This window comes from Lactuca serriola, chromosome 9 (assembly GCF_051521515.1).
Source record: "Lactuca serriola cultivar US96UC23 chromosome 9, Lser_US96UC23_V15, whole genome shotgun sequence".
Classification (NCBI taxonomy): domain Eukaryota; kingdom Viridiplantae; phylum Streptophyta; class Magnoliopsida; order Asterales; family Asteraceae; genus Lactuca; species Lactuca serriola.
The window spans coordinates 202,222,137-202,366,315 of NC_136416.1; the positions used below are offsets into that span (position 1 = coordinate 202,222,137).

Below are 144,179 nucleotides of genomic sequence, written 5' to 3' on the forward strand. Positions count from 1 at the left end.
AGGTAGGAGTCCTAGCTCCCACCAAAATTGATGACATAGGACCACAAAATATCCTCAAGGGTCTATATCGTCTGCTCACTCTGGCCATCGGTTTGCGGGATAAGCTATGCTGAAACTGCAACCTCGTGCCCAGTTCCTCATGGAACTTCTACCAAAAACGAGAGGTGAACCGAGCGTCACGGTCTGAAACAATAGAGACCGGAACCCCATGGTGGATACGCGTGCTGAATGTACTATCGAGATCTGGCTGCAGAACAAAACCCTGAACCCATCCTGGTGCCTTCTCTATAGATAACCAACTCTCCCCCACTTGGGGTTTGAACTACCACACGCTGGCCCTTACAATGAATCAGAGCACCAAAATGGCTTATCCAATCCATACCCACAATCACGCAGACATCCCCCCATGGGGATATGGATCAATTCGATCGGATAAGACACCTTGAAGATCTCCAGAATACAACCTCGATACATTGATGATGTAGAAACCCCATGTTCATTAGCGATAGAAACTCGCAACGGACACTCTAACTCCCCAATGGGCATATCAAACTCCATACTAAACGATCGAGAAACAAAGGACCGGTTTGCACCCGTGTCAAACAACACTAAAGCAGGCAAGGAGTTCACTAAAAATTTACCTAATAGAGGCACATATATAAGCATAACACAATACATAATCAAAAAGTTAACAGATAAAAACATATCAGTCACAACATCTGGAGTTGCTCAGGCCTCCTTGGTAGTGAGCTGAAAAGCATGATCTTGAGCCCTTGGAGGCTCTGCCCTCCCATGACGCCCATCTGTGATCCTCAAAGTAGCTGGCGCGGGGGCCTGCGTCGGCTTGGCAGCGAACAATGGACAGTTGACCTTCACATGTCCAACCTAATCATAATGTTAGCAAATCCTGGTACTCAAAACTGAGGCTAGATGACGACAATCCCTCGCAAAATTGCCAAATTTGTGGCACCTAGCTCCCGATCAACACACCCCATCATGAACCTTACCTCACTTCCCACAGGTGCGGGCTCTCTAACCTCTAGATCTAGAACCAACAACCTTGAACCGCTTCGGCACAGGCTACGACTGTGTCGGGGCCAGTCTCTACTCTCTCGCCTGCAGCTCTATCTCAATCTCATGCCTCCTGGCGGCCTCCTGTATCTCCAACCGAGAATCATATCATTGGGTGGAAACAAACTACCTGATATCCGTGTTGAGCATGCTCAAGTAACGGGTCCTCCGAGCCTGCTCTGAATGCAACATCCCAAAATTTACAACTAAAAAATTCATTTTTAATATATTAATTATAAAATCATTTGTCTGAAAACAACCATAATATCGACTCGTATCAAAACCAAAGTATCCATACTCAACATGCCATGATAAAAGAACATCAGAGTGTAAATCCCATAGATCTAATGTGCGGAAAATCCTGGTGTGATACGCTACAATCGTGCCGACTCCTTTCCCTTCGAAGTGGAAGTACCTAAAACCAAAACTGAAAACTGTAAGCACAAAGCTTAGTGAGTTCCCCCATCATACCGCATACCATACAATAACATACTACCAGGCATATCTGGGTGCCTGACCTACCCTGTCAGGCATATCTAGGTGCTCGGCCTACCCTGTCAAGCATATCTGGGTGCTCGACCTACGCTGCCTGGCATATCTGGGTGCCCGACCTACCCTCTGGTTTATCTTAACCGGCTACGGGGACTATTTCACCCCTATCACTACCACATAATACATAGCATAAACAAAGTGTTAAACATATCTGGGTGCTCAACCTACCCTCCGGTTTGTCTGAACCGACTATGGGGTCTAACCTACCCCTCCTATCACTATCACATAATATCATATCATACTAGCACATAAGCATAACATATTGTGGCATACCAGACAATTATCACAAAGAAAATCATCTCATCTATAGTCAACTACTAGTGGGCTGACATAGGTGCATTCGACCCAATCCTACTAGAAGGTAAATCACCTCAAATGTCGTGAAGTAGCTGAACTAGCCTCGGCTCTGAATCAGCTCCACTCAAACTCCTACACATACAATATTTCCTTTAATTACCCCTTTCGTACTCATAATCCCCTTAAGGGTCAACTTTGGCCAAAGTCAAACTCAAAGTCAACATCATGGTCAAAGTCAACATTCTGGTTAACTCGAATCGCCGAGTTGGTCCATCAACTCGTCGAGTTCCATGAATCATAAAACCATGGAATCGCGATCCAACTCGTCGAATTCTTTTACAATTCGTCGAGTTCCTCCTATCCAAAGAATCGGGACTTCCCCAATCAACTCCTAATCTAGCATGCAGTTCTCATAATCATATCATATATCATAGCAAACATGTATGGGTATCTTGGGGAAAACTTACTTGAGCTCGGCCGATTGCACACATCACACACCTTGTTCTTTCTCAAACCCCAGCTTTTAAATTTTAGAAAATTATTTTTCTTGTAAAAACCTTTCAAACACTCAGTTTGAGTTCAGACACCCCCGACGGTGTGTCTGAATCCCTCAAACAAAGGCTCTGATACCAACATGTAACATCCTAAAATTCACAACTAAAGATTCCATTTTTAATATATTAATTATAAAACCATTTGTTTGAAAACAACCATAATATCTACTCGTATCAAAACCAAAGTATCCATAGTCAACATGTCATGATAAAACAACATCATAGTGTAAATCCCATAGATCTAATGTGCGGAACATCCTGGTGTTATGCGCTGCAATTATGCTGACTCTTTTCCATTTGAAGAGGAAGTACCTGAAACCAAAACTAAAATCTGTAAGCACAAAGCTTAGTGATTTCCCCCATCATACCGCATACCATACAATAACATACTGCCAGGCATATCTAGGTGCCCGACTTACTCTGTCAGGCATATATGGGTGCCCGACCTACCCTATCAAGCATATCTGGGTGCTCGACCTACCCTGCCGGGCATATCTAGGTTCTTGACCCACCCTCCGGTTTATCTCAACCGGCTATAGGGACTATTTCACCCCTACCACTACCATATAATACAGAGCATAAACATACTATCAGACATATTTGGGTGCCTGACCTACCCTCCGATTTGTCTCAACCGGCTACAAGGTCTAACCTACACCTCCTATCACTATCACATTATATCATATCATACTAGCACATAAGCATAACAAATTGTGGCATACCAGACAATTATCACAAATACAATCATCTCATCTATAGTCAACTACTATTGGGCCGACATTGGCGCCTTCGACCCACTCCTACTGGAAGGTAACTCACCTCAAATGTCGTGAAGTAGCTGAACTGGCATCGGCTTTGAATCAGCTCCACTCAAACTCCTACACATACAAGATTTCCTTTAATTACCCCTTTCATACTCTTAACCCCCTTAAGGGTTAACTTTGGCCAAATTCGAAGTCAAAGTCAAAGTTAACATCCTGGTCAAAGTCAACATTCTGGTTGACTCAACACGCCGAGTTGGTCCATCAACTCGTCGGGTTCAATGAATCATAAAACCCTGAAATCACGATCCAACTCGTCGAGTTCTTTCACAACTCGTCAAGTTCCTCCTATCCACAAAATCGGGACATCCCCAGTCAACTCGTCGAGTTTTTCCCTTTACAGACTCAGGACACTTCGACCCAACTCGTCGAGTTCCTCTATGGACTCGATGAGTTCTTCATTCTGTTGATCCATCTCAATAGATTAAGCTCTTATCCTTTAGATCTAATCCCCATACTTCATCTAAATACTGAAAATGTCCTTTTAAGGGTAAAGTTTCCAACTTTACCCGTTAATAGCCTTCCTTAATGGGTTTAGCTCAAACTCTAACTTTTTTATACCTATATTGTGATCCAAAAGCCATGATACTTCAAACTAAAGCATGAAAACTGAGATCTAGACCCTAGACACTATATGAACATGAAAAGTTTATGACTTTTCATCCGTGCATGGCCTTTTGGAGCTTAAAAGGCCAAAATGACACCGTAAAGCTTGCAAGGAGCTTCAATGGCCATAAAGTTTTCACCTTTATGCCATGAAGGGCATCCAAGGTCCTAGATCTGGAAGTGTACTCACTTGGGACATCCATTTCCCAAGGAGCATACTACTTGGACCAAAACCTCAATAAAAGTGAAGATAAAGAGATCTGAGCATTCTATAGACAAGATAGGAGCTTTATACCTCTGATGAACAAGAAATGAAGCTAGACTTATGCATCTATTCTTTTGCAACACTTCCTTGCTCCTTCTTAAAGTCTCTTCTTCTTCAAAACCACAAGAATGCATAAAAAATGGCTCAAAACTCTCAAATGTGTATTAGGATTTTGTGGCTACGGTTTGGGATGATGGAGGCTGCAAATGAGGCCAGCCTTTGGAGGTTAAGGTGTTTAAATAGGGTGCTAATCCCTGAAAATTAGGGTTTCATTCTAGAAGTTGTACTCGTCGAATTGAGGCTCTCAACTTGTCGAGTAGACTTTAAATCCCGCGTCCAAATTCCATTCCTACTCGACGAGTTTGGGGCCTCCAACTCGTCGAGTTCCTATAAAAAAAATGAATAATTGATTTAAAATACATACCAGGAATTGGGCTTTCCAAATCTCCCCCACTTATTTTAGACTTCTTTCTCGAAGTATGCTGCATCTGGAAATAGCTCTAGGTAGTGCTCCTTCATCTCATCCTCCGGCTCCCGAGTCCATTCTAAGCCCTTGCGGTGCTGCCATTGCACCCTCACCAACTCTACCCTCTTGTTCCTTAAATCCTTCGTCTTCTTGTCGAGGATGGCTACCGGTCGCTCGATATTGTTCAGAATGTCATCCACCTGAATATCCTCTAAAGGAACCACTGCAGATTCATCTATCAAGCACTTCCGTAGCTGTGAGACATCAAAGGTGTTGTGGATCTGACTAAGTTCGACTAGCAGATCCAGTCGATATGCAACCCGGCCAACTCAGACCAATACCCTGAATGGACCAAAAAATAGCCTTAAAATGAAAAGAACCTACAGTTCTATGCTTGACAGACAGAAAGAGATTTCCAAAAATTAGTCTTAAAATGAAAGCATTGGGATTCCTTTTATAGTTAGATGCAAGTATCATGCACCATAATATCATAAACGAAATCATTGGCTAAAGGAAAAGTCTTGGATGTGTAAGAGGTTGCTTTACAAGCAACCCCACCCCTCTCCACACACCTACAATTTTGACATGAGAAATTCCAAGCATGGGTGTCTTACACTCTTTATTTTATAAAAGCATGTACATTTTTTATTTATAAAAACTAGGATTATATAAATATACTACAATGGGTCCAAAAAGATGTACAAAACATATAAATCATACATTATGAATTATTAGTTGTTTTGCTCTCGTAGAAAAAATTATTTCCATAAATAAAAATTATTCCCTAATTAATTACAAGAGTTAAATTTATTTAATACTAATTACATTACTAATAAATATTCAGTAAGTGAAAACTAGATAAAGGTGTGACTCTATAGGATCTTATGTTATTGGTAAACATAATTGTAAAAATGATTCTTGAGCATATAGATCCAACAAGCCTGTGAAGGAGGAGTATTTTGGTTTGGTATTAAACTTTAATGATTTCACCAAGTATCACATTATTGATTTACAAATGTCATTAGTAATGTTTTTAAGTAATTAATGGTGTATTTTTATTGATAGAGCAAAGATCGGATGATGCTTGGTGGACATTTATACTGATAACTTTCAGTACATAAGTAGAGGAGTAGCGTAACATAGCTAATGTATCTTTTTACTCAGCTTGGTCTGAGTATGATACAATATACTTGTGTTTCAATTAAATTACATGAGTAATAGTTATTTATAAGAAAATTATAACGTCCCATTTTCACAAACAAAATTTTCATTTTTATGATGGTAAAACTTCACAATTATAAATCCATTTTAAGAAAACCATTTATTCCGAATTACATTTGTCAAAAACCAAAGTAATATAATAAACGTGGAATCCTCAATGCTTCTAATGATTGTATATAGTCACACCTTTGCCTTTCCACGATCACCAACAAAAATTGAAACATAAACAACTGGGTAAGCATAAAACTTTATGAGTTCCCCTAAAATACCGAACACAACAGAACAAATACAATCATGCATACTGGGTCAACAGTCATCGGAATGGATTACCATGGGTATGTTAGCATGTCGCCTCAACCCAACCGCTCTTCCCGAGCCTCCATGCCTACGAATTACAGTCGGCCCGCACCTAGTCTCTTGGCCTACAACACACAGCAGGACCGCCTCAACCTCAACCTCCACAATATGCCAACATATAAAAAAAACAAGAGATCAATTAGGCACATAAATACATGTAACTACCAATGATATAACTCACTACTGCCTACTATACCATTCACATCACACTTTTCTCCTACCAACAACTCTCCATGTAATACATAACCATAAGGAACCAGAGGTAAGATAGCCATCCAGACAGATGATCTTACTTTAGAGCTACAACCAAACAAGGAACATGCAAGAAATCCTAGATCAAGAGTTCTCAGGCTATCCTACATTGCTACATACAACCCCTAGGGAATTCCACTAGACGATAACCATCCTGCTAGCACTCTTACTAGAATACCACTAGTGTTGCATTCTAACACACAAGGATATATATATATATATATATATATATATATATATAACAACTTCACTACAGTATAACGACATCCTATAGACAAGGACATATAATCAAATCTCTAAGGAATGCATAGCCATATGTATCCAGAGGTGAGATAGACACCCAGACAGATGATCCTAATCTAAAGCCACATCTAAAAAAGAAACATGCAAGAAAGCCTAGATCAAGAGTCCTCAATCTATCCTACATAGCTACATACAACCCCTAGGGCATCCCCCTACAAAATGATAACCAAAACTAGTGGGTCGGCATTGGTGCCTTTGACCCATGAGTATATTGAGAAAAACTCACCTGGAACGAAGAACTCAGAAACACTACGACATACTTCCCTTTTTGCATTGAATGCTCCCATGAACATGCTAGCACCAAAACGTAGAAGGATCATTTTCAACAGCCTAAATCCTTCAAGTTTGACACTAATTTACATTAGTCTAAAAGTCAAAGATCAATCTTGGTCAAAGTCAATGTCACTTCCTGGCCCTACTTGGCTATGTCAAGTGAACGCAAGGTCAAACAGTCAATTAAGAAGGATAATGTCACGTCGTAGCCCACCTTGGTCACGTCGTGGCAATACTAGGACAAGGAAGTCATGATTTTTTACTTCGCCATGTCGTGACCACTGGAAAAATACCATTTCTCTTATTAAGAGCTTAATCCTCTCAGATCAAATCTAATACTTCCAAATCCACTCTTCCAAATTAACTTTATGGATAAAGTTTCCAACTTTATCCATTAGAATTCAAAGTCCATTAAGGGTAGATCTAGAATTCAAAGTCCATTAAGTCCTTAATGAGGCTATAACTTGAACATGGGCACAAAATACACCAATCATGGTCCTTTTGTTAATCAACAGAAGTCCAAGGACCTAAGAAAGCCACCTCACGTTTGGGAGTTCTTACAAATTCACAACATCCAAGAAAAGGACAAAAACCACCCAAATATGACATAAAACTTAAACTAGAATAATAGGTGTCAAGGTTTGAACTTTATACCTTCAACAACTCAGAAAACTAAAGAGAATGTTGGATCCAAACTTACTTCTTGTTCCCTTGCTTCCTTGTGAACTTCCCTCTTCCAAAGCTCTACAAAAAAAAAACCCATGAATAAGGCTCCAAAATTGATGAAATGGACTTTCAAGCATGCATGGAGGCTCGGGTTTCGATATGGGGAGGTGGAGGCTAAAGAGGATACCATAAACCTAAAATTTAATTTAAGGGCTTAAATATGGTAAAAATCTCAAAACTTCGTAGGCTTCGGCTGCACCAGCTGCCACAACATAGTTATCTATTGTCCCGCCATGGCAGGCATCAAAAACACATGTTGAATCTTTCATGACACGCCATGCCCAACCATGCTCCTCGCCGTGGCACTCAGTCTTTCCCATAAATCCTCGTTTTGATTCTTCCAAGCTCTCAGCTAACCTACATAGGAAAACAGGAGTTACACAAATTTTATCTGATGATTAGTTAACTCCAACCTATTGTGTAGTTATACATCTTTATCAATATACCGCATAGACGATGATTTTTGGGATTTTTGGATTTTTTAACATTCACATTGACTATATACGATAGTTACTAGGAATGCAGCTATTTTTCAAAATCTGCCTCTTGGTTTATAGCTATGCAAGCCTGTATCAACAAACTCATAGCAGGTATTAGCTATTGGGGTACCAAACCCACTACTGTAATCCTCATTGACTGGTTCATACTTACCCTTGCGTAGGGTACAAATATACCACAACATTCTGGCTATAAAGGGTATTATGGAGTTCCTAGAAAGGTTGGTCGCTTGCATTTCATGTGAGGATAGAGGGTTGTATTGACACTTGGGCTAAGTCATATCAAAAAGGAGATTTGTGGAAATTATATGGGTTAAAAAGAAAAAGTATGGTTTCATTATCATAATGTATTATTATTTAAACATATTTAAGTTTATGTAATTATTACTTATTGTAGTAGATTTAAGGATTTTCATGCAATTCCATATTTATATGTTTTTGGAATACAATTTTTCTTTTTGAAAAACCTAAAAAAAGTTAACAACCACTTAATCACACTTAAAGATAAAAATAAACACACAAAAATGACCAATCATTAATTTATATTCACAAATATAAAAAATACTCGGCAATGTCATTTTGGAATGTTACTGTGAGATTTTACACTTAACTCCGGAATGCATTGTTCTGGACAAATTGGTCATTTTACAAAGCTTAAAAGTGGGTACTTTTTTCGGTTAGGGCACTTATATTGGTTAGATTACTAAAATTTTCTAAATATTAATATTAATTTAAAGTTTGCTCAATTAGGAATTGACTTGGTTGAATCAGGAAAATTCATGTTCAATTATCATTAAACTCATTTAACCCTGTTTGGAGTATTTTTTAATGAATGTGATGTATTAGGTCGATTTAGTAAATATAATATCTAATCATTAGTTACAGTCATTTGCACGGTTAATGAAGAGAATATGAAACTAGAGGGCTAAATGTGTCAAGTGACAATAAATAAGAATATAATCCCCAAATCTCCTCCTCATTTCTTCATTATCATGACTTGAATGAATGAATAGAGCTAGAAGAGGTTATATTAGAGTTTGATGAATGATTGAAAGTTACTATAAGGTCTCTTGAACAATTGACACTTGAATTATTTAAGAAAGTTCAAGGAGGTAACAACCCTTAGTCATATTTTCAATTCTAGTAACATAAGGTTAGGAAATCTCTTTCAAATATTAAAATTTCATGTTATAGAATGAAGTTTTAGGTTAGATTTCTTTCAATGTTCACTAATCTATCAACTACATCCTTTGATATTTCTTGATTTCAACATCATGACTTCTTTTGAAGCTTATGAACCCTAGAATTTGAGTAATGTTAATTAGGAGCTTTGGATATTGAAATGGATGATCAAACTAGCTTCAAATTGTGCTTTAGAGTCTCATATCTATTTGATTAATCTAAAACATATGGTTAGAAACATCAAAATTTTCAAATGAATGATTTCAAGCTAAATTTGAAGTTCATGACTTCATTTGATAATTTTCAATCTAATTTTCCATGTGAATATGTTTGATTAGTTTGATTATCAAGTTATTTCACTAATTTAGTTTAGAATTATCAAATTGAATCATCATTTTGTAATCAAATTTCATCTATGGATGATTAAACTTTTATTTAAGATTATGAACTAATTTGAGAAATATGGGATCTATATTACCAAATCTATGTTCTTAGCTTGTAAATCATTGGACTAATGTTGTAACACCCGATTCCTGGTATGCCTTTAATTCAAGTATTTATTATGTTTTTCTCTGGGACTCGATGAGTTGGAGGCCTAACTCGTCGAGTAGAGTCGTGATCCGTAGGAAGTTTAAGTAGTCTACTCGACGAGTTGGGAGACCGACTCAGCGAGTAGACGCTGTTTGAGTGAAACCCTAAATTGATGGTTTACACCCTATTTAAACACATTATAAACCCTCAACTCAGCCCCCATCGTCTAGAGCAAACCCTAACTCAAAAACCCTAGCCTTGTTTGAGTGTTCTAAGGTCATTTTGTGCATTTTGGTGGTTTGTGAAGCTTGAGAAGAGGATAGGAGCTTGGGAGTTCAAGTGGGAGCTTGGAGATCCATAGATTGTGTTCCATTTCCAACTCATTTAAGGTAAAAATATCCTATCTTGATCTTCCATGTAAATAATCATCTTTAGGGCTTGGATCTTGGTATATTTAGGGCTTTCTAAGCCATTTTCGGGTTGTGAATTGTAATACGAAGTTATGACTTCAGATCTGGGGTCATTGGGGGTCTTTATGGCATAAAAAATTGCCAATTTTGTTGCCATAAACACCCCATTCATCTTGTAGACCATCTTTTATGGCTTTTTGAGCCAAAGATCCCATGCATGTGCACCAAGCTTGAGACTTTACGTGTAAAAATGACATTAGGAGGCTAGATCTATAGTTTTGATGTGTTAAAATCCATTTGAATCGACTGTATAGTAATGGTCAAGGATGGACTCGACGAGTCGTTCTTTGGACTCAGTGAGTCTAGTCAACCAAAGAGTTGACTTGACCAGGGTTTGACTTTGACTTTGATTTTGACTTGGTTTCAAGTTGACCCTTAAAGGGGTTGTGGGTACAAATTGATAACTTAAAAGGGTTCTCGTGTAGGGATTGAGGAGTCGAGAAGAGCCGAATTTCACACCGAGGACAGTGCAGACGCTACACGACATCGAGGTGAGTTACCTTCTAGTAGAGGTGGGTCTAAGGCCACAATGCTGGCCTACCAACAAGATTAATTGGTAGATAATTGTCTTTGTGATAATTATCTTTGTATGTTTATGTGATATGCTTATGAGATATGCTTATGTGATATGCTCTGTGAGTTAGTGGTAGTAGCAGGGAATAGCTTTTCCCTGACTTGGTCGTTAGGACCGAAAGGGTAGGCCAGTACCCCAGATATGCCTGACTGTATGATTATATTTTGTTATTGTATGATAGAGGTAGGGGTGAAATAGTCCCCGATGCCGGTTGAGATAGACCGGAGGGTAGTCGGCACCCCAGAACGGCCTGACATGGGTAAGTCAGCACCCCAGAATGGCTTGACATGGGTAGGTCAGCACCCCAGAATGGCTTGACATGGGTAGGTCGGGCACCCCAGAAATGCCTGGCAGTATGTATGCTATGTGATTGTATGGTATGTGGTATGATGGGGGAACTCACTAAGCTTTGTGCTTGCTGTTTTAGTTTTGGTTTCAGGTACCTTTTCATTCAAAGGGAAAGAGCCGGCGGCGTAGCAGCGCATCACACACACATTTGATTTCCGCATTGAGTTTCTGGGATTATACTATGATTTATACTACTGTTCGATGTTGTGATTTTTAGACTTATTCATGATGGTTTCCAGGTTGATATGATATTGACAGTGTTTTTAGTAAACGAATATATAATTTACTTAATTACAAACGACAATTTTTGGACTCGAAAATTGGGATGTTACACACACACACACACACACACACACACATATATATATATATATATATATATATATATATGGGACAAAATTTGAGTTTCTTTGATCCAAAATAACTGTCTGTGCATCTGTGACTCTGTGTTGTCACTTCAAAATACAAGTCTGATAGCCGTACATAGATTCTTGATTCAGATATTGCTACTTCGAAATATAAGTCTGAAATATATATAAATATTCTTATTTCAAGCCAGAGCTTCGGAATAAACCTTGTCTCCGGAATGTCCTATTCCGAAGAAAGCGTTGTCAGTAACGCTCCGGAATAAAACCTGACTCTGGACTGTCCTATTCCGGAGAATGTTGTCATTTTTCAAAAATAAATAAATAAATAAGCTGCTTGCTTTTATTAAAATAATCGTTTATATGCGTTAATTTACTCGGTTTCCCATAATTATATTATTAAAGGGTCTTTGGTCTATTTATCCATATTAGTAGTTGACCGATAAATGTTTCTTAGCCAAAACTGAAAGTTCAAGTCTCATTATAAATCAAAAAACAGAAATTTAAAAATAAATTATTAATTATCTAAGCCATTCTAAAAAATAAATAAATAATTTTATTTCTTATGTACGCAAGTTTTGTTTGAATTAGATGCATGTGCTTATAACTTAAACTCATTACATTAATAAATAAAATTTGGAACATAAGGGAGTTGCACGTGTGCAACTTCAGCAATCACACTACATTCCTGAAAAATTGCTCCATGCTTGCCTGCAACGGTTATACCGAGAACGTTCAAACGATTTTTTTCTTTTTTTTTTTTAAATATTAAGTCTTGTTGATTAATTTAATATTACTTTACTTACAATAATAAAACGATTAAGAACTTATATAATTTCGCTTTTAAATGCCTTTCCTACTCGTGGTATATAGCAGCCGAAAAATATTGCCATAATTGTGTTGGAAAATTTGATTTTTCACCAATTTTAAACACAGATCTTGATATATACATAAGATCACTTTCTCTAATATTTAATAAAATTACCTTCTTTATGAAGAGAACTCTATAACAATATATTAGGCGTCCCGATCAGAATTAACTTAAAACCGATGTTTTTGAAATGAAAGATGGAACTTGAAAGTATTGAAAAGTAACCTTTTGGATTATCATATAGTTGAATGATGGGAGTCCAAGTGGGGTACCATAAACACGTGTACGTGCATCAGTTTTTGAGAAATCGGTCAAACAGATCGGACCAAGAATTAGAGACCAGAACAGTTCAATAATGACTGATTTTTATATTAAGTTCTCAATTGAACTAGACAGTTTCAAGACATTGTTGAATTGGTTTCATAAAATCTATAAAAATCGTTTGAACTGTTTTATAATATTTGGATAGTTGGTTTTACTTAGCTCTTTTAAAAAACAATCTATTTACAAAGAAAATTGAATAGCTCGAATGATCAATGACCAGGTTGTCCAGAATGTAAAAAACTCGAAGCGCTACGCACACCACTACCAGATGTTAAACCGGCGGTCGAACCAATTAAATCGGAAACCAATAGTTAGACCGATTCAAATAAAAAACTCTTTTTAAGACATTGTACACATAATTGTGGCCGCATATACACACTCTATACTTCCCACGTACGCAACGAAGTAACTATTTTTCTCTATATTTATTTATATGGGTATTTTTTAGAAAAAATGTATACTTTCCGAAAAATTAACAAAAAAATCTCAAAAAAAAAATGAATGAAAAGAATCAATTAATTTATTCATTTTAGCCTGTTAATAGGCATTTTGCCGAAGTGACACACCAAGGTAGATGAATTCATGTTGCAGCCATCGCCTTCCTCACTTACAAAATAAACTTGTTTTTAAAGAGAATTGAAGGCTATTCGATCATTTGAACCTGGACCCCTACTCTACAAAAGGCATGGTTTTAATCGATTCGCCTAGAGTATTTAGGGGTGTAACATCCCGAGTTCAGGAGTGCAAGTTCAGGGTTCAAAGTGAAAATGTGAATGGTCAACTCGGCGAGTCCATGGGTGGACTCGGCGAGTAGGGTCACGATTCTGGTCGCGTGTTAAGTGGCAAACTCGGCGAGTCGGCGGCTGGACTCGGCGAGTTGGTGCTGTGTGGAGAAAACCCTAATCCCAGGGATTGAGCCATATATAAAGAACATAATACCCTCTCCCCAGCCTCTTTGCTCTCCCTTGAAGTCCAGAAACCCTAATATTCTTTTGTGAGAGAATTAGACAGCATTTGGATCTTGAAGGAGTGTTTGTTGAAGAAATCTTTAAAGATTAAGAGGCTTGGAGCAAGGGGCTTTTCAAGGTTTTGGCTTATTCTTCTGTTGGAGTCTTGTTTTGAGGTAATGATTCGTTGCTTGAGCTGTTATCCATATAGATCTATCATTTGTGGGATTTTTTTGGGTGTATATCTAGTGCTATCTTGAGTTTGGAGGTTGGATCTGAGGTTGCTACCTCAGATTTAGAGTAGTGATGATCCAAAAGAGCATAAAGTCCCTGTTCAAGAGCTGTTGATGAAGCCTTTTAGTCCCAAACCTTAGCCAAGAGTGTATTATGCTTAGATCTCCTTGGATTCACGTAAATCACTACTAGAAAAACAGCCTTTTACGACGCGCAATGCGCGTCGTAAAACGCTCAGACGACGCGCAAATGCGTGTCAGGGAAGGCCCTGTCATAACAAGAGACGACGCGCTTTTTACGACACGCATTTATGACACGCTTTTACGACGTGCAGTTATGACACGCAGTGCGTATCAAGGAAGGCCCTGTCATAAAGGAAGACGACACACATTTGCGTGTCGTAACCTTACGACACACGTGTTTATGACACGCAATGCGTATCAAGGAATCCCCTGTCATAAAGGAAGACGACACGCATTTACGTGTCATAATTTTAAATGTTTTAAAAATATGTATATTTTTTTTATAGAATTACTAATTTTCAAATTAAACAACAGATTGAAATTATCATAATACAAAATAAAATACCATACATAAGAACAATAATTCATTTCAAAAAAATATCACATGTCAAACAAGTTACCTAACATTATATGTCAAAGAACACTACATGTCAACAAGATACATATGAGAATATATATACTGTTGAATCTCAAATGTGATTTCTTGGGTGTCTGTTGATAACATTGCCAATGCTTCAGAGTCTTCATCCTACATGGCATTACATGAGTCGTATGTTAAGATTGTTATTGTATGTTGTTAGTATTCAAAATTTCTCCACTATTACCATTAAAGAGGTAAGTTGTTGATGAGCCAAATGGGCTTCCTCCCGTGCAACGAAAGGCTCTTTGTATAGCTGCTACAAGATACCATATGAATTGATTAAAAATGAATAGCAGCACACACACACACACACACACACACACACACACATATATATATATATATATATATATATATATATATATAATAAAAAAAGAAATCATCATGAAGTCATGAAGTCAAACCTTTTCATACTTATTAATGGCATCCTTATCTTTTTCTGTTTCATACTTATTAAGGTTCAACTTACTTTACCTACATTTCAGAAATCATCGTAAAATTTGTAAATCAACCCCTACTTGACCAGTATTTTTTAAAATATGTTTAATCTGAGTTTAAATCCCAGATTCTTTAGTGTGTATGGACTGTGGACAAATACATTGTATAAAATCGCATCATGGCCTTATAACTCAAGAGGTTACTCATAACTATAATGGGTAATTCCAGTTCACACAAAAGCTACATGAGTTTGTATTAAGATCATTGATTATAATGTTATATAACTTTTATAACCTGCATGCAAGTGTAAATCGCACCTGTGATTGTAGAAGAGAAGAAGGGTCCGAGTAGCTGGATAGAATTGCTTCACTCGTGATTTGAAGGACTAACAGCTTGGCTCTAATATTAGGCACACAGGGGTATTTTTGTCCGCAAAAAAAGTCTCATAAGTTTTTAGGAACAAGATTGAACCTCACCCAAAATTGAATCATTTTCTTCAATTTCAATCAACGATTCCAACATAAAATTATAAAGATTGAATGATAACAACACAAAGTGTATTCAGATGAAAGCAAAATAGAAGCAATAAAGAAGAAAAAGTTTAGGAGTTTGGGATAATATATAGTACATTCTCTGCAATATCATGCACGGTTGCCATTTTTATACTCCTGAAAGATGAAAGCAAAAAGATTAGAATTAGCCATAACAGTATAAAACCACTTCTGATGTTTAGATGATTTCAAGAAATGCATGATATGATGTTAATATTCATTATTCATCTAACAAGAAAAAAACTAACTTGTCCCTATTGAATCAAAGAGTATGAGAAGGAATGAGAGCCATTAATCCCATCCTTTACATTTATCTGCAATAGATTCAGGGTCCTTAATGTCTCTTTTCACCCATCCAGCTCTTTTGGTTGACTGAAAAGCACAAATTGAAAAGCAAGATACTACTAACCAAATTGGAAAGGAACAAAGTCCAATCTAAACTCAAATGACATCAGTGTGAAGAACTAGATAAACATATATACAACTTACCCTGTATAGCTTCAGGGGGCATATTGCATCTCGATCCCCTGCAATGGCCAACACAGGAACATTGATTTTACTAATATGATCTTTATAAAAAATCTCCCACTTCTGTCACACAAACCACCCTCATGAAACGCTGATGTCAGCTGCAACAACGGTTTAGCAGGTATCGTACCTTCAACAAATTTAAAAAAAATCTCGATAATTATTTATTATTACTAAAAGATCATTACAAAATATGATATACTTGATAATTATTTAACTCAAATAATTTATTTTTGTAAAAAAAATAAATATTTATAATTATAGTGTTTTGATTATATAATATATACCCATCTGCCACCAAATGAATATTTACCTGAAATCATTCATGCCTCCTTTCTATCACCCTCTTAAGCATCATGCCACCAAATGAATGCCCACAAGGAAAAAGCATAACATCTTCAAGAAATGCACCACTAAATCAATAAAATATCAAAATAAATTAAAATCCAATCCAATCCATTATATTTTATAAAACTCAATAGTTTTGTAATAATGAAACAGCTTATGACAATGAATCTAATAGAACACTTCTCAATGACCGTTCTTTATTCGAAAACTTCCAAGCCACCTGTGCATCTAGATTTATACAAAAACAATATAAAATTTGCAAATGGGTAATAATTATTATAATAGAATTTGACATTTTATAAAAAAAAAGATTGGATTACAAAAACATTATCAGTTCCATTATAAGGTATGTCTTCATCAGCAGAAAGATCCCCCATAAACTGGCTTATAGAGATTGGGACATAGCTTTGAGGGATGACATGCCCAGCTGCCCTAATGGGAGAACTGTCTAATATGGAATTACCTTGTGGCACTAGCCTAAATGCCAACAATGACCTATTTTATAAAAAAAACACATTTTATTTTATAAATTATAAATTATAATGATGTAATAATATGGTTTAAGATGAATCTACATACCTTCCAGCAGAAATATGGTCTATTGCAGCCCTATATGAAGCAGCATGCCTAAGGCCAACTGTCGCATGGCTGAGTGCTTTCCCTGTTAATAATAAAGGGTCCCCATAATTTGAAACAATGTCTGCTACATACCATCTACCATTGGGATCACGAACCTATCAACAAAACTTATTAATCAGCAAATCCAAATCCATAAAACAACTAATAAGATGATTGATTCAAAGGAAATATACCTGCAGACCAGGTGAATCTGAACTAACCAATGTTAACTTAAAGTGTAACTTTAAGTGCAATAAATTAATGCTTGAATTACTCTACAAAATTGTCACCAAAAATTCAACAGCCTTAGCTCGTTCAACACATTTATCCGAGTAAAATGACTATTTCTTGTCCCTGAATATAGCTGATTTTTAAAATTTTGGCCCCGTATACAGTCATTTTCTTGGAATAGGGACAAAAACCAAAGCTGCAAGAGATAACTTTTTGGGACAAAAATCATCTATACGCAGGGACCAAAAAATCATCTATAAAGAAGTTGTTGAGCACAAGCACTGAAATTTAACACCCCACCACTCCCTTATGCCTTTGCTACACACACTTTCCCATCATAACTAATTTCACTAAAAGGAAGGGACAAATCTAGAAGCTTCTCAAAAGGCATGTCTCTATATTTATCTCCTGCAATCACAGAATAATATAAAAAAATATTAGGTTTGACCATGACCAAAAAAGTCAAAGTTGTATTTACTAGTAGTCTAATATTATTATATCACGTGGATGCCTAAAGTATCCTCCAGTGAGTTGACACCCACATCCTAGAAGGTGTCTAACTAAAGAGCCTTGGGCTAATAGAAGGTATTCATCCTAGTTGCAACCTAGTTCATAAACCTTGCAATAATAGTACACCAATAAAGATCAATGATTTTACACTTTATTGGAAGTTTCTAGATAGGGAATTTATTTTTATATATAGAAATAGAAGGAAATACATACAGAGTGGGAATAGCAACATTGGGAGGAGAGAGATAAGGAACATCAAAATCTTTCCCCAATAAAATCATCTTCTCTTGATTGTTTTCTTCATTATTTAACCTACAAAATACATACATCACATTTGTTACATACATACATAATAGTTGCAGAACTAATGATTTGAGGCAACAGATTTGTCCAATCGATATTAGACATTGTATTGGAATCTCATCAAATTGTTCCTAACTTGGTTTTAGATCCACAATCAAATCGTACATTATTAGTTGATGCAAGGATCAAATTCATAGGTTTATGATTCTGCCTTTAACTAGGCAACCATACCATACACTATATAATACTACAAGAAATTGAATATCAAATCAAGATTCAAGAAAATAAGCATCAAGTACAAACTTGTGTCAAAAACTTCAAACCTACATCATATTTTGTCTCAGGGTTATAGTCAAAAGGATTTGGATTATGCTTTGGAGTACTATGATCAAATATAACTTGTTTCTTCCATGGGGCAATGCTTTCTCTAAACACATAGCTCTTTTGCATTTCAAGACAATCATGTAATGCTCTGTAAACCTCTGCTTCATCCGAAGATGGTGTCACTGCAATAAGAGCAGTTGTTGAAGATTATTCATTTTTCATATACTGGTGTGTGTATGTGTTTCTGTGTAGATGAAATTGCGTAACGAAAGAAAGAGAGAGAGAGAGAGAGAGAGAGAGAGAGAGAGAGAGAGATGATTACCAGATGGGCTGATTCTCAGCCTTACAAAGGTTTCGTGCTCTGGTTCTTTACTAAGAATATCAGCAGAATGAAAGAAGTTCAACTTTAGTAGATAGTAGAATGAGTGTGGATGGGTCCGATTTATCCTCATCAAAAAGATCAGATCTTTCTGATAGTATACGATCTCCAGTCTCTTCTAAAAAAAACCCTAAAAAGACAACTTTAGTAGATTGTAGAATGAGTGTGGATGGGTCCGATTTATCATCATCAAAAAACTCTGATCTTTCTGATAGTATACGATCTCTCTTCTAAAAAAACCCTAAAAAGACAAATCACAATCATCCAATAATCGATGATTTTGGCATTATATCCATTGATAGTCTTTTAAAGAGTTTCATGAACAATATTGATAAATCTTCGGGTGGTGATTTTGATAAAGAGGATTTGATGGTTCTTGAATCGCCATCGCACTATGTTTCACTACATGGTAAAGGACAGGGTGATACCCAGGAGGGTTGTAATACTGATGATAAAAAGGTGCAGAAAATAGCTTTCAAATGCGCCATCATCTTCAGGGTACAAAGAGAATTTGGACTCGATTTAACCAGGATTCGAGTTGCATAAATTAACAGGAGAAGAAAAGTAAATAGACACCGCCGATCATGCTTGGACAGACGATCATTCGGTAGGAGCATGGCCGCTGGGGAAGGACCAGTGTTCAACGGCAAACGTGAGGAACGAGATGTTTGATGAGACCGATAAGAAGGAGGTCAGGAGCAGTGGAGAAGCGAATCGGAGATGAGAAAGAAGATGAAAGATAGAAAGAAGGTAGAAGGCGGGTTTTCAAAATTTTGGGGATTTCGTTCCCCCTGTCTAATAAACGCGCCTTTCATTAAAATTATAAAGCGACACCGACAGAAGACGCGCGTTTAAAATAAAGCATCCTCCGTGTTTTCAATTTTTTTTCTTGAGACACTAATTTAAGGGCACACAATAATGAGTGACGTAAATTCTTAAATTTTTTGAAGAGATAACACTATTTTAAGGTCACTCTCTTTTGCGTAACATAAATCAGTGCGTGTCGTATATTGCGTATCATTAAAGGCATATATTCTAGTAGTGAAGTTTGCCACTTTACGTGATGGATGGCTTGTATAAGAGTAGATCTATGGATTTGAGACCATGCATGGCTTGGAAAGCCTCTGTATGGGTTAAGAGCTAGTGGTACTCAGCGAGTCACATGGGTGTACTCGGCGAGTTGCATGAAGATAGACAGCAACTTAATGAGTTGTAAGAACAACTCGGCGAGTTGGTTGAAGATAGCCTTGGACTCGACGAGTCTGGTCGTGAGGTCCTAACCTTTTCTGGTTAAGTTGTGAATCGGTGAGTCAAGGGATGACTCAGTGAGTTGAGTACGGTTAGACTCAGAGTTGTGGGACTCGGCGAGTCTTGGGGTGACTCGGCAAATTGAGTTGTGTTATGGGAGTTTCAGAGCATGGGGACTCGATGAGTCAGCGGGTTGAATCAGTGAGTAGAGTCAGTAAGGAGGGTTGACTTTGACTGAGGACTTTGACTTTGACCAAGAGTTGACCAGTTGACTTCCAGGGGTATTTTGGTAATTATTGGTATGTGTTGAGTTCAGTCTTTTGGCTTTGGAGTGATGATGCTCGTGTCGGGAGTTGGAGCAACGTGGTCTTAATCCTTCAAGTCGGTAGTTGCAGGTGAGTTATCCTCACCATACTAACAGGGTCTACGACACCAAGGCCGACCCTATATCGGATGGAAATCTGTGTATTGCTGTTATGTTATCGCTTGCTTTGTTTGCATCCTGGTAGTTAGGATGGTATACGTTAGGGACCTGATTAAGGTCGGTATCCTGATAGTTAGGATGGTATATGTGTGACCGGAAGGTCTTATATACTATGAAGAGTATGAGATATATGATGTTAGGTGTTATGAGAGCTGTATGTGTTATGTTACGATATGAGCAGTATGTTATGGATCGGAAGGTCATCATGTTATATGTGGTTATATGATATTTATGTATGTGCTATGTATGTTATGTATGTAAGGACCGGAAGGTCAGCAGAGTATGGACCGGAAGGTCAACAAAGATATGGGATGGAAATCCCCTAAGACATTCGGATCGGAAGATCCCATGGAGTTATGGCCTGGAAAGGCGTATGAGTTGTTATGGCCTGGAAAGGCGTATGCGCTGTTATGGCCTGGAAGGGCGTATGCGCTGTTATGGCCTGGAAGGGCGTATACACTGTTATGGCCTGGAAGGGCGTATGTGTTGTTATGGTCTGGAAGGATGTATGTGTTGTATGTAGTATTTTGGGGTAACTCACTAAGCTTTCGGGCTTACAGTTTCAGTATATTGTTTCAGGTACTTCAGGCGATCGTGGCAAGGCGAAGACGTGATCGTACCGCTCCTCCGTTTTATGTTGATGTTTATGGGATACTCTAATAATAAATGAATTGAAAACCTTTTTGTAATAACTTAATGAATATGGTTGTTTTTGAAAAGTTTAAATTGGTTGTAAATTTTTAGAGCGTTACAAGTTGTTATCAGAGCCTTGGTTTGAGTGAATTGGAAGAACATTCGTGTGAATCCAGTCTCAAATCAAGGAGAGTTTTCAAAGTGAAATTGAAATGGTTTTCAAAAATAAGAGGAGGATGCAGAGGTACGATCAGCCAGAGCCAGTAAGTAGACCCCAAAATACCATACAAGTTATTTGATTTTGTGATATGTTAGAACAGCATACGAGTACTAAGCTAGGGATCTTCAGGAATTTCATGATAGAATTGTCTGATTATATGATGCCTTTTAGCCTAGGGATTCCTGTTATGTGAGGTAGTTAGCAGTTCCTCTAAAGGTGAGGATTGAGAGGTTGTCGTGTTTATGTTTATTGTTAGGGTGTTGTGGTGATACTTGACATAAATATGGGTAGGTGTGGAAGGTAGTATGGGCCATACTGCTGAAAGCACAGGACCCATACGCGTGTCAAGGAAGTCACAACCCCTAGGGTCGGGTTGGGAGTTGGTTCCCGGGTTATTGGGGAAGCACCTGATTTTATGGCGGTGTATTTCCAGTATGGTGGTTATGAGGCATGCCGGGGATGGGTCCGGATCAGGATCGGGATCAGGAGAGGGTGTTCAAGGTGGATCAGCGCCACCCAAGGTCATGGGTCAGATGAGTACGGATGAGTTGGATGCCAGGATTCGTGAGATCCTGCATGATGAGGTTGCTGCTATGTTCAGGGCAGAGATGCCGGAGATGTTTGGGTCGATCAAGACCGCCATGATTGAGTACTTTGATGAGCGCTATGCAGCTCTTGCAGAGGCGGCTGCCGCGACAACTACAACAGCTGTATCAGCGGCACGGGGAGTAACCGGTTGAGGTTTTCATTATCGGGACTTCGATAATATGAAGCCTCCTACCTTTGATGGAGTTCAGGATCCGATCATTGCTATGAGGTGGTTGTCGGACGTGGAGGGTTGTTTCTTCACGTGTTCATGCCCTGCGGATCAAAGGGTGAGGTGTGATCTGAACCTTCTAAGGCTCGGGGCAAAGAATTGGTTGAGGTTGACTACTATTCATTGTTGTGATACTGTACATGACGTCCTCTGCCCCAGAACGTTTCCGTTGTTCATGGTTTTGGGGTGTGACAAAGCTGCCCATACTACCTGAGAGATCTAAGAGATGGGAGAGTCAAGACGCATGGCTCTGTTTCAGGTAAAATCCATTAACTAACTCTTTTAAGTTCCTATTCTAGATTCTTAATACATGATGTGATAAGATTACATTTTGATGTTTTGTAGGATAGAAGAAAAGAGAGGAAGCTTAAGGGAAGAAGTTAGCTGAATCTAATCTTGAAGAAAGTGGATTTCGATCGCATTGTTTGAAGATTGGATTTTTGAGCTACCACTTAGAGTTAGAATAGATTGCTAAGAAATATGTAATAACATAGTTTTTCAATTGAATTGCATTGTAAGGACAAGTTATTCCGCAATAAAATAAATTTTGATTTTATCTTATTTATTTATCCTTACAATGGCGTGTATGAAAAATTGATGTTTGAAGATTTCTATTATTATCAATAATGGATTTGATTCTTAATTATGTTATTTGTGGAGATGTCAAGAATTTACCAAATAGGGAGAGTTTCTCATCGCCCAAATTTCAATTGGATAGAAACTTGGAATCATACAACTTGGTTGTGTGATGAATGAGAAACTTCATATTTGGAAATTAGACAAATTCTTTGGCAAAGTGTCAAATGAAGGACTAGGAGATCAAGTACACTAGGTTGTGCATTGATCAAGTCCACCACAAAGAGAGATAAAGATATTCGTCATGATTTACTAAAGTTTAGTAAATATGATTACATTTATAAGATTAAGTGTAATTCTGAGTTAATTGGAAAGGTTTCAATGAATAGCAGAATGAATAAAGAAGAATCAAGTAGGCAGAAAGATAAAAGTTTCTTTATTCTAAGAAGAAGGGAGAGTACCTTTTATTGTGTTTTATGATAAGTCTTAATGATTAAGAAGTATATCTCAATTGATTCTCTAAGTGAGTCTTAGTACATTTGTATGTCTAAGAAGAGGAATCGGGAATTGTGGAATTGGTTAAATCAAGAAGTCAATCATACTTCGTTCCAATATCGAATCTTAGAGTCATACTCCAAGATTACGAATTGAGTGACAAGTCTTAAGTAGGTTTATAACACTCATCAAATGTAGAATTTGGAAAAAGGTTTTCTTATTCATGCACATTTGAAATTGGTAAGTTGTGATGTCTTGGATAAGACAAAGACCAACTAGGACCAATTTGTGAAGTGTTTTGTCTTGATAAAAGCTACACTAACTCTTGAATATTTGTTTGTCAAGAAATTTTTCTTGATAAGAGAACCTTATATGTCAAGGAGTCAGTGGGAGTCTTAATGTTTTTGAAAAAGTTTCAAGAACAAATCAAGAATAAACCTTATCGATCATCACTAGCACACGACTTGAGGTTTACAACCTATCGTGATGACATTATTTTGTTTCTATGCCATTCCAATTGAGTTAATTATGCATGTGAGTTCTGTGAGGTCTCATTTAAATGCATAAAGGCAAAGCACCTTGATCAATGGAAAGTACATTGATATGTAAGGATAAGTTGGTAAACTACTTGGAAGACATGGTGGGCACTCGTATTACCATAAGGCTAGAAGTCAAGAAAGTTCAATCCATATGATTTTAGATTTGTCGCAAACTTGGTTTTGGAAAATTCACATGGATAGGAACTCATAAACCATAAAATCTAAGTGTCATAAGATTCCCTCAGTCATGAAAATGACTGTGAGGAAATGCTTTCACTAAGAGAGATTTTAAGAAGATAGCAATTGTGAAAATTGTATTCTCAAATTCGATTATGGTTACAACATCCCTTTCCATAGTTCCAATTGTGAGATTTGACAATTAGTTTGAACATTTGGAACTTAGTAACATAAGTTCTGAATTGTTTAAACACACATATGAGCTATCTAAAGAAAATGTGTACAAGTTTGAGAAGCTTAGATAAAGGATTATCGAAGCATCTAGTATTAGAAATACGAATTTTGTGGAATTCAATTAGCATTGTTTTTCTAGAAGTTCAGTTGTTTTCTGAATACATGTCAAAGCTAGTGGAAGCATAAGTGTTATGCTTATATAATCATAATCATCATGATAGTGGGAGCATAAGTGTTATGCTTGTATGATTATTAAGGTAAAGTATTGCAAATTAGCAATATTAATTATAGAAAACAAGAGTTATACTTTGCAAAGTTGCGAAGGTTGAAAAGTTGTTTTGCTATAATTAAGGGAGAGAATATTATACTTTGTTTCAAAATCTAAAGCTTAGATTGAGAAATTTAAATAAATTTAGTCAAAGGATACATAGTGTGTTCTTAAATTTCGATTATGATTACGACATCCCTCTTCATAGTTCGAATTGTAAGAACGTGACACATAAAATATTATGGCAGAAGATTGATAAAGTATCATATCTTTATGTAAGACATTATGCATCGTGTCCCATATGCTTTGGGTATAGGATCGATTGCAAATGCTATAATATTTGACCATTCTAAATTTTTTCCAAATGTCTAGCGCATTAAGAGGGAAAAAAGACTAAAATCGGTTTTGACTAAAATAATTAAACAACTATCAAAGGACGATTCAAAGTTCGCTAAGGATTGGTCGCTTGTGAGTAGTTGGAAGTATGGTATTGGATGGACCATATCGACATTATTATTAATAGATAAGATTCTATTAAGAATGAGTTGTCATATGGAAAATATGGAAATGTTTGCATATTGGGAGTTGGATATTGGGAATCTATGTCTAGATTAGAAACTTTTATTCAAGAAGGATGTTCAAAGGAATGTACTTTGAATGTGAGACTTCACGTCTATGGAATTGTCTTGTAACAATTTCCGATAGAGTACTTTGTAATTTCATTGGCCAAGTCTTGGTGACTTTTGTGCTATGACTTTGCGAAAGGATCGTTACATAAAATGTTAGAATCTAGCATATTCTAGTAGTGGCAAGAACCTTGTGTTCTAACACTAATAATAAGGATTGGGAATTGTGAAATGAGCATCACTGGAAATTTTTTTCGATTGATCTATTTCAGAAAGTAAGGACCATAGGAAACAAAGTGTGCATGCTTGGAGCATGAAACAATTGTTGTTGTAATTCAATTAATAAGTTGATTATCCAAAACATTAAACAGTGAATAATGAGTAGTCAGTATGGTGTCTAAATAAAAGTGTTTTATTTACGCTCAAAAGTTTTAGGGCCATACAGGATTAAGTATTATTGTTGTGTTTCAGTTTGCATGTTTTGACTTCCAGAATAACTAGGTTATTCAAACCTCCATAGTCGGTCATACGTTGGGAGTATGTATGAAGGAAGACTGTCATGAATCTGTCTGTAGATTGTCTGAAGTGTTTAGACATGGCACAAGTTTGCTGCAGAGTTCATGAGTGCTTTGATAAGATTAGAGTATTGGATTAAACCCACGCTCACTTGGATCACTTCATGGATTTATCACGAGTGATTAGTGAGACGATAATATTGTATATTCTTGAAATCGAGACATGCGAGTTGTTATTTGTTGGCCGGTTGCACATTGATAATAAGTAAACGCACCAGTAATGTTGGTGTTATAAAACTTATTGTTGTGTGTGATTCGATGAGTGAATGCAAGCGAGCATGTGAGTCGAAGTTTATCCATTCCTTTTACCCAAAGTGGGATACAAGCAATATTTGTGGAACCCTTGATGATTTAGTGATTACACCTAAGCGCTTGGCCAAGCCGGGACTAAGTTGATGTGTTCAATTGTAGTCTGTTGTCAGTCGTCATAAATCGAAAGTCGGGAAACAATATAGAGAGAATGATTAAAATTCATGTCTTATGTCTATACGATATCTTGAGAATGGAGGAATATATAATCCCTTATCTAAAGGACACGCCATCTGATAAGATCAGAGTTGACAACGGCTTTTGAAAGCTACGATTGCTGATCAGGTTCTGAAGTCATATGGAAAATAGTTATTAGACTTATCCAAGTGGGAGACGGTTGGATTAGTGTCTAAGTCCATAACTATTTTGGTATGTACTTGAACCGATTATGAGCATGGTCCTTTTGGGTTTCCTTCACCATAACAATATGTAGGATGAATTAAGGAGAGAAAGGTTTATATATGATTTATTAATATATTATGAGAATAATATATTAAAAGAGAAATCATATTGTTTAATCAATATTAGTCAAGAATTAATTAAGAATTAATTTTGTGGCTAAAAGAGTTTAATTAAACTTAGGGGACTGAAGTTGTAATTATAAGATAATTATAATTGGGATATGGATCTCCTAATAATATATAGGTTGGACGAATTCTATGGGAAGCCCATTAGAAATCGTCCAAGGGATATGTTTAAGGAGTCCATGGGCTGCTAAGGCCTAAGCAATCAAATTAGGGTTTCCTAGTTGAAAACCCTAATAGCCTACATAAAGGGCCCCTATGCACCAAAAACGATGACATGAGTTCCTCTAGGGTTTCTAGACGTTTTGGGCAGCCTCCTCTGTTCTCCTCTTCATCCATGATGCTTAGTGGTGTTTGTGACTCCATTAAAGGTGCAACACTTGAGGCACTAAGCTTTTTGAAGCTAATCAAAGCAAAGATTGATTGTTATTGATATATAACAATCAAAGGTAATTACTAAACCCTTATTTCAATTCTTATTTGATAGATTAGGGTTTGTTAGTCTTAGATTCATTACATGTACAATAGAGAAACCTAGATCTAAGCATTAGGGTTTGCATGAGCACATAAGATTGTTCTTATGCTTAAAACCCATCAGTTTAGTCCCTAATTCTTTTTTTTATAACTCGAAATGTCCACAGAATGTATTTTTGTAACGAATTGGGTACCTAAATCTTTTTGGGGTATAAAGACGCTAGGACAGTACATATGGTAATCGAAGAAGAAGCACTTGTCGGTAGTTGATTGGAGAAAGGAGGCGGTGAGGTGAGTCGATGTTTTTAGCCACAAACCAATGAACAATGACCGGTTCAGTCGGATACTCTGTGTGTGTGTGTATATATATATACATATATATATATATATATATGTATATATATATATATATATATATATATATATATATATACCTAAATCTTTTTGGGGTATGAAGACACTAGGATAGTACATATGGTAATTGAGGAAGAGGCACTTGTCGGTAGTTGATTGGAGAAAGGAGACGGTGAGGTGAGTCGATGTTTTTAGCCACAAACCAATGAACAGTGACCGGTTCAATCGGATACTCTCTCTCTGTGTGTGTTATATATATATATATATATATATATATATATATATATATATATATATATATATATATATATATATATATATATATATATATATATTCAGCATATAATACATATATAAAATAGTGAAGGAAAATAAGAAACTAAAATTATAGCCCAATTGGTTTAAGGCATGCGTTTGTAGAGGAATGGAGCACATTTAAATCTCCATCCCCTTTTTCTCTAAAAGAACATTTTTTTTATAAGTGAGTAAAGCGTTTACGTGGCATGTCACATTATACAACAATATTTCCACCTTAAAACACTAGTTGAAAGTGTAAAAAATACTAAAGTGAAAACTAACTTTTCTTATTCAAAAGAATTATAAATTTTCTGAAATAAATGAGATTTTCAAGAAAAAAAAAACTATTATTTATATACCGATAAGTGTTTACCATATATATCAAACATAAATTATATATATATATATATATATATATATATATATATATATATATATATATATATATATATATATATATATATATATATTATAAAGGAAATCTCACTGTTTCTAAAAATAACTTCAATAATAATATTTTTTTTTTTTTAGCTAACAGTACAAGTAACAACCAATAAAATAATATTAAATTTATAACTTAACACTATTTAGGTGGTGGAAAAGATAGGCAAAGATTCAAACTAAAAATATGTTATGCCTAAAATAAAGTTAATAAATTTTTATCTATTATACCAAATAAAAAACGTGTCCCATATATTGTGGAAAATTGGAAATCCTAGACGACAATTTAAAATTTAAAATTGAAGGTTACAATTCTGCTTTTATTATTGAGGTTAATACGTGTATAATAAATTAAAATATGTCAAATAATATTGATTATAATATTTATCTTTATTATACAAAATACACAAAAATACAAGTTAGTTATTAATATAGATTATTAATATAAAGTGAAAATGATTGACAAAGTTATTCATTGTTTTTTGTGAAATTTAAAACTTTTACTTTTTAAATAAAATGGTAATAAGAATTATTATACATATATACACGTCATTTATATCAAATCTGAAAATAAGAATTATCAAAAACAATTTCAATATGAAGAAAATAAAACTATGCATTTTACATGTTTTTTATTATTATTTTATATTTGAAAATATTTGACAAAACAAGAAAGTAAGTTTTAAATAAAAACAAACATAATGATTAATAATTCTTGACAAAAAAATTCAAACATATTTAATTTAAATTGACTGGAAACCAACTATTTTAATAATACGATATTGATTAATACCCAATAAATTATTAAATACAAAGACTTCATATTATAACTTAATATGTATACCACAAAAAAAATAGAAAAATATGGATAATATAAAAAAATCTTGTAAAAAGACTAGATGTGTAATCTGCCCTATTATTTAAAAAAAAACCTCGAAAATATGGACATATTTTGATTTTTAATAAAAAACTACCTACATGCTTTTTACCCAAAATAATAATATAATTTTATTTTTTACACAAAATAATAATGCAACTTATATGTTAAAAGAAAACAACATATAAAATACTTTGAAACTAAAAATCGTACCTTTATTTTTGACGAAAGATAATAATAAATTTTTATTTTAAACCCAACAATGCACAATCATCGTTTACTTCATTGTGTTATTTATGGATTTTTACATGTTTCCGCAATGAAAAAAATCGTCGCAAGAAATCTATTTATTGAAGTTTTTAACTTTCGTTTAAAAACTATTCACCGATATGAAACTAAATGCTGAAACAAGGTTATTACCGCCCGTCGCATTGCGCGGGTAGACGGCTAGTATATATATAAAGTCTTAACAATTTTTCATAATAAGATCTTTTATATATATATATATATATATATATATATATATATATATATATATATATATATATATATATATATATATATATATTTCATTTATCTAGATTGTCTCTTTTAACAAGTTTTTGGGTAATCTTCTGAATTTCAACATTGTTTTTGAAAAACCCTCAAAAAAATTTCACTAAAAACTGTTGGTTTTATTTTTTTTTTTTCTCCAGAAAACCCTGAACTTAATTTTCTAGGGTCTTTCTCAAATGTGAGTTTTTTTTGGAATAAAAAAAATACAAATTTGAGCGGTTTTTTTTTTTCATAAAAATCTGTCAAAAACTGAGAGTTTTCTAGAAACTTGTTTAAATGGTCAAATAAAAAAATGGTAAAATGTGAGGTCTTTTAAGAAAAAAATTAAGTTAGGGTTTATTTAAAAAAACAAATAAAACTGAAATATAAGGTTTTTTATGATATCAATCTTTTGAAGAATTAGTTAGTAATTTCTACCACCAATCATGTTTCTAAAATAGTTGACTAATAATTGTATAGTTAAAATATATCTAAACATAAAACTATTAATTAACTATAACATTGGTTAAAAGGAAAATTTATGTGGGTGTCTATCATTAAAAATAAGTTGTATGTTTCAACTACAAGATTAATCAAAATAATACAATAAAATGGTTGACGCTTCTGCTACATAAATTGTTTTCTATAACAGTTATTGATCACATCAATCCCTAACACTAATATCACATGTAGGGTGGCAAATCTCATGTGCAACGATAGTGGTTGTTTTACCCTCAAATCTCATGTATCAAGTTTCAATTTGGGTGCCCAGGTCACATAGTCTCAATCCTGTTATAAGTGGATGAACAAGCTCATGATCTGAATCAAATCCAAAGTATATAAGTTGTCCCTATTTATACAAAACACATTTCAAAATCCATTTCAAGATTATACACAATATACATATCGTATTCGCATAACATAGATATAAGATATCACATTTTAATTAATTTTATAACTGTGGTTCCCACGGGTTATAAACTAGTTTTAAAATAAAGACATGCATTCTTAGGTAATGAAATCGTCTCAACTAGTTGCAACACTCTACTTCGTTTCCAAAAAAAATGAGGCCACCTACAACTAGTTGTAACACTCCACTTCACTTCCAAAGTATCTTTTTTGGAGGCCTAATTGTCACTTAAGGATAAACATAAATTAACTACTAACAACTAATTATCGTTAACATAATAGGAATAGACTGAAAGAAACCATACTTGATTTGGACATTCTATGAAAATGTTACAAGTTTCCTTCATAGATTGTCCACTCCTTGCAAATCAAATCGACCATTCTATGCACAAATTATGAGGTTTAAACACTTTTACTCTTCTAAATCATGTCCAATTCAAATCATAACTTCATTCATTTCATTCCTAATGGGATTGGATGGTTATCAAACATTTAGTTACATGTTTCAAACACTAAATAATATCTTAATTCAACATTTGTAACATCCCAATTTTCGAGGCCAAAAATTTCATTTTTAAATAAATACATCGCAACATAGTTTACCAAAACATTACCAAAGTCATGCATTTTATAAAAACTATAACAACGTGTTCGAAAACCATCTCAACATAAGTAATATAAATCATAGTACAATCCCAGACACTCAATGCGGAAAACATATGTGTGTGTGTGACGCGCTGCTACACCGTCGGCTCCTTCCCCTTAGACGAAAAGGTACCTGAAACCAAAACTGAAACTGTAAGCACAAAGCTTAGTGAGTTCCCCCATCATACCACATACCATACAATCACATAGCATACATATTGCCAGACAATTTTGGGGTGCCCGACCTACCCATGTCAAGCCATTCTGGGGTGCTGACCTACCCATGTCAAGCCATTCTGGGGTGTTGACCTACCCATGTCAGGCCATTCTGGAGTGCCGACTACCCTCCGAACTATCTCAACCGGCATCGGGGAATATTTCACCCCTACCTCTATCATACAATAACAAAATATAATCATACGGTCAGGCATATCTGGGGTACTGACCTACCCTTCGGTCCTAACGACCAAGTTAGGGAAAAGCTATTACGTGCTACTACCACTAACTCACATAGCATATCACATAAGCATATCTCATAAGCATATCACTTTAAGAATATCTCATAAGCATACCAAGATAATTATCACAAAGACAATTATCTACCAATTACTCTTGTTGGTGGGCCGGCATTATGACCTTCGACCCACCCTTACTGGAAGGTAACTCACCTCGATGTCGTGTAGCATCTGCACTGTCCTCGATGTGAAAGTCGGCTCTCCTCGACTCCTTAATCCCTACACGACAACCCTTCTAAGTTATCAATTTGTACCCACAACCCCTTCAAGGGTCAACTTGAATCCAAGTCAAAGTCAATGTCAAAGTCACACCCTGGTCAAGTCAACTCTTTGGTTGACCAAACTCGCCGAGTTGGTCCGCCAACTCGTCGATTCCCTTCGTCCACATAATACTACAAACCCGTCGCCACTCGTCGAGTCTAGCAAGATCTCGCCAAGTTCACCTACAACAACACTTCAGTCAATCTTCAACCGACTCATCGAGTTCATCTTCAGCATACGAACGCGTCCAGTCTATGACTCGCCGAGTAGTAAGAACAACTCGTCGAGTCCATCTTCAAAGACTGGTAGATTTCCTTAGACTCGTCGAGTGTGTTCTAGCACTCGTCGAGTCCCATGATTCCCAGGTCCCTTAAGAGGCTAAACAACTGGGGAACCTTCCATACTATCATCTGGTCCTTCGACAAAAGGGATTTGGTGGTCATTACACCCCGAATCACCGAGTCTAAAGAACGACTCGCTGAGTCCATCCTTGACCATTATTATATAGTCGATTTAAATGGGTTTTAACACATCAAAACTATAGATTTGGCCTCCTAATGTCCATTTTACACATAAAGTCTCAAGCTTGGTGCACATGCATGGGATATTTGGCTCAAAAAGCCATAAAAGATAGTATACAAGATGCATGGGGTGTTTATGGCAACAAAGTTGGCATTTTTTATGCCATAAAGACCTCCAATGACCCCAAATCTGAAGTCATAACTTCGTATTACACTTCACAACCCGAAAATGGCTTAGAAAGCCCTAAATATACCAAGATCCAATCCCTAAAGATGATTATTTACATAGAAGCTTTTTACCTTAAATGAGCTGGAAATGGTACACAATCTCTGGATCTCCAAGCTCCCACTTGAACTCCCAAGCTCCTTTCCTCTTCTCAAGCTTCACAAACCACCAAAATGCACAAAATGACCTTAGAACACTCAAACAAGGCCAGGGTTTCGAGATAGGGTTTGCTCTGGACGATTGGGGCTGAGTTGAGGGGTTATAGTGTGTTTAAATAGGGTGAAAACCATCAATTTACGGTTTCACTCAAACAGCGTCTACTCGCCAAACAGCGTCTACTTGAATTAAAGGCATACCTGGAATCAGGTGTTACATATCTCCCCCACTTATCTTACACTTCGTCCTCGAAGTCTGCTGCTCGGTCCTGAAAATGCTTGGGGTAATACTCCCTCATCTCGTCCTCCAGCTCCCAGGTTCATTCTGAGCTCTTGCGGTGCTGCCACTACACCTTTACCAGCTCCACTCTCTTGTACCTCAGATCCTTCGATTTCCTGTCAAGGTTTGCCACTGGCCGCTCGATGTAATTCAGGCTGTCATCCACCTGAATATCCTCTAATGGCACTATTGCCGAATTGTTCACCAGACACTTCCGCAATTAGGAAACGTGAAAAGTGCTATGTATCTGACTGAGTTCGGCTGGCAGATCTAGCCTATATACCACCTTGCCCACCCGGGCTATAACCTTGAAGGGTCCAATATACATGGGGCCCAACTTGCCCCGCTTACTGAATCGAATGACGCCCTTCCAAGGCGACTGTCACACCCTGAACTAGACGGCGGAAACATCCGAGGGCTCGCGTGACTTAAATTGAATATCATCACAATGAATATAGATGAATTATAACATAAACATCACCATGCATCAATATATTACAACTGACGTTGTTCACATCAAGTACATTGTTTTAAAATTACAAATCCATAACCTAAAATGTTTGATAGTTTTCAAAAGCACAACACACTAACATACTTGATACTACTCCTCAGCTTACCTGCTACCTAAGAATACAAGTTATTTTGAAAACAGTCAACATATGGAATGTTGGTGAGTTCATAAGCAGGTTTGATATGAAAATGTTTTGTGTAGTTTGAATGAAAACAACCCAGAAAATCCGATATTTTCTGAAAAGACCATTGTTTATAAAAAGTATGAAGATCCGTAGATATATGCATGATGATTTCAAAACGTGTATAATTGAAAAACTTTGTATTAAAAGTACCAGTGAAAAATGTTGAACTTCCCCGAAAACCCGATGTTTTCCGAAAATAAAAATATCATATAACGCTTCGAATTGTTATCCCATTACGTGAATGATTTTTACTTACCTTGATTACTTGATTTATATTGGATTTATTTATGTGAGTCGTTATAACCATGCATGATAATGACTACTTCGTCTGTCTTGGCACTCTGGTGAATGCCAGAATTGATCTTAAGTTTTTGTCACCCTAGACTGGCCGAGTCTAACTGTAGCGAACAACAGAGGTGTGGGGGAGTCACCTCTGTATAGATGTATACACAAACTCTCGCTCTCCCTCCAGGAAAATTTGATTATAACTACAAACTACGCCCGACACACGTTGGTGCCACCCGTTATTACTCACTAAATCCCAGTTGAGTTTGATTACTATTGATTATCGACCTGTATTTGTTTACTTGGACCTTACTAGCAATACTAATGGGCCACTAAGGCCCAATTGCACTTAGCCATTGAGGGTCCCTTAAATATGAAGTTGGGTCGTAGAAGGCCCAATAACATTTATTATTATCCCTTGGGCCCAAAATCATGTTAATGGGTCACAAAGGCCCAACAAGCATGATTGGACTTTCAAGCCCAAAGTTTTGAATGCTTACTTGTTTTAGGAATTGTATAATTGTTGGAAGGTTTGAGTGAACGATTGTTATTGTTGTATCGACACGAGACCGGTCGATTTGTTTATAACGATATTTGGATTATACGTATATTCTTCTCTCTATTTTCATGAGTTGTAACGTTTGGTATTTTTGACTCAAATATCTTAAAGATAAAATAATTGGTTCAAAATGTTGGTTTGACCCCTTTTTAGCCCTTCTTTAATAAAAATAACCATTTTTAGTCCTTTATACAAAAAAAGACATTTTAAGCCCTTAAATCATTTTCTTGACGCATTTTACCTATAGACTTACTCAATTAATATTTTTAGCTCAAAACTTATTCTTTGGCAGTTTCAACCTTGCAGAAAAGTGTTTTTCGGTTAAAGCCCAAACTTTTGCAACTTTTATAATTTTGGCCCAAAATCCAAAAAGTTTACATTTTTGATCCTCTTTGGAAAAGAAAAGCATTTTAACCCTTGAAATAGTTTTTTTTAACTTTTCATCCCCTGTTTTGAGGAATTTATCATTTCAGCCCCTTGAAAATCATGTTTTTTATAATTTTGGGCTCAGTGGGCCGAAAAGCCCAAAAATTGGCCCATTAAGCTACAATTTACATTTCAAGTCCTTTGAAGAGCATATTATTCATAAAAACATTTATTGTAACTATTTTGACTCTTTTGATCCTTAAGAAAAATCGTGAATGGCAATTTTAACCCAACTTTTGTTTATTTGACAATTTAAGCCCAAAAATTGGTTTTATGTTACAATATGTTGATTTTAATCTAGAGGGTATTTTTCTTGACTTTTTTGGTGTAGTATACCTTAGATCATGTTTGTTTTCCTTCCTATGTCATAGATCTCAAGATTTATTTCCTTTTTGTTTACATATTCAACACATAAGCACATAAATTCACACATACATACATGAAATCATACATAGCATACACATACACATAGATCTACACATTTACTTGTATTCTCCCCCATAAAACTTGTAAAAAACCGAAAAGAGAGGGGTATGAACTCACCTTTTCTAGTTGATCACGCTTTTGAAGAAAAATGGAAGAAGTTTGATGCTATTCTCGGCCTAGTAAGCTTCTTGGAGGATCTTTGGCTTAGATGAGTTCTAAGAGGCAAGATCACGAATTTGAATAGATTAAGAGGATATTTTTGATTAAATGAAGTAGTTAGATCATGGATTTGTGCATCAACTTACTTTAGATGATGACTCTTAGGGAAAATCCTACTTAAAAGCTCCTAAATCTCGAAATTTTTGATGAAGAAGAAAGAACTTTTCTAGAGAGAGTTTTATTTGAAAAATATGAATGAAATGGGTGTGTATGTGGGTGTCTTCGACCGTGAGTAGAAAGGAGAGGGAGAAGGGAGATAATTGAGTTGACATGCATGGAAATATGGGAAGAGTGCATGGATATCCCATGTATAATTGTGAGGTGGCAAGCAAAAGTCAACTCTTCCCTTCCTATGCTTTGTAGTTGGGCCGAGAGAGGTAGAAGGAAGAAGAGAAATTGGGCCTTTTTGTGATTAAGTCCATAATATGGCCCATTTAAATGATTTTCAGCCCAATTGGCCTTTGGAGATGGCTCACGGCCCAAAACTATCAAGGTATGAGTTTTATGGCCCTTTAGGGCTAATTAAATTTGTTATGGCCTAATAAGGGTATTTTATTTCATTCTAGGCCCATTATGGCCCAAAATGTTAAAATAAATGAAAGTGGGTCCGATAAGAGCCCATATAAGAGTTCTAAGCCCAAAATAATCAAATTGGAAACATATTGGCCCGTTAGGCCCAATAGGGAAGTCCTAGTCTAAAATGGACTTAAACCGGGATTTCTTGGGTTTCCAATTCTTTGTTGACTATTTGCAGTGCTTGTATAGAGTGTTTGATGGAAGTTTTGTTGTTATTGAATAAGCATCATACATGCTTTTACATTTTTGGTTCACAAATGTTATCATTGTTGTTGTTACAAAGCATCAAAATTCCTAGTTGTGACATCATCCCCCCATTAGAGGTAATTTCGTCTCGAAATTCTTTTGAAAGCTAGATTTGAGAATGCGAGAATAGGTGAGGATACTTCTGCTTCATCTGGTCTTCACGTTCCCATGTGAATTCTGGTCCGTGTCTCGCGTTCCATCAAACTTTCACAATCGGAATGCGACTTTGCTTGGTACGCTTTACCTCTCTGTCCATGATTTCGACTGGTTCTTCGACGAACAGGAGATTCTCGTTGATTTCGATTTCCTCAAGTGGAATGACGAGGGTTTTGTCGGATATACACTTTTTCAGATTGGAAACATGGAACACGGGGTGTACACTGCTGAGCTCAGCGGGTAGCTGAAATCTATATGCCACTGGACCGATTCGGGCAAGAATATCGAAAGGTCCAATGTATCGTGGTTTCAGCTTTCCCCGTTTTCCAAAACGAGTAGCTCCTTTCTAGGGCGAGACTTTTAACAACACTCGATCCCCGACTTGAAACTCCAAGGGCTTTCGTCGTTTATCAGCGTAGCTCTTCTGTCGGTCGCGTGATGCTTGTAGTCGAGCTTTGATTTGAAATATCTTCTTCATTGTTTCACGTATGATCTTCGGTCCCATTAACGCATTGTCTGATGTCAGTCCTCTCGCTAGCTGGGTGTCACCTACCTCAGCGCAACACAACGGTGATTTACATTTACGTCCATACAACGCCTCGAAGGTAGCAACTTTGATGCTCGAGTGATAACTGTTGTTGTACGAGAATTCGATTAACGGTAAGTGGGTACCCCACGACTTTCTAAAGTCTATCACACACACGCGAAGCATGTCTTCAAGTGTCTGAATGGTTCGTTCGCTTTGACCATCCGTTTGCAGATGATAAGCAGTGCTCATGTCGAGATGTGTTCCTAGTGCTTTATGAAGTGATTGCCAAAAACGTGAAGTGAATCTACTATCTCTATCTGAGATGATAGATAATGGCACTCCATGAAGTCTCACAATTTCCTTGATGTATATCCTCGTCAACCTCTCCATCTTGTAGGATTCTTTTATTGGCAGGAAAGAGCGGATTTTTTCAATTTGTCGACTATTACCCATATGGTGTCCAATCCATCTGTTGAATTGGGTAATTTGGTAACAAAGTCCATAGTAATCATTTCCCATTTCCACTCAGGAATTACTGGTTGCTGCAATAATCTCGAGGGTTTTTGATATTCCACCTTCACTTTAGCGCAAGTAAGGCATTTGCTAACATAGGTGGCAATCTTTGCCTTCATGTTGGGCCACCAATAGTGTTGCTTAATATCCAAGTACGTTTTGTCTGAACCCAGATGGTTGGAGTATCGCGTATTGTGAGCTTCATTCATGACTACCTCTCTGAATCCCCCAAGTTTAGGGATCCAAATACGGTTCATGAAATAATATGTTCTGTCCTCCTTCGCTTCGAAATTCTTTTCCATTCCACGTAATGCTTCACTTGTTTTGTTTTCCGTGTTCACGGCTTCGAACTGGGCTGCTCTGATTTGGGAGGTCAGGTGGGACTGAATGGTTATGGAGAGAGTCTTTACACGTCGATTTGAGTATTCCTTCCGACTCAAGGCATCAGCTACCACGTTAGCCTTGCCTGGGTGGTACTTGATTTCACACTCATAATCGTTTAGTAGCTCTACCCATCTCCGTTGCCTCATGTTCAACTCTTTTTGATTTAAGATGTGTTGGAGACTCTTGTGGTCCGTGAAAATGGTGCACCTTATACCATAAAGGTAGTGCCTCCAAATTTTCAAGGCGAAGACCACAACTCCCAATTCCAGATCGTGGGTTGTATAATTCACCTCATGTGTCTTTAGTTGTTGGGATGCATAAGCTATCACCTTCCCACGCTGCATAAGTACGCAACCTAGACCCTGATTCGACACATCGCAGTAAACTACAAAGTCCTCTGTTCCTTCTGGTAGTGATAGTATCGGTGCACTGCAGAGTGCTTGCTTCAGAGTTTGGAATGCAACCTCTTGCTTATCTGTCCATTAAAAGGGAACACCCTTTTGTGTAAGCATGGTAAGTGGCTTGTCTGTCTTAGAGAAGTTTTGGATGAACCTCTTGTAATAGCCTGCGAGACCTAAAAGTTGGCGAATTTATGTGGGTGTCGTTGGGATTGGCCATCCTTCGATGGCTTTGACCTTAGAAGGATCCACATGTATCCCTTCTTGACTAACAACGTGACCCAAAAAGTTCACACTACGGAGCCAGAACTCACACTTAGAGAGTTTTGCGTATAGCTTTTCGATTCGTAGGGTTTCCAGGATTCGTCGGAGATATTGGCCATGCTCCTCTTCGCTTCGAGAATAAACTAGAATGTCATTAATGAAAACGATGGCAAAGTTGTCGAGGAATGGTCGGCATATTCGATTCATAGGTCCATGAATGCGGTAGGGGCATTCGTTAGACCGAAAGGCATTACGACAAATTCATAATGTCCATAATGAGTTCAGAAAGCGGTTTTGGGGATGTCCTCTTCTCGGACCTTGAGTTGATGGTATCCAGATCACAGATCTATCTTAGAGAAATAGCTTGCGCCTTGAAGTTGGTCAAATTGATCGTCGATTCGCGGGAGTGGATAGTGATTTTTGACAATGAGCTTATTTAGTTCCCTGTAGTCAATGCACATCCTAAAAGATCTGTCTTTCTTCTTAACAAAGAGAACCGGAGCTCCCCAGGGTGAGAAACTGGGTCGGATAAATCCTTTGTCCAAAAGTTCACTGAGTTGGCTGGACAATTCTTGCATCTCCGCAGGAGCCAATCTATAGGGCAATTTGGCAATGGGAGTAGCTCCTGGCACAAGATCAATTCGAAACTCGACTTGTCTTTCTGGGGGTATCCCCGGAAGATCTTCAGGAAAGACATCCGGGAACTCACAAGCTACTAGAATGTCTCGAATATTGACCTCTTCCTTGGATTTATCCACTATATGAGCCAAAAACGTCAAGTCTTTCTTTCGTAGATAATTTTGTGCCTTAATGCACGAGATAAGACGAAGGTTTGTGTTGGGTTTGTCTCCGTATACAATCAGGGTTTCACGATTTGGAAGGTGAAGGCGAACGGCCTTCTCGTGACACATAATTTCAGCATGGTGGGGGCTTAACCAATCCATGCCAATAATCGCATCAAAACTCCTAATGGAAAAGGCATTAAGTTTATTCGAAAGACGTGTTGGTTTAAGTTTAGGGTACATCCGATATAGATTTCCCCAGTGGATTCTGTTTTCCCATTGGCCATTTCCACCGTAAACGTTTCATTAAGCTTCTGGGGTTGTTGTTTTAACAAGTGTTTAAATTTATTGCTTACAAATCTTCGTTCTGCTCTGGTATCAAATAGGATGCATGGATAAGTGTGGTTTAGGAGAAACGTACCGGTGACAACAGCAGGATTCTGGACTGCTTCTCCCTGACCCATGGTCAGCACTCTTCCTATTCCTCCATTCCCAGGGTTGTTGTTGTTGGGGCAGTTTCGACGGAAACGCCCAATCTTTCCACATCCATAGCAGGTGTGGCTCGGTCCTGCATTGTTGCCGCTATTGTTGTTGTTGTTGTTGTTGTTGTTGTTGTTGTTGTTGTCGTTGTTGTTATTGCGGTTGTTGCTGTTTTTGTTTCCTTGCTGCTGATTCTGGGGAGGATAGGTCCTGCAATATTTTTTCGTGTGACCCTTTCGATTGCAACTGGTGCAATGCATCTCTCTGCATTCTCCATTATGATGGAGACTGCACTTGTTGCACTTTGGAAGAATTCCGGAATGCTGCCTAGGAGCACTTGGAGCAGTTGAGACTGGAGCATGTGGTGCGGAGGGAACTTGGGTGGTTGCAGCATTGAATGTCACTGTTTGTTGCTTCTTGGATGATTCCGAGCCTTGACGTCCCTTCCTCTTGTTATTCTTTCCCTTCTTGTTGTCACTCTCCTTCTTGCCTTGAGTTTCCACTGGCTTCTCGCCCTTCTTGTTGTTGTGGTCGTACAGTTTCTTGGCCAACCTCTTGGCACTGTCGAAGGTTTCAGGATTTGCAGCTATCATATTTCCTTGAATTGGCGGGGGGGGGGGGGGGGGGGTTAATCCCCAGATGAATCATTTGATTTTCTTTCCCTCTGAGTAATCATGCCAGGGCACAACAGTGACAGTTCGCTAAACCTTCATATGTATGCGTCAATGTCGGAATTTCGGACGGTGAGATTCCACAATTCCTGTTTCATCTTCTGAATTTCCCCTCGTGGGCGGTACTTGAACATCAAAATTTCTTTCATCTCTGCCCACGGCATGGAGTTGGCTATGGGAAGATTCATGGCTTCTACGTGCCCGTTCCACCAAGTGAGAGCATGATCAACAAACGTGCATGCGGTAAACTTCACCTTCATCTCCTCAGGGCATTCGCATATCTTGAACACCGATTCCACCTTCTGAATCCATCATTTCAGGGTTATCATTGCCCAGTGCCATTAAAGGTTCATGGCTTGGCATTGGTGAAATATTTGTAGGAGCATGTCTTGGTAGGTCCTTGATTTATCCCGTTGTTCGAACTTCCAGCCCCTTGTCCATTGACTCCACCATTGTTCCCTTGGTGGATTTGCGCCATGGCTGCAGTAACCGCAGTAGATACAGCTGCTTGGAATGCAGCTGAGTTGACTTTGGGTGGGGTTGGCCCAGGGTTTTCGCGAGTTGGTCGTCGAGGCATCTTTCTGTCATGAAACGGAAATATGTTGAGTGCCTATGGTTTTTGTGAGATTGTGGTCCTATAAACTAGGTGTGTGGCACGAACTTAAGTAGCTTTACAAATTAGCATACAATCATGGATACATAACACATAGCATATTACAAGATCACGGTAGAACACATAAAAATTTCCATTAAAATTATCCGCACTTTGATACATAAAAATTTGATCGAAAGAGCATACATAAGTGGTGTAAGTTCGGCAGCGTAACGACTCCATGAGTAGTGTAATCACTTAAACATAGAGTCCTTGGTACATAGCATAGATCATAGTAGCATAGTACTAAAGACGGATACAACTAGTCCTAGTCATGGTGGGATGTACCAGGGGTGGTGCCGAGGAAGTGGACGCTCCCTGAAGGCGAGCCACCTGTCGTTCCGCATCTCGGAGTCGAGACTCCCACCTCGCCTTCCTCATGTGGAACTATCGGATAACCTCTCGCATTTCCTGCTCTGCACGCTCGACCCTAGTCCGCATCTGGTGCATCTGATCGACGGTGCTTTGAGCTAGGTCGCCAGTGTTCCGCAATCGTCTCACCATGACCGGGAGTGCGCGATCAGCCTGACCTCCTTCCCTCAAGTCATAGAACTCACGTGACATGCTGAATGGGGGTCTCCCTGCTGTCTGCTCCAAATTCAAAGGTCGATACCCCAGGGGGTGTAGGACCAGTGTGGCCCATCCGATAAGCGGGCACCCTAATCGGATAAGGGGGTTTGATGAATTCGGACTCCATGCCCGAATCACCATCTTCGTCATCGCTGGGTTCCTCCTCGAGGTCTCCCTCAGCTTCCTCTTCTTTCTGGTCCACCACTGGCTCAGCAGGTCCGCCCCCGACTTCCGCCTCAGGTTCCCCTTCGGGGCATGTGATAGTTGTACCTCGGAGGAAATGTAGTTGTACCTTGGAGGAAATGTAGTTAATCAGGCTACATTCACTCCTTAATACGACTATGAACAGTCCCGACTTAACCGAGAAGCTAGCATTATCTTATTTGATTTGGTATAGTGTTATTTTTCCTATATCGTACGAGTAGGGGTGTTTTATCGTTGTGTTTTATTTGTTTTATTTTGTTCAGAGTTGTTTTGTCCCTCTTTGGTTTATAGTTGCATATCAATGTGTGGTTGGATATGCTAGTTCACTATAAACAGTGCTTTGATACCAACCTGTCACACCCCCGAACCAGACGGCGGAAATGTCCAAGGGCTCGCGTGACTTAAATTGAATATCATCACAATGAATATACATGAATCATAACATAAACATCACCACACATCAATATATTACAACTGACGATGTTCACATCAAGTACATTGTTTTAACATTACAAATCCATAACCGAAAATATTTGATAGTTTTCGAAAGCACAACACACTAACATACTTGGTACTACTCCTCAGCTTACCTGTTACCTGAGAATACAAGTTACTTTGAAAACGGTCAACATATGAAATGTTGGTGAGTTCATAAGCAGGTTTGATATGAAAATGTTTTGTGTATTTTGAATGAAAACAAGCCAGAAAATCCGATATTTTATGAAAAGACCATTATTTATAAAAAGTGTGAAGATCCGTAGATATACGCATGATGATTTCAAAACGTGTATAATTGAAAAACTTTGTATTAAAAGTACCAGTGAAAAATGTTGAACTTCCCCGGAAAACCCGATGTTTTCAGAAAATAAAAATATCATATAACGGTTCGAATTGTTATCCCATCACGTGAATGATTTTGACTTACCTTGATTACTTGATTTATATTGGATTTATTTATGTGAATCGATATAACCATGCATGATAATGACTACTTCGTCTGTCTTGGCACTCTGGTGAACGCCAGAATTGATCTTAAGATTTTGTCATCCTAGACTGGCCGAGTCTAACTGTAGCGAACAACAGAGGTGTGGGGGAGTCACCTCCGTATAGATCTATACACAAACTCTCGCTCTGCCTCCAGGAGACTTTGATTATAACTACAGACTACGACCGATACACGTTGGTGCCACCCGTTATTACTCACTAAATCCCAATTGACTTTGATTACTGTTGATTATCGACCTATATTTGTTTACTTGGACTTTACTAGCAATACTAATGGGCCACTATGGTCCAATAGCACTTAAAAGCCTTTGAGGGTCCCTTAAATATGAAATTGGGTCGTAGAAGGCCCAATAACATTTATTATTATCCCTTGGGCCCAAAATCATGTTAATGGGTCACAAAGGCCCAACAAGCATGATTGGACTTTCAAGCCCAAAGTTTTGAATGTTTACTTGTTTTAGGAATTGTGTAGTTGTTGGTAGGTTTGATTGAACGATTGTTATTTTTGTATCGACACGAGACCGGTCGATTTATTTATAACGATGTTTGGTTATACGTGTATTCATCTCTCTATTTTCATGAGTTGTAACATTTGGTATTTTTGACTCAAATATCTTAAAGATAAAATAATTGGTTCAAAATGTTGGTTTGACCCCTTTTTATCCCTTCTTTAATAAAAATAACCATTTTTGGTCCTTTATACAAAAAAAGACATTTTAAGCCCTTAAAGCATTTTCTTGACACATTTTACCTATAGACTTACTTAATTGATATTTTTAGCTTAAAACTTATTCTTTGGTAGTTTCAGCCCTTCCAGAAAATTGTTTTTTGGTTAAAGCCCAAACTTTTGCAACTTTTACAATTTTGGCCCAAAATCCAAAAAGTTTACATTTTTGATCCTCTTTGGAAAAGAAAAGCATTTTAACCCTTGAAATAGTTTTGTTTAACTTTTCATCACCTGTTTTGAGGAATTTATCATTTGAGCCCCTTGAAAATCATGTTTTTCGTAATTTTGGGCTTAATGGGCCGAAAAGCCCAAAAATTTGCCCACTAAGCTACAATTTACATTTCAAGTCCTTTGAAGAGCATATTGTTCATAAAAACAATTATTGTAACTATTTTGACTCTTTTGATCCTTAACAAAAACCGTGAATGGCAATTTTAACCCAATTTTTCTTTATTTGACAATTTAAGCCCAAAAATTGGTTTTATGTTACAATATGTTGATTTTAATCTAGAGGGTATTTTTCTTGACTTGTTTGGTGTAGTATACCTTAGATCATGTTTGTTTTCCTTCCTATGTCATAGATCTCGAGATTTATTTCCTTTTTGTTTACATATTCAACACATAAGCACATAAATTCACACACACACACATGAAATCATACATAGCATACACATACACATAGATCTACACAATTTACTTGTATTCTCCTCCATAAAACTTGTAAAACCCCGAAAAGAGAGGGGTATGAACTCACCTTTTCAAGTTGATCATGCTTTTGAAGAAAAATGGAAGAAGTTTGATGCTATTCTCGGCCTAGTAAGCTTCTTGGAGGATCTTTGGCTTAGATGAGTTCTAAGAGGCAAGATCACGAATTTGAATAGATTAAGAGTAGATTTTTGATGAAATGAAGTAGTTAGATCATGGATTCAAACATCAACTTACCTTAGATGATGACTCTTAGGGAAAATCCTACTTGAAAGCTCCTAAATCTCGAAATTTTTGATGAAGAAGAAAGAACTTTTCTAGAGAGAGTTTTGTTTGCAAAAGATGAATGAAATGGGTGTGTGTGTGGGTGTCTTCGGCCGTTAGTAGAAAGGAGAGGGAGAAGAGAGATAATTGATTTGACATGCATGGAAATATGGGAAGAGTGCATGGATATGCCATGTATAATTGTGAGGTGGCAAGCAAAAGTCAACTCTTCCCTTCCTATGCTTTGTAGTTGGGCCGAGCGAGGTAGAAGGAAGAAGAGAAGTTGGGCCTTTTTGTACTTAAGTCCATAATATGGCCCATTTTAATGATTTTCAACCCAATTTGCCTTTGGAGATGGCTCACGGCCCCAAAACAATCAAGGTATGAGTTTTATGGCACTTTAGGGCTAATTAAATTTGTTATGGCCCAATAAGGGTATTTTATTTCATTCTAGGCCCATTATGGCCCAAAATGTTAAAATAAATGAAAGTGGGTCCAATTAGAGCCCATATAAGAGTTCTAAGCCCAAAATAATCAAATTGGAAACATATTAGCCCATTAGGCCCAATAGGGAAGTCCTAGTCCAAAATGGATTTAAACCGGGATTTCTACGGTTTCCAATTCTTTGTTGACTATTTGCAGTGCTTGTATAAAGTATTTGATGGAAGTTTTGTTGTTATTGAATATGCATCATACACGCTTTCACATTTTTGCTTCACAAATGTTATCATTGTTGTTGTTACAAAGCATCAAGAATCCTAATTGTGACAGCGACACTTTCAGGAGCACCATATCCCCAAACTGGAACTCAAGGTTCGATCGACGCTTGTCGGCATAACTTTTCTGCCGACTCTAAGCAGTCTGAAGCCTGATCCGAACCCACTGGACCCTCTTCGTCGTCTTGAGTACCACCTCGGTACTCCCTATGACCCTCTGACCAACCTCACTCCAGCATATCGTGGTCCTGCATTTCCTCCCATACAATATCTCGAAGGAAGGACAGTCGATATTCACATGATAACAATTATTATAGGAGAACTCTGCCAACGGAATGTAAGTATCCTAACTACCTCCAAAATCTAAAACACACACCTGTAGTATATCCTTTAGAGTCTGGATGGTCCGCTCGCTCTGACCATCCGTCTGCAGGTAAAAGGCGGTGCTAAAGTGCAGACGAGTACACAAGTCATCATGAAACTTCTTCCAAAACCTGGAAGTGAACCGCACATCCCTGTCGGAAATCACTAAAATTGGCACCCCGTGCCACGCCACTGCCTCCCTGATATAGATGTCGGCCAACTTCTCGGCCGAAATGCTCTCCTGAATCAAAATGAAATGGGCGCTCTTGGTTAATCAATCAACGATGACCCAAATCGAATCTACCCCTCGCGCGGTACTGGGAAGCTTCGTGATAAAATCCATTGTAATATCCTCCTATTTCCACAGCGGGATATCCAACGGCTGGACCTTGTCGTGAGGTCTCTGGTGCTTAGCCTTGACCTTTCTGTTGGGTTTTGAGCATTCTAACACTCCTAAGTGTACATGCAACCCTAAATACCTTGGATCTATGTTTTCTCTATTATACATGCAAATAAGAACTTCCAAGGTATTATCCTAATCTAGCATACAAAACAATGACAATAGCAAGATAGAATACATACCTCTTTGGAGAAGAAAGTCTTCATGAAGCTAGAGTGCCTAGTGCCCCAAGTGTGACACCTCAAATGGAATCACAATCATCAAAACACTTGGAATGACTTGAGAGAATTCTACACTCATCAAAATCGGCTAGCCCTCTCTAGAATCATACTAGTGTGATTCTAGTCGCCAATTTTGTCAAGAATAAGATCTTTATATAGTGTTACAATTAGGGTAAACCCTAATTGTCATGACTTTCCATTTCCTTGGATCCATGGGTTCAAATACACCATGGAGCATCCATGGACCATCCTATGGGTTTTAGCCCAACTTGATTATCCATGGAGCATTAGCCCACTATACAAGTATGGATGATTTACACAATCAACCCATATATTTAATTAGTCTTCTTTTGATCACTTAATTAATCCTAGATTAATTCTTGATCAATACTAATTAAATAATCTTATTATTCTTATTATTAATATACTAGAACTTATAATATATTAATAACCATAAGTGTCTTATTTCTCTCATCCAAGTGCATGATGGTATGCAACCCAAATGGACCATGCCGGGTCGGGTCAAGTCTTACCAATTATAGTTATGGACTTAGACATTAATCCAACAGTCTCCCACTTGGATAAGTCTAAAACTATTATTGCGTATGACTTCAAGAACCAACTGGCAATCGTAGCTCTCAAAAGCTTCTGTCGAACTCTGACCTTGTAGATGAACTCTGACCTTTGTCAGTGACTTGTCCATTAGATAAGGGATCATATATTCCTCCATTCTAGATATCATATAGACTGAGACATGGATTATAATCATTCTCTCTGTCCATTTTGTTGTTTCCCGATTTCCGATTTATGACGACTGACTAATTGAACAAATCAAAGAAGTGCTGGCCCGGCCGAGCACTTCCATTTGTCATCATCAAATCATCGAGGGGCCCACAGATATCGCTTTTATCCCGAAGATAAAAGGAATGGATAAACTTCGACTCATATGGCTTGTTCTACTACTTGTTGAATCATACACAAAGGCACGTTTTATAGCACAGAGTTACCAAATGCGGTTTCGTGCAATCAATGTACTATCAACTCATAGTAACAACTCATATCTCTAGGTTTGAAGAATATAAGATATTATCGTCTCATGATCACTCGTGATAAAATCCATGAAGTGATTCCAATGAGCGCGGGTTGAATCCAATACTCAGAACTTATGAGCACTCATGAGTGTTGTAGCCTTGTCCAACACCTTAGACCTCTACAACCCATCATGACAGTCTTAATTCATATCTACTTCCAAAATATGACCGACTGTGGATAGTTTGAATAACTTAGTCATTCCGGAGGAATAACCCAGTTTATTCGGGAAGTCAAAACATGCAAAATGAAACACAATAATAATTGAATCCAATATGGTATCAACTCTTTGAACATAAATAAAACACCTTTTATTTATCACCATATGATTACACATTATTCATTGTATACTGTTTCAGCTATCAACTTTATTCTTGAATTTAAAACAATAGTTGTCCCATGCTCCAAGCATGTACACTATGTTTTCTTAAACACTAGTCATGCCACACACCAAGTATGCGTACTATGTTTGTCTATGATCTTTACTTTGTGAACTAGATCAATTGAACATAACTTCACTGATTCTCTTTTCACACTCCCAAATCAATACTGCAAATGCAAGAATTCCAAATTCATGCCATTTACTAGATTCTGTTAGATTCTAAACTTATATGCATTGATCTTCTTGTAATGATTATGTACAAAGTCATAAAGACTTGACAAAAACCATTACAGAGTATTCCAAAGGAGATCAGCTCCTTGGAAACATCCTTCTTGCATTAAGTTTCCTTAATCTTACACAGATTGAAAATTCTAACTTTGAAACATTTCCAGATTCCATTTTGACCATCACTTCTGAACAAGAGTTGCCTCCTTACAGACTATGTCAATATGGTCCTTCCAGAATTATCACTATACTTCCAACTGTCCTTGAGCAACCAATCTTTGGTAAACCTTAGATTGTCCTCGACAATTGTTTAATCCTTTTAGTCATATCCAGTTCTAAACCTTTTCCCTTCTTAATGCCCCAGGCATTTTGAAAATTTTAGAACGGATGATTATAGCACATGTAATCGATCCTATATCCGAAGCATATGGGACACGATTCATGATGTCTCACATAAAGACTAAACTAGTCTTTTGCTATAATATGTCCATTTCAATTTGCCAAGTTCTCATAATTCAGATTATGAAAAGGGATGCCGTAATCATAATCGAATTTTAGAACGCAAATAATGGACCCATATATAGAATTTCCTTATGTTGAGCCATTCCAACATGAAATTCATATATATATATATCCTTGACTAAATGATTAAAACCTCACGATCTAAGCTTATAGATTTGAGATGAAGTATAATTTCCTCTCCCTTAATTATAGCAAAACAATTTTTCCCAATTGAGACCTTTTGTTTTCTATAATTAACATTGCTAACTTGCAATACTTAACATAATTATCATGCTCCCACTAACATGATGATTATTAGCATAACACTTATGCTCCCACTAGCTTTGACATGTACCCAGAAATCAGCTGGACTTCTAGAAATCAATACTTCATTGACTTTTTTACCAAAGTTCAGATTTCTGATACTAGATTTTTTTGATAAGACTTTATCAAAATCATACACCTTCCCTTAGATAGCACACTTGTGAGTCTAAACAATTATGAAGAGGTATGCCGTAATCATAATGGTTAGACCTTTTTGCCACTTCTTACAAGTCCATGTTAGTGTGCCGGTTAACCACACGTGCTCCACTAACGACTTTGAGAATGCAAATATCACAATTGCTATCTAGCTAAAATCTACTTAGTGAAAGTGTTTCCTCACCATCATTTTCATGAATCGGAGAGAAACCTTATGACACTTAGATTTACTGGTGTATGTGTTCTTATCCATGTGAATTGTCAAAACCATAGTCACAAGACAAGGATAATGACAAATCCAAACTCATATGGACTGAACTCAATCTTAATTTCTTGCCACTTGGCAGCTGCCATTGCTTCCAAGTTGTTATGCAACAAACTGAGAACTCTAAGAACTCATATGCAAAGCCAACTTTAACTGGAATGGGCACAAATATGTCAACACGATAGGTTATAAACCTCAAGTCGTGTGCTAGTGAAGAACTTCAGGTTTTATTCTTGATTATTTCTTGAAACTTTCAAGACCTTTAAGACTCCCACTGTCCTCTTGACATGTAAGACTCCCTTGTCAAACATACAAGAGATAGTGTGGATTCTAATCAAGAAAAACACTTTACCCAATTGGCCTAAGTTGATCTTTGTTTTATCCAAAACATCACAACTTACCAATTTCAAATGTACAAGAGTAGAAAACTTTTACTCTTACATTTGACAAGTGTTTTAAACCTTCTTTAAGACATGTCACTCAAATGACAATCTTGGAGTATGACTCTAAGACTTGTATTGGAACGAAGTATGACTCATCTTCTTGATTTAACCATTTCAACAATTCAAGATCCCTCTTCTTAGTCATAAGAATGCACTAAGATTTCCTTAGAGAACTAATTGTGCTATGGTTACTTAATCATTAAGATGATCACAAAACTGATACTAAAGTACTCTCCCATCTTTTCAGATTTGAGACACTTTTATCCTTCTGCCTTATTTGATTCTTCTTATTCGCTCTGCCTTACATTGGAACCTTTTTCCAATGTCTCAGAGTTACACTTAAGCTTGTAAGTATAATCATATTTACTGAACTTCAGTAAACTATGACGAATAGTCTTACCAATCTTTTGTGGTGGACTTGACCAGTGCACAAGACTATGTACTCGATCCCTTAGTCCTTTACTTGACTCACACATCCATGTGAACAAGTAATTAGTCTTAATTTTTCCAAAACTTGAAAGTTCTCATTCATCATGCTATACAACTTGCATGATTCCAAGTTCCGGTCCAATTGAAACTTGGGTGATGAGAATCTTTCCATATTTGGTAAATTTAGACATTACCACAAATGAAAGAATCAATTTCATATTTCCACTTTTGCTCTTAATGGAATCACATAAGCAACAATTTTTTTTTCCTCAAATGCCATTGTAAGGATATTTTTTTTCAAAATAAATAAAATCAAAAATTTTTCTTTTATTTTAAAACTTTGCGGAAAAAAACTTATCCTTACAATCCATAAGCACATGAAAACTTGTTGTTATCTATTCCTAAGCAATATATCATAACTCCTAAGAAGTAGCTCAAGAATCCGATTTTTCAAACTATGCGATAGAAATCCATCTATGCGATCAGATTCAGCATATTCTTTCTTTAAGTTTCTTCACTTTTCTTTCATTCTTAAAACATCACCATGTGACCCAGTCACATCATGTATCAAGAATCTCAGAATAGAAACTTAACAGAGTTAGATAGTGGAATTTACCTGAAGTAGAGTCAAACTAATTGACTTTAACATCCTTAGGTAAATTGGGCAGCTTCGCAACCAATGCCCCTTTCTTTGGCAATACAAACATATGGACCCTTTGATAATGGTACACGAGACTATCACAGACTTAGCTTTTCTCTTTACCATTTGGTCAACCGAGTTGACTATGGCCGATCCCTTTCCATCGGGAAGAGAGAGCTTTACTAGATATCCAATGTCATCATTGTCAATGTCCATAAAGTTTTAGGAAGTTGATCTTAGCAAATAGACAAGATCATTAAGGGTCTTGTCATAGTCGGTTTCATAGGTGTTCCAAAAAGAACTCACTATGTGACTTAGAAAGTGATTGAACCACCAACTTTCTCAAGACTTTGACACCCAACTCTCCTGGCTTGTCAATATGTGACTACATCTCCAAGATGTGATCACACCTAGACCTTGCCTTGCCAATAGGGCCTGAGTGACCTTAAACTTTTCAAGAACTTGTGGGTTAGGGAGAATAGTTGGAGGAGGAGAAAGAAGTATGATTTCCAAGGAACATCATCTTCATTTAGGAAAGCTTGTTTCAAGAGATTTGGGAAGATCATAAATGTCTAAACCAGACATTATTTTGGGAGATATTCAAGATAGTTGATTATAAAGTCCTTAATATGACACCCAATATGAAATATTAAGGCTAGGACCCAACAAACTATTTTATAACTTAGAAGAGGTATGCCGTAATCCAAGCTATAAAATATTTGAAGGTAGGTGAATGACGATTCACCAGTTTCCACCAAGATAAACGAAATGTATTATTAGGTTTTAATTGGTTTTGAAACTCCTAGATCTTTGAGATTCATTGAACTGTTCAAAGGCATGTTTCAATCTCGAGTGTGCCCTTCAGGTTTTGTGACTGGGATGCCGAGGATCACAAAACAAGGTGTGAAGTAACCATGCAAATCACTTGGTACCCTTAATGAATTACCTCTCAATCGATGTGCCGGTTAACCACACACGCTCCATCGATACTATGATAAATATTAAGTCACCCTTTACCTACCTTGTTAAGTCCAAGTTAGTGTGCCGGTTAACCAAACACGCTCCACTAACGACTTAGACAAAGTGCAAAGTGTAATTTCATGGATTAGCACCTTATTCACATTTTTCCTAAGTAACTAAGATTGGGTATTATTATGAGTTTAGTTACTTAGTATTATCATTAATACTTTTAATGAAGGGAGAATTCTAGTCCTGTCAAACCCGTTCGGCTAACGACCCTCCACCAGTCAAGCAAGCGGTGGGTGAGAGTGGACACCCATTAAGTTGCCATTTTATAGGCAACAACCTTATACCCACCTTATAGACCGGCTTCGTGAATGAGGCGTACTAGCGGTAAGACTGACTTTACTCTTATACATATATATATTATTAACTTATAATATTATAAAGTATAAGGGTTGAATTTTAACTTTTAAAATTCTAAGGGCTAACTTGGAATTAAAGTATTCATACTTGAAAACTTTTCAAATTCCAAAACTTGAGGGCAAGTTTTGAAACTATTCAAAACTAATTAATTCCATAACTTATGTGTTTAAAGTAGTTTTAATCCAAAAACTCTTCAAATTCCATAACTTAAGGACAAGTTATGGAAGACTTTAAACTAATAAAAGAACTAACTTTTTCTTTATTTTATAACTTATGGATTTAATTATGGTTACATATTTTTCTTTAATGAAGTGACTCTTGAACTTCCATAACTTGAGGACAAGTTATGGAGTCATAAAAAGTTATTCAATGACACAAGACTCTTCATTTTGTAACCATTGCCAACTCTTATGAATTTTATGAGTCTTTAATGTGACTCTTCATGTAACTTGAGGACAAGTTACACAAACACATTTTATACTCAACTCTTAGATTAAAATGGATTGAAAACAACTATTTCACTCAACATTTCTATTAATCTAAGCAACTCATAAGAACAAGATAATTCAAATCAAACTTTTTCATGTAATTAGTCTAAACCTTAAACTAATACAAAACATGAATCTATTGACAATTATCTTTGAAAATGGATTAGCATGAACATTACCACACCAAAAACAAGTTTATAAGTTCAAAAACAACTTAGGGTAATGTTCCTAGTCCATTTCTAGCCAAAAACCTCGAATATATGCTGTCTGGGGCTCCTACTCGGCGAGTGGCATCAACCTACTCGGCGAGTAGGATGATTTTACTCATGTACTCGGCGAGTTCATCAGTGGACTCGGCGAGTACAGTGCCCAGAAAGCCAGAAAATCGAGTTTTTCAGCATTTTTCAGCAATTTGCATCAAGTATAAGAGAAAGCAAGCCTAGGCTCTGATACCACTGTTGGGTTTTGAGCATTCTAACACTCCTAAGTGTACATGCAACCCTAAATACCTTGGATCTATGTTTTCTCTATTATACATGCAAATAAGAACTTCTAAGGTATTATCCTAATCTAGCATACAAAACAATGACAATAGCAAGATAGAATACATACCTCTTTGGAGAAGAAAGTCTTCATGAAGCTAGAGTGCCTAGTGCCCCAAGTGTGACACCTCAAATGGAATCACAATCATCAAAACACTTGGAATGACTTGAGAGAATTCTACACTCATCAAAATCGGCTAGCCCTTTCTAGAATCATACTAGTGTGATTCTAGTCGCCAATTTTGTCAAGAATAAGATCTTTATATAGTGTTACAATTAGGGTAAACCCTAATTGTCACGACTTTCCATTTCCTTGGATCCATGGGTTCAAATACATCATGGAGCATCCATGGACCATCCTATGGGTTTTAGCCCAACTTGATTATCCATGGAGCATTAGCCCACTATACAAGTATGGATGATTTACACAATCAACCCATATATTTAATTAGTCTTCTTTTGATCACTTAATTAATCCTAGATTAATTCTTGATCAATACTAATTAAATAATCTTATTATTCTTATTATTAATATACTAGAACTTATAATATATTAATAACCATAAGTGTCTTATTTCTCTCATCCAAGTGCATGATGGTATGCAACCCAAATGGACCATGCCGGGTCGGGTCAAGTCTTACCAATTATAGTTATGGACTTAGACATTAATCCAACACTTTCTGCAGGTCAGGCACCTTTCCACAAACCAAGATACGTCCCTCTTCATACAGGGCCACCAAAAATTTAGACGAAGATCTCTGTACATCTTCGTCGCCCCGGGATGGATAAAGAACCTGGATTTGTGTGCCTCCTCGATCAGTAGCTGACGCACACCTCCATGATATAGGACCCACACCCTACGGTGAAGAGTCAACAATCCCCGGCTATCATAGTCGAAGGAGGAAATCTGACCCACAATACGCTCGCTCTTGCGATGCTCCTCTTTCATGGTCTCCTGCTGGGCCTCCCGAATCTGCTCCAATAATGGAGTCACAACTTTCATCCTCATGCAGATATCCCTGATCGGCGCTGCCTTGCGGCTAAGCGTGTCAGCCACGACATTAGCCTTCCCAAGGTGGTAGAGGATCTCACAATCATAATCCTTTACCACATCAAGCCACCGACGCCGCCTCATATTCAGATTTGGTTAATCCATGAGATACCTCATGCTCTTGTGGTCCGTGTAAATAGTACAACGAACCCCATAGAGGTAATGGCACCAAATCTTAAGGGAGACAACAATTCCCCCTAGCTCCAAATCATGCGTCGGATTGTTCGCCTCGTGAGGCTTCAGCTGCCTCGAAGCGTAAGCGATAAAATGCCCTCTCTGCATCAATACCGTGCCCAAACCTGAGATGGACGCATCACAATATACTACAAAATCCTTCATGCCCTCCAGCAGGGCTAAGATTGGCGCCTCACAGAATCTCTATCTCAACGTCTCAAACGCGGCCTGCTGATCAGGCCCGCAGCGAAAGACCACGACTTTCATCGTCAGCCGGGTCAAGGGCACAGCTATCTTGGAGAAGTCCTAAATGAATCTTCGATAGTAGCCTGCCAGTCCCAAAAAGCTCTGAATCTCAGATGGATACCTCAGAACCTCCCATCTCATTACGGCCTCCACCTTGGCCGGGTCAACCGAAATCCTGTTCTAGTTGACAAGGTGCCCAAGAAACTGCACCTCGCGCAACCAGAACTCTTACTTGGAGAACTTAGCATGTAAGCTCTCCCTCCTCAATGTATCCAGGACCTCCCGCAAGTGCTCCTCATGCTGCTCTCGCATCTTGGAATAAACCAAGATGTCATCAATGAAAACTATCATATACTGATCGAACATCGGCCTGCACACGCGGTTCATGAGATCCATGAATGCGGCAGGAGTGTTGGTGAGCCTGAAAGGCATCACCACAAACTCATAGTGACCATAACGCGTCCCAAAGGTTGTCTTCTGCACATCCTCATCTCTGACCCTCATCTGATGATAACCTGAAGGCAAATCAATCTTGGAGAACCAAGGTGCTCCCTGTAGCTGGTCAAAGAGGTCATCAATCCTCGGGAGTGGGTAACGGTTCTTCACCGTTACCTTATTCAGCTCCCGATAATCTATACACATCCGATGCGACCCATCCTTCTTCTTTACAAATAAAATTGGGGCTCCCCAGGGTGAACTGCTCTGTCTAATGAATCCCTTGTCTAACAGCTCATGTAGCTGTGTAGACAACTCCTGCATCTCAGGAGGAGCCAACCGATACGGTCCCTTGGCTATCAGAGCCGCACCCTGGACTAGGTCAATCCTGAACTCTACCTGACTCTCCGGAGGTATCCCAAGAAACTCCTCGGGGAATACATCCGCGAACTCTCGTACTACTTGCACATCGCCCACCATCGCCTTACCTGCCTCCCAGGTATCCACAACATAGGTAACATATCCCACACAACCCTGTTGAAGGTAGCGCCTAGCCCTTGCTGCTGAACATAAGGTTGGTCCTCGCTGTGGCCTCTCGCCTTGAATCACCAGCTCTCCCCCACTTGGGATTCTGAACCGCACCAACTGTTGCACGCAGTCGATCACCGCCCCATTGGGGCTTAGCCAATCCATACCTATAATAACCTTGTTCCCCTGCAACGGTATGGGAACCAAGTCTACCAGGTAACGCTCCTCGAACAATCTCAAAACACAATCCCTGAAAACCTCTGATGCCCGTACTGACCGGTCGTTCGCAATCTCGACCTCTAGAGGGTAATGCAACATGCCCGAGGACTCAGGAAACTTCTTGCTAAGCGCAAGAGAGACAAACGATCGGGTAGCACCCGAATAAAACAACACCTGAATTGGGATACCGTTCACATGGAACGATCCTAAATAGAACATACATATCACATATCAAAATCACAGCGACATAACATAAAATATTAGAGAGAATAAATCATACCCGTCACCACATCGGGTGTGGAGTGTGCCTCCTCGGTTGTCAATTGAAATGCTCGGCTCCGCACGACTGGAGCCTCTTCATTGACCTTCCGGCCATCCACAACTCGTGTTGTCGCTGGAGTCGGTGCCACCAATGGCGCTGCTGCTGATACTGCTGACAATCTAGGGCAGTTGGCCTTCTTATGGCACCCTCTGATTGCAATGGAAGCAAATCAGGTATGATGTCTAAACTATGGGGGAGGGGGCAGTACAATCCCTACCAAAGTGCCTCGTCTTGCCACACTTGTAGCAGCCTGACGATCTTGCTCTACAAGCTCCCTCATGCGGCCTGCATGCATTTCCTGCAGTGGCTCTGGCCCTTCGACCTGGCGTCGGATCCCTTAGGTTTCTTCCCCGAAACCCTTGTAACCTGCTCAGTCTCCGCCTTCCTCTCCCTGAGGTGCTACAAATCAATCTCCCTCTCCCGCACCCTGGCAATCATGGACTCCAAGGTCGGGCAGGCTGAATAGCTGACATGCTCCCATATGTCAGCCCTCAACATGTCATGGTAGCGGGTCTTCCGCATCTCCTCATCCCCAGCATACTGTGTGACATCCCCAATTTCACGGCCAGAAAAGACCGATTTGTTTATGCTTTGTTTTTAAAATCAGAGTAATCTTTTACAGAAAACAGTTGCGAAATTTTTTCCCAAAACAAAATATGATAAGAATTTATCAAAGTATTTCTGTAAAGAAATGTATTTTTATTATATAACAAAATCTTGGGATGTCATTTTCAATACAGACCAAAAGCATAAACAGAACAAAATAGACCTTAAAACAGTTATTCATAACTACTGTCCTATAATCCAAAATCTCTCGTTATGTCAGCCAACTTATGCCGTCGTGTCATAACCTGTAATACAAAGAAAACTGAGAGGGTCAGGCTTGGGAGCCTGGTGAGCATATAAGGTTTTCATCCCTCAATAATATAATTATTATATTTAATTATCAAACAATCGATCCAATTACCCACCCCCATTATCTTCCTTTATTTCATAAAGATTTACCCTAAGAACCGATTACCCTTCTCCCATTCATTCCTAAGGATTGCCCTAAGGAATTGGCACAAAGTTTAGTGCCGCCAAGGTTCTTAGATTACCTCTGGTGAACTCGCAGTTCACAATAATTAATGAACACCTAGTTCAAGAACACCCATTGAACACACTCCGTTCAATAATACCTAATGAACACTTAGTTAAATTATCCCTGACGAACACATAGTTCAAAACATCTAGTGAACACTTAGTTCAATTATCCTTGACGAACACATACTTCAAAACATCTAGTGAACACTTAGTTCAAATATCCCTGGTGAACTCAATCACCTAAGGAACACAGAGTACGAAAGCTCTTAGTTCAAACCACGTGATAATAATGTATATCTCGATCCTACAAAACCACTAATATTGTTAACACATATAAATCATCTTTCTAAAACAATCTATCCCATCCCGTCGATCCCAGCATACTGACCCTATACTATGATCTTACGAGATCTAGCCTAAGGAATCGATATGAACAACAAACTGACAAACCTGGTTCAGAAATTCCATGGCAGTTGATATGTGCATATTTAGTTCATATTAAGTATAGATTTTTATTCATTTATTAGCTAAATTATTGCATTTTAAGGACAAAAGGAACTTAAAAGTGTTTGAATTATATTTTCAGTCCAAAAATGAAGCTTAGAAGCAGAAGGAAGCAGGAGAAGCGGTTGAGAGATCGAGAATGGAACAAAGAAGAAAAACACCAAAAATAGCACCTACTCGGCGAGTAGGTCGACTACTCGGCGAGTCCAAGCAAAGATTCGAGAAGATAAAGACTCGGGATCCCAGAGACTTATCACAATACGGGGACTGTGAGATGGACTCGACGAGTCGCCAGCTGACTCGACGAGTCGATTCGTATATATAAAGATAACTCCTTAGAACGATGGGGAAAATTCTGGAATGATTCAGAAGAGTTTAGCTGCGATAAAGAGGTCAGAAAAACCCTAGAAGACGACGAGAGAAGCTAGAATTCAATCCTGAAGGAGAATTGAGGCAAAATTTCATCATCTCACTTAATCTTTTGTTTTGATATCATGGTTAAACAATTAGACATTGCTTGTTTGCTGTTATTTACTTCAATTATGAGCTAAAACCTTTAGACTTCTGTTTGGGGATACAAAATTGATACTATGGTTTGATTGATTGGTAGGATTAATTCTAAGTTGGTGATTTTTGTTATTTTAGCTTGCTAAAGAACCTTGTGTGTGAATAATAATTAATTTTCTGTTAATAGGAAGATAATTGATTAGCATGAACATCTATTGATTATCAATCTCATATGCTATGTGATCACTTTGCCATATGTCTAGGATTAATGAACATGAAACTAGATTTAATAAGAAAATTGAGTAAATTCAAGTGCAAGCTTGTGTGATGACCATCAACAAGAAGTTAATTAAAAGATTAAATTAGTTAACTATTTCAAGTCTAAATTAACCCGAATAATTAATCTAGTAAATCTAATTGAATTAGACAACTGGCCACTATTTAAGTTAGTTTATTTGCTAAGGATTAGTGTAGTGAATGCGAATCTAATCACTTGAATCGGTAACCAACAAAAGGATTAATCCATTGCACCACTACCTTGAAATCAACCATAGGATCAACTGAGTTGAACTAAACAGAAGTTCCTTCCCAATTATTGAATCTAGTTAGTTCTTTGTTTTCTAGTTTTTAAATTAGTAATGGTTAGCAAGTTTCTAGTCTTGTAAAACTAGAGAAAACCCATACTTATTAATTAATTTAGATAGGATTAGTTTTTAGTTTTAATTTGCCGTTCCCTATGTTCGATACCTTACTTATTCAACTATACCACAATTGATAGGTTCACTACCTTTGTGTGTTATTTTATAATTAAAAGTAGGATTAAAATTAAGTGAGTTTGCACACATCAAGTTTTTGGCGCCGTTGCCGAGGAACGGTTCTAAAATTAACATTAAATTCTAATTTAATCGATCCTTTGTGTGGGATTTATCTTACAAAAAGTTATTTTAAAAAGGTAATTCAGTAAGTAGAATTAGTTTTAATAAAATTCTGTTGTTAGAGTAGCTAGAAATTTTTTTCTGTTTTTGCCTTGAACTCGCCGAGTGCACTCATGCCGACTCGGCGAGTACATCGCTGTTACAACTTCAATTTTTATTTTATTTTTGTTCTTTTTACGCGTTTTCTGTTTTATTTACAGTTGTTTCATGACCCGAGGATCTGATACACCTCTGGTCCCTCCTCTTGAAGACCCGGAATCCGCACTAAGGAGGAGCAAAGGCAAAACCGTTGGAGAAACCGCTTCTTCAAAGAACTCACCACTCAAAAACCTAAAGTCCGTTTTCAACAAGAAGGGGAGCAGCAAATCCGGAGCATCCAGTGCCTCTTTGACAATCGAAGACCCAATTCAAGAAGATATCGAGTACGAGACCGAGAAAAAAGAAGAGCCCACATACGAGCATGACTCCGAGTTTGAAGACGATTTAGCTATCACTATGGCTAATATTGATGAAGTCCCCATACGGGAATGGAAGAAGAGGATGTGCGATGACACTGGCCCGGGACTTGTGCAGCTAGCAATTCCCGCAACCGCTACTTTCGAACTAAAAGGCCATATTCTCGCCCAACTCAAGGAGATCCCTTTTTATGGGAAGGATCACGAAGACGCCTACAAGCACTTGGACGAAGTGAATGATGTGGCTGACTACTTCAATGTACCGAATGTCTCCCGCGAGACCCAGCTTCTTCGCATGCTTCTAGTCACATTCAAAGGAGCTGCAAATGATTGGCTAAAGTCACTTCCTCCCGGATCAGTCACCACATGGGCCAAGATGAAAGAAGAGTTCATAGACCACTTTTTCCCGCCCTCCAAAATAGCCAAGCTAAAGAAAGCTATTGCCAACTTCGAGCAACAACCCGGAGAATCTCTTTATGGTGCTTGGGAAAGGTACAAGAGCTTGCTTAGAAATTGCCCACACCATGACCTTAATAGCCAACAAGAGGTCTCCATTTTCTATGATGGAGTCAATGTTACCACAAGGCAATTGCTCGATTCTCAAGGCCCGCTCACGAAGAAGGCGCCCCCGGTAATCAAGGAGTTAATTGAAGAATTCTCTAAGCACTCTAGAGAATACCACAATCCAAGAAATGAAGTAAGTCGGGGGGTAGTGAACTCGGCAAGTGATAGCATGGCGGCGGTGATAGCTAAGCTTGATAGTCTTGAAAGGAGGATGACAAAAATGGATCAAACAATCCATGCTATTCCGGTAGGATGTGAGAATTGTAGAGGGCCCCATCTCACAAAGGATTGTGATTTGGATGAGAATGGAAACAAAAAGGCTCCAGTATTCTATTCAAGTGGCGATCGATATGACGAAAATTGGCGGAAACCGAAGAAAGAATGGCTCCCATACGAAGAATATAAGAAGGCTAAGGAGGAGAAATACAAGTAGAAAGAGAGGGGGTATTATCAAAAGGAAGAACCGGTGAGAGAAAAGAAAGCCGATTTGGAAGAATTGTTCACTAGATTCATAGCCGCGTCCGAAAAAAGACACAATGATCACGATGCTGCAATACACGAGACCAGAAACATGCTAAGGAATCAGCAGGCATCCATTCTCAACATTGAGAAACAGTTGGGACAGCTTGCACACCAAGTGAACGAAAGAAGACCGGGTCAACTTCCAAGTAATACCGAAACCAATCCGAGAATGGAGAATGTGAGTGCAGTGAACTCCAGCAATGAAGAAATTATCACACATGCACAGAGGATCTCCAAGAGGAAGACAGAAAAGGCAGAAGAGTCGGCTCCAACTAAACCCGACCTGACTCGCCGAGTCCCTCTAATGGACTCGATGAGTCCATGCATAAATGACAAAACTGTCATTCCCTTAAACCCATATAATCCTCCTTTGGCATTCCTAATCAAAGCCATGCCTGTGGAAAAAGTAGAAGCCTATAGAGCCTTTATGAAGCATGTTAAAGCCCTCCAAGTCAATGTGCCATTTGTAGAGACGATGCTCACAACACCCAAGTACTTCAACTTACTAAAAAGTCTCTTTGCTGCTAGGAAAGACTTGGCTAAAGAAGCGGAAATAATATTAAGTGAGCTACCCGCAAAGAAGGGCGATCCGAGGAGTATTATAATTCCGTGCCAGTTTGGAAATACATTTGTCACTCAAGCGTTGACCGACTCAGGTGTAAGCATCAATCTGATGCCTTTCTTTTTCTTTAAGAAGCTGAATTTACCGGAGCCAAGACCGGTAAACATGAAGATCCATTTGGCAGACAAGACAACAATTCATCCACAGGCGTTTGTGAGGATCTTCTCATTAAAGTTGACAAGTTCATTTTTCCAGTAGACTTTGTGGTGGTTGACATGGAAGAAGACCGCAAAATTCCAATTATTTTGGGGAGATCATTTTTAAACACCACATGTGCTTTAATTGATGTATGTGAGTCTACACTAACGTTGAGGGTAGGTGACGAGTCCGTAATGTTTAGAGCTGTACCAGAAGCCAAGCAAGAAGAGAAAAGAAAAGAAGAGATCTCATTTATCCATTTGGATGATGAGATACTACAAAAAGAACTTGAACTCTTGCAAGAAGAAGATCCAAGCAAGTTTTTGCTACATTCTGGAGAGGATGGAGATGTTAACAAGGACTTGGAGGAGATAGAAAAGCTACTGGGAGGAGCTTACTTGGAAAACACAGAGGAAATAGTGGAAAATGATCCGACTCGCCGCGTCACTCTCCTCGACTCGACAAGTCCAGTCGAAATCACCAACAACTTGGACGACTTAGATCTGCTTGTTGCTAGTTCTATGCATGTTCTGGACTTGGATATTTTTCATGATTCTTCAGAAGAACATACAGCAGAAGGAGAAATGGACACGGAAGTTCAACACGCCCATATAGCATGTCTTGATGCAATTCCGCTTGAAGATGGGGTAAGCACAGAAAAAGAGGAGAAGGCAAAGATAGGAGAATGGAGGCTGATCAACCATTCATTACCAAACCTAGAGCACAAAACTTCACAAAATATGAAGTAATTAAGTTTGAGAAAAAGGAGGTGCAAGAGAAGGTGAAAAAGAATGGGGTGAAAAAGAAAAAGAGGAGAAGGGAGGCCCAAGCAGCTGAGGACGATGTTGTGAAAAAGAAGAGAGAGGAATCAAAACGGGCTTACAAAAAGAAGATTCACGCTTACAAAACAAAGTACAAACCACAAAAGACTAGGTGTGCATTCCCGATGCTGGAAGATGACGAGACGTAGATGGGAAGGAGTCCAGCTAACAACTCCTTAAAAAGAAGCGTTTGGCAGGAGGCAACCCGTTATTTAGAGTTTGCTTTCTTTTACCTTTTCAGTTTTGTTTGAATTTTTTTTCGTTTCTTAGAATTTTAATTCTCCAAATCATCGGACATGTCTGCTTGAGAGTGCGTATGGACTAAGTGTGGGGTGGAATAAATTTTCTTTTCTAAATAAATTACAAAAACTTTATAATATTTGAATTGTTTGCAAGAGACTCGCCGAGTCTGACCATGACTCGACGAGTCCATTTAGATTTCAGAAAAAAATAAGATCGCGACCAGACTCGCCGAGTCTGACCCTGACTCCACGAGTCGGTATTATTTACAGAAAAAAATAATAATGAAATTACTTTTACAACCGGTAACTAGGGTTTTAACCCTAAAGAAATTAGTTTCTTTTTCAGAACACACCCGCCGTGCACCTCCCTCCAACATTTTCTCTCAAGCATTCATCTTCTTCAATTCTTCTTCCAATGTTCTTCAAGTTTTTCAAGTTCTATCACTAAATGTAACTAATTTCTTCCTATTTTCTGTTAGAAGCATGATTTTAAGATGATCTAGGGTAGTAATTTCATAGAAAACCCGCTTTTGAAGAATAGTGAATTTTTAGGGTTTCGATTTTTCATGAATTATGTTGTTTTGCATGATTATTCTTGCTCTAATACCTTATAGACATGCCCTTGGACAAAACCCTTGAAGTAATTTTGAGATTTCATGGTTCAATTTAGACCGACTCGCCGACTAACTTGCGCAGTTCTTGCGACTCGCCGAGTCGTTCATGGACTCGATGAGTCGAGTCGGGGACACAGGAGTGACTTATTTTAATGATTTTCTATGTTTTCTTGGTTTTATGTTTTGTGTTGTGCAGGGAAAATGTTTCACAGGGGGCAAGGTTCAAGTGGACACCAAGGAGATTTTCCTTGGTTAAATTTCCCTCAAATTGAATCCGCTTCTACTATGACGAGGTGGAGGAAGAAATTGGCTGAAGTAAAGAAGAAAGAAATTTATGTGCCCAACAGAATTGATTGGGGTTGGTTGCAAAGCATGCGCTATGAAGAGGAGTTGGCTCCTTATCTTTTAAAGGAGTTTGTTTATGAGGGAGAGACGATGGTATGCGATGGGTGGAGCCGGGTGTTCCGTATTCAAGAGCTAGTGTACCGGGATCTTTGCCTGGAATTTTTCTCCACGATATCTTTTTGTGGGGGGGGGGGGGATGACTGTTATCGCCCGACAAGTGTTAGTTTCTGTCTTGGGGGCAAGTTTCATCAGTGCTCCGTTGTTGACTTGGCTTGTCGGATGGATATTTATGATCGGTCATTGGTGTCGACCGCTATTTTCCGTGCATTTATGGAACACTCTCACAAAGTGTTCCCTGATGGAGTGACAAGCACGGGTTGGTAGAATACGATTTCCAACAAAGTGTACATTCCGAAATTAGCCCAGGAAGGAAGCATTCGGTCGCCTACACACCGCCTTATCCACCACCTTATTTCCACCACCATTAACCAAAGGAAGGATGATGACAAGGTTTCTAACCTTGATGTCTTCTACTTATGGAGCATTATCACACCCGATACTCTCTGCAATATTCCTTGGTATTTAGCTTCATACTTGGCTGAGGGTGCGGTCAAAGACCGCAAGACATCAAAGATTAATGGTGGAATGTTTGTCACACGACTCGCTAATTCATTTGGGTTGATGACCCGTGGCGCGTGGAACTTGATGACTATGATTCCTACCCCTCCATTCAATCCTATTCTTTTTAGGAGGGCTAGGATCATTGAGGACTATGGTGGAGGTCATTATGCTATCCCGCACGATGATCCTGTTGTTGGTCCCGAGGCGCCGGGAAGGAGGGTCCGGTCGAGGCGAGAGCGTGATGTATAGGATGAACCGTCGGTGATTCCGGTAGACAATGATGAGGTACCAATGGATTGGTACAATGTTGAGATGAGGCGGTTACAAGATCAAATGGCGCGGGGTATCAACTTTAGCAATCAATCACATATTCGGCTTTTTGACCGCTTCAACATTCCGTATATTGATGGTGGTAACTTCCCGTATATTCTGTCGTGGGAAGAGGTGATCAATGCGAGAAGGAGCGGTGCGAGTGGACGTGGAGCGGCGCCGGATCATGACGATGATGAGGAGGATTAGTTTCTTTGTGTTTTTATTGAACAATTTTTATCTTTGTTTTTTTGTTCTTATTTGGTGTGTTTGGAATTTGTTTAAAATTTTTTACTGTTTGGCTTGATGTTTGATTGCCTTGATTATTTTTCAGAATTGAATTAGGAGTGCTTGCATAGAAGGGTTAGAGTTATAGATTCAACTGGGTTATAAAGAGTGAAAGAGAGTCAAGGAAGGGAAGCGTTCGAGTCAAAGTGTCGAGTCCGGTCCTTAGGGACATGAGCGAGTGAGTCCAGAAGTGAGGAGAAATTTTGAAGATTTATTAGAGGCTAGAACAAATGCAGAATATCATTTTTTTTCGTCCAGCGGTCTACTCGTCGAGTGCACTAAACTTACTCGACGAGTCGCCTTGTAATCTCACATATTCGAAGATGTCCGCGCTTATACTCGCCGAGTCGCATATATGACTCGACGAGTCATTCATTTTTATACCGTGAGGATTGCTGGTTTGATGCTGATGAGTGTACCAATTGACTACTTATTCTTCCATATTGATTCTTGAAGATCTTACACTGTTTTCCCTGCATATTTGGAGCCTGCCACACGATATTTTGATACCCAAGTCTTGGATGAGCTGTTCCCATGGCTAAAGTCAAGAGAAGATGGAGCTGAAGATAAGAGTATCAACCTATCGACTGCTACCCCAGGGGATTTTGTTCCAATTCCCTCTATATATTTGCATTTTTATTTTTTGCATAATATTCAATGAGGGCATTGCATAAAATAAGTGTGTGGTAGGGGGTTGGTCACATATTAGAAAATTTAGAATCTTAATTTAGGCTAATTTTAAAAAATTGTTGCATACCAAAAATATTACTTAGGATTTAATTTAGAAAATTTTGGTAAAAGCAAATTAGGATTCCATGTTAGAATTGTGTTAATGATTGCATGAAAACCCAAATGTTTAGTTGAGCCTATACACGTTCTAGTGCATTTGTGGCTTCCCTATTCCAGTGAAATCATGGGACAAAAACACGACCCCACTCAGCCTGAGGATTAGTGTAGTGAATGTGAATCTAATCACTTGAATCGGTAACCAACAAAAGATGTAATCCATTGCACCATTACCTTGAAATAAACCACAGGATCAATTGAGTTGAACTAAACAAAAGTTCCTTCCCAATTATTGAATCTAGTTAGTTCTTTGTTTTCTAGTTTTTAAATTAGTAATAGTTAGCAACTTTCTAGTCTTGTAAAACTAGAGAAAACCCTTACTTATTAATTAATTTAGATAGGATTAGTTTCTAGTTTTAATTTGCCTTTCCATGTGTTCGATACCTTACTTATTCAACTATACCACAATTGATAGGTTCACTGCCTTTGTGTGTTATTTTATAATTAAAAGTAGGTTTAAAACTAAGTGAGTTTGCACACATCAGCAGCAAACTAGGATCAATAAAGACATCAAGTCAGGGGAATGGTATAAGTTTCACCACGAACCTTCGTTCGTAAAAGAAAGAACCACAAGACATTATAAGTCAGGGGTAGTTAGCTGGATAACAATGCCTAGGCGTGGTCCGACTATCATGACGTATTATACCTCCGGACTCTACCTATCCCAACATCGAACTTTGCCTAGCAGTGGCCTGAATACATGAGGTATTTCACCCCTATATGCACCCTATCCAGCAATATAACAGCATACATACCTAACAGTAGTCTGTTACCGACACACTTTATTAGACAGTCTACGAAGTTCCCATAATTACTTCGTGAAAGAAAACACTGACATATGAAGCTCGGTCGATCACCTCATAAAAGAAACACTGACTCCAAAGCTCTCTCAAAATAAAAGTATGGGGAAATAGTACTAGAGTACTCCCGTACGCTCCTGTAACTGACACACAAAATTGTCAAAAAAGACTTTGTACATGATAGTATTTCTGGAACATTATAGTATTCTGGTATTCGAAAGACTCGTACCTGAGAACATAATAGTACCATGGCACAAGCAGCACCCAAGACACAGAGCTTTGAAAAGAACTTTGTACATAAAATGTACTTCTGTACGTAGGACGTACTCCACCGATCATCAATCTCACCACACACGTACTCTTAATAAGAGACTACCCAAAGTCCAATCTTAATTGAACTAAACATCCCATTTAAGTCTTAACCCATCACTAGGAAAACCTACAATGTTTATAATCAATTTTTGATACTATCTCCGTTTAGGCAACGCCAACTAGTGTATACTTAACACAAGGTTTTAAGTAATAATATCATATATACACATTTTAACACATATCGAACCATATCTGATTCGCATGTTGTATATCATCAAATATATGTAACACGAATTTCAGACAATAACAAATACTTCACATACATATGTATATTTCATACTTTAATCAGTACTCGTATTAAAATCACGTTCCTAAAAGGGACTATACACATGATACCTTATGGAATGAACACGTAGTTCAAAAATGCATAATCCGTACTCCCGGATCTTAAATTTGCCTCATTACCTAATCCATATTCCTGGATCTAAAACTAACATCTTGATCTGATCCATACTCTCGGATCTAAAACTAACCTCTTGATCTGATGCATACTCTCAGATCTAAAACTAACCTCCTGATCTGATCCATACATCCAGATCTAAAACATGTTTATCTCTTTATCCTTTTATCTCATGGTCCAACCCATCTTTTATCACCTACCAACAACCTCATCTACCCATGTTCTACCCAACATATTTTTAGATACAAAATACATATATAGTTTAACTCATTAAAACTTATACAATTCATCTATTCCACAATCATCTCAAATAAACAACAATATATTATACACATAGCACGTATTTCATAGCAAATAATTAATATTTATGTGTTAGAAGAAAGTGACCACACACTCACTTGATCAGAAGATGATCGGACAACACTACGGCTTGTAGAAGTAGTATTCTTCGGTGAAACCGGGAGATCTTCACAAAAACCGGGCTTCTCGCGGGCAGAGCTTCGACTCGGAAACTTTACTTCTTGGGATCTTCGGGGCTTCGAAACTTGCTTCGGGTCTCGGGAATGATACCGGGGCTTCAGGGTATAACTTGCATGCAAAACAAGGTAAAAATGAGAAAGAAAGAAAGATTTGAGCAAATAAATTCGGCATCCCTCAACTTCTATTTATAGGGTGCTGAAAGAAGGATTACGCTGGGCGTACTAAGATCTACGCTGGGCGTACGCTTCGGATCAGGCCGGAGTCGTCATTGCTTACAAACCCATGCACTCGAGTATTGGGTCAGGCCGGCATGGCCCATTTCAGTTCATGTATATGGGAACGCTGGGCGTACTCCATTACGCTTAGCGTACACCGACATACCAAACTTCAAAATTGCATAACTTTCGCATACAAGCTCCGTTTTGATGTTTTCTATATCCACGCGTAGGTGAGACTATACTCTACAACTTTCATTTAGACTCCGTTGGCTAATTTTGACTTTATTTTTATTATATTATTTTTAACAGGCTGGGACAGGGAAACTCCGTTATAAATTCAAAACTTCTTCCTCCGACGTACGTTCCTGTCTGTCTTTTTACCGTTGCACTACTATTAACGAGATCTTCGATTCTTGTTTAGATTGTTTCGGCTAGAACTCACTCGATCTCAAAATCACACTTCGGGCTGCATACCGCTAAGCTGAAACTTAGAAAAATAATAACTTCCTCGTACGAAGTCAGATTTAGACGTTCTTTTCATGCACGCTCTCGATTTAATGTATTCTACGACTTTCATTTAGATCGCTAAGGCCAAATATCATTCTAACGTAAATTCACTATTTACGTCTCGCTATGTCGTGCCGGTTCTGTTGCGAAACTTCGACAGGTCATAACTTCTTCGTTATAACTCGGATTTCGGCGTTCTTTATATGTATAGAATCCTTGTAACATATACTACAAACTAGTTAAGATTAATCCTTCTAAATAATCTTCCATCAAAAAGTCATTTTTGGCATTTATCATTTCTAAATTGACTAGCCCTGATCTAGGGGCGTTACATACTGATATACCAACAAGGACCTCTCCCTGAACTTGGCAGTGATCTCCTTCACTGACTCCGTATTCTGTCTCATATCTAGAAACTCCCTGGCCAGCTGCTGAAGCTCAATAGTTGGCACAAACTTCGCCCTGAACCTGGTCACAAAGTCTGACCAAGTCATAGCCTCCACGTCTGGGGCTCCCAACGAGTCACCGACTGACTCCCACCAATCTCTAGCTCTGTCCCTCAAACAACTCGCAGAAAAGTGGACCATCGACCCCTCCGGGCAGAAGCTCGACAACTATGCAGACTCGATGTCGGCAATCCATCTCCTGACTACAATCGGGTATTTTGCCCCATGAAAGTCTGGCGCACCACTCCCTCGAAAGTCCTTACAGGACAGTGTGCGTGTACCCGACTGGCTGGACACCAATTCACTCCTGAATGCTCGAAGGCAATCCTCCATCATCTCAACAATCCCTTCCTTGATCGACCCGAAAATAACTGGGGTCGCCTCAAGGATACCTCTCATGATCTCAGACGCGATGAACTCGCGTAGCCCATCATCGACCTGCTCGGAGCCTACACCCGAGCCTGATCCTGATCCTGATCAAGATCATGAACCTCCTGCTCCATGTTGTGTGACCACCATACTGAAAATAAAACATGTAAACGTTAGGATCATACATACTTTTGAGAGGTCTCACACACTCCCCAGGTTTCCTGGTTCCATCTTGGCCCTCCTTGACTTGAGTACGGATCCTCTGCTTTCAGTAGTACGGGCCCATACTACCTTCCACATATATCCGTACTTTCCTTAAGGATTGCCTCAACTTCACCTAGTCCCTTAACAATTATCCCTCCCCAATTAATATCATCTTTGGCTTTCCTTGGGCACCCTCCGACCTACACTCCGCCATCAGCTGCACTAGGGGTCCCTCGCGAATATTGTTACATATTCGCTTACTAGTTAGTTAAAGTTAGCCAGAACCCCTTTAGCATAAAGCAAGCATCATTCGTGCATTGAGTAACCAAATGGAGCATAACCTAATCAGACTATCTCATTGCTAACTAACAACTCTAACATACGGTTCAATGAGCTCCTATAGCAGGCATACATGGCATCCTTCCTAGATCCTTAGCCCTAATCTACCATGAAGTTCTCATAAACACATAACATGCATACAAGGCATCCTCCTAGATCCTTAGCCCTAATCGAGCAAGCAATTCTCATAAACACATAACAAGTATGGGTATCTTGGGGAAAACTTACCTGAGCTCGGCCGGTCGCACGCATCAAACACCTCGTTCTTTCTCAAAACTTTTTAATTTAGATTTTAGAAAAACTATTTCCTTGTAAAAAAAATATTTCAAGCCCTCGGTTTGAGTTCAGACACCCCCGTCGAGGGTGTGTCCGAATCCCTCAAACCAAGTCTCTGATACCACCTTGTAACATCCCAATTTTCGAGTCCAAAAATTTTCGTTTGTAATTAAGAAATTATATATTCGTTTTATTAAAACATTGTCAATATCATATCAACCCATAAACCATCATGAATAAGTCTAAAAATCACAACATCGAATAGTAGTATAAATCAAAATACAATCCCATAAAACTCAATGCAAAAATCAAAATGTGTGTGTGTGATGCGCTGCTACGCCACCGGCTCCTTCCCCTTGGATGAAGAGGTACCTGAAACCAAAACTGAAACTGTAAGCACAAAGCTTTGTGAGTTCCCCATCATACCACATACCATACAATCACATAGCATACATGCTACCGGACATTAATGAGGTGCCCGACCTACCCATGTCAAGCCATTCTGGGGTGCTGACCTACCCATGTCAGGCCGTACTGGGGTGCCGACTACCCTCCGGTCTATCTCAAACGGCACCAGGGACTATTTCACCCCTACCTCTATCATACAATAACAAAATATAATCATGCGGTCTGGCATATCTGGGGTACTGACCTACTCTTCAGTCCTAACGACCAAGTCAGGGAAAAGCTATTCCCTGCTACTACTACTAACTCACATAGCATATCACATAAGCATATATCATAAGCATATCTCATATACATGTCTCATAAGCATATCACATAATCATATCTCATAAGCATATCACATAAGCATACAAAGATAATTATCACAAAGACAATTATCTACCAATTACTCTTGTTGGTGGGCCGACATTGTGGCCTTAGACCCACCCCTACTGGAAGGTAACTCACCTCGATGTCGTGTAGCGTCTACATTGTCCTCGGTGTGAAATTCGGTTCTCCTCGACTCCTCAATCCCTATATGACAACTCTTCTAAGTTATCAATTTGTACCCACAACCCCTTCAGGGGTCAACTTGAATCCAAGTCAAAGTCAAAGTCAAAGTCAAACCCTGGTCAAGTCAACTCTTTGGTTGACCAGACTCGCCGAGTTGGTACGCCAACTCGCCAAGTCCCTTCGTCCACATAATACTACAAACCCGTCCCCACTCGTCGAGCCTAGCAAAGATCCCACCCGAACAGCCACTAGAAGTTGATGTCAGCAAGAGAACATTGGGAGCCCAAACTCCTAGATCCTTCTCTTGGTTGTTCAATCTTCAATAAATTACAATTTTCTATTCTAATACATAATTTTTAAATAAACAATTACAATATAAAATTAAAATACATTTACAAAAGAAAATAAATTACATGAAGGTCAAACTGACCAAAATCACAACCAAGCATACATCATCCAACTAAAAAAAATTATTTTGAACTTGGAAAGCAACTTTTAGATTAACTTAATATCCATGAGTTGAAAGATAGCTAACATTAAAGTGTTTATATGATCTGACATGCGGAAGATTATCCCAACAATAATCTGTCAATTTTATGAATTAATTAATAACTTAAAATTGAATAATTAAAAAGAAAAAATGATATCTAACTTTTATAAAACCAATAGATTTTTTACAAGATCCGGGTCTGATTCATAAGGGTGACCAAAACATACCAGAAGCTGAAGAACAAAAGATACAATATGTAAATAGTGAACGATGCATCACGTAGGAGATCCCTATGTTACTTGTCCTACTAACATAGTTGTGTTGCTAGACCCTAACAATCACATCATGATCTGTCAATTTGGGTTGTTGATATTATTCCGTTTACACGCAAAAAAAGAGGACCTTATGTGTTGTGTAATAAAAAAAATACTAGAAAACCCTCATTCATTTCCATTCAAAATCTAAGCCATGTAAAATGGTTTAAATAATTTACAACCTGATCTAATTAGATTACTAACATGTAACTTGGTTAACACAAATATGATAAAAATATAAGTTGAATAGACATGAACAAGTGGCTCGAATACCACTGTTGGGTTAGGAAGGATCTAAAGATTAAACAAATATGCATAACATAAGCAATACAATAGTAACCTGATTAGCCAAAACAAGATCCATGTTCAACTAGATCTAACGCAATCTTAAAAGAACATAAGAAACAAGAAAAGATATCGTTGTAGTCCGTAGAAATCTTCTTTTAGATCTTGATGAAGAGAGAGTTCGATCCTAACATAAATCTCTTCTTTTGTAGTCTCAACAAAGAAAAAGCTCATCAAAATCTGAAAAATACCTGAACCAATGAACACCTTACAAGCAGAACACAAACATAAATGTTGACGAAGCACGCTAGACCTTGAAGAAAGTGCATCACGCCTGTGCCATCCATAAAACTCATAAAATTGAAACTTTTCAAAACAACCCTTTTTCTAAAAAAGTGCTTACAAAAATCATTATTCCCAAAACATTATTTAAAGCATAATCGCTTTCGACATAGTTTTCAAAACATTTACGTTATTAGAGTTTCACAGAAATCATAATTCTAAAAATGCGAGGATGTGTACAGCCACATGTTCACCTTGACACGATCCACAGAAGTACATGAAACCGTAAACCAAAACTGTAAGCACGAAACTTAGTGAGTTCCCCCAAAATATCAATCACACAAACGATCACATATTTAAAATAACAACATGCAACGGGTCCACAACTAAAAGACTGGATTACCCCTGAGCCCACATTACAAATCTGGCTTGCCTATCAGGCCCACAACTCACATTTAGCTTTCTCTTGAGCCCAGAACATAAGTCTAGCTTACCCTCGTGACCACAACTTATGTATGGCTTGCTCCCTCTACTGATCTTTCATCGAACTGAAATGTCATTGTTCAGTCCTCAGTACAAGTCTGACATACCAACTGGGTCATTCAACTCGTATTTGGAATGCTATTCAGACCTCAGTATGAATCTGGCATGCCCTACCTAGCCCTCAGCTCATATCTGAATTGGTTCAATACCCTCAAGCCCACAATACGAGTTTGGCATACCTGTCGGGTCCTCAACTTGTATCTGGAATGCTATTGAGCCATTAATATGAGTCTGGCTTGCCCTACCCAGCCCTCAACTTATATCTGGAATACCCCAGGGTTTGTTGGCTGCAGCACAAATCAGTACAACCTTAACCCAACACAATATGCTTACAGATAACCAATATATGTAGATAATCATGCGGACAGAATCATAGGTAGTCCTAAAGATCTACCAGACTATTGTATCGACAACTAACATTTCATGCATATCTATTCCATACTCAACATAACATCAAATAGTAGGATATCAAACCAATGGGCCAGCCTTGGTACCTAAGACCCGAAAGTACAGTGAGGAAAACTCACCATGCAATGTTGAAACATAAAGATGATCCCTCGCTGCAAGCTGCCATATCTCCGAACCGTCAATATCTAGAAAACGCCCCATCAACGACTAAACGCTCCATCGACAGTTAATCCCATGAATAATATTTGACTGGAGATCGACTATGGCTCGCGCACTATCAGGTACCAAAAAGGACAACCCATCAACATCTAGCCATTAACTCAGACTATGAGTCTAACTTAGGGTAAAAGACCTTTTTACCCTTCCTCAATTTTGGTACATACCTAAGGCCTAAACAAGATGACAAAAGGCCCAAAATCCGAAATAAACATCTAAGGCCCAAATATGGCCCAATTTTCCAAATTGGGCCATATTCCTTTTATGGGACCTTGCCGAAGAAGGCCCAACAAGATTCAACAGCCCACCAATGAATTCTAGATGGCTCAACATGGCACAACACAGCCCGACCGAAACCAAATCCCAAAACGCATAAAGGCCCAAGTTTGTTGAGTACGTGGGGCGTACTCAGCCTGTACGCTTAGCGTACTGCTTGGGGGGGCTTGTACGCGTAGCGTCCATGCTTGTACGCCAAGCGTACTCACCAGGCCAAAGGCAACTTCCTAATATGCACTTAATCCGTTAAGACTTAGTTCCAAACTCAGATCTAATTTCCTTAAGGTGGTTAATCACATAAAGTTGCCAACTTTATATACATGCATGTCTAAACGGGACTCTAGAACTCAAAATAGAATAATAGTTTACTTAATACATGGATGTACCCATAACCCCCATAAAGATCACATTTTTAAACCTTTGGGACACCCAAAACGTCCAGATCTACAAGATCAAGCCTCTGAAACAACCTTAGCTCACAAGGACCAACCAAAGGGTTTAAAATTACCATAATCAAACCCAACAGAAGATCTAACCAAGGAGATAAGAAGATCAAAGCTTTTTACCTTTAATATGTCAAAAAAGATGGAAAACCTCTAGATCTACAAGCTCCTTTCTAGGTGGTGATTCTTCAACAAGCTCCAATCTCTTCAAAGTGCACATAATACACCAAGATCCTTCATAATGTCTTAAAAGATCCAAGATAAAGGTTAAGGTTCAAATTTTGGGGTTTAGGAGGCTTAGAGGTTGATAAAAGATGAGGCTCATGAAAGAAATGAGGTTTAAATAGGGTTAAGAACCAAGAATTACGGTTTTAAAACTAAAGGGAGTACTCCCCACGTACCCCTTAGTACGCCCGACGTACTCATGGCTCACCCGCGACGAATTAGCTCGGTACACCCTACATACACATCTAGTATGCCCCACGTACTACATGGCCCTCCAAACTCAAAAGCTTCACTCAGCTCTAAGTTCTTTGACCCAAGTCCGTTTCAAATGAACTTTATATCCACGGAAAGGTGACGAGAAGCCCCACGTTTCTAACATATCACAATTGCCTTAAAACTTCCCGAACAAGAACCCAATATTCATAAAGGCCCGATCTAACAAATTACGATTATAAACTTAGGCTCCAAAACACCATCGAACACTCAGATCACTTATATTATAGCGCCCACACCCAAAAAGGGCCAAATCCTTTCTTCCCCCAAGGCCCTAAGCCTTATGATTGTTGGAATAGTGTCTAAGGCTGTAACTATATCCGGTTGTGCATGGTCCTTTTGGGTTGCCTTCACCATAGCAACTTGATAGGATGATTTATTAAGAGAGAATAAATATTATTAATATATTATGAGAATAATATAATGAATAATATATTTGTTATTTGATTAATATAAGTCATAGAATTAATTAGAATTAATTTGGTGACTTAAAGAGATTAATTAAGTAAAGGGGTATAAACTGTCAATTGTTTGATAGTTAAGCTTTAGACTGTAAATCCATTAGGATATGCCTTGGACGAATTCTAAGAGCTTTTGGATAGCTCAAATCGTCCAAAGGGTTATATAGGAATGGATTTGGATAGCCTTAAGAGAAGATTATCCAATTAGGGTTTAGGTTGTAACCCTTAAGGAGTCTACTAGTATAAATAGACCCCATGGCATAGGGAATTCGACACATCTCCTAAAGCAAGGAACCTCTGGTCAAAATTCCTCCTCTCTCCTCTCTCCTAAATCATTCTTATTGCTTTGGTGTTTGTAAGCCATTAGAGGAGTGACATTTGTGACTCTAGAAGCTCCAAGACCTCAAGATCAACAAGGAACTCAAAGGTATGATTCTAGATCTGTTTCATTGTTCTTATTTAACCTAATTAGTAATTACAAGTCTTGGATTCAAAGCATGTTTATTAGAAAGCCTAGATCCAAGCATTAGGGTTTTGCATGCGCACATAGGAAAGTTCTTATGGCTAAAACCCATCAGTGGTATCAGAGCCTAGCTTGGTTTTCTGTAAATTGTTGCTTGATTAACTGAAACAAACCTGCAAAATTCGATTTTTGGTTTCTGAGTCATGGACTCGGCGAGTCTCAAAGTGGACTCGGCGAGTAGGCCTGACTCGGAGAGTCCCTTTGTGCACTCGGCGAGTCCAGGCGTCAGGAATGGCCAGATTCGGGATTTCTTTGTGTTTATCTTATCTTAACTTACCATAAACTAATTAGATCAATATTAATTCGTTTTTCTGATAAATACAACCATTATCTTGATCTAGTTAAAGGTAATTATCAACTAATTAAATATTTAATTTCCTTATATGATAATTAATTAATTATTTTGATTATTTTGGTAATTATCTTAAAAAGAAATCTTGAATAAATCAAATATAGATAATTAGGATATTAATTGTTAATTGAAATTATTTGTTATTTGATCCTCCATGTTTTAAATGTTTAAAACCTACCCTCTTGTTTTGAAATTTTTTTTTTTTTGTGATTAAAAGTTTTAATTTAGACAACTTAAATTTCAAACCCTAGATTTTAAAAGTTTAAAATACAACCCTATACTAATATGATATTACTAGAATAATATATATATGTATAACTAAATGCTAGTCTTACCGTTAGTAGGCCTCATTCACGAAGCCGATCTATAAGGTGGGTATAAGGTTGCGGCCTATAAAATGGCGCTTAATGGGTGTACACTCACACCTACCGCTTGCTTGATTGGTGGAGGGTCGTTAGCCGAACGGGTAGGATAGGGCAACCTCATCCTCTCATTAAAAGTATGATAAGAAATATAAAGTAACTACACATTTTTTTTAAAATTTCCCAATCCTAGTTACTTTAGGAAAAGTGAATTGATGCAATCCCATGAAATTACACTTTGCACCTTGCTAAGATGTTAGTGGAGCGCGTGTGGTTTACCGGCACGCTAATTGGTTCTAAGCGAAGGTGGAAAAGGGTGATTCGTTGTTTATCATAGTTCGATGGAGCGTGTGTGGTTTACCGGCACATTGAATAGGTGATTGTTACAATGAAGGCGCCATGTGAATTTGCATGGTAATTCACACCCGCTTTGTGATCTTCGGCATCCCAGTCACACACAAGAGGGGCATATCGAGATTTAAACATGCCATTGAATAGTTTCAATGAATCTCATCCGAACCTAGGAATTCTCAAAAACACTTAGGACTAATAGTTTAAGTTTCGTGATGGAGAATTAGTGAATCGTCATTCACTTACCTTCAATTTATTTGCATGTTAGATTACGGCATCCCTTTTCTAGTATGTAAATGTTATTGTTGGATCCTAGCCCTAATTTTCTTATTGGGTGATAATTAGGGATTCTTATTCTAATCTATCTTTGTCCTTTTCTAATTGTAGATGTCGAACGCAAACAACGCTGCTGCTAGTTCTTTCACATTGATGAGCCTTTGCCAAAAGGTCACCTTCGATGGAACGAACTTTAGCGAATGGATAAGATACACTCGCACCATTGCTCGCTATGAGGACAAAGAGTATGTCCTTGATGAGAAGCTCGAGAAAATCAACACCGAAATCGCTACTCCGGCCGAAATCACCGCCTTTGAAACTCATGAGCGAGATGCAACGAAGGTACATTGCATCATGATCGCCACCATGAACTCCGAATTCCAAAAGTCCTACGAGGACATGTACCCGTACGAGATGCACCAAGACTTATTGGAGAGGTACCACCAAAACGCGAGACAAGAAAGGTACGAGATTTTCACTAACATGATTTCCGCGAAGATGGGTCATGGAGAATCTCTTACCGTGCACTTGCAAAAGATGCAAAGGTATGTCGACCGCCTTCGCAAGTTAAATGTTGACTTCGGTGAGGATTTGGCGATCGACATGGTGCTTCACTCTTTGCCTCAGATGTACAATCAATTTAGGATGACCTACCACATGAACAAAGAAGAGGTCACCCTAAGCAAGCTCCAAGGTCTCTTGAGGGTTGCTGAGAGCAACTTCAAAGACAAGTCTGTTGCACCCACTCCCAATCCGCCCGCTGCTCCTGTCTTGGCTATTGGACAAGGGAAAGGAAAGAAGAGGAAAGCTTCATCGAAGAAATATCGCAAGGTGAAAGCCCGAGATGGTGCCTCTTCTAGTGGGACCAAAGTTGATCCTGCTAAGCCCTGCTCTAACCCAAAGGAGGCAGAGTGCCACCACTGCCACAAGATAGGACATTGGAAGAGAAGCTGCCCAGATTACCTGCAAGCAATCAAAGAAGGAAAGATCAAGCCATCTTTCGCAGGTATATATACAACGATTCTAATCATGCTATTTCTTGGGTTCTTGATACCGGTTGTGGTTATCACATTTGTTCTAATGTGCAGGGACTAAGAAGAAGTAGGGATGTGGAGCAAGGAAGGATCAATCTAATCATGGGAAACAGAAGATCGTCGCCTGTGACCAAGATTGGAGTGTATTCCTTAGTGCTTAGGAATAGTTTAGTTTTAGATTTGAACAATTGTTGCTATTCGCCAGAAATGGCAAGAAACATCATTTCATTTCATGGTTTATATAGACAAGGATTTAGATTTTCTTTTAATAATCAGAATGGTTCTATTTTGGCTTATCTAAATGGTGTCTTTTACTTTGAAGCTATACCATGTAATGGAATATATGAAACCGTTATGATTGTTGATAACTTAGGAAATGATGTTTTGAATATTGATTCTTCCACTAGTATGGATAAAGCATCCTTGTGGCATTGTCGTCTTGGACATGTCAACAAGAAACGCATAGCCCAACTCCAAAAGGATGGAGTGTTGGAGTCATTCGACCTTAGGGAAGATGACACATGCGAGTCTTGTTTGCTTAGAAAGATGACTAAGTCGCCCTTCACGAGCACTTGTGAAACGGGCGAGGGTCTGTTGGACCTAATACATACCGATGTATGTGGACCGTTTAGATCAACCACGAAGGATGGGAACCGCTTCTATGTGACTTTTACCGATGACTATAGTAGATATGGGTATATCTACTTAATCAAGCAAAAGTCAGACACCTTTGAAAAGTTCAAAGAGTTCAAGAATGAAGTGGAGAATCAATTGGGCAGGAAGATCAAGATGCTTCGATCCGATCGAGGAGGAGAGTACCTAAGTCTTGAATTCCACGATTATCTCAAGGAGTGTGGAATAGTTTCGCAATTGACGCCTCCTAGGACACCGCAGTTAAATGGTGTGGCAGAAAGGCGTAATCGAACCTTATTGGATATGGTTCGCTCTATGATGAGTCGTGCTTCACTACCAATCTCTTTTTGGGGGTATGCCTTAGAGACTGCCGCCCATATCCTTAACCGAGTCCCTACTAAGAAGGTTGCCAAAACACCTCACGAGATGTGGACAGGGAAAGCTCCCTCGTTGGCACATATCAAGGTTTGGGGTTGCGAGGCTTTTGTAAGACGAGATACTCACGACAAGCTTGAACCTCGAAGTGAGCGATGTATTTTCATCGGCTACCCGCAGTCATCCTTTGGATATCTCTTCTATAGACCGAAGGACAATGTTGTCTTCGTTGCGAGGAGAGGAGTTTTCCGAGAGCGAGAACTCATAAGCCAAGGAGACGGTGGGAGGAAAATCGAACTTGAAGAGATTTAAGAATCAATAGATGAAGGAACCTCTACCGCTGGCACTCAACCCGAGGAGGAAACTCCGGTTGAACCAATTGACGAATCCTTGCCTCCTAGACGTTCCGATAGAATTAGAGTTCATCCCCAGTTTTATGGCTTTCATATTACTACCGAAGGGGACACGTATATTAGTGATGGTACACTCGTAAATCTTGATGAACCTAATAGCTATAAGGAAGCCATGGCAGGCCCAGAGTCTGTAAAGTGGAAAGAGGCAATGGATAGCGAGATCCAATCCATGTATGATAACCAAGTTTGGAATTTGGTTGATTACGTGCCCGGACGTAAGACCGTTGGGTGCAAATGGATCTTCAAGAAGAAGACCGACGTGGATGGGAACGTACACACATATAAAGCGCGATTGGTCGCGAAGGGCTTTACTCAAACTCCCGGAGTTGACTATGATGAGACCTTTTCACCAGTTGCGAAGATTAAATCTATTAGAGTGATGTTAGCAATTGCCGCATTTCATGATTATGAGATTTGGCAAATGGATGTCAAGACCGCTTTCCTTAACGGAAAGTTGGCTGAGGATGTTTACATGGCTCAGCCAGAGGGGTTTGTGAATCCAAAGCATCCGAATAGAGTGTGTAAGCTTGAGAAGTCCATTTATGGACTTAAGCAAGCATCTCGCAGATGGAATCTTTGTTTCGATGAGAAAGTCAAAGAGTTTGGTTTTGTACGAAGCGAAGACGAATCTTGTGTATATGTCAAAGCCAGTGGGAGTATAGTAAGCTTCCTCGTTCTATATGTCGATGACATATTACTCATAGGAAACGACATCCCGACCCTACAGGAGGTAAAATCCTGGCTCGGGAAGTGCTTCGCTATGAAGGATCTCGGAGAGGCTTCTTACATTTTGGGAATAAGGATAGTAAGAGAAAGAAGTAAGAGACTAATTGGACTTAGTCAGAATACTTACTTAGAGAAGGTACTAAAACGTTTTAGTATGGAAAACTCAAAGAAGGGAGAACTACCGATACAAAGTAATGCCAAATTGAGTAAGACTCAAAGTCCGAGTACCGAAGCTGGGATAGCAGAAATGAGCCGAGTACCATACGCTTCCGCAGTTGGCTCAATCATGTACGCTATGACTTGTACTCGCCCTGATGTAGCCTTCGCTTTGAGCATGGTTAGCAGATATCAAGGGAATCCTGGCAAAACCCATTGGATTGCGGTGAAGAATATCCTTAAGTACCTTCGGAGGACGAAGGAATGGTTCTTAGTCCTCGGAGGGAGTGATGACTTGAAGGTGCGAGGGTATAGTGACGCCAGTTTTCAGACCGACAGGGACAACTACCGTTCACAGTCGGGCTGGGTCTTTACCCTAAATGGAGGAGCAGTGACATGGAAAAGTTCCAAGCAGGAAACCGTAGCTGATTCAACGTGCGAATCAGAGTACATTGCAGCGAGCGAAGCGTCGAAGGAGGCAATATGGCTAAAGAACTTCATCGGTGATCTTGGAGTCGTACCTGCCATAAAGGAGCCCATGGAAATTTTCTGTGATAATGAAGGAGCGGTTGCCTTGACCAAGGAACCGAGGGATCATGGTAGATCAAGACATATCGACAGAAAATATCACTTCATCAGACATCGTGTAGAAGAAGGACAACTCGTAGTGAACAGGATATCATCAGAAGATAACCCAGCAGATCCGCTTACGAAGGGACTGAGTAGGGTTAAGCACTTACAGCATGCTAGGAGTATTGGGCTGAAGGATGATATTAGCATAGATTAGATAGTATTAGAAACGTGTAATAGATAAATGTAATTAACATTTGATGATTAAATAAAGGAGTTTTATTTATGAGTAATGTTACTATCTTATGTTAATTGTTTAACTATTGTTTCACTTTGCATTTTTTGACTTCCAGAATAATTGAAATTATTAGGAATAATAGAATTGTTCAAATTGTCCACAATCGTTCATATGTTGGAAGTAGATATGAAAGAAGATTGTCGTGAATTGGTGTGTAGAATGTCTAAATGGTATTAGACATAGCAAAGGATTGCTGCAACGTTCATGAGTGCTTATGAACTAGTTTTGAGCATTGGAATAAACCCGCGCTTGCTGGAATCAACTTATGGAATACGATATAAAAGGTGATCGCAAGACGATAATATCATATAGTCTTAAAACCTAGATATATGGTTTATTATTTGTTAATTAATTGTACATTGATAATACGAAAACGCATCAGTAACTTGGTGTTATAAAACGTATTGTTGTGTATGGCTGGTTAATGAATAAGTAGATGCATATAAGTCGAAGTTTATCTGTAACTTTTATCTAAGAAGGTAAAAGCGATATCTCGGCCGCTCGATGATTTGATTTGACTTATGTGCCGGGCCCGGTCAGAACTGAATTGATGTGTTCGATTAAGTTCTACGTCAAATAAATCAGAGATCGAGAAACCTAAATGCGTGACTAACCATTCCATAGGATTGTCAGCATGATATCTAACAGAGGACTGTACGTTCCCTTATCTAAAGGTCAAGATTGATTAGATCAGAGTTGACAGCGTCTTTGAGAGCTACGATTGCAAACCGAATTGTACTTGTATGGTTACTAGACTTATCCAAGTGGGAGACTGTTGGAATAGTGTCTAAGGCTGTAACTATATCCGGTTGTGCATGGTCCTTTTGGGTTGCCTTCACCATAGCAACTTGATAGGATGATTTATTAAGAGAGAATAAATATTATTAATATATTATGAGAATAATATAATGAATAATATATTTGTTATTTGATTAATATAAGTCATAGAATTAATTAGAATTAATTTGGTGACTTAAAGAGATTAATTAAGTAAAGGGGTATAAACTGTCAATTGTTTGATAGTTAAGCTTTAGACTGTAAATCCATTAGGATATGCCTTGGACGAATTCTAAGAGCTTTTGGATAGCTCAAATCGTCCAAAGGGTTATATAGGAATGGATTTGGATAGCCTTAAGAGAAGATTATCCAATTAGGGTTTAGGTTGTAACCCTTAAGGAGTCTACTAGTATAAATAGACCCCATGGCATAGGGAATTCGACACATCTCCTAAAGCAAGGAACCTCTGGTCGAAATTCCTCCTCTCTCCTCTCTCCTAAATCATTCTTATTGCTTTGGTGTTTGTAAGCCATTAGAGGAGTGACATTTGTGACTCTAGAAGCTCCAAGACCTCAAGATCAACAAGGAACTCAAAGGTATGATTCTAGATCTGTTTCATTGTTCTTATTTAACCTAATTAGTAATTAGAAGTCTTGGATTCAAAGCATGTTTATTAGAAAGCCTAGATCCAAGCATTAGGGTTTTGCATGCACACATAGGAAAGTTCTTATGGCTAAAACCCATCAATGATAACTGATGATCGGTCCGCAGCCCCAAAATAACGAAGCAATTCAAAACCGGGTATTACAACTCTCCCCTACTTAAATTTGATTTTGTCCTCGAAATCATTCCTTACCATCCCTGGCAAGCCCGACATCCTGAGGGGCACACCCACAACCATGAACATACAACGACCTTCCAAAGCTGACAAAACCCAAAAGAAATCTTTTCAACCCGAAGAAGATGAATCCATAAACGCATGCAACAAACCCACCCTACTTTTTCTGAAACCACAAGAGTCGAAGTGGGTCTGACTCCCTGAAAGACAACCTTTACTGAACCAATGCTAAATCCATGTCACTAATCCATCAAACTATCTATTCAACTGCTCATGATAAAAAAAATCCATGAATACAACGAGATAGAGGATATGGATTTCCTTGGCTATTAGAACGATACGCGGCTGCTATAATTTTGAAAACCCCCAACATACCCGACCTTCATACCGATAGAACCATTCTGGAGCACAAACACATGAACTAAGTCATGATCCACCAGCTAATGCCTTTGATATACCGATTCCTTAACTCACATCTCCCTGACTTACTGTCCTTTCACGGATACACTCGCGATTCTCAACGTGAGTTCCCACCAAAAGTAATCCTGAAATCGGCATCCATAAAATTTCTCATAATTTCCTCCCTAAGGCTATTGAGTGTCCATCCATGAATCTACCCCCAGTACATGATTGTAGACACCACAAAACATGTAGGAAAGGTTCTCAACACAAATTAATAGCGAACCTATGTTAATCCAAACCCATATGATGTACCAAAACCTTGAATAACCTTTGACTCTCTGCGATGCCATTGCCAACCTCCAACCCGACAAGAAAAGATGATCAATCCAAGAATTTCCACATTTCACCCAACCCCTAACAACAACTTGTGAACAAACGGAAATACGATGCATACATTCCGCTTATACTTTCTAATACCTAATTGATATACCTAACAACCCTTGTCCGCTCCTTATCCAAACAAACCGATTTATGGGTCTTCCAATCCCCATCAACATGTTAATACTGAGAGTATCACAAACAGAAGAAATGAATTGTCATGTCCTTAGGCCTACAACCTATGACTGGAATACCCCTATAAGGACCTCATAATAGCCCCGGATTGTCTCCGATCCCACAACATGAGTCTGGAATGCCATCCCCGGCCCTCATCCCATGACTAGAGTACTCCTAATCACATACTGACCTTGTCGGCATTACCTCTTTTGCCCAACACACCGGGCCTAAATATACTCAACTCCTTTCATTGCCTTTAAGGGACCTAATTAACGTCCCACACAACTGCGATCAATCACAACAATGTCGAAACCGTACCCCACACTATTAAATTTATAGAAAAAGATGCTATCTAAGCAAAACCTTACCAAACCATGGTCGCACACGGCTCGAGGATAGGATAATGGTCAGACTCTTGATCCAATACGAAGGCTATAACCCAACCGAACATGCACATAAGTCGAACCAACCCCGATGCTACCTTGTACATTCCACAGATATACACAAAGAATTACCGCCATGCACACTCTTATGGAACTCCCTAACCTCTTGATTGATCGCAACGAGATCCTATACTTGATTGAGGCTAAACAGATTCTAACAACACGAAACTAGCTCTAGAAAACTTTCAACGCGATCCTGAAAGTTGCCAAAACCTGAGTCTGCTACGAATCAGAATTCCACTTCACCAATGACAATAAACATACCAAAGGACCAAGGGGACATAAACACATTGCACAAGAGGGTAGGTGACGCATTCCTTGATCTTTAACTGTCACCACTTTAATACTTCAGAGAATTCCCACTGAATGATGAACTCAACGTCTAATGGTCTAGGACACCTTGACACCTAAACCAGAGAACCACAAACCCACCTGGAGCTGAACATACCCGCGTCTGGAAAGGGTTCACTGATTTGATGGGTTTTGAGCATTCTAACACTTCCTAAATGTACATGCAACCCTATTAACCTTGGATCTATGTTTGTCTAATTATCATGCAAAATTGAATTCCAAGGTTATATTCCTATCTAGCATACATGGGGAAAAATTTTTAACTTGAATGAAAGATAGAATAACTTACCTTGTTGTTGCTTATGATCCTTGAAACCTTGTGAGCCTAACACCTGAAGTGTGATGCCTTAAATGCTTCACACAACACCACATGTTTTTGGAATGACTTTAGAGAGAATACACACTTCTAAAATCAGCCTAGCCCTCTTGTTTCTTATGTGTAGCCGATTTTGGTGGAGAATATGTTCTTTATATAGTGTTGACACATCTAGGGTTACACCATGTAAACCCTAATGTGTAATGACTCTTTATTTCCATGACCTATGGGTTTGTAACTCCCATGGAGCATCCTATGGGTGGAACCCAACTTGATAATCCATGGAGCCTCTTAGCCCACTATACAAGTTATGGATGATTTAGATAATCAACCCATATATATATATATATATATATATATATATATATATATATATATATAATTAGTTATCTTTTGATCACTTAATTAATTCTAAATTAATTATTGTTCAAACTAATTAAATAATATTATTAATATATTAGAACTTATAATATATTAATAAACCACAAGTGTTATTTCTCTCATTTAGTCTATCCAATTGCATGGTGCCATGCAACCCAAATAGACCATGTCGGGTCGGGTCAAGTACATACCAGAAATAGTTATGGACTTAGACAACTTATCTAATAGTCTCCTACTTGGATAGGTCTAATAACTATAACTGCAAGTATGACTTTAGGAACCGATCGGCAATCGTATGTGACATCCCCAATTTCATGGCCAGAAAAGACCGATTTGTTTATGCTTTGTTTTTTAAAATCAGAGTAATCTTTTAAAGAAAACGGTTGCGGAATTTTTTCCCTAAATAAGATATGATAAAAACTAATCAAAACATTTCTCAAAGAGAATATATTTTCATTAAATAATAAAACCTCGGGATGTCATGTTTCGATACAGACACATAAGCATAAACAAAACATACATTCATTTACTCTAGTGATTTACATCTCTCTTAATCTCTCAGTGCAAAGCAGCTTCGTATCGATACCTGTGATACAATTAAACTGTGTGGGTTAGGCTTGGGAGCCTGGTGAACATATAGGGTTTTCAAACCACAATATTATATCACATATATATATATATATATATATATATATATATATATATATATATATATATATATATATATATGTATATTCAATCATCAAACAATCAACCCAAATTACCCATCCCCATTACCTCCATTTATCTTACGGATCTACCCTAAGAATCATCTATCCTTTATTCCTAAGGATTGACCTAAGGTATAGGCACGAAGTCACATAGTTGCCAGGGTTTACTCAATAGGCGCTAACTCCATAGTCACCAAGGTTTATACAACAGGCGCTAACTCCATAGTCACCAAGATTCATACGATAGGCGCTAACTCCATACTCACCAAGATTCATACGATAGGCGCTAACTCCATAGTCACCAAGATTTATACGATAGGAGCTAACTCCATAGTCACCAAGGTTTATACAATAGGCGCTAACTCCATAGTCACCAACTATCCTATCTACCCATGTTCTACCCAACATTTTCATAGATATAAATACTTACACAATTTAAATCATTTAACACATGTATAAAACATCAATTCCACGCCCATCTCAAATAGACAAACAATATATAACACATAGCACGCATTTCATGGCACACACTTCATATATATGTGTTAGAAGAAAGTAACTACACACTCACACAAAACATATACTTACTACATTCAAAGAATACTTATATTAAAATCGTGTTTATGAAAGGGACTATACACTAAAAAAAAACCATATACTTAATACATTCAAACAATACTTATATTAAAACCGTGTTTGTGAAAGGGTCTATACACCCACACATATAAAAAACTTTATATTATACACATAACACGTATTTCATAGCAAATACTTAATATTTATGTGTTAGAAGAAAGTGATCACATACTCACCCAAAACATATACTTAATACATTAAAACAATACTTGTATTAAAATCGTGTTTGTCAAAGGGACTATCCACCCACTTGATCAGAAGATGATCGGACAACACTACAGCTCTAAGAGTAGTATTCTTCGGTGCAACCGGGATATCTTCACACACCAACTTTCTCACGGGCAGAGCTTCGGTTCGGAAACTCTTTTCTTCTCGGGATCTTCGGGGCTTCGGGACTCGCTTCGGGTCTCGGGGTTGATACTGGGGCTTCGTTATATTTATTGCACATAAATCTAGGTAAAACGGGAGAGAGAGAGAGAAGAGAAAATAGCAACCCTAAACGGTTGCCCTTCAAATCTATTTATAGGGCAAAATCTACCCTTGCCACGTCGTGGCACCTTTTTCCACGTCGTGGGCTTGGTCGTCACTACATGCGTCATCTCAAGTTGCGTCTGGGGTACTCCCGGAGGTGTCATAAGACTTGCCACGCCATGGCACTGCTTGCCACGCTGTGGTATCTGATAGTTTTGGGGTTTCGCGCCCCGAACTTCAGAAATTCATAACTTTCGCATACGAACTCTGTTTTCGACGTTGTTTATATCGACGCGAAGGTGAGATTATGATCTACAACTCTAGTTTAGACTCCATTGGCTAATTTTGAATTTATTTTTAATATATTATAAGTATATTACTTATATATTATTTTTAGTAGGCCGGGACAGGAAAACTCCGTTCGAAATTCATAACTCCTTCATCTGAACTCCGGTTTTGTCTGTCTTTTTATCGTTGGAATACGATCGATGAGATCTTCAATTCTCATTTAGATTGTTTCGGCTAAATATCTCTCTAACATAAATTCACTATCTGCGTCGCGCTGCGTCGCGCTCGGTCGTGCCGGTTCTGTCGCGAAACTTCGACAGGTCATAAATTCTTCGTTATAACTTGGATTTTGGCGTTCTTTATATGTACGGAATCCTTGTAAGATATACTACAAATTAGTTAAGATTAATCCTTCTAAATAATCTTCCATCAAAAAGTCATTTTTGATGCTTATCGTCTCTAAATTGACTAGCCCTGATCTACGGGCGTTACATCGTAGCTCTTTCAAGGTCTCTCGGAACTGAGAAGATGATGATACACCATTTAAGATAAGTGGTCATATAATCCTATGTTCTAGATATCAGCCGGAAAAACACATGGAACAATGTCTTACTTATTGTCCAGCAGTTTATTTCACGATTTCCGATTTGTTTGACAAAGAACTTAATTGAACACATCAACTTAGTTCTGACCGGGCCCGGTACATAGGTCAAAACAAAATCATCGAGGGGCCCAGATATCAACTTCTAATCCAAGAAGGAACAGATAAACTTCGACTCATATGTTTGTTCTACTACTCATTAAATTATACACAAAAGCACGTTTTATAACATCGAGTTGCCAATGCGTTTACGTACAATCAATGCATAATCAACTCATGAGTAACAAATCATATCTCTAGGATTAAAGACTTATATGATATTACCGTCTCACAATCACTCAAGATAAATTCCATGAAGTGATTCCAGTGAGCGTGGGTTGAGTCTAATGCTTAGAACTTATGAGCACTCATGATTGTTGTAGCCATGTCCAACACCTTAGACCTCTGCAACCAATCATGACAGTCTTAATTCATACCTACTTCTGACATATGACCGACTGTGGAGGTTCGAATAATATGATATACCAATCATAATTATTCTGGAAGTCAAAACATGCAAAAGAAATATAGTAAACGATCGACAAGAGATAGCAACACTTTACTCATAAATAAAACACCTTTTATTCATCATCTAATGTCAATTACACTTTACAAATTTCAAGGTTATCTAACTACTATATCTAATATCATCCTTCAGCCCTATGCTCCGAGCATGCTGGAGATGCTTAACCCGAGTCAGTCCCTTCGTGATAGGATCTGCTGGATTCTCATCCGATGATACCCTCTTCGCGATGAGGAGTCCTTCTTCTATTCGATGTCTGATGAAATGGTATTTTATGTCGATGTGTCTGGATCTCCTGTGATCCCTTGGTTCCTTGGCTAAGGCAACAACACTTTCACTATCAGAGAAAATTTCCATTTGCTCTTTAATAGCTGGTACTACTCCAAGGTCTCCAATGAAGTTCTTCAGCCATATCGCCACCTTTGCTGCATCGCTAGCTGCAATATAGTCGGATTCGCAAGTTGAATTAGCCACTGTCTCTTGCTTGGAACTCTTCCAAGAAATTGCTCCTTTGTTTAGGGTAAAGACCCAGCCTGACTGAGAGCGTAAATTATCCCTATCAGTCTGAAAGCTAGCATCACTATACCCTACAACTCTCAAGTCATCACTCCCACCGAGGGTAAGGACCCAATCCTTAGTCCTCCATAGTTACTTGAGGAAATTCTTTACCGCAGTCTAGTTTGCCTTGCCAGGGTTCCCTTGATACCTGCTAACCATGCTCAAGGCAAAGGCTACATCAGGTCGAGTACACATCATAGCATAAATGATCGATCCTACAGCCGAAGCATAAGGTATTCGACTCATTTCTGCTATCTTAGCCTCAGTACTAGGGCTTTGTGTCTTACTCAATCTGGCGTTACTCTGGATGGGTAACTCTCCTTTTCTTGGAGTCCTGCATGCTGAATCTCTTCAGCACCTTATCCAAGTAGGTACTTTGACTAAGTCCATTTAGTCTTTTACTCCGATCTCTCAAGATCCTTATCCCTAGAATATAGGCAGCTTCTCCGAGGTCCTTCATAGAGAAACACTTCCCAAGCCAGGACTTAACATCCTGTACATTTGGGATGTCATTTCCTATGAGTAGTATGTCACCCACATACAACACCAAAAAGCTAAATATACTCCCACTATCCTTGACATATACACAAGATTCATCTTCACTCCTAGAAAATCCAAATACCTTGACTTTCTCATCAAAGCAAAAATTCCATCTACGAGGTGCTTGCTTTAACCCATAAATGGATTTCTCAAGCTTACACACTCTATTACGGTTCTCTGTGTTGACAAAACCCTTTGGCTAACTCATGTAAACATCCTCAGCCAACTTTCCATTAAGGAAAGCGGTTTTGACATCTATTTGCCATATTTCATAGTCATGAAATGCGGCTATGGCTAACAGAACCCTAATAGACTTAATCTTGGCCACTGGGGAAAAGGTCTCATCATAATAAACTCCTGGAGTTTGTGAGAAACCCTTTGCAGCCAGTCATGCCTTATAAGTGTGTACCTTACCATCCATGTCGGTCTTCTTCTTGAAGATCCATTTACACCCTACAGTCTTACGACCTGGTACATTCTCAACCAAGTTCCAAACTTGATTGTCATACATGGAGTGTATCTCGCTGTCCATTGCCTCTTTCCACTTTGCTGACTCAGGGCCTGCCACGGCTTCCACGTAACTGTTAGGTTCATCCATACCTATCAGTGTCTCATCACTGATAAATGTATCACCTTCCGCAGTAATATGGAATCCATAGTAGTGCTCAGGTGCATTCCTAACCCTTGTGGAACGCCTCAGAGGTACATACTTGTCAATTGGCTCAATAGGAGTTTCCTCCTCAAGTTGAGTGCTAGGGTTTGAAGTTCCTTCACCACTTGACTCTTGAATTTCTTCAAGTTCAACTTGCCTCCCACAGTCTCCTTGGCTTATGAACTCTCTCTCTCTGGAAAGACAGCCCTCCTAGCTACAAAGACCACATTTTCATTAGTTCTGTAGAAGAGGTAACCAAAGGATTGATGTGGGTAGCCGATGAAAATACACCTCTGGCTTCGAGGTTCGAACTTATCATGAGTCTCGCGTCTCACAAAAGCCTCACAACCCCAAATCTTGATGTGGTCTAGTTTGGGTACTTTACCAGTCCACATCTCATGAGGAGTTTTGGCAACTTTCTTTGTAAGGACTAGATTAAGGATATGGGCGGCAGTCTCTAAGGCATACCCCGAAAATGAGATTGGTAGCGAAGCTCGACTCATCATGGAACGAACCATATCCAACAAGGTTCGATTATGCCTCTCTGCTACACCATTCAACTGCGGTGTCCTGGGAGTTGTCAATTGTGAGACAATCCCACATTCCCTAAGATAGTCGAGGAACTCTAAACTAAGATACTCACCACCTCGATCGGATCAAAGCATCTTAATGTTCTTGCCCAATTGATTCTCGACTTCCTGTTTAAATTCTTTAAACCTTTCGAAAGTATCTGACTTATGCTTGATTAAGTTGACATATCCATATCTACTGTAATCATCAGTAAAAGTCAAATAATAACAATTAGCATCCCTTGTGGCATGTTTGAAGGGTCCACACAGATCCGTGTGTATAAGATCCAGCAAACCTTCACTCCTCTCACAAGAACATGTGAAGGGTGACTTTTTCATTTTTTCCAAGTAAGCATGATTCGCAACTATCATCTAACTTTAGGTCAAATGACTCCAAGACTCCATCCTTTTGGAGTTGGCCTATGCGTTTCTTGCTTATATGTCCAAGACGACAATGCCATAATGATGCTTTATCCAAGTTATTATCATTAACATAATCAATACACAATACATTATTTCCTAAGTTATCAACCACAGATACAGTTTCATACACACCATCACAAGGTAATGCTTTAAAATAAAGAACATTATTACAGAATGCATTAATTGAACCAACTTCATTATCAAATGAAAAAGTGAAACCTTGTTTATACAATGCATGAAGGGAAATAATGTTTCTTGCCATTTCTGGCGAATAACAACACTTATTCAAATCTAGACTAAACCCACTACTTAGCGATAAAGTATAAACTCCAATCTTGGTGATAGGTAAAGCTTTCCTATTCCCCATGATTAAGTTTATTATTCCATGCTCCACATTCTCACTTCTTCTTAGTCCCTGCAAATCAGAATAGATATGAATACCACAACCGGTATCAAGGAACCAAGAGTTAGAATGGGGTGAGTTTTTAGATAAGATAATGTAAATACCTGCATGGTTAGGTTTAACTTTCCCATCCTTCACATCTTGATGGTATTTTGAGCAGTTCCGCTTCCAATGTGACTTTTCATGGCAATAGAAGCATTCAGCCTCTTTTGGGTTAGAAGAAGGAGTGACAAAACCTTTCTTGGTTCCACTTGAAGAAGAGACATTAAGGGTCCTAGCCTTGGAACCCTTCGAAGACCTCTTCCTCTTCTTCCCTCGACTTTTCCCGATTGCCAAAATCGGGGCGGAGTTTGGAGTAGGAGTGTTAACAACCGACTTCCCCTTAATAGCTGTTTCTGCGGTCTTGAGAAGTCCCTGAAGTTTGCTGAGTGTGACCTCTACCTTATTCATGTGATATGTCATGCGGAATTGATCATAGCACGATGGTAAGGAGTGCAAAATGATATCTATTGCAAGCTCCGTAGGGAAGTTCACATTAAGCTTCAGCAACCGATCCACATACCTTTGCATTTTCTGCATGTGGTTCGTGACGGATTCCTCGTCCTTCATCATGGTTGTTATGATGGAGCAGATGATTTCATACCTCTCTTGTCTTGCACTTTGATGGTATCTTTCCATCAGATCTTGGTGTATTTCAAAAGGTTAGAAGTCCTAATAGGACTTTTGGAGTTCCGCTGTCATGGTGGCCAACATGATGCATGCCACTTTGGTAGCATCCCTTTCATGTGCCTGGAAGTCAGCGATCCCCTAGGGAGTTGCAGTGGTCTCATCAATCTCCTTAAGCTCCTTGTCAAGGACATATTCTTTTTCCTCTTAGCGGGTAATCATCCTGATGTTTCTGATCCATTCATTGAAGTTGGATCCATCAAAAGTGACTTTCCCACACAAGTTCATAAGGGTAAAGGAGCCATTAGGATTAGAGCCAGAAGTAGCGTTGTTTGAAGACATCTGAAAGAAGAGGACAAGATTAGTTTAGATATTAAGAGAGTCCTTAATAAAACACCCAAATGTAATATTAAGGCTAGGATCCAATCACAATATATTATAACTTAGAAGAGGTATGCCGTAATCCAAGCTATAACATATTTGAAAGGTAGGTGAATGACGATTCACCAATTTCCACCATGAAAAATGAAATATTAAATATTAGGTTTTTGATTGGTTCTTAGAAATTCCTATATTCTTTTGAGATTCAATGAACTTTTCAAAGTCTTGTTTCAATCTCGAGTGTGCCCTCCAAGTTTTGTGACTGGGATACCGAGGATCACAAAACGAGGTGTGAAGTAACCATGCAAATCACTTGGTACCCTTAAAGTTTATCACTCTATCGATGTGCCGGTAAACCATACACGCTCCACCGATGCTATGGTAAACCTTAAGTCACCCTTTACCTACCTTGTTAAGTCCAAGTTAGTGTGCCGGTTAACCACACACGCTCCACCAACGACTTTAACAAAGTGTAAAGTGTAATTTCATGGATTAGCACCTTATTCACATTTTTCCTAAAGTAACTAAGATTGGGAATTTAATAAAAGCATTTAGTTACTTTATAATATTCATCATACTTTTAATGAAAATTTATAAGTCCTTGTCTTACCCGTTCGGCTAACGACCTCCACCGATCAAGGAAGCGGTGGGTGAGAGTGGACACCCATTAAGTTGCCATTTTATGGCAACAACCTTATACCCCCCTTATAGACCGGCTTCGTGAATGAGGCATACTAGTGGTAAGACGACTTTCTCTTTTACATACATATATATATATATATATATATATATATATATATATATATATATATATATATCATTAATTTATAATATTATAAAGTATAAGGGTTGAATTTTAACTTTTAAAATTCTAAGGGTTGGAACTAAAGTTCTAATCAAGACTTTACTTGTTCCAAAACTTGAGGGCAAGTTTGGTAAACTTTCAAAACTTTTCATTTCTTATAACTTATGAGTTAATTGAGTAATAAAAATGAAGACTCTTCATTTTTATAACTCTTTTGTTCTTTTAATGGCTTTAATAAAAGTGTGACTTTTGGTTTTCCATAACTTGATGACAAGTTATGGACTCCATTAAAACACATTATGATCATGAATTAAACTACCATGAAGGTTACAAGTAATTCATATGATCATCTAATCTTCATAAGTTTAAGAACATGAATATGAACACTTTTAGGAATCAAAAATTACACTTACAAAATTTGTAATTTTGATAATTTCCATTTCAAATGGATTAGCATAAACATTACACCATCTAAAACAAGTTTTCAAGTACCAAAACAGTTCAGGGTAATGTTTCTAGTCCATTTACAGCAACAAAAGTCGAAAATCTGCATTCTGAGGCTCCTACTCGTCGAGTGCACAAACCTACTCGGCGAGTAGAATGAATTTACAATTGAACTCGGCGAGTCCCCCCATGAACTCGGTGAGTTCAACAGGCAGATTGCACAATATCGACTTTTTTCAACAATTTTGCACAAATAACAAACAAACAAGCCTAGTCTCTGATACCACTGATGGGTTTTGAGCATTCTAACACTTCCTAAGTGTACATGCAACCCTAATAACCTTGGATCTATGTTTGTCTAACTATCATCCAAAGTTGAATTCCAAGGTTATATTCCTATCTGGCATACATGGGGAACAATTTTTTAACTTGAATGAAAGATAGAATAACTTACCTTGTTGTTGCTTATGATCCTTGAAACCTTGTGAGCCTAGCACCCCAAGTGTGATGCCTCAAATGCTTCACACAACACCAAATGCTTTTGGAATGACTTTAGAGTGAATACACAATTCTAAAATCGGACTATCCCTCTTGTTTCTTATGTGTAGCCGATTTTGGTGGAGAATATGTTCTATATATAGTGTTGACACATCTAGGGTTACACCATGTAAACCCAAATGTGTCATGACTCTTCATTTCCATGACCCATGGGTTTGTAACTCCCATGGAGCATCCTATGGGTGGAACCCAACTTGATAATCCATGGAGCCTCTTAGCCCACTATACAAGTTATGGATGATTTACATAATCAACCCATATATTTAATTAGTTATCTTTTGATCATGTAATTAATTCTAAATTAATTTATGATCAAACTAATTGAATAATATTATTAATATATTAGAACTTATAATATATTAATAAACCATAAGTGTTATTTCTCTCATTTAGTCTATCCAATTGCCTGGTGCCATGCAACCCAAATGGACCATGCCGGGTCGGGTCAAGTACATACCAGAAATAGTTATGGACTTAGATACCTTATCCAACAATATGATGGGGGAAATCACTAAACTTTGTGCTTATAGTTTCAATATTGGTTTCAGGTACCTCTTCATCCAAGGGGAAGGAGCTGACGGCGTAGCAGCGCATCACACACATGATTTCTGCAATGAGTTTTTTTGGGTTTGTACTCTGATTTATATTACTGTTCAATGTTTTGATTTTGAGACATGTTCATGATGGTTTATGGATTGGTATGATATTGACAATGTTTTCAGTAAACGATTTTATAAATTACTTAATTAAAAACGAAATTTTTGGACTCGAAATTTGTGATGTTACAAGTTGGTATCAGAGCCCTGGTTTGAGGGATTTAGACACACCTTGGGGGTGTCTAGACTCAAATCGAGGGCTTGAAGGATTTTTGCAAGAAAATATTTTTCTAAAATCTAAGTTAAAGAATTTTGAGAAAGAACGAGGCGTGTGATGTGTGCGACCGGCCGAGGTCAAGTAAGTTTTCCCTAAGATAACCATACTTGTTACGTTATGTTATATGATATGATTATGAGAACTGCGTGCTAGATTAGCGCTAAGGATCTAGGAAGATGCCTTGTATGTCTGTTATATGATTATGAGAACTGCATGCTAGAATAGAACTAGGGATATAGGAAGGATGCCTTATATGCCTTTCGTATGAGTTTATTGAGTTGTATGCTAGGGATATTAGTCAACAATATGAAAGCCCAATTAGGTTATGCTTGATTTGGTCACTCAATGCACGAATGTTTCTTACTTTGTGCTATAAGGTTTCTGACTGGCTTTAACAAACTAGTATGCGAATATGTAAGAGTATCCGCAAGCTAGTTAGGGAAAGGCGGTAAGGATTCCTAGTGCAACTGATGGAGGAGAGTAGATCGTAGTGTGCCCTTGGAAAGCCTAGGATGAGATTAGTTGGGAAGTTGTATTAGTAGTAAGGGACTTGGTGAAGTCAAGGTAGTTCTTAAGGAAAGTATGGATAGATGTGGAAGGTAGTATGGGCCCGTACTACTAGAAGTAGAGGATCCGTACTCGAATCAAGGAAGGCTGAGATAGAACGAGAAAATTTAGAGAGTGTGTGAGATCTCTCGAGGGTATGTATGACCCTGACATCATTGTGTTTGTTTTCAGTATGGCGATTACGCGACATGGACCAAGATCTGGGTCAGGATTAGGGTTAGACTCGGGTGTAGGATCCGAGCAGGTTGATGACGGTCTACGCGAGTTCATCACGTTTGAGATCACGGGGTGAAGGACCCCATCACTGCCAGGAGATGGATCGCAGACATTGAGTCTGCGTAGTTGACGAGCTTCTGCCGGAGGGGTCAAAGGTCCATTTTGCTTCTAGTTGTTTCACGGACAGAGCTAAGGATTGGTGGGAGTCAGTCGGTGACTCGTTGGGAGCCCCAGCCAATGAGGCTATGACTTGGTCAGACTTTGTGACCAAGTTCAGGGATGAGTTTGTGCCAGCTGTGGAGCTTCAGCAGCTGACCAGGGAGTTTATTGACATGCGACAGATGACCGAGACAGTGGCAGAGATCACTATGAAGTTCAGGGAGAGGGCCTTGTTGGTACCTCAATATGCGGGGGATGAGGAGATGCGGAAGACCCGCTACCATGATATGTTGAGGACTGACATCCGGGAGCATGTAAGCTATTCAACTTGTCCAACCCTGGAGTCCATGATTTCCAGGGCGCGGGAGAGGGAGATTGATTTGCAGCACCTCAAGAATAGGAAGGCAGAGACTGAGTAGGTTACGGGGGTTTCGGGGAAGAAACCCAAGGGATCCAACAGTAGGTCGAAGGGCAAGCCGGGCCAAAGCTACTGCTGGAAATGCGGCAGGCCACATAAGGGAGCTTGTAGAGCAGGATCATCAGGCTGCTACAAGTGCGACAAGACGGGACACTTTGGCAGGGATTGTACTACCCCTCCCCCACAGTTCAGACATCAGACCTGATTTGCTTCCATTGCAATCAGAGGGGCCATTAAAAGGGTAACTACCCTAGGTTGTCAGCAGCATCAGAACTAGCGCCAGTGGTGGCGCCTACTCCAGTGACTGCATGAGTTACAGATGGTCGGAAGGTCAAGATAGAGGCTACAGTGGTGTGGAGCTGAGCATTTCAGTTGACAGCCGAGGAGGCACGTGTCGCACCCGATGTGGTGACGGGTATGATTTCTTCTCTCTAAACTTCTATATTATGTCGTTGTTATTTTGATATGCTATGTTATGTGCTCTGTTTAGGATCGTTCCATGTGAATGGTATTCCAATTCAGGTGTTGTTTGATTCGGGTGCTATCCGATCATTTGTGTCACTTACACTTAACAAGAGGTTTCCTAAGTCTTCGGGCATGTTAGAGTGCCCCTAGAGGTTGAGATTGGGAACGACCGATCAATGCGAGCGTCAGAGGTTTTCAGAGATTGTGTTCTGAGGTTACACGAAGAGTGCTTCTTGGTAGATTTGGTTCCCATACCATTGCAGGGGAACAAGGTTATCATAGGGATGGATAGGTTGACCCCAATGGGGCGTTTATCGACTGCGTGCAGCAGGGGTGTGTAGGGTATGTCGCCTATGTCTTGGATACCCGGGAGGCGGGTAAGGTGAAGGTGAGTGATGTGCCAGTGGTACGAGAGTTCGCGAATGTATTTACAGAGGAGTTACCTAGAATACCTCCGGAGAGGCAAGTAGAGTACAGGATCGACCCAGTCCCTGGTGCGGCTCCGATAGCCAAGGCACCGTATCGGTTGGCTCCTCCTGAGATGCTAGAGTTGTCTACGCAGCTACAGGAGATGTTAGACATGGGATTCATAAAATCGAGCAGTACACCCTGGGGAGCCCTGATTTTATTGGTGAAAAAGAAAGACGGGTCTTATCTGATGTGTATAGATTACCGGGAGGTAAATAAGGTAACGCTGAAGAACCGTTACCCACTACCGAGGATTGATGATCTCTTTGACCAGCTTTAGGGAGCATCTTGGTTCTCCAAGATTGATTTGCATTCAGGTTATCATCTGATGAGAGTCAAAGAGGAGGATGTGCAGAAGACTGCTTTTCGGACGCGATATGGTCACTATGAGTTCGTGGTGATGCCTTTTGGGCTCACCAAAGCTCCTACCGCGTTCATTGTTCTCATTAAGCACGTGTGTAGGCCGATGTTGGATAGGTATGCGATCGTTTTCATTGATGACATCTTGGTTTATTCTGAGATGCAGGAGAAGCATGAGGAGCACTTGCGGGAGGTTTTGGATACTTTGAGGAGGGAGAGCTTGTATGCTAAGTTCTCCAAGTGCGAGTTCTGGTTGCGTGAGGTGCAGTTTCTTGGGAACCTTGTCAACCAGAACGAGATTTTGGTTGACCCGACTAAGGTAGAGGCCATGATGAGGTGGGAGGTTTCGAGGTCTCCATCATAGATTCGAAGCTTTCTGGGACTGACAAGCTATTATTGGAGATTCGTTCAGGACTTCTCCAAGATATCCGTGCCCCTGACCCGGCTGAAGAAGAAAGTCGTGATCTTTTGCTGGGGGCCTGAGCAGCAGGCCGCATTTGAGACGTTGAGACAGAGATTGTGCGAGGCACCAATCTTAGCCCTACCAGAGAGCATGGATGATTTTGTAGTGTATTGCGATGCGTCTATCTCGGTTTGGGTGCGGTATTGATGCAAAGAGGGCATGTTATCGCTTACGCTTCGAGGCAGTTGAAGCCTCACGAGGCGAACTATCCGACGCATGATTTGGAGCTGGGGGCTGTTGTTTTCATCCTCAAGAATTGGCGTCATTACCTCTATGGGGTTCCTTGTACTATTTACATGGACCACAAGAGTCTGAGGTATCTCATGGATCAGCCAAATCTAAATATGAGGCAGCATCGGTGGCTTGATGTGGTAAAGGATTATGACTGCGAGATCCTCTACCACCCGGGGAAGGCCAATGTCGTGGCCGACATGCTTAGCCGCAATGTAGCGCCGATCAGGGATATCGGTATGAGGATGACGGTTGTGACTCCGTTGTTGGAGTGGATTCAGGAGGCCCAATAGAAGGCTATGAAGGGGGAACACCATAAGAGTGAGCGTATTGTGGGTCGGGTTTCCTCCGTTGATTATGACAACTATGGATTGTTGACGCTACACCATAGAGTGTGGGTCCCATATCATGGGGGTGTGCGCCAGGTATCGATGGAGGAGGCGAACAAATCCAGGTTTTCTATTCATCCCGGGGCGACGAAGATGTACAGGGATCTTCGTCTTGATTATTGGTGGCCCTGCATGAAGAGGGGCGCAACTTTGTTTGTTGAGAGATGCCTGACCTGTAGGAAGCCCAAGGCCGAGAACCAGAGGCCGCTCTGCAAGATGAAACCTTTGTACATTCCCATGTAGAAATAGGAAGATATTACTATGGATTTCATCACAAAACTTCCCAAGACTACACGGGGAGTGGATTCGATTTGGGTCATCGTGGATCAGTTCACCAAGAGTGCCTATTTCATACCGATCCAGGAGAGCATCTTGGTAGAGAAGTTGGTCAATATCTACATTCGAGAGGTAGTAGCTCGGCACAGAGTGCCAGTCTCAGTGATTTCGGATTGACACTTGCGGTTTACTTCCAGATTTTGGAAGAAGTTTCACGACGAGTTGGGTAATTGTCTGCACTTTAGCACTGCTTTTCACCCACAGACGGATGGTCAGAGCGAGCGGAACATCTAAAATCTGGAGGACATGATGCGGGCATGTGTTTTAGACTTCGGAGGTAGTTGGGATACTTACCTTCCTTTGGCTGAGTTCTCCTATAATAACAGCTATCATGCGAGTATTGATTGTCCTCATTACGAGATGTTGTATGGGAGGAAGTATAGGACCCCGATATGCTGGGGTGAGTTTGGCCAGAGGGTCATAGGGAGTACCAAAGTGGTACTCAAGACTACAAAGAGGATCCAATAGGTTCGGAGCAGGCTTCAGATTGCTCAGATTTGGTAGAAAAGTTATGCTGACAAGCGTCGATCGGACCTGGAGTTCCTGGTCGGGGATATGGTACTCCTGAAAGTTTCACCTTGGAAGGGCGTCATTCGATTCTGGAAGAAGGGAAAGCTGGGCCCCAGGTATATTGGACCTTTTAGGGTTGTAGCCCAAGTTGGTAAGGTGGCATATCGGCTGGACCTACCGGCCGAACTCAGTCAAATTTACAGTACGTTCCACGTCTCCCAGTTGCGGAAGTGTCTGGTGGACGATTCAGTAGTGGTGCCTTTGGAGGATATTCAGGTGGATGACAGCCTGAACTACATCGAGCAGCCAGTAGCTATCCTCGACAGGAAGTCGAAGGATCGACAGAACAAGAGGGTGGAACTAGTGAAGGTGCAATGGCAGCACCGCAAGGGCTCGGAATAGACCTGGGAGCTGGAGGACGAGATGAAAGAGCACTACCCGAAGCAGTTTTCGGAATCAGCAGCAGACTTCTAGGACAAAGACTAGAATAAGTGGGGGAGATTTGTAACACCTAGTTCCTGGTACGTATTTAATTCTAAGTATGATTGTATTTTACCCTGGGGCTCGGCGAGTTGAATGCTCAACTCGTCGAGTAGCCTCGACTTTCCGCACGGATTTTAAGTGACCTACTCGACGAGTCGGGAGAACGACTTGGTGAGTATGAGCTGTCTTAGTGAAACCCTAAATTTGAGGCTTTTCACCCTATTTAAACAACTTATCTCCTCCCATATCAACCTCCATCGTCCCTCACACTTCCAGAATACCTTAAACTGAAACCCTAGCCTTCTTTGAGTACTCTTAAGCCATTTTGTGCATTCTTTGGTGATTGTGAAGCTTGAGAAGAAGAAAGGAGCTTGGGAGTTCCAGTTGAAGCTAGAAGATCCATAGATTGTGTTTCATCTCCAGCTCATTTAAGGTAAAAAGCTTTAATCTTGACTTCCGATGTGCTTAATCAACTTTAGGGCTTGGGTTTTGGTATCTTTAGGGCATTTCTAATCCATTTTCGGGTTGTGGTGTGTAATGTGAAGTTATGGCTTCATATCTTGGACTTTAGAAGGGCCTTATGGCATAAAGGTGCCAACTCTATGGCCATGAGAGCCCCATGCATCTTGTAGGTCTCATTTTTGGTCCTTTTGAGCTTAAATACCCATGCATGGATGTAAAGTTCGTGACTTTACGTGTTATATCGACCCTAAGAGGTCAGATCTACCCTTTGGATGAAATAAGCTCAACAGAAATCGAGTTTATGGACATGGACTTAGTGGATTCGGCGATTTGTTCTTGGGACTCAGCGAGTCGGGAAATGGTTCCCCGACCTTTGCTCTTTTGAGGAGTCTGGTTGAGTCTAGAAGATGACTCAACAAAGATGGACGTGATTATAGACCTGGAAATCATTGGACTCGACGAGTGTATCAACAAACTCAGCGAGTCCAAGGCAATCTCCCAACCCATAAAGATGGACTCAACGAGTTTTTCATACAACTCGGCGAGTCATAGACTAAACACATTCTTATGAAGGAGATGAAATCGACGAGTTTATGGGGAACTCGGCGATTCGGTTGAAGATGGTCCCGATATTATGGTTGAAGGATGAACCATCGAGTTGTTGCTAGACTCGACAAGTAGAGTCGGGAGTTCGATCATTTTGGAGGAATAAGGACTCGACGAGTTGGTAGACTAACTCGGTGAGTCAAGTCAACTAGAGGTTGACTTTGACTAGGATTTGGGTTGACCCTTATGGGGTTGTGAGTACGAATTGATGACTTAGTAGAGTTGTCGTGTAGGGATTGAGGAGTCGAGGAAAGTCGATTTTCACATCGGGGACAGTTCAGACACTATGCGACATTTAGGTGAGTTACTTTCCAGTAGAAGTGGGTCCAAGGCACCAAGGCTGACCCACTAGTAGTGATTACAGTTGAGATGATTGTCTTTGTGATAATTGACTGGTTTAATATTATTTGATATGTTCTATGTGCCAGTATGCTATGTTCTATGTGATAGTGGTAGTAGGAGGCGAATAGTCCCCCGATCAGTTGTTAGGACCAAAGGGTAGGTCGGACACCCCAGATATCTCTGACAGCATGTTTACGATAGTTTATTATGTGATAGCAGTAAGGGATGAAATAGTCCCCGTGACCGGGTGAGATAGACCGGGGGTAGGCAGGCACCCCAGAATGGACTGACATGGGTAGTCAGCACCGAAAATGGCTTCACACAGGTAGTCAGCACCCCAGAATGGCTTGACATGGGTAGGTCAGGCACCCCAGAATCGCCCGACAACATGTATGATTGAATTGTATGTGGTATGATGGGGGAGCTCACTAAGCTTTATGCTTAAAGTTTCCATTTTGGTTTCAGGTACCTCTTCATCCAAGGGGAAGGAGCCGACGACGTAGCAGCGCATCACACACAGACATGATTTCCGCAATAAGTTTTCTGGGATTGTACTCTGATTAATATTATTGTTCGATGTTCTGATTTTGAGACATGTTCATGATGGTTTATTGATTGATATGATATTAACAATGTTTTCAGTAAACGATTTTATAAATTACTTAATTAAAAATGAAATTTTTGGACTCGAAATTTGGGATGTTACAATCCAGGCATATCAACATAAAGTACCACTTCATAAGACATCAAGTAGAAGAAGGACACCTCGTGGTGAAGAGGATATCTTCAGAGGACAACCCAATAGATCCCCTCAGGAAGGGACTGAGTAGGGTTATGCACTTGCAGCACGCAAGGGGCATTGGACTAACGGACGATATTAGTTTTAGTGATTAGATAAATATTTTGAAACTTGTAATAGCTAAATTGTAATTGACATTTGATTATTAAATAAAAGAAGTTTTATTTATAAGTAAAGTTACTTTCATGTGTCAATTATTTACTATTGTTTCACTTATGCATGTTTTGACTTCCAGAATAATAAGATTATTCAAAGTATCCACAATCGATCATACTTTAAAAGTAGGTTATGAATCTAGACTATCATTAGACATAGCAAAAGTTTGTTACACCATCCATAAGCGCTCCTAAAATAAGATTTGAGCATTGGATTAAACCCACGCTCACCTGAATCACTTCATGGAATTTATCACGAGTGATTTTGAGACGATAATATCATATATTCTTCAAAATAAGATATATGAGTTGTTGACTGCGAGTTGGTTGTGCATTGACGATATAAAAACGCATCAGTAACTTGATGTTATAAAACGTATCATTGTGCATGGTTTAATGAGTAGTTAGTAGAAGCATAAAATATCAAAGTTTATATGTTCATTTTATCCTAAGAGGATTAAAAGAGATATCTTGGGCCCCTAGATGATATGTTTTAACTTATGTGTCATGCCCGGTTAGAACTAAATTGATGTGTTCAGTTATGTTATATGTCAGACTAATCGGAAATCGAGAAACAAACATCAGGACAATAAGTATGACTATGTTCCATGTATTTGTCTGCATGATATCTTGTAGAACAGAGGAGTATATGATCCCTTATCTAAAGGACGCGTCACTAACTGGGTCAGAGTCGTCAACAGCTTTTCAAAGCTACGGTTACTAATCGAATCCTGAAGTCGCATTGGCAGCTATAGTTATTACACTTATCCAAGTGGGAGACTGTTCGATTTGGTGTCTAACCCCATAACTATAACTTGGATGTACTTGACCCGATTATGGCATAGTCCTTTTGGTTTGCCTTCACTAGTGCAATTTGATAGGATGGACTTTTGAGAATAAGGCTATTTGTGATTTATTAATATATTATAAGTATAATATATTAATTGAGAAAACATATTATTTAATTAGTATTGATCAAGAATTAATTTGGAATTAATTTAGTGATCAAAAGAGACTAATTAAATATACGGTGACTGATTAAGTAAATCAATGATTCTTATAGTGTGGTCTAATGATCCATGGTTAATTACGATAGGCTAAACCAATCTGATAGTCCATGGAGGTTTAACCCATGGAGCCTAAGTAATATGAAGGGTCATGGTGCATTAGGGTTTGCATGGATGTAACCCTAGCATTAGAACCACTATAAAAGCACACCTTAAGAGGCAAAATCGGTTACACCATAATTCTAAGAGTTTGATGGTCATTTTGTGCTAACTAGCTTATTCTCTCAAGCATCCTTTTGTATTTGGTGTTTGTGACACATTAGAGGCATCACACTTGAGGTTCTAAAGCTTTCAAAGGACAAGAATTACATCTACATCAAAGAGGTATTCATCTAACTATGAGTTTTGTATTGTATATCTTATATTGTATGCTAGTTAGGATGTATGCTTTGGAAAATTGAAAATGTATGTATAACTAGAGAAAACATAGATCTAAAGCATCTAGGGTTTCATGTGAACCATAGGAGTGTTATAGTGCTTAAATCCCAACAGATCTTTCCTTTCTAAGTTGGGGGCTATAACCCGGTTCTTACAAACAAGTGACAAGAGCCACCTCCTGGACTTCCATGCAAGAATCACAAAGATAACAAGCATGCTACATACAACTGCCAAGGTCTAGACCCTAGGCTTGCATATACTTTGTCGGGAGCCATATTCAGGTCTTTAATGCAATTTGCAGGTACCGCCACCTGGTATTCCTATATAATATAATTATTGGCTCAACATTGATGCCTTCGAATCATAAATACAGTAAGGATACTCACTTGAAACATAAAGCAAGCTATACTCAGCTGAATATCGTTCTGGCCACAGCTAACTGCTCTCTTGCTAAATGATGGGTGCTAAACACATTCTACCGATCCACACAAGGTAAAACCTAAGTATACATTCTAAAAATAGAAATTTGAACAAAAGTCAACCCAAGATAAAGGTCAACGGTTAAGGTCAACATCAACAGTCCATAATGCTAACTATCCAACTTTAGGTTGTGACCACACCTTGGTCACATCGTGAGGGTCCGCTCGGTCTTATTCCAACTTGTGTCGACCCAACCTAGTTAACTCAGTCAAGGGAAATCATCTTAGCTGACCTCATGATGTGAGCAGCCTTCTGTTACGTCGTAAGTTCTAAAAGGCTCAGCAGAAATGGGGCCATTCAATCCTCAGGTTGTGAGACCCTATGTCTCACATCGTGAACACAGTTTGATGCCAAAAATCCAACGGTTTATGTCCTTAATCCATTAAACCTTTTACTCTAACTTTCCAGAAGGTCTTATAACTCCATCATACAGCTAAGAGTCGTTTCTTTATTTACATGTATGTCCAATACATCTCTAAATCTCATTTGGGACCAAAAATGTAGAAAAGGTCATCCAACTTTCATGCAAAGATTCAAAACCTAACCATTCGTTAAATCTGAACTTCATAACACTCTAAGGACCCTTTCAATCCATAAAGTTACCAACTTTACGGTTTTTATTCATTCAAACTTGCTCAAAAAGGAGAAAAGTGGAACAAAACTTAGATCTAACCATATGCAACAATAAAGGTGGTAGCTTTTACACTTAAAATGGTCCAAAGACAATATGAGGTGACAATAATATTAATTCCTGGCAAGCTCGACCAAAAGATGACTTTCTTCTTCTTCTTCTTCTATTCTTCTTCAATCCATGAAAAGCTCCAAAAAGCTCAAGAGTCAAGAAAGGAATGAGGTTTAATGTTTTCTCAGGTGAAAGGGTGTTAGAGGCTAAAAATGAACCCTAGCAATGGCTTAGAGAAGCTTAAATACAAAGGAAATCCTAAAAGATCATGGGATTGGGCTATAACAGTTCTCACATCATGAGACTCTATGTGTCATGTTGTGAGACCATTCCAGAACACAAATTACATATAAACCAAAGTCATGTCGTGACTACTCAAATATCACGTCGTGAGACCGTATTTCTTCAAAAAAAAAACAACCTTTTAACCCCTTGAAACCCTAAATCGATTCGTCTTGGAAAATGGGTGTTACAACTTCCCCCACTTAAATTAGATTTTGTCCTCGACATCATTCCTTACTACTTCCTAGAACACTCGATGATTCCAACAAATCTTTTAAAAGCCCGGTTCCGACTGAGAAGTCGACTAATGCATACGACTGCCTTCCAATACTACAATCAAAACCTAATCATAGTGGAACTCACACGTCCTGACGAATAAGGAATCCTTGGCCCACAAGCTTTAACCAATGAAGAATTACCATCACTATTCCGCCCGAAATCATGATATCCAATACCTTGTCTGACTTCCAACCAGGAAGAACCATTCTATCACAACCATAATAATTCCATTTTGCAATCTAAACCAAACAAACCTCTCTGACCCTGAATTATTCCATTGATACCAGAGAACAAAACATGAGCATTGTCGACGCCTAAAACCTCGCACCTGAAGCGAATACGACTCACAACATGTGTCTCGATCATTGGTTCCATACCAACGTACATTATTAATCTGCTAACTAAACAATTTCATTTTTGACCTACTCGAGGTCTATTAGGTTTTGAATTGATCTACCAATTTCTGAGGTATCGAATTCCCAACCGGTTACTAAGGATGATAGCCTTACGCACGATCGTACCCCGAGATTTAGACTAAGATTCTATCTAGAAAACCCTATCCTAGCCTGTTTGCTAATATGGCTCCAACAACCCTCATGTTGCAACTAGGGACAACACACTCCAACCGTCATACGAATGTAATATAATCTAGTTTGCTCTATGTGAATTCTACTCAACTAACTATAGTCTTACATCACAACCGGCCCCAAACTGTCGACAAACTTCTTCAATCCCACGAATGTTGTGGCCCTCCCACAGTATTGCAACTCATCCAGAGAAGGTCTACTTCTACGTGGTGAAGGCTACGAGCCAAATCATAGATTCACCACATTCTCACAACTACGCGTTGACATGGTAAAAGCTACGGGCTACCCCACAGTCTTATGACACCTCCACATTGCCTATCAGCGTAGTGAACGCTACGGTTACCTCTCAGTCTTACAACACTTCCATAAATACCTATTAGCCTGGTGAATGTTACGCTTACCCTGCAGACTTACAACACTTCCACAACTGCCATGGGCCCAACCCATGGTCTTGCCCACTACCCACATTAGTACATAACCACAAATCATTACAAGCTGAAACCATATCCTGCTAAACCCTAATTAGGTGTTCATGTCATGATTCAAACCACCAAGCCTTTATCAAACAAGAAAAGGCAGAGAGGTCCTAACATAACCCTCAACCCAAGGCTAGCCACGAACCCAAAATGTGCTACTACTGATACTTCACGTCCTTGGACGATACATCCTGAATCCCAACCGGCACCTCTCTAATTACGAATACCCAACAAACACTATTCCTTGAATAAAATTTGGCCTAGTCCACGATCAGAATTGGCTATACCCTTGCCCTTTCCATGTCATTCCATGTTGACTCGCATTGGGAATATTTCCATTAATCCCAAGAGATCACAAACTTACTACTCAAAGCTATCAACAACCTAAGCTTATAAAAAAACTAGCATTCCATGACTATCCAATCCTAGAGAACACACACCTTGGAAAATTGGATGAATATACCTCGAAATCTCTATGAACTCAATATTCCCAAGCACCTTCCACTAAATTCACTTTAAAGTCCTCGACGACTTTATCAGATGACGAAGAACAAAATCCTATCGAAACATGTATCCAACCAATTCAATGACCAATATCAATAAACAACCCAACTGCATACCTTCTCATCTCAAAGCATTATCCCTATCGCAAGTAACTGAACAACTCCGTTATAATCATAACTTATCATTAAAACTCCCTAGAATGAATAATGATGTTCCGACACCGTAACTCACAATTCAAATGTTTGCTACTCCATTGTTACCGAAAGATCGACGTGATCAAAGTCTCAATAACTGATACAACTCAAACGCCTTCAAATAATCCCTACAACTGAACAAGTCCATACGAAAATGTACCAACCACACCCATAAGTTGATGTATCACAACATCTCCTATCCTACTAGCTATAAAAATCGATTCGATGAGCTAACCAACATTACAACTACAATTACCCTAAGAAGCGCAACCACCTATGAACTCCATCTTCATTGTATCCATCCGGACGACCGGCTACAACAAAATCCTTGCCTGGAAGATTCTGAAACGAGGAGCACATGCGCGTCCCTAAAAACTGAATCTGACAGCGACTCGCTCTGCACTTGCAGTCTGACCAATCCTTTGCCCCTCAACCTTGAAAGTTTCGAACGATCACGAATTCCAAATTTTGATGAACTCACACTACAACTTTCACCGACCCATTCCGCTGAACCTATTAGAATCAATTTGTTTGTTGATCCTCCAAGCACAACACTTAGATTACAACCACCTATGCTCGCACCACCGCTTCTGTGTCACCTCCCAAACTGATGCCTATAATCAGCTTCATCGACTACTCTTCCAATAAGACTCTTGGTATGCAAAATCTCATAGGACAACTCTTTGATAACAGTAACCAGATAGTAAAAAAGGACTATAATTCCTAGATATTATATTTCAAACTATATAATATCATAACTTCCAATCCAACGAAAATGATCTATACACCATCAATTTTACGAGGCACTCCGAGGGTTGAATCATAGTTCCATTGAAATCTATTGACGATAAAATAAAAGATATAACCTATTAACCAAGATCACGACTAATTTAGATATAATAAAGGTCAAAATACATACTAGTGATTGCCTGTGGCTCAACCATGACCACCTGCTGAACAATAGGTACTGGGATTGTCACTCCGTCCGCGACCCATGCAGGACAGTCAGGTTTGAGATAACCCGACTGGTGGCAGCGAAAACACATCCTCTTTTTTTTTTTGAAATTGTGTATAACATGCCCTTTCTCTCCATATTGGTAGCATTTAAACTTGTCGCAAGAAAACTCGTGGGTTCTTCCACACTTGCTACAAATGTCGAAGTCCCCCGAAAAATTATATCAGGCAACTCCTCTAGTAAAATATATGAAATCTCAGCTGCAATCAAGTTTCAGAATCGATCTCCTTAAAGGCATGATGCATAACTCACCTTTGATATGTCAGCGCAAGAACTAGCAATAGGATGCTTCTCCCCAAAAAACTCTAGGGCTCCACAATCCTAGAACTCCTGATGAGAGAGAGTTTGAGCCCCCAATTGACATGCTGCAATCTTGGCCCAAAAATGCCTAAGACATTCATCCAAGAATTTTATGACATATTCCTTGATTGTACCAAACATCACAGGAGTTGCATCAAAAATTTTGTGAGTGATGTCTAACATAATAAACTCACATATCCTCTCATCAATTTGCTTAGCACCAAAGGCTAAACCTAAACCGAAACCTCCTCCATAAGTGCTCATTACAATACTAAATATCAAGCATTCAAATAATTAGAACATACCCAAGAAATCATCGTCCTACAGGCTTCCTAGCTTCTCCGTGACTTTCCACGAGTCGATTATGGATCTTGTGCTTCCAGTAGTACGAGTTGAATACTACCTACCACACCTATCGATACTTTGCTCAAGAGTTATCTTGAATCCTCTAAGTCACCTTCTCAACTATTACTCCTAGTACTCGCTAAACAGTGCCTCTAACCCCAATTAAACACTTCCTCGGCTCTCCTAGGTTCCTTACACTGTCATCGTTTTTTTTTTTTTTTTTTTTTTTTTTTTTTGTGCAAAAATAGGGCATTTTAAAAAAGTCTTTGCAAAAATGAGGTGGTTTTAAATCACTTTGCAAAAATAGGGTTTTTTTATCAGAAGTTTTTGTTTTAGTCCCTTTGTAATTTATATTTTAAACCCTTAATCTATATCTTAGTTACTATCTTTAAAACGTTACATTTTTTTTGATATTTTTAATTACTATTTTAAACCCTATACATGTATCATATTTTCTATTTATAACTTTTATTTTTAAATCATTATTTTTTGATATTTTTTTATATATAAAAATGTAAAAATCCCGTCAACACCTTCAAATTTATATCAATATTGAATATGTTATCTAAAAAATGTTAAAAATCAGTATATTTATAAATTTTATGTTTTATTGTCTTTTTGCAAAATATAAAGATTCTTTTATTATTCATGATAAACAAAAGACAACTACTATTCATTTGATAATTTAAATACACCACTATTCACGTAATAAAACAAACACCTCACTGTTCATCTCAAAAAAGCAAGAACAATTGTCAAACCACATCTTTTCAATTCATTTTTTTATCACTATAAATTTGGTATACTTAATTCAGTTTTTTCTCACACTTACTTCATCAAATAACTATTCTCTCAAATGCATTTTTAGTTTATTCTATCATTCATTCATGTTTTCATCTTCAGTTACCAACTTTCTTTAATCACTTAATCATAAGGTACACATTCTTGTCTAAATCGCATAGATTTAATGTGAAACATTATATTTATCATTATAATTAATGTATTTTATCTTATTATTTATTATGCAATTACAATTTGATAAATTTTTTACACTAGTTGAAAACAGTACTCAAGAACAAGTAATGTGTATTCAAATACTAGTTTTATAGATCTTCTTCGTAATTGTAAAGTATCAGAGCCCGTTCAATGTCATGATTTTTTGGCCAATCCTACAAATTTACCATTTCCTTTTCCTAATGATGATAGATTCAAGGCAGATGATGCCTTCGGATTTGATGAACCTAACTCCCCACTTAGTCAAGATGACGTTAGTGAGTCAGTAAGTAATGTTAGGGACGATTCTGATGATGTTTGTTAAGATCCAGTTGTGAACTTTATGAATCATATTGGAGATGTAGGTGATGACGAATTAGGTGATTTCCAAGACAACATTCATATTGATTGTTGGAAGGAATAAAAAACAAAATAAGGTTAGGAATGTTATTTGAAAGTAGGGAGCAGGTAAAAAAAGGTAGTAGCACATTGGTTGATTGCCCAAAATAGGGAGTTTAAAGTTTATGTAAGTAAAAGTAGTTATTGGGTAGAAATGTGTAAGACTCTAAGTGATGAAGGAGAAAGTTCAAATAATGTGTCTTATACACTACTATGTGCATGGAATGTTCGTGCAATAAGGAAGAAAAAGCATGATATACGAAAGATTACACATTGGGTGGCTACACATAATTGTTTTGGATCTTATGTAGGCAATAATAATAGAAATTTAAATGTTGCAACTATTGCCTTATACATCCTCCATTCAATTGAAAAAGATCTTCCTTATCCGATTAAACAAACACAAGCATATATTAAAATCAGTCTTAATGTTGATGTTACTTACAGGAAGGCGTGGTGTGGTAGGATAAAAACCATAGAGAACATTTATGAAACTTGGGAGAGTAATCTTGCAGAGTTGCCAAAGTATATAGATGCGTCGTAGGCTTCAAATCCTAATATAGTTGTGAAATGGTTTTATAATCCAAATGGGTCATCGAATGCGGTAAAATTCAAATATGTTTTTTGGGCATCTGGACATATTAGTGATGCATTTCATCAATGACGGCTTGTTATTTTGTTGATGGTTGTCATTTAAAGGGTCCATACAAGGGTAAAATGCTTGTTGTTGTTACAAAATATGCCAATAGTTATATTTTACTTGTTGCTTATGCCATTGTTGACGAGGAGACTTCACATAGTTGGTGTTGGTTTTTGTACCTGTAACATCCCGAAAATCAAGAACAAAAAATTCATTTTCAAGTCATTCATCAAGCCATAATTATCAATCATAAACATAAGTCGTTATATGAAATCAGAGTATCTTCTCAAAACACTTATTTATTACATCAGAGTAAAACATCCCAGGCTAAACATCATGGTGTGTGCAATCCAGTCATCCCGAGCTCTTCCCTCAGCTACCGGAAGTAACTGAAACCAAAACTGAAAACCGTAAGCACGAAGCTTAGTGAGTTCCCCAATGTACCACATACCAAAAATGTATCCATATACTAGGCCCCTGCCGATTGCATCGGGAATTTCCCGGCATCAGACTCGATCCAACATCGGGTCCCACCCGGCATCAGGCCTCCCTGGCATCGAGCCCCGCTCTGTCTCTAGGCCTCGCCCGCTATAGACATACAAACATATAACATACTAGTACATAAAGAAACATACTCTACTGTACATCTATTCTAAGGCCTCTCCTAACTTGGTCCCCGTCCCCTGGTCTACTACTGATGAGCTATAAACCCCGTCCACACATCTGCTATCAGTGAGATACGCCCCCCGCCCACACTCACTACTCTCGGGCCTCGCCCCTACTCTGCTACTATTGAGACATGGATCCCCATCCATACTCAGCTAGTGATGAGATACGAGACCTTGCCCACACTCACCTCCCTACCAAGCACATAGAAGTATCACAAAGACAACAAGTATAATCGGACATGCACTTACAAGTCTTCCTCGGGCTTTCCCAGGCATCAGACCCTATTCCGGAACATACTACCATATAAACATACTTCGGGCTTGCCCCGACGTCGGACCTTGGTCTGGAACCTATCGTACCAACACATTCAAGAATCATAAAGACCTCTAGCATACTAACATTCCTCGGGCCTCGCCTGGCATCGGATCGTGAGCCGGCACATATAACATACAGTGCCAAGGGCTACCCCCGGGTCTTCCTACTATACATAAACATAATGGGCTGACATTGTGGCGTTAGACCCAAGAACACAGTGAGGAAACTCACTTTGCACTGCTGAAGTCCTGCTAATACCTCTCTGGCTGCTATCTGACAATCCTCGAACTGCTGATCCTTCGGCTCCCCGAGCTACCAATACCCAAAATATCACTTAGTCTAAATCAATAATCCTTCTTTGGGTAAAATAACCATTTTACCCCCTAGTCTAACTTGGTCCATATCTAAGGCCCAAACCATGTTCTAAAAATGGCCCAACACTAGGTAGGCTTCCCAAGCCCACTAGTGGCCAACTAATTGCCCAATTTGCCAAATTGGGCCCAAACATCTTCTTGGCCTACATTATCTGACTTCTGATGGCCCACTAAGGCCCAAAGAACCAAAATCCCCTGCATGGACCAAACTGAGGCCCAAAACAAACCAAACCCATATCTGATGAGTATGCAGGGCGTAATCCTCTGTACGCTAAGCATACTAGCTGAAGGTGGTGCACGCTGCACGTACCTGCATGTACGCCGAATGTACTCCTCTGTTAAGCTACTTTTCCCATTAAGTGCTTAATACGCCATTCCAGAAGCTATAATTAAACGTCAAAGTCCTCTTGAACGTGTTAATCCATAAAGTTGATTACTTGGTGGCTTGCAATCCACCAAATGAGCCCAAACTTGAAATATGACAACAAACTCCCATGGAAAGGGCTAGATCTCATGCACGGTCACAAATGAACCCTAAAGGTTGAAACTTTACTGCTTATGGGACTGATATGACACTAAAGGTGGCAACCGTGGACCTAGAAAACGATTTGAGTCATAAAGGTCCATTCTTGGGACCCAAAAGGTCCAAAACTCCATTAACATAGATCTAAGCATACTTGAGGAAAGTATCAGACTTTATACCTTAAAATGATCTGAAATGGAATCATAACCTTGGATCTACTGCTTCCCCTTTGATCCATCACCATGCTATATTCTTCACTTGCTTGAAAAATAGCTTCACAACACCAAAATGCTCTCTAATGACCTCTAAAGCTCCAAGAACACTCAAGGGAGGATTAGGGATTCATGGTGGCTGTCTAAAGATGAGAAGGATGCTGGTCCTTGAGGGTATAATGTACTTTATATAGTGACATACCCTAAAATTAGGGTTTGGGGACTATAAGCGTACGCTGGGCATACGCCTCTCCGCACCCGCGACCGTATATCCTTATACGTTAGGCGTAACCCAACTTACGCTAGGCGTACCCAACTAATCACATGCATGCATTCCTTGCATGCATGGGCTGCCTCGTCACAAAACGCCATTAGGGGCTAAAATTGACAATAATTTTAAAATGACATAATTCCTTCATTCTAAGTCCGTTTCCGACGAACTTGATATCCTTGAAAAGGTGGCGGGAAGCCCTACGCTCCTAGCCACATCCAAAGCCTAAAACCTTCCGGATGAAACCCGAGACCCGATAAAAGACCAAATCGCTTATACCCTGGGCCTCCGAAACCACAACCGAAGTACTTTTCAAAACGGGGTGTTACAGTACCAGTTCAGACATTTTTTTGTTCAATGTAGACATTTATGTGTTATTTCAGACAGAATTCAAGGAATAATTCATGCAATGAAAAATCCAGATGAATGGAAAGGGTTGAATCTTGATTAGATCAGAGTTCAACAGTTGCATTGGATGACATACTCTTTGTTGATTATTGGATAAGTATTGGACCTTATATAGTTGATGACTTGTCCAAGTGGGAGACTGGATTTGGAAAGAGGGTGCAAGGTCATTAACTAATTGATAATATTTCTAATAACAACAAGGTTCTTTTAAGTTGCCCTCATGACCCAATTAGATAGTAAGGCATTAAGAGAAAATATGGTTGTGAATTTCAGATGAATAAATAAACTAATTGGAAATTTTTTTGAATGAATTAAATAGTTTTAATTAATTAAATAGATTGAATTTTAATTAATTCATTAGTAATTAATTGGAATATTCCGATTCCCTCCAGAATAATGATAGGGAACGATTTCAGACAAGGATACAGAGTATCCATAGCAATTTGAATTTAGTTGGAGACTATAAATAGGATACTAGAGATCAATCCTAGCATCTCCTAAATTTCATCCAACCATTCATTTCTCTCCTATATTAACAAAAATAATAACCCTTTAGGGCTATTGTGATTTTTGAAAAATACCTCCTCTCTCCTAAATTTCTTTATTGCTAGTTAGCGTCTTGGGTGTGAAGCAAAAGATGGATTTTTGGTTTGGGTCCATATCATCCAATCAAAGTGCTTGTTACTATATCTCAATGAAGGAATCAAGAAGATCAAGTTCAAGATGTTAGTTATTTTACAAATTTTAAAGTAGGTTACTATAATAGTAAAACCCAAATCCATAGGATGCATGTACACATACAATTTGTTTTTGTTTTCTGTTGTGCAAACTAGTGTGTATATAATGCAATAAATCCCATCATAAAGAATATAATAGATATAATATATATATATATATATATATATATATATATATATATATATATATATATATATATATATATATATATATATATATATATATATATAACACTTATATTTGTGTAATAGATGAACCTTGCAACTTCACAATTGTGAAGTAGACCTTGTAACTTGACAAGGTTGAATTGGTCCTTGCACCTTGGCAACGTTAAATTGGGCCTTGTAACTTGCAAGGTTGAATTGCACATTGCAACTTGAAATTAGATAACTTATCGATTTTGGAAGACTAAATCGATCCGATCCGGCCTAACGGGTGTGGTATGTCATCAACATCAAAGAAAGTTTATAAACAACAAAAATTTACCATTAACTTCAAAGATAGTACATAAGATACCCAAACATACTACTTATAAACAACAAAAAGAAAGAGATTTTCCTTTAGGGTTGTTTCTTTGAGATTAATAGATCGATGATAATCACCAATGAATAAACACGCATCAGAGGATCAACTCAACCGGGAGATCTACAATTCGGTCTTTATTAAAATTTGAAAAGAACAATAAATTGCTTCAGGAAATTATAAGAGGGAGAAGTTGAAAGAACGAATGGAAAATTTAATGGTACATGTATAGAATCGTCGAGTTGAATTTAATGATGTCTAGGCAAATTTTATCTCCGATTTGGGACGACAATTGCAAAATACTATTACGGAAGCTTCGTGGAAAATGTCAGTTTAGACATATATATATATATATATATATATATATATATATATATATATATATATATATATATATATATATATACACACAGAGAGGTGTGTGTGGGGGGGGACTATTTATGTTGGAAATAAATACAAAAAAAATATAACCGTTTAAGGAAAAATAGGGTAAAAAGACATAAATACCCCCATGTACAGTGCATGTGAAGGTAACTAACCATGCCTTAGAAATGCCATCCGACTCAAGGGCCTTGTATGCAACAAAAGTAAAGGGCATTGATGGTCTGGATGGAAAAATAGTTTCTGGGGTGAAATCCATGACTTTTGACATAGCACGAGGAGTGAATATGTAATTAAGCCAATAAAATATTTATAGATCAAGCCACCAGGATTCATTTCAGCTGGACCCGGCCGTTGAGACATGTTACTGTGATCTTTCAACTTTATTACTTTGATATTACTTAAAAAGTTGCCAAACATATTTTAAGAAGTAGTTTTGTGGATTGTAAGCCAACACAAGCGCTATAGTCGCATGCTCATCCCGACTGCATACTGCACATGACGACAAAACTAGTCTGGGATTTCCCCATCATATAAACCAACAGATTCCACACTTCTTTTCTACAATAATTTCCTCTTTCTTCTTTCTTCAACAAAATCACACAAATTCCTTATTCCCATTCATTTCTTGAATCACAAATCGCAAAAATGGATCAACTTTTTGATTCAGAAGAATCCAGCAGTGGTTGTGAATCTGGTTGGACCCTTTACTTACAACACTCCATCCCCCATGATGCTTTCTCATGGAAACAAGCATCTCATGGTGCTAAAGAACACGATCAAGAACATGAAGATGACAATGATGATGAAGAAGATGATGATATGTCGATGGTTTCGGATGCTTCTTCAGGCCCACCACATTTTCAACCACATCAAGAACACGAAGAAGAAGAAGAATACTTCAACAACGATGACAACAATGTTTTCTGCGATCCTCCATTGACGTTGGTTGCTAGGAAAAGACAAAAGCTTTTTAAGCAAACAAGTTTCCATAGCCATAGACATCTGCAAGATTTGCCTACAGCTTCTCTTGATGACACTGCTAGTTCTCCCTTTTTCAGCTTTTCCAATGTAAGCATCTTTTTTGATTTCTCGTGTATTGCCATTTCATTCGATTCCACGTTTTTCAATATTTCTCCACACAACTATAAACAAGATTCACGATTCGTATCTTTCATTCGTTTTCAACACTGAATCCTTAATCTTTACAAAATAATCATCAAGTTTAATCGCTCTTAGCAAACTTCATGGTGCATTTTGTTAGCGAGTATAATAGCTAGAAAAATTTCATATACGCGACCTAGTCATATTGGTCTTCTCCGATGTGCTAATTAAAAGACTCCTTGAATCATCGATTGTTCTGAATATTAAATTTGATTAGAAGTCTTACGTATTTTTTTTTTTAACTAAATAGTCATCTAAACAACGTTTTATTTATTTATTTTTTGTTTTACAGAAAGATCTACAAGTATGCAACAAACAATCTACAAAGGAGGATGATAACAGTTTTTGTTATTCACTCGGCCATTCCACAACCTATTTTGAGGTACTTACTTTTACGATTGTTGTACATTGTTGTATATATAAAAGTATTGTTTATTTTATGTTTTGCCCTTTTACTAAATACTGATATTGATCATACATACGTCACAATTTTTTATTATATTATGACTAAAGAAATTTTCTTTGTTGATAATGAAGCATATTTGCATTATTTATTTACCAATGTTTTGTATCAAATCTTTGAAGTTTTTCTATTTAAATTGTGGGGTTATACTCTGACGTGTATTTGAAGCCTAACAATATATGTACTTCCCAATGAACAGATGGTCTGAAGTGAAGTTCGTCACAAGCAAACCCTATAAGGAATGAAAAGGCTAGTCACACCAAATGGAATTTAGATTATAAGATTAGGGATACTTTTTTGTACTTTTTTTTTTTTTCTTTTCTTAGGGATGAGTAGTGCTTACAATGGGTGACCAAGATCTTTGAGATAAACCAATGAAATTTTTGAATATCGGTTTTTCATGTTTGGTTATAGATATGCAAAGGTTGGTAAAACCATATTCATGAAAGTATAATATCATACACATCAACTTTATCTTGTTACACAATGGATAGGATGCAATATTGCATGCTTTAAAACATAATTTGGTTGCTTGCCGTATAAATTTTGCATGACAAGAGTCAGACAAACACAAAAAGAACTAACGGTTAAAGGATTAATGGACCGGTCACTTCACTAACTAGTCCGGCCCACAACATTGGTTTGTCCGGTGGGTGTTGATGTGTCGTTAACTCATCAAGATGTTTCCCTTTTGCCACATTGAGTAAATTTTTGGGCTTTTGGGAGAGGGTATTTTGAGAGCGGTTTGGGTTAAATTTGTGTCTTTTGATTTAGTTAGGGGATTTTTTATTACTTTGGGTTTCATTTGACTTTTTTATTAATCGTTTTTTTCAAACAATTAAAAGTTTATTAGGGTTTTAGTGTTTTTAAGTGACTTACCAAATTTTTATTAAATCAAGACTAGTGACAAAAGGTTTCTAAGACAATCTACCTAAATTGCATCAATTTTTTTGCCTCTAAGAAAAATCCTAGAATAGGAAGTGCTTATAATAGATTCAAAAAGAAAATCTTTTTAATATGGGTCTCTTTGAAGATCAAGTTATTGTGTTAAAGCAAAACAATCCATGTAGTAAGCACAAAGAAACCGAACTACTTTTTAGACAAGAAGAACCGGCTATATATGAAATCAATCCCCATAGACCACTAACTCGGAATGTCCCACCACAAATCAACTTTAAACCACAATTCTTAGCAAGTTGAGAAATAACAAACTAAGAGTAGCTAAGGGTATATGGCCAATATATCAAATCCAATCATCCATCCTAAGTATTAACTTTAATTCGAGTGTACTTATTCCATCTTGTGTTTCCATTATCAATGATCACCTACCTTTTATCAAGAAAATAACAACGGATGAAAAAAAAAGACATGTGTCACATAACTTTCAATGACAAACATACTCTTGGTCATTTAAGAACACATTATCAAGAATAAACAATAAATCATGCATTTCTTCTCTTTTTCTTGAGTGAGTCTGTCTCCTCTAGGGCCAAACACAACCATCATCTACCCAACATGATCCCATATTTCAACCCTCTTGAGTTTCCATTTTTCAATACATAGTCATCAAAAACAGCTAGAAAAAGAATTTCATCACCATTTTTCATTCTGAAAATCTATTTGAAAGTATTCCCAATGTTTTTTGACCTTGTAAATGTACATGTGAAAATTATGATCTTCCAACCATTTGTCATTTCAACAATTTTCAACCAAAAACTAAAACCATATCTAGAAATATTACTATTTTGAAATTGCTCACTATCACCAATGAAAAACTATTATTGGTTTTACCTAAGGACCATTTTTTTCACTGAAGAATCTTCATCTCCATTTGGATTAAAGTGATCAATTGACAGCAAAAAAGGCTCCTAATCGCCAATCCAATAGCTTCTTTAGGAGCTACCATCTTCTTCCAAGAAACTCAACTTATTCTTTTTATCACTTATCTTCCTCCTTAAAAAATAATTCCCCATACATTCTTTCTATGTATATACCCAAGCTTTCCGAAAGATATATAATAATTGTTGTTCTTCCCCCAACTAATAACTTTATTTCCTTCCAACTCGATAATATCACAAACTTTTCTATAATCGAACTCCAGATGATTATTTAGTCATATTATTACCAACTAGCAATTGTGATACTCGCTAATATATACTGCCAACATTTCTGTACTTCAATATAAGATATATCTACTACATACAAATTGCTTTTTTATAATTTAAATTTTAATCTAGATACCAAGAAAAAACACTTAAAAATCCCAAGAATTCTCGTTACATTATATGTCGACTACTCCTTCCAAAATGACATCATTTGTGAAAAACCAATGGGAAATTCGAAATTTCCCATCTCTACCTAAACACTTTATATACTTCATTATTTTCTTTTATACGACGCCTACATTTAGTCGAGAAACATATGAATTTTGATATCCTTAGGTCAATAAATCATACGATTAGTTAAAGTCGATTTAAAGAAATTTGTTTATCTTTTTTGCTAAATTTTTGGCAATCACCTTGCATGGAATCCTAATGACACTAACTAGTCTAAAATTCCAAGCATTTTCATAAAGTTCAATGAATTATCACATTATATTTTTATATATCATACGTCATCTTTCTACATTTCATAAAGTTTAATGAATTATTACATCATCTTTCTACATATCACACATTTCATACAATTCTATCAATTTTTTCCACAATGCATTAAATCATAGAAAATAGTTAGGCATTAAAAAGCTAATTTATAGTATTTATTTAAGAATTGTAAAAGTATGTTTTTTTCCATTGAAGAGTTTAATAGTAATTGAACTTCAAATCTATTGAATGTCAAGATGACATCTAATCATGGTAGAATGTCAACCATTAAACGACAACTAGACTTGTCACCTCATTGAACTCACAATTGTTTATGTTCTAAACCGGTAACATAAAGCTGGTCCTTTACGTTTGTAATCAACGCAATAAAGGAAGACTTACATCTATTAGCGATGCATGGAGACTTCTCAAAGGTTTCCAATACGTTAGTTATATCATATCGTGTACTTCTTCAAAACACTACATTAAAGTCCTTAGGACTTGAACATCTATCATCCCCACAGCCACATACGATTTTTTTTTACTTCATTTATAGTAATTGCTTCATTCAACAACAAAGAATCCTAAACCAATAAAGTTTTGTTAATATATTTGCAAAAATCGTGTGCTTTGGTCTTATCAACTTGGTCTCTAACAATTTTGATGAAAAATAAGATGACACATTTTTTTTACAATACTCGAATCCATATTTCGTTCCTCACTACAAAATACCCATACCATCGTACACATGTAGTTACTTTTCAACACTTAATAGAAGTGTTTAGAGTTATCTTCCATGTCCTAAGTCTACTTCGTTTTCTTCTTTTGAATGATACTTAGAAAGACTTCCGTTATATTTTCACCAACGTGTTAATATTCGTTAATCAAACTTCAATATACAGGAAAAAGACTTTACATACATACACCTTCAAATTACTATTGAATATTTGTTCTTAGGAAAACCTTAAAACAAATTCGTCCTATATAGGTGTTTGTTTAATTATTCAAGATGCCCGAACCCTCACAAGGCCGGAAAATACCTTGGTTGCAGCTCATGTTGTATATATACATCAAAAAGTAACTCGTGTCCTTAAACCCAACAAACGTAACGGATGGATTTTAATAGCTTCATTAATCAAGAAATCAAAACTGAAATATGTGATTAATAGCCTTTAAAATGGGCTGTAACCGTCTTTAATTGAAAATAAAATAATAGCAAAATGGTCCTTGAATTTTTCTGGTCGACAGTTGGTGCATTCGTACCAATAGGACACATGCTCGCACACATGTTCAATGAAACAATGCCAAATTGGCTCATATTTGCACCCCCACCATGCAAGAGAGAGCTTTTGTGGCATTAAACTTACAAGGCTATGAAGTCTTTGCAGTTATAAAGCTATTTCCTTCTCTTTCTACCACATATTTGGGATGGAACAAGACCCACTTTAACTCCTTTGTGTTTTTACTTCCCACCACCTTACTTTGAAAAGTAAGTTCTTATTCTTTTTTAATCCTTTTTGGATATCATAATTAACATATCATGGAGGAGAACACAAGCACATAATCAGTCGTCCATTTTGATTATGTTTAGAGTCCGAATTTTATTCTAAAAATTATGAAAACCGCATTTTTGGAAGGTAAAACTAATTTTCCAACAATCCCCCACATGAATTAAAATTGCTTCAACATTTTAGTTGTGTAGGTAAAATCCAACAATTGAATCCTGCATATGACATGTAGGTTTTCCCTTTGAACTTTCCCTTAAGATACACTTTTTTACTAGCAGACTAGTAAACTCGATATCCTTGAACTGTTCTTCCATTTGTGTAAATAGTCAATACATATCTCACACGATTCCCCCTGACCCAGTTAGGCTCTCATTGATTATGGTCATGGACACTTGCCTAGTTCTATAAGAGCTCTTAGGAATTTGCCTATCCAATTCCCTTTGAAACGACCCCACTTTTCTCTCTCACATATGTGATTTTACTATAATCATTAAAAGCTAAGATTTGATGATTCCAAACTTATCATCGACTACTATAAGCTTAACCTACATCATTTTTTTTTGTAGGAATGGGTTGAGGTTGACCCTTATAGTGATTGAAATATGTTATTTGCAAGTAGGTTTTCCCATTGAACCCAAATCTTGGGATCTCCAGTAAACTAGGTTGGGTTTTCCTTCCCAATAGCATATTAGTTCATGGGTTTTAATCCCATTCCTATTAGTGACTTTTCAACTAACTCATATATTGTAACAACTCAAATTTTCAAATAAAATTTTCATTTAAAACAAAACATCATTATTCGACAAAAGGGTTTATTCCAAGTTTATTTCAAAAATATAAATAATAAATCTCCAGGATCTTCAACAGTGGCAGTGTGTACGTGTCACGCCGGCGCCTTTCCACGGTCATCACTAGTACCTGAAAAACATAAACACAACTAGTAAGCATAAATGCTTAGTGAGTTCCCCAGTATACGACTTACCCACATACGCCTTCCGGCCCGGACCTTTCGGTCCACATAACATTGCCTTCCGGCCCGTAATATAATCGCCTTCCGGCCCATAATATATATCGCCTTCCGGCCCGTATTAGATTGCCTTCCGGCCCATAGTATTTTGCCTTCCGGCCCATGATAGTATAAAACATCACACATGTAACATAATACACATAACACATAAGTCATACATCATACCGTCCTTTCTATCACATAAAGTCTCGCCTTCCGGCCCGTATAAGCATACATCACACATAAGCACACATCACATATAAAGCATCTACCTCTCTAGACATAGCATGAATATAACACATACGACCTTCCGGTCTCACAGTCAAACCCTTCCGGGCGAAGTATAGTGAGAAGTCTCACCTCGTAGTATGCAAGCTATAAACCCTTCGAGCTACTCGCACACGATCCGCTAATCCGCAGGTTCCCTATAATACCACATCCTTTGTTAATGATCTTATCAAACAAGACAACTGACCCTACTAAGTTATATACAGGTCAACGGTCATTCTTGACCGGACTCGTCGAGTGCAAAGGGTAACTCGACGAGTATAGACACCCTGACACCACTCGCCGAGTCTGAAGAACGACTCGACGAGTTCCAGTAGATCTTCAAGCTACTCGCCGAGTCTGAAGAACAACTCGGCGAGTCCTAGTGAACCTTCAAGCTACTCGCCGAGTCTGAAGAACAACTCGGCGAGTTCTAGTGAATCTTCAAGCTACTCGCCGAGTCTGATCATTGGACTCGGCGAGTCCTCGCCATGCAGTCAATCCGCTGCCTCCTGTATTTCGCATGATTTCGAAGTATATAGATATAGGGCTTCCTGGACTTTCACATATACTATTACAGGGGTTTTTAACACTTATAACAACAATATAATCTAACAAATCCTTAAATGGGTTTCCTAAACCCTAAACTCGCATACAACGTAAAAGTTACAGATTTCGATCCGAAGATTACCTGGAAACGTGTTCCCTGTGTCTCCAAACCTCCAGTACTCGATTCCTTTGTTCACCACCTTGCTCCTCCTTGTCTAACAATCTCTTCAAGCCTTCTCAAGTCCTCTCTCTTGCTTCAGATGCTCACACACTCCCAGGGTATCTTCAACCGGCCAAAAGACGCGACATGACGGCCATAAGATCGTTATATACGATCAGAAATGAAACGGCTAGGGTTCAGCTGAAACAGCGTCGACTCGCCGAGTCCTTACTTGGACTCGTCGAGTCCAGTCGCGTATCTGCGACTGCGACCAAGACATGGCCCTACTCGGCGAGTCATGCACCTACTCGCCGAGTTCCCTCTTAAATGTGCCCAAAATAATTTAAAGAAATACCTGAAATTCCGGGCTGTTACATATATAACCCTTTTGTTTAACGAATCCACAATGTTAACCTAATTAGTTTCTTATTGATGTTTATGTTATTGTCAGGGACACTTATTTGATTCTATAAGAGCTCTTCGGAATTTGCCCATCCAATTCCCTTTGAAGTGACCCCATTTCTTTCTCATATAAGTGATTCTATCATAATCATTAAGACTAAGATTTAAAGATTTCAAACTTATGATCGACTACTATAAGCTTAACATGTATTAATGTTTCTTTTTAGGAATGGGTTGGGTTAACCCCCACAGTGATTCAAATATGTTATATGTACGTAGGTTGTCCCAGTATGTAACATCTATAAAATTCATGAAAAATTTTAAACTTTTAAAACAACCTATAGATCAACATTGTTTACAAAATAGATTTAAAAACATGTTTAATATTAAAGTTTTCCCAAAATCATAAAACCAAACATGAGGAGGTGCACGATCACACCTTCACCTTCCTGCGATCCTCTAAGGTACCTAAAATATCATCCAAATCTGTAATCCAAAGCTTAGTGAGTTCCCTCAAAATACCATCACACAAAAAATAGCCCATAAACAATAACATCATGCAATTGGTCCACAGCTAATAGACTGGATTACCACTGAGCCCATAGTATAAGTCTGGCTTGCTCCCGGCCAGATCAGTCCTTGGATTGAATACCACTAAGCCCTTAGTACGATTCTGGCATACCTTTCTCGGCGTTCAGCTCTTATCTAGAATGTTCATGAGCCCTTAGTATGAGTCTGGCATGCCCTCCCCACCCCTCAGCTCATATTTGGATTACTCCAGGGTTTGTTGGCTACCGCACAGAGCAGTACAACGTCAATCCAACCGACACAATATGTTTACATATAACATATAATTGTTGGATTAGGTGTATAAGCTCATAACTATAATTGGTATGTATTTGACCCGATAGTAGCATGGTCCTTTTGGGTTGCCTTCACCATAGCAACTTGACTGGATGAATTATGGAAAAGAAGTTAATTGTGATTTATTAATATATTATAAGAATAATATATCAATTGAGAAATCATATTATTTAATTAATATTAGTCAAGAATTAATTTGGAATTAATTTAGTGATCAAAAGAGATTAATTAAATTAAGGGGGCTGATATTGGAATTATTAGATAATTGAAAGATGGGTTGCGGACTCCTAAAAGAAGGAGGTGGACGAATTCTATGGAAGCCCATAGAAGAATTCGGCCATAAGGGCCTTCTGGAAGGATCCACTTGACTACTTAAGGCTTCAGCAATTAGATTAGGGTTTTGACTGAAACCCTAACAGCTTAGCTATATAAAGACCCTATGGGACTCCTAAATTTTGGCACTAAACCCTAAGAAGGATAGCCAACCGATTTTGTGATCCCTAGCCTCTCTCTCGTATTCTTCCAACTTGCTCTTGGTGTTTGTGATCTATTAGAGGTATCGCATTTGAGGTGCTAAGCTCTTGAAATGAAAAGATCAAACAAGCTACAACTAAAAGGTAATATTCGAACTTTGTATTAGATATAAATTTCGAAATATATCATGCTAGAAAAGGGTTCATGCTTTGGATAATTGTTATTGTATGTATAACTTGAGACAAACCTAGATCCAAAGCATTAGGGTTGCATGTACACCATAGGAATACTGTAGTGCTCATAACCCATTATTGGTATCAGAGCTTAGTGTGTTTTCCTATTATATTTGATGCTTTAATGAATTGTTCAAAGCAAAAGCTTTTTCGATTTTTCATCTGCCTCATGACAACGACATGGTGGCGAGTCAGAGTGCATATTTTCAAGATTTTGGCTTAACTTAGATTTGGATAACTACCATAAATTGTTTTTCTAATTAAAATTCGTTTTTATCTTTTATGGTAATACATATCTTAATCTAATTGGAAGATAATGGTTAAAATTTAAGATAATTACTAGATTATGTTATAAATTAATTATTTGTAAATTTTAATTTGTAATTATATTGCCAAGGTAAAAAAGGAAATTGGATTAGGTCAATATTTAGATAATAATAAATTATATGATTAATTTAATTGTTTTTCAAATTTGATCTAAAAGATTTTAGAAAGTTTCAAAATTTTCCCTCAAGTTTTGGAATTTAAATTTTGATTAAAAAGTTTTGATTTTGAAATATTTAAATTCTAAACCCTAGAGTTTTAAAAGGTGTAAAATTCAACCATTATACTATTATAATATTATATATGTATAAGACGAGTCAGTCTTACCGTTAGTAGGTTTCATTCACAAAGCTGATCTATAAGGGGTTATAAGAAAATTGCCTATAAAATGGCAGTTGAATGAGTGTCCACTCTCACCCACCGCTTCCTTGTTTGGTGGAAGGTCGTTTGTCGAACGGGTAGGATAGGACAAAACTAATTCCTCATTAATAAGTATAATGATCTTATAAAGTAACTAAATGTTTTCATAAATTCTCAATCATGGTTACTTTAGGAAAAATGTGAAAATGATGCTATTCCATGAAATTGCACTTTACACCTTGCCAAGTCGTTAGTGGATCGTGTGTGGCTAACCAGCACACAAATTTGGGACTAACAAGGGTGGCAAAGGGTAGCTCGATGTTTATCATAGATCAATGGAATGTGTGTGGTTAACCGGCACATTGATTAGGCGAGAAATGACATCGAGAGTACCAAGCATATTTGCATGGTTATTCATACCTTGTTTGTGATCATCGGTATCCCAGTCACAAACTTGAAGGTCATAATCAAGATTGAAACATGCCATTGAAAAGTTCATTGAATCTCAAAAGAATATAGGAATTTCAATTCATTTAAAACTTAATAATCCTTTCCGTTTTTCATGGTGGAAATTGGTAAATCGTCATTTACCTACCTTCAAATATTTTTTGCAATTGGATTACGACATCCCTCTTCCGAATTGTGAAATATTATGTTGGGTCCTAGCCTTAATATTTCATTTGGGTGTTATATTAAGGATTCTTATCTAATCTAAACTTTGTCTCTTTTCTTTTTCAGATGTCTACTTCAAACAACACTTCTGACTCCTTTTCCCTCATGAAATTATGTGGGAGAATGATCTTCAATGGATCCAATTTTAACGATTGGATTCGCAAAATTCGCATGGTCACTCGCTACGAGGACAAGGAGTATGTCCTCGACAAAGAGCTAAAGGAGATCAATGAAGAAACTGCTACTCCTGAAGAAATCACCGAGTATAGGGCGCATAAGAAGGACGCGACAATGATGTCATGTATCATGCTTGCCACTATGACTACTGAACTCCAAAAGTCCGATGATGACTACTACCCTTTCGAAATGCACCAAGACTTCATGGAAAGGTACCATCAAAGTACTCGACAGAAAAGGTACGAAATCATTGCCTCCATGATAACAACAAAGATGAAGGATGGAGAGTCCATCACGACCCACTTGCAAAAGATGCAAAGGTTTGTGGACCGCTTGCTGAAGTTAAATGTCTACTTCAACAAAGAGCTGGCTATTGACATTATCCTATACACTTTTCCTCCTTGTTATGATCAGTTCAGACTGAGTTATTATATGAACAAGGAGGAAGTCACTCTAAGAAAGCTTCAAGGCCTACTAAGAACTGCTGAGAGTAATTTATGTTACACCCCCAAACCAGAACGGCGGAAACGTTCGGGGGCGAAGGACGTCATATACAGTATCATAATAATGCACAATAGTAAACAAGAAACAACATCATCCATTGAATTAATAATAGAATCTAATACAAGTGTGTTCTGTATGTAGCTTGAAAGACACCAAAATATGAATCAAAATAAAAGACGAGTCTTGAACACGCTCCGTCTTCTCAAAACCTAGTCCAGTGTACCTGTCTACTGGTGACCTGAGAATACAAGTTATTTTGAAAGAGTAGATTAGCATTTAAACTGGTGAGTTCATAAGTATTTTAGTGTCAATGTTTGCATAAGTTTGATGAAAGTTTTCGTAAGTGTTTGATGTAAATATTTATAAGTGTTTGATGTAATTGTTTGTATCTCCTAGAAAATCCTATATTTTCTACTTATAATGAAATGTAGTCTTCTACCAAGACCCCGACTGTTCTGTATGTTTGTTCTTTTGTAAAAGTGAGTACTTTTCCCAAATAGGACTACCATTACTAGAAAATAGTTTACATTATTGTTTATGTGAGAAGATCACAATATGAATGTAATGGGAAAATGACGATGTATAGTAGTATTATATATAGTAACTACAAATGTACTAACTACCTTAAATGAATTGTTGAATTAAGGTAAAATGTGATGAGATTATAACCATACTTGATTGACTGGTAAAACACAACAATCAAATATGTCGAAATGGTATGACATTCGTCACCCGTAGACCTGCAGGTCCCATTGTAGCTAGCAACAAGGTATAGGATGGTTAATCCCATATAGATCTATACACAAATTCATGGTCTCCCTCCAGGAGACTCTGGTTACAAAACGTGACACAGCAGTATATTTCCATGCCATGAAGTAGTGGTTCACATTAATGTTATAGTGTTCTTGTATTTGTGTAGTATGTTCCCTCTGTTCTAGTGTATAGTATGGTCCTCCCTGTTTCTCGTTTTAGTATATTCTTTCTATTTCTCGTTATAGTATGTTCTTTCTGTTTCTCGTTATAGTATGTTTTAATTGACTCATATATGAACTGACTCTTGTATGTTTTATTGTTCTACAAATAGTGAGTAGTAATCCTCTAAACTATACCTAGTATAGTTAAGTAGTATTGTTGTTTGAATGACTAATCTTGTTTGCACACCTTTTCTACCCAAAGGTATTGAATTGATTGGATTTACTTTTATATCTACATAAATATACATAATATATAACTAAGATTCAAACGACACTCGGAAAAATAACCAATACCCTAATTCCACAACCAAACAAGGAACATGAAGTAAAGCGAGTTATCATTCCTAAGCCCTTTCAACCTTATTTGTATAACTATATCTATATAGACATGATTTTGACAATATATAAGTATAAAAGAGTTTTGTAAAACGATAAAGAGTTTATATAAAAGAGTTTTAACCATTTGAATGGTTATTGATGACTTGTTGTCAGTTTATAAAATTATTTGAAATAGTTTGTTTGATAACATAGTTTTGAAGTATAAGAAATCCTCTCGTTTGATTGATATAAATCACATGTGGTTGATACTATAACTATAATGTTTTCTACTTGTATTCCCCCGATAAAAACATTTAAAATCATTTAAAAGAAAAGTTTAGGGGTATGAACTCACCTGTAGTGAGTGATTCGAATGAAAGATCAATACAGGATGCTAAGTATGCCAAGAGAAGTCATGAGCACAAATAGATGTTAAAAAGCTTATAATGACACATATATGTATATAATTAGTGTATAGAACAACTAATCAAGTTAGAGAATAACCTTAGGGACTAGGAAACAATTGGAATGAAGTGTTACAATCACATATGAGTGTACAAAAGGTGTTCACAACCACACAATTGTGTGTTTACGCCCAAAGGGTGTTCACGGCCAAGGTGTTTACGGCCAACACATGAAATAGTTACGGTTTACGACCATGACTTGAAGGCTTCACGACCATGACATGAACCAAGAAGGGTTTATGACCATATGAAGAGTTTACGACTATAAACTCTTGATGTTCGTGCTAAAATGGTTGATTCTTGGATGCTACTCAAGAGCTTCTAATAGATAACTAGTATATGGAAAGGATACTTACGATTTGGAAGCTTGAAAGGGTGATTACGGCCCAAAGAACTTAGTGTGTGTTCTTGGTGTTCTTAAAGATCTAACCATAGAAAGAGATGAATTCACGGATGAAATCATATGGTTTTACTTGATCAAGAAGGATATCAACTTATAAATGAAAGAATCACTTACAGATTTGATGAGAAATGGAAGTATTCTTGATGATACTTGAGAGAGAAATGAGTGATATTCACTTGAAGATGTGATAAGTGAAGAAAAATGAAGGGATATCATACTTAAGGAGGAAGTTCACGGCTAGACAGGAGCTTACGACCATAAGCTCTAGTTTACAACTGTAAACTCCTTGTGATGGAGTTTTCAGGCTTGAATGTTGCACAATGAACTCTAGTAGATACTTCCTATCACCCATTCGTTGAATGTACTAGGCTTAGAACACTCAAACAAACCCTTAACAATGCTAAAATATAGTAGAAACAATTCTGACTTTTGATTGAATTGAATGGCTTTAGAAGATAGCAATTTCGGGTTGTCACAGTTTAAAAGGAAAGTTTGTTGTACCTAATCCTAATGTTGTTGCCCCTGTATTGGCAATTGGATAAGGGAAAGGAAAGAAAAGGAAGGCTCCTTCTAAGAGCCACAAGGGAAAGTCCCATGAGGGATCCTATTCTAGTGGGACCAAAGGTGGTTCTACTACTCCTTCCTCTAATCCGAAGGACACAAAGTGCTTCCACTGTCACGATAAAGGACATTGGAAACAAAGTTGCCCTAAATACTTGTAGGAAATCAAGGACGTGAAGATAAAGCCCACCTTCATAGGTATTTACACTATTCAATCTAACAACTCATCACATGCTATTTCTTGGGTCCTTGATACAGGATGTGGTTTTCACATTTGTTCTGATTTGCACGGTCTAAGAAGAAGTAGGGATATGGAGCACGAGAAGATGAACTTGATAATGGGGAATAGGAAACCATTGCCTATCACTAAGATTGGAGTTTATTATTTATTCCTTAGTAGTAGGTTAGGGTTAGATTTGAATGATTGTTGCTATTCGTCGGAAATGGCGAGAAACATTATTTCTTTTCATGTTTTGTATAGAAAAGGTTTTTGATTTTCAATTAATAATGAAATTGGTTCTATAAATGCTTTCTATAATGGTACTTTTTATTTTGAAGCATTGCCTTGTAATGGAGTATATGAAACTATGAATGTTGTAGATAACTTAGGAAATAATGTATTGAATATTGATTCGTCTAATGGTTTTGACAAAGCATGCTTGTGGAATTGTCGTCTTAGACATGTCAATAAGAAATGCATAGCCCAACTCCAAAAGGATGGAGTGTTGAAGTCTTTTGACCTTAGGGACGATGACACGTGCGAGTCTTGTTTACTTGGAAAGATGACTAAATCACCCTTCACCGACACTTGTGAAAGAGGTGAGGGATTATTGGAATTCATACAAACGGATGTGTGTGGGCCTTTTAGATCCACCACAAGGGATACAAACCGCTTCTTTGTGACTTTTACCGATGATTATAGCAGATATGGGTATATCTACTTAATAAATAAGTCAAAAACTTTTGAAAAGTTCATAGATTTTAAGCAAGAAGTGGAGAATCAATTGGGCAGGAAGATAGAGATGCTACGATCTGATAGAGGTTGTGTGTGACATCCCCAAAATCTCGGCCAGAAAAGACCAATTTCATTTATGCTTTTTAAACATTTTCAGAGTAAATCCTTTTAGTTTTAAAAGAGATGCGAAATTTGTTCCCAAAAACAAAACATGATAAAATAGATATTTATCAAAACGTTTCATAAAGAAATATGATTTCATTTCATAATCAAAAGTCGGGATGTCATGTTCCGATACAGATCATAAAGCATAAACGATAACATTACAAGTCGTTCAACAAATATATACATATACAGACTTCTAAACAAAAACAACTTGATGATTCGCCCATCTTAAGCTCTTGCGCCACTTCCTGTAATACAAATCAACTGAGTGGGTCAGGCTTGGAAGCCTGGTGAGCATATAGGGTTTTCAAACCCACAATAATTATATTTAATTACAACAATCAACAATAAACCCGATTACCCATTCCCGTTATCCTCACTTTACGTCCCTAAAATAACTTCTATTATAAGGAACCTAATTCAGGATTTTCATCGGGACGGACATTACTGCAGAGGGGCTTCCTCAACTATAAGTATCCTAAAGGCAACCATGTGGGGGATAGAGTACACCGGTGAACACGTCGTTCACAACACCTACAGGTAATGAGCCTACTAGTGTTCCACAGGACAGTCTAGAATAGTCCGTGGTCGTCATCCATACTCTGCTGAATGACTAGAATAACACCAATAACACCGAGGCCTCTCATCTGTTTATTACACACCAATTATCTACCCATGTTCTACCCAACATATTATTAGATAAAAATATACATTTTATACATTGTTTAAAAACCTGTATAGCATGCTTTAATCAATACATATTCCACATAACAGATGAGGCATACACACATAACACGTATTTCATAGAGAATATAGCAGATCTATGAGATAGAAGAGAGTGAATATACATTCACACATATAACCACAAAATATATACACGTAGAACGTACTTTATATTAAATACTTCATAATATTGCGTTGGAAAGAAAATAACTACACACTCACTTGATCAGAAGATGATCAGGCAGCACTACGGCTTGCAAAAGTAGTGTCTCTCCGTAGATCTGGAAGGTCTTCACAAAAATCGAACTCCTCGCGGGCAGAGCTTCGGCTCGGGAATAACGCTCTTCGGGATCCTTGGGGCTTCGGATCTTGCTTCGGGGCTCGGGAATGATACCGGGGCTTCGGGATATGATTGGCACGCAAATCGAGGGAAAACTTAGAGAGAGGGAAGAGTTTGAACAAGAGAAAATGGTTGATTTCGAGTTCTATTTATAGGCTGAGGGTCTAGGATTACGCGGGGCGTAATCTCAAATTACGCAGGGCGTACTCAGTACGCGGGGCATACTTTGACGTCACTGCGTGCGTCGACTGGTGGCACTTGAGTATTGGTCAGACAAGTTGCGTCCGACTGAGTACGCTGGGCGTACTCAAATTACGTTGGGCGTAATTGACTCGTGGAACTTCTAAATTGCGTAACTTTCGCATACAAGCTCCGTTTTCGACGTTCTTTATATCCACGCGAAGGACAGACCATACTCTACAACTTTCATTTAGACTCCGTCGGCTAATTTTGACTTTATTTTTTATTAATTATTTTTAGAAGTCCGGGACAGAAAAACTTCGTTATAAATTCATAACTTCTTCGTCTGACGTCCGTTCTCACCTAACTTTTCATCATTTCGCTACTAACAACGAGATCTTCGATTCTCGTTTAGATTGTTTCGGCTAAAAACCGCTCGATCTCAAATCGAGTATTCGGGCTACATACTGCTAAGTCGAAACTTAGAAAAATCATAACTTCCTCATACGAAGTCAGATTTGGGCGTTCCTTTTATGCACGCTCTCGGTTTAACGAAATCTACGTCTTTCGTTTAGATCGCTAAGGCTAAATATCGCTCTATCTTAAATTCATATTTTACGTCACTCGGCGTCGTGCCGGTTCTGTCGCGAACTTCGACAGGTCATAACTTCTTCGTTATAACTCGGATTTTGGCATTCCTTATATCTCCGGAATCCTTGTTTCAACCACTACAACTTTATCCAAAGATATCAGACTTATCTGACACTTAAATTTTGACGCTTATTTTATTCTTAATTCATTAAATTATAAAAATCAAGAAAATAAACACATAAATCACATAATTCACATAATTCACAAATAATACATTTTTATTATTTCAAATTGGGGTTACAAAGGTTAACCTAGACTATTACATTGCTAAAAATGGAAAGCCTAGAAACACGGGCGTTACATTGTGAGTATCTTAGTATCGAGTTCCACGACTATGTTAAGGAATTTGGAATTTTTTCACAATTGATGCCGCCTAGGACACCGCAGTTGAATGATGTAGCTGAGAGGCGCAATCAAACCTTGTTGGACATGGTTCATTCCATGATGATTCGAGCTTCATTACCTATCTCATTTGGGGTATGACATGGAGACTGCCACCCATATCCTTAATCTAGTCCCAACTAAGAAGGTTGTGAAAACACCTCACGAGATCTGGACAGGGAAGGTTCCCTCGTTAGCACATATCAATGTTTGGGATTGCGAGGCTTTCATAAGAGGAGAGACTCACGAGAATCTTGAACCTCATATTGAGCATTGTATTTTCATCGGCTACCCACAGAAGTCCTTTAAATATCTCTTCTTAGTCTGAGTGACAATGTTGCCTTCATTGCGAGGATAGGGGTTTTCCGAGAAAGAGAACTCATATGCCCAGAGGAAAGTGGGAGGCAAATTGATCATGAAGAGCTTCAAGAATCAAGTGATGAAGGAACCTCAAACACTAGAGCTCAACTCGAGGAGGAAACTCTAGTTAAACCAATTGAAGAGTCCTTACCTCTAAGCTATTCCAGTAGATTTAGCATTCCACCTGAGTTTTATGGTTTTCATTTTAGTACTGAGGGTGATATGTTTATCAGTGATAGTACACTAATAAATTTGGATGAACCTAACAACTACAAGGAAGCCATGGTGGGCGAATAGTCTGCAAAGTGGAAAGAGGCAATGGAAAACGAGATTCAGTGCATTTATGACAATCAAGTTTGGAAATTGGTTGACAGTGTATCGGGTCGTAAGACAGTTGAGTGCAAATGGATCTTCAAGAATAAGACCAACATGGATGGGAAAGTACACACTTATAAGGCGCGATTGGTTGCAAAGGGTTTTACTCAAACTCTTGGAGTTGACTACGACGAGACCTTCTCACCAGTAACGAAGATCAAGTCTATAAGGGTTATGCTAGCCATAGCTACGTTTTATGATTATGAAATATGGAAAATGGATGTGAAAACCACTTTTCTTAATGGGAAGTTGGCTGAAGATGTTTACATGAGTTAGCCAGAGGGTTTTGACAATGCAAAGTACCCTAATAGAGTGTGTAAGCTTGAGAAATCAATTTATGGATTGAAACAAGCATCTCACAGAAGGAATCTGTGTTTCGATGAGAAAGTCAAGGAGTTTAGATTTTTGAGAAGCGAGGATGAGTCTTTTGTGTATGTCAAGGGTAGTGGGAGTATAGTTAGCTTTCTGGTGTTTTATGTGGATGACATACTACTCCTAAGAAATGACATTCTAACCTTGCAGGAGGTTAAGTCCTAGCTTGGGAAGTGTTTCGCCATGAAGGACTTGGAGAAGCTACTTACATCCTAAGGATAAAGATATTGAGAAACATGAGTAAAAGACTAATTGGACTTAGTCAAAGTACCTACTTGGACAAGGTGTTGAAATGGTTCAGCATGGAGAATTCCAAGAAAGGTGACTTACCCATCCAAGGCAATACCAAACTGAGTAAGACTCAAAGTCCGAGTATAGAGGATGAGATAGCTGAGATAAGTCAAGTACCATATGATTCTGCAATTGGCTCGATCAAGTATGCTATGACTTGTACTCGCCCTGATGTTGCCTTCGCTTTGAGCATGGTCAGCAGATATCAAGGGAATCCTGGTAAGGCTCACTGCACTGCGGTAAAGAATATTCTTAAGTACCTACGCAGGACTAAGGACTAGGTCCTTACTCTTGGTGGGAGTGATGACTTAAGAGACACAGGGTATAGTGACGCTAGCTTTTAGACCGATGGAGATAATTTCCGCTCTCAGTCAGGCTGGTTTTTACCCTAAATGGAGGAGCAATAACTTGGAAAAGTTCCAAACAAGAGATTGTATCTGATTCAACGTGCGAATCAGAGTACATACCAGCAAACGAAGCGTCGAAGGAGGCGATATGGATGAAGAACATCATCGAAGACCTTAGAGTTATACCAGCTATAAAAGAGCCTATGGAGATTTTCTGTGACAATGAGGGTGCGGTAGCCTTAACCAAGGAACCAAGGGATCATGGCAGATCCAGCACGTCGGTAGGAAATATCTATTTATAATACATTAGGTGGAAGAAGGACTTGTCTTGGTAATGAGGGTATCATACAATGAGAACCCAACAGATCCCCTCACAAAGGGACTGAGTAGGATTAAGCATTTGTAGCATGCGAGGAGCATTGGTCTGAAGGATGATATTAGTTTTAATGATTAGATTGCTATTTTGAAACTTGTAATAGATAAAATGTAATTGACATTTGATGATTAAATAATAAGTGTTTTATTTATGAGTAAAATTACTATCTTTTGTCAATTGTTTACTATTGTTTCATTTTGCATGTTTTGACTTCCAAAATAATTATATTATTCAAACCATCCACAGTCGATCATACTTTGGAAGTAGGTATTGAAGCAAGATTTTCATGAATTTGGCTTGTAGATTGTCTAAAGTGTATTAGACATAGCAAGAATTTCCTCCAACATTCAAGAGTGCTCATAAGGTTTGAGTATTGTATTAAACCCACGCTCACTTGAATCACTTCATGGAATTTATCACGAGTGATCGTGAGACGATAATATCATATAAGTCTTCAAACCAAGATATTTGAGTTGTTGACTATGAGTTGGTTGTACACTGATAGTGCAAAAACGCATCCATAACTGGATGTTATAAAACGCATTGTTGTGTATGATTTGATGAATAGTTAGTACAAGCATATAACATCAAAGTTTATCTATTCCTTTTAATTCTTGGAGGATTAAATGCAATATCTTGGGCCCCTCGATGATTCTGTTTTGAATTATGTGTCGGGCCCGGTCGGGACTAAATTGATGTGTTCAATTAAGTTCTCTGTCAAACGAATCGGAAACTAGGAAACAAACTGTTGGACAATAAGTATGACATTGTTCCATGTATTTTTCCAATTGATATCTTGAAGAACAGAGGATTATATGATCCCTTATCTAAAGGACGCGTCATTGACTAGGTCATAGTTCAACAACGGCTTTTAAGAGATATGATTGCTAGTCAGTGTTTTAAGTCGTACTTGTAGTTATAGTTACTGGACTTATCCAAGTGGGAGACTGTTGGATTGGGTGTCTAAGCCCATAACTATAATTGGTATGAACTTGACCCGAGAGTAGCATGGTCCTTTTGGCTTCCCTTCACCAATGCAACTTGATAGTATGGACTTTTTAGAATAAGCTTAATTGTCATTTGTTAATATATTACAAGTATAATATATTAATATGAAATCATATTATTTAAATAGTATTGATCAAAATTAATTTGGAATTAATTTAGTGATAAAAAAAGACTAATTAAATATACAGGGATTGATTTGGTAAATCAATGATTCTTATAGTCAGGGCAATTGATCCATGGTTATTTAGGATGGGCTAAACCAACGTGGATAGTCCATGGAGGTTTAACTCATGGAGCCTAAGTAATATGAAGATTCATGGTGCATTAGGGTTTGCATGGATGTAACCTTAGCACTTGTCACACTATAAATAGAACTCGCTAAAGCTAAAATCGGTTGGCACATACATTAGTGGAGAGTGTGAATCGATTTTGTGCTTAACAACTTATTCTCTTGAGCCTCCTTTTTCACTTGGTGTTTGTGACACATTAGAGGCATCACATTTGAGGTGCTAAAGCTTTTGAAGGCCAAGAACTATAAGTCTTATTAAGAGGTAAGTTATCTAACTAGTTATTTTGTTCAATTAAAAAATTGTACGCTAGTTAGGATGTATGCTTTGGAAAATCAAATTGCATGTATAATTAGAGAAAACATAGATACAAAGCATCTAGGGTTGCATGTGCACCATAAGGTTGTTAGAGTGCTTAAAACCCTTCAAAAGGAGCCTATGGAAATTTTCTATGATAACGAGGTGTGGTTGCCTTAACCAAGGAACTGAGGGATCATGGCAGATCCAGGCATATCGATAGAAAATACCACTTCATCAGACATCGGGTAGAAGAGAGAATCCTAGTAGTAAAGAGGGTATCGTCAGAGGAGAACCCAACATATCCACTTAAGAAGGGAATGAGTAGGGTTAAGAACTTGTAGCATGTTAGGAGTATTGGGCTGAATGACAATATTAGTTTTAGTGATTAGATAGCTATTTAGAAACCTGTAATAGAAAAAATATAATTGGCATTTGATGATTAAATAAAGGAGTTTTATTTATTAGTAATGTTACTATCTTGTGTCAATTGTTTACTATTGTTTTACTTTTGCATGTTTTGACTTCCTGAATAATAGGATTATTCAAACTATCCACAGTCGATCATACTTTGGATTTTGGAAGTAGGTATTGAGGAAAGATTGTCATGAATTGGCTTGTAGATTGTATAAGCGTTTAGACATAGCAAAAGTTTGCTACAACATTCATGAGTGCTCCTAAAAGAAAATTTGAGTATTGGATTAGACACATGCTCACATGAATCACTTCATGGAATTTATCACGAGTGATTGTGAGATGATAATATCATATAGTTTTTAAACCGAGATATATGAGTTGTTGTTTACGAGTTGGTTGTGCATTGATAATGCGTAAACGCATCAGTAACTTGATGTTATAAAACTTATTGTTGTGTATGATTTAATGAGTAAATAGTGCAAGCATATAAGTCAAAGTTTATATGTTCCTTTTATCCTAAGAGAATGAAAAGCGATATCTTGGGCCCCTTGATGATTTTATGTTGACTAATGTGTTGGGCCCGGTCAGGACTGAATTGATGTGTTCAATTATCTTCTTTGTCAAACTAATCAGAAATCGAGAAACAAACAGTGGAAAATGATTATGACTCCATTCCATGTCTTTGTCCACATGATATCTTGAAGAACGGAGGACTGTATAACCCCTTATCTAAAGGAGGCGTCATTGACTAGGTCATAGTTCGACAGCGACTTTTGAGAGCTACGATTGCTAATCGGATTTTGAAGTCATACTTGCAGTTATAGTTATTAGACTTATCCAAGTGGGAGACTGTTGGATTAGGTGTCTAATCGCATAACTATAATTGGTATGTACTTGACCCGATAGTAGCATGGTCCTTTTGGGTTGCCTTCACCATAGCAACTTGGCTGGATGACTTATGGAAAAAAGGTTAATTATGATTTATTAATATATTATAAGAATAATATAGTAATTGAGAAATCATATTATTTTATTAATATTGATCAATAATTAATTTGGAATAAATTTAGTGATCAAAAGAGATTAACTATATTAAGGGGACTGATATTGTAATTATAAGATAATTGCAAGATAGGTTGCAGACTCCTAAAAGAAGGAGGTGGACGAATTCTATGCAAGACCATAGAAGTATTCGTCCATAAGGGCCTTCTGGAAGGATCCACTGGACTGCATAAGGCTTAAGCAATTAGATTAGGGTTTTGACTGAAACCCTAACAGCTTAGCTATATAAAGACCATATGTGACTCCTAAATTCGGCCACTGAACCCTAAGAAGGATAGCCATCCGATTTTGTGATCGTTAGCCTCTCTCTCATATTATTCCAACTTGATCTTAGTGTTTATGATCTATTAGAGGTATCACATTTGAGGTACTAAGCTCTTGAAAGGCAAAGATCAAGCAAGCTACAATTAAAAGGTAATATTCTTACTTTGTATTAGATATAAAGTTCAAAATATAGAATGCTAGATAAGAATTCATGCTTTGGATAATTGTTATTGCATGTCTAACTTGAGAAAAACCTATATCCAAAGCATTAGGGTTGCATGTACACCATAGGAATGATGTAGTGCTCATAACCCATCAATAATAACATACAATGATAAACAAACAGTATCACAGGTAATCCTACAGATCTACCATACTAGCACATCAAAACTAGCATGAATATTTATTCCATACTTAGCATATCAATGTTTATCGGGTTATCAAACCATTGGGCCAGCCTTGGTGCCTTCGAACCTTAAGTACGGTGAGAAAGACTCACCTCATGCTGCTGAATCACACTAAAAGTCTCCGGCTCCTATCTCACTAAAATCCCCGCACTACCAAAACAACATAAACAATCAATTAATAATTGGATTACAAACCTTAGCTATTAGTCTATAATTATGGTAAAAGGCCACTTTACCATTTCTCCAGTTGGGCTAAGACCCAGGCCTTATCTAAGTAATCACTCAAGGACTATATTCGGCCAAATTTTCCAAATTGGGCCCAAACTCCTTTTTGGGCCTTACCCTAAAGTCCATCCCTTCACTTAGCCCAAAAACCCAACAGTCAGATGGTCCAATAAGGGCCCAATCATCTAGGGTCAAAATGTGGCCCAAACTTGAAGCCCAAATTTGCTAAACCAACAGACTTGGTACATACAACGTACCTAGCTATAAGCTCAACGTACTCCACCTTGACCAAGAAACGCGCTGTTGATCGCCTCTACCTAGTGTACACCCAGCATACGTAGTGGGCATGAAAATTTTCGAATAAGGTCTTAATCCATTTAGTCTAAACGTCCAAAATCGATATCCAAGTCCAAGAAGGTGCTCTTAACCATAAAGTTTCCAACTTTATGGTTTTGCATGCATCATTAAGACCCAAAAGCAACCTCCTAGTTTGTCTTAACCAATAAACATCTCTACACTTGCATGTAAGCACTATGTAACACCCGGTTCCTTGTATGTATTTTAATTTAATAAATTGTATGATTCTACCCTGAGACGCAGCAAGGTGGAGGCCCAATTCGGCGAGTAGACTAGACTCTTGGATGCGAGTTTCAGTAACCTACTCGATGAGTCCGAGAGCCCGACTCGGCGAGTAGGACTGTTTGGATGAAATCCTAATATTTAGGATTTTTCACCCTATTTAAGCACCTTATCTTCTCCCAACCCAGTCTCCATCGTCCCTCCCAGTCTAGAAAAGCCCTAACTTAAAACCCTAAAGCATTTGGAGTGTTCTTGAGCCATTTTTGTGTGTTTTTGGTTGTTTCAAGTTGTAAGAAGGAAGTAGTAGCTTGGGGGTTCTAGAAGAAGCAAGTAGATCTAGAGGTTTTACTTCATTTCTAGCTCATTCAAAGTAAAAATCTTCAACCTTGACCATGCATCTCTCAGATCTTTAGTTAGGTCTGATTTCTTCCTTTTCTAAGCCTTAGAAGTGCCATGTTCATGATTTTGTGGTTACTTAAGGGTATGGTTTCAGATATGGAACCATTTAGGGTTCCCAAGGCATAAATGTGCCAACTTTATTGCCATAAGAACCCTACACATCTTGTAGACTCCATTTTAGGGCCATTTGAGCCAAATACCCCATGCATGAACGTCAAGTTTGTAACTTTATGTGTATTATGGACCCTAGGAGGCTAGATCTATGTTTTGTATCGGTTGGAATCGACTGATATCAACAGTATGAACTTGGACTTCGGTGAACTCGGCAAGTCGTCCATGGACTCGACGAGTTGGGGTATGGATCCCCAAGACTTTTCTGTTTTGATCGAACTAGTTGAGTCTAAAGGAGGACTCAACAGGATAGATGTGAATATGGACCTGGAAATCATGGAACTCGACGAGTTCAAGAGCAGAACTCAACGAGTTCAAGGCAAGTCCCAACTGCATGAAGGTGTACTTGACGCGTTTATATAGAACTCGGCGAGTCCAGGGTTGAATATGTCTTCTTGCATGAAGAATGAATCGACGAGTTCAAGGACGAACTCAGAGAGTCATTTGAAGAAGGTCCCAACTTTTAAGAAGTAGAACTCGATGACTACGTGCAAGACTCGGCGAGTATGATCGAAGTCTTAGTGCTTTTTGGAATTGGGGACTCAGCGAGTTGTTGGGTCAAATCGGCAAGTCGAGTCAACCAGACGTTGACTTGGACCCAGAGTTGATTTTGGCCAAGGTGTTGACCTCGACTTTGGATTTGACCTGAGTAACCCTTATAGGGGTTAAGAATATGTAATGGTAAATTAAGAAAGGTTGTTATGTATAGGAGTTGATCCCGGCATTGAGTATAGTTCAGAATTCACGATACCGAGGTGAGTTACCTTCCAGTAGAAGTGGGTCAAAGGCCATAATGCCGGCCCACTAGTAGAGTTGTTTGGTGGATGATTGTCGTTGTGATATTCATCTAGGTTTGCTTCTACCTGATATGTTTATGTGCTAGAATGATTTAGTGTTATGTGGTAGTAGGTAGTAGGGGGAATAGTCTCCTAGTACGTTCGTAAGGACCAAAGGGTAGGTCAGGCACCCCAAAACTACTTGACATGGGTAGGTCGAGCACCCTAGAATTGCCTTGCAGGGTAGGTCAAGCACCCCTTAACTGCTTGACATGGTAGGTCGGGCACCCCATAATTTCCCGACAGTTTGTCTATTGTATGGTATGTGGTATGATGGGGGAACTCACTAAGCTTTGTGCTTACAGTTTATAGTTTTGGTATCAAGTACCTCTACATCGAAGGGGAAGGAGTTTCCACGGTAGCAGCGCATCGGACACACACTCTTTCGGTATTTTGAGATACATAGGATTGTACTATGATATTATTACTATTGATGATATGATTTTGAGACATGTGATTATGGTTTTATAGTTTCATATGATATTGATGATGTTTTTTAGTAAACAGCTTTACAAGTAACATAATTAAAAACAAAATTTTTGGTCTTGAAAATTCGGGATGTTACAAGTTGGTATGAGAGCATTGGTTTTAGGGATTCGGGCACACTCTCAGGTGTGTCTGAACTCAAATTAAGGACTTGGTATGAATTTTTTTTCAAAAGAAAGATCTTTTAAAAAGGAGTTTTAAAAGGAAGTGAAAAGACAAAAGAACTTTGAAAAGAATAAGGTGTGTGATGCGTGCGACCGGCCGAGGTCATGTATGTTTTCCCCAAGATACCCATATATTTATGTTATGTTATGATTACGAGAACTGCATGCTAGATTTGGGCTAAGGATCTAGGAAGGATGTCTGTTATGCCCATTATATGTGTATGTCAACTACATGCTAGAATAGGGTTAAGGATCTAGGAGGATGGCTGATATGCCTGTTGTATGTGCTTATTGAGCTGCATGGTAGTACTGAGTAGTCAGTGATATCATAGCCTGGATATGATATGCTTAGGAGTCCTAGTTATCTTTAATTAACTAGTAGACGAATAAATTAAGTTACATATTATGAGGACAAAATAATTTCAGAAGGTTAGGTCTAGCCCTATTTCGTAGCTCTTGTTTAAGTCCAACCGTTGTAGGGCAGGACCTCTCATTCGAAGAATTATTTGGTCTTAGTAATATGTAATGGTATTCGAGAGCTAGTTAGGTAGAGATGACAGGGACTTCTTATGCAGCTAATGGCGGAGAGTGGGTTGGAGAGTTACCCTATGGTGAGTGATGTGTGTAAAACCAACTAGTTTTAATCCTACTAACTTAGACACAAAATAAACACACGAAAGGCAGTGTACCTATCGATTAGTAATATAGTTCAAGCAAGTAGGGTATCGAACACAGGGAACGGTAAACAATTAAAATAAATGCTAATATTATCTAAATAAAACAAATAACAAAAAGGGGTTTTTCTCTAGTTTTACAAGACTAGGAACTTAATTAGAATAACCAACACACAAATTAACTAACTAGCAACTAAAACAATTAATTACCAACGAAATTCAATAGTAAAGAGGACTTCTGTTTAGGTACGACTCATTTGTTCCCATGGATGATTTTAATGTATCGGATTAATTCTTCATTGGCTACCGATTAAGATAATTAGGTTCACGTTCGCTATTCCTAATTCTTAGAAAACAAATTAACTCAAGCAATGGCCAGTTGTCTAAATTAACGGGTTTCCTAGATTATTGATCCGGGTTAAGTAAGACTTGTAGTGGTTAACTAAATTGGCCCTTCAATTAACCTCTTGTTGATGTTCATCAAACAATCTCACACATTAACTTACCTATCTTCTAGTTAATTCTAGTTTCACATTCGTTATTCCTAGACATACAACTATGTGGTCACAATAAATCATATGAAATTAATAACTAAGAGATGTTCATACAACTTAATTACTAATTTATTAACAGAAGAATAGTTATTGTCAACACATAAGGTTCTTTAACAAGCTTAACAAAACATAATTACCAATTAAAAATAATCCTACTCAAATAATCAATCCAT

The 144,179-nt window shown here is 38.2% G+C and overlaps 1 protein-coding gene across 1 annotated transcript; it reads left to right on the top strand.

Annotated features, from left to right (window-relative positions):
• Window positions 1-116,666: 116,666 nt before the first annotated feature.
• On the top strand, window positions 116,667-118,246 carry LOC145073669 (uncharacterized). Its single transcript, XM_079020187.1, has 3 exons — window positions 116,667-117,302; window positions 117,688-117,777; window positions 118,058-118,246. The coding sequence occupies exons 1-3, from the start codon at window positions 116,880-116,882 to the stop codon at window positions 118,064-118,066; spliced, it is 522 nt and encodes a 173-aa protein (XP_078876313.1). The 5' UTR covers window positions 116,667-116,879; the 3' UTR covers window positions 118,067-118,246.
• Window positions 118,247-144,179: the final 25,933 nt, after the last annotated feature.

Bases quoted from the DNA above. Each gene is read 5' to 3' on its own strand.
- LOC145073669 (XM_079020187.1), top strand. From the start codon at position 116,880: ATGGATCAACTTTTTGATTCAGAAGAATCCAGCAGTGGTTGTGAATCT. The intron at 117,303-117,687 runs GTAAGCATCTTT...TTTGTTTTACAG, and splicing joins CCTTTTTCAGCTTTTCCAAT to AAAGATCTACAAGTATGCAA.